This window comes from Helianthus annuus, chromosome 1 (assembly GCF_002127325.2).
Source record: "Helianthus annuus cultivar XRQ/B chromosome 1, HanXRQr2.0-SUNRISE, whole genome shotgun sequence".
NCBI classification, from domain to species: Eukaryota; Viridiplantae; Streptophyta; class Magnoliopsida; order Asterales; family Asteraceae; genus Helianthus; species Helianthus annuus.
This window is the reverse complement of record NC_035433.2, coordinates 2221480-2365658: the sequence shown is the minus strand read 5'-3', so window position 1 is coordinate 2365658 and position 144179 is coordinate 2221480. Positions and strand designations below refer to the sequence as shown.

Genomic DNA, 144179 nt, shown 5'->3' with positions numbered 1-144179 from the left:
GGACTTCAAGAAGTGGCTTATTTTATTAATTAAATCAAATTAAGAAATATCATTTTTATTAAAAGCTACCTTTGTAAAACATGGAATTTATTCCATCTATTTAAATAAAATCCGGTGTTTCTAAACTCTGATATTTTTCCTAACTCACGGTCCTGATGAAATTTCCGCTGCAATGTTTTCCAAAAATAATCACCGGTACCACTGGACTGCTCACGGCACCCGATTCCGTCCAGGGTGGGTCGGGGGTCGTGACAGCTAAGAAGGTACTTCGATATCTGCAAGGGACGAAAGACTATAAACTGACTTATAGAAGAAGTGATCATCTAGAAGTGGTGGGCTATTCTGATTCTGACTTTGCCAAATGCAAAGATGACAAGAAATCCACTTCGGGCTATATCTTTATGTTAGCAGGTGGCCCTATCTCTTGGAAGAGTCATAAACAACAGTTGACTACAACTTCCACAATGATGGCAGAGTACATTGCTGTTTATAACGCAACCTGTCATGGAATGTTGATTAGAAACCTGGTCACTGGACTCAAAATCGTTAATTCCATTTCTAGACCATTGAAGCTTTACTGTGATAATTCAGCTGCCGTTAGTTTCTCGAACAGTAACAGTTCGACTGGAGCTGGTTTATATCTCGATACGAAATATCTATTTGTACGTGAACGTGTTGAGGAAAATAATCTTTGTATCGAGTATATTAGTACTAAGGATATGCTTGCGGATCCGATGACTAAAGGTCTCCCTCCTAAGGTTTACGAAGAACATGTTCGGAATACTGGATTTAGTAAAGACCTTATTTGAGCATATTGTACTAGCTTATGTTTTATGATTAATGAAATTTCCTCAAGTTTGATTTTGTATGTCTATTAGAATATGTTCAACCGGTATAATGGCATATAGACAAATAAAAGTTACAAATCAAACAAAGGGCTTACGCGTATTTTGATCATGATGATTAGGTTTTAAATTAAGGCTATAGTATGATTAATGGGGGTCCTGAGTCGCATAATGATTCAACGGCTGTATTTTTCTGCTATAGTACTTGTTTAAGGCTAAAATGAGTGTTAACTCCTGATCAGGCTTATCTAATACTCATAGTAAATGATTACTCGGCTAAGTGGGAGAATGTAAGATTAAATATATTACGTATTAATATTTAATCTATAGCCATCATAATCATTTACATTATAGAGATCAAAATATATTAGAACCTATTATTTAATTAGTTGGTAATTGTTGATGGACCATATTACCCTTAGTAACTAATTAGGTTTCCTCCTGGGTGCTTATATAAGGAGAGTTATGTGGAGGTTTAAGGGTTACTCAGTTACACAATTACACCACCCCATTAGCCATAACATCATCACGAAACCTCCTCTCCTAACCGATACCCTTTTCGGTTTCTAAGTCCCCATCATCAGTTAGCATCCTAAGGATGAACCAGATCACCTTGACAAAGATGTCGAACTCCATGTCGTCTTCTCTCACTGGATTCTCCTCTGCACTGTCTGCGGTGACAGGTATGATTTATATTGTTTTCCTTCATGCACAAACAGAACTGAACCAACAGGCAACCAACCTTGTAGTGACTACTCAGGGAGTACTCGGCCTTGGAGACCTTGTTTTATAACCATGGTCCTTATGAAAGGTGATTTCAATTTCAACTTTTAGTTTTTTTTTTAAATAATTGTTTTTGACTTTTAAAGGTAGATCATAAATCTTAATTAATATAAAAAAAGTCTTAATAATTCTAAAACAATGGATGAATAATATTTTTCATTCATATTTGCCAAGTTACATCAAAACAAAAGGTAGACGGGCAACAAGCTGCGCCGCCACCCCTTTCTGAATGGCAAACCCTAATCTGCCAAAGACAAAATCTCGTCCCCTTGGTGCCGAGCAATTGTCTTTGAAAAATCAAAACCTCTTGCTGTTATAAGGGTACACGGGGTGCCTTCGGCAACCCCATGCGGTGACCCAAAATACCGATTAGGGGGGGGGGGGCTGCCAACCTTTAGGTGAGTTAGAGAGAGGGAGTGAAATGAGTGAGTGGCTGCCGAAGAGAGGGGGAGGAGAGAGGGAGAGCTTGACCAATCAAAAGTTTCCTTTTTTTTTAAAAAAAAAAAAAAACCAATTCACCTAAGAGGGGAGTGCCGCCATCAATTTAGGGTGTTAGGGGAATTTAAGAGGGGAGTTGACGTGGCACACGAGGATTGGTTTGGCGTAAGAGAGGGAACTCACCTATTAGGTGAGCACCCCTTATATAATTGTTTATCATCATCAATTTAAAATGTAAAGGAATTTCCATCTTGTTGATCAGTCAACAAGCATGTTTCCATTACTTTCTTCACAAATATTATTTCTTAAAAAAAGTTAGTAGCCCACTATGAGATGCAACCAAAAGTATGCATCAAATATTCTTTATGATAACATTTATACAAGGAAAAATGGTCCAAAACAACATTCTAGACTAGTAAAAATATAAAAATATTATATAGAATGAAAACTTGTCATTTGTTCTATTTGTGTGCCAATTTACACAGTGGCGCCATAAACTTGTTATTTTTCCCTTAGTCATTTACTTTTTCTATTATGTCCCCGATGTTCCATAAGTGATAAGCCGGTTGGAAAGTGGCTACGCCAAAACTTTTCAGACCTACAATGTCCTACGCTGTCTCATGCGCTCAAGACATGAAATCAGGGCGACATATAATAGCAGGCCGATCGGTGTATCATATGTCGATGGTGGTTTTGCCTAGTCGTGTGGTTTCATTCCTTGATTGACCAGAGATGCTTACTTCGTTTATGTTATTTATGAATATGTATGTGATGGTTGGATCGAAAGTCTCAGGTTCGGATGTTGATATGTTTTTACCAAGCAGACATGAAGATTATTATAATCAAGATGATAACACCCTTGACTTATTTTTTTATTAATCTAAACTGGGAATAAATAAATAAAATTTGGACCGTTTTCCGAAATTAGGCTATATGGTATGGAATGGAGCCCCTAGGGGCTCCATTGCGTTACCTTAACGCCACGTCTGTGACCACGCAGACATGGGGTTTCATTGCCCTTCTCAGTAACACCTATGCAATGGAATAGGGCTGTTCACGAGCCGAACCGAACCGAACCGATCAGACCTTTGCTCGTGCTTGGTTCGTTTACAAACCGATCCGAACCGAACCGAGCGTTTTTTCAACCGAGCCAAAATCGAGCGAGCGTCTTTCGATCCGAGCATTTTTCGAACGAACGTCGAGCGAGTATCGAGCGTCGCAGAAAAAAAGAGGAAAGTGACGATGCGAGTGCTAGTTATTATAATAAAGTGCAGTTTTCGTCCTTGATGTTTCGTCCAATAGAAAACAAGTAAAAAATTTAACAAATAACAAGGAATACAAAAACACTCAACTAGTTCTATCGAGATTAGCTAAGCGGCAAGATAAATTGTCGACCGACTGAAACATACCCGTGTTTTATCGGAAGTTTGAAATTGAATGAACCGATTAAAGAAAACCCCTAGGGAGTTGCCATCTTGGCGAGTGGCGATGGAGAAATCGAATAACGATGGCCAATGGGGGGGGGGTTGATCAGGGTCTTGTACTTCTGAATCGAATGGCGGGTTGAGACTTGAGTATTGATCGATGCTTCACATTTTAGTATTTGAAATTTTGACTCAATACTCAAATGGACAATTAAGTAGTGGACAATGAACTATCGATATAGATTTGAATTCTAATTACTTAAATGAGATCTATTTGGATCTTGGACCAATTATTGTTGAGGTTGGTCTCTAATGATTTCATTAAAAAAATACACACAAATATATATATAAAATTAAATCGAGCCAACCGAGCCGAACCGAACTGAGCGGACCTTTGCTCGTGCTCGGTTTGTTTACAAACCGAACCAATCCGAACCGAGCATTTTTTCAATCGAGCTGAATCGAACGAGCAAATTACGAGCATTTTTCGAGCGAGCATCGAACGAGCATCGAGCGCCGAGCAATTTAAACAGCCCTACAATGGAATAAAGCTCCCTTGTTAATAAAATAAAAAATAAAAATAAAAACATAAAAACCTAATTGGTCAAGCACATGGGGCCCACCACCTTCTCTTCGTCGTTGCTCGTGAGTGGGTTGGCGAGTGATTAATGGCGCCTCCCCCCCCAATGACGCCCAAGCTACAAGAAGAGGATGGGGGGGGGGGGGAGGTATTGGGTGTTATTGGGCTTAGATGGGGAACACTACGCCATACCACTCAGTGTTAGTGACATTCCCTTTCTCATACTCGTGCTGAGCATCCACTAACAAGCCTATGAAGTTCACATCATCGCCCCTAGCAATGGAGGTAGCACCACTTGTGTATCAATTTCAAAAGAAGTCCCCCCTTGTGATTAAGTGTTCAAAAAGATCACTAGTTTTGCAAAAGAAAATCCAGAAGGGCACACTACTATAGTACTACACTGATCGGATAATCTCTCAGTATTATAATTTAGCTAATAATTATAATTTGGCAAACGTTATTATTAGTCTACAACAAGTATTGCATTTTAATTAAGAATTAACCTCCTAACCTTTATAATGACAATTACTCATAACATTAGAACACAGTTGTAGTTGCAATATCGCTATCATAAATCAAAATATGATTTTAATAAACAAATGAGTTACACTAATTCGTGTAATACACGAAGATAAAAAAATACTATATTTATAGTTTAAAGTCTAAATTTACACATAAAACGTACATTTATAGTTTAAGTTCTAAATTTACGTATAATTTTTGTTTTTTAAGCAATTATGTTTAGACTATGTCAACTTAATGTTAAAATTTAATTTTTTACATAAAATATATCTAGATAGTTTAAGTGATTACATAAAACACTTTTAATAGATTAGAAAAAAGTAAATAAAACAGTAGGGTGAACTAGAATTGTTGACACGGAGATAACCCATTAATTTAGCTAATTGTGTTTGATTGTTCGACTTACTGGTTCCTAAAATCGACTAAGGTGACTGCTTAGTGAGTTACTGGTTCTCAAAATTTACTAGTTAATGTAGCTTTGAGTTTGAACCGCTGATCAAACTAACAAAGTAGCATACTAAGAAGTGAGAAGATAAAACTCGAAGATAGAAATTAGGGTTCCAGAAGGCAAAATCTCGTTCATCGTTCTTTGTATGAAAAAAGAGTAAATTACAAAAATCTTCCTTTATGTATGTCACTTATTACTGTGTCCTTTGTTTTCAATAATTTCAGAAAACGTACTCGATGTTTGCAAGCCCTTGCAAGTTATGTCCTATAACCCTAACTCAGTTAATTTTGTGGTTAAATCTGACAAGATGGACCACACATAACGGTATTTTTGTGGTTAAATCTGACCAAATGGACCCCACATGAGAATAAATGACCAAAATACCCTCATGTGGGGTCCATTTGGTCAGATTTAACCACAAAAAACTAACTGAGTTAGGGCTAAAAGACATAACTTGCAAGGGTTTGCAAACATCGAGTATGTTTTCTGTAATTATTGAAGACAAAGGACACAGTTTGCAACAAGTAACATACATAAAGAACGATTTTTGTAATTTACTCATGAAAAAAAGAAATGTGGGTGACACTCTAAGTTTATATATATAGTTCGATTTTTTTGAATTGGATCAAAAATAAAAAGTTCAAACTCGATTTCTAAGTTAAAATTGGTTGATAAATCAATGCGGGAACTCTATAATCGAATAAATTCACTACAAGCTTCAACTGGATAATCCGGATAGTATTTGAGAGAACCGGCCGTAACTTCGATAAATTAGGTCTTGGGAGGGGGATTGAGGCTCGAGATAAACGGAAATTGTAAGGATGGAGGGAACGCCGTTGAGTCTTGTGAGTTTGGAGCAAGAGCCGGTGAAAGAAAACACAGGGTTAGATCATATTATTGCAACATTCAAATTTTTTGATAAAACTTAATTTTAAAGTTTTAAGTGAGTTATTTTTTTTTTCATAACAATTTAATTTATTTATTATAAACAAACGCAATACGATTACAAACTAATGACAGGTAGACAAGCAACAAGCTGCGCCGCTACCTCTTTCTGAATAGCAAACCCTACCCTGCTAAACACAAAATTCTGCCCCTTAACATGTGCGGTGTTACTGCTTACCACCTGTTGAACCAGTTTTAGGAACCGCACCGCGTCAGGGGCGAGAGCGCCAAATGTTTCGAAAGCGAACGGGACGAACACGTGCTGATTCTCGATGCAAGCTTTTTCGTGTTTAGCTACTTTGCCCGCCTCTGCCTTGGTTATCGCCTGTCGCGCCACAAACCCGTGGTCCCTTAGCCCAACGAGGGGGGGCACACCTGTCAAATCGACACACGCGTGTTTCCCTCCTTCCCATCCAAAAACAAGAATGTCAGCGGGCCGTAGCGTAGATCTCCCTTCTAATGGATCAGTCAAGAAGTTCACCGGAGCTTCCTTTTTTGCCGAGATCCCTGCTCGCTTAAGGACATCATACAGCACATCTCGAACTAAATCATGTCGATATTTAAAGCCCGGTAATTCTTTGCAATGTACTGCATGCTCCCCAAAAGAATCCAAGCAACACTTCCGACATACAGGACACGGGTCATCAACCGGGAAAAGGGGTATCAATAAACGGTACTTGAGGATAGCCCGGTATTCCACAGCCGACATACATTGCCCTAAACCTTCGATGGGAACAACAGATAGGAAATCCTGAGCATGGGGGGCTCGCAAACACTCAAACACGGCTCGCTGGCGAGGGGAAAAGGCATACTTCTCTTCAACTGTCTTAACGATTTCGCCATATAAGGCATTCGCCAGAATTTTCTGAGCTTTAATGGGGGCGATGTCTTTAATGTAGAAACCGCCAAGATCAAGATCGGGAAGACCACTATGCAGATTGTCCAACGCACCCTTGTAATCAAAGTCCAACAGCTCTCCCCCACATTCGCGAAGGATGTGGTCTTGAAGAACCCAAAGTTGGGCCCTTGAAGCCACAAAAGCGTAGGAAGAGGCATCCTCAGCTGAGCAAATCCCAAGCCCCCCAAAACGTGTCGAGAGGGAAGCTAACCTCCATTGTAGGTCCTCGAAAAAGGCACCCCCACAAACAACAATTTACTCAATCGCATTCCGAAGCCCTTTGTCAAAAACAGAGACGGCTTCCCCGACATAAGAAGGCTGGCACGTTCTAAGCCCAAACAACAGTTTAGCAACCCCCATACACGAACGAAGCAGGAGGAGTTCGCTATGAGGGTCCTTAAGGCTTTTGAGGCATCCCATCAGCTCAACCGCACATTTGGCTCTTTTGAGGGCCAAACCACTAATAAACTGCCCATCTCTACTGACAGCACCACCCAAGAGTTTCACACCATGCACCGGCCTACCAATCTCCCGCGGGAATAAACCCTCATGCGTCTTCACCCCGTTGCATGTAGGCCAAAAAACTTTAGTTTTTTTAATGTTGAGAAGGAGGCCCAAGGAGGGGCCCTCCACTCTAATGATGTCTAAAGTCTTGGCAACCTGAGTAGCATCTCCAATAATGGTCCCATCATCCAGGTACCAGGCGTGAAAAAGAAGCTTACAAAGATCTTTGATTCGGAGAACAAGAGGGTGTAAAACAAAGGCAAAAAGAAGAGGCCTTAAAGGATCCCCTTGCTGAACCCCCGTGGAAGACCAAATATAATGGAAAGTGTTAAAATTGTTACGCTGTAAAGTAAACGTAATAAACGTCAAAGTGAGAAACAAAAAGCCTAATATTACTTAGGGGGGTCGGGGCACCCTCACGGGTACCTCCTCCCGGTTTGGACCCGTGCCATAATGCCGCCGCCATCCACAAGGGTAGGCTTGGTGGGTTGGATCTCCGGGTAGGAGAACCCGTGCATTGTTGATGTTTTTGAGGACAAAGATGACCGTTGCAAGGGTAGACCACGTGCATTGTTGATGATTTGTGAGTTCAAGGGTACTTTCTAGCAAAGGTAGGGTGCCACCAGTGTTTTGTGATGTAAGGATAGTTTGTGGTGAAATTGACATATCGCAATCGGATAGGTCGAGGCAAGGGTAATACCCTTGGCACTTGGGTGCTCCTTCCCCCTTAGCAGTTAGCACATAAACCATTGATTCTAGTTAGTTATTTCTTTTGAATTTTTTCTTTTATATTATCTCTATAAATTAAAATTAACACATATCAGATTGAGGTGATTATAGACCCTATTATGTAATAATTTACTTATTTGCCATCATGTTTTGACTACTAGTATTCAATACTTACTTGAATGTCTACATGGTGGAGACCATATGTTTAGGCTGATCTTATTCAACTTTGGTCAGCTGTTAGTGCACCAAACCATTTAGCTTTTAAGACAACTTTATATCATAATAAACATTTAGGTAGTGTTAATTTCAAACAGAATGGAATGGAATTTTGAGGGAATTAGAATGTTGATTTCACTCCTTATTTTGTTGGTTTCAACAAGAAAATAAATTATAATTGAAAAACAACATAAGGATGGAAATCTACATTCTAATTCTATCCAAATTTGATTCCATTTATTACAAATCAAATTTCAATTTCTAAACGAATTTCCATTCCAATTCCATTACAATCCATGAAACGAACACTACCTTAGTGAACAAAAAGTCGCCTCTTTTGGTTTCATTTAAAACTTTTCAAAAAAGTTATTGAATGATCATATGCTTATAGCCACCCACAATTATTATTGGATCATTGAACTTAAAACTTTTTGATGAAGTCTAAAATATGGTTGTTGATCTCTTGTGGCTTCTCTTGGTTGATAAAGTGAGCAACTCCTTCCATCACCACCACTTCTTCAAGTCCGGGCACCATTTTCTTGAATCCATCACCATGTATGTACTCCTTTGTTCCCGGAGAGGCGTACGTCAGATCTAAGTCCCCCACAATGAATTTCACCGGCACCAATATCTTGGATCCGGTCCATGCTGCAGACAGCTCCCAGTTTCTGCAATTCAAACTACTAATAAACTCCACGATGATGTGTGCCATTAAATCACTGATACATACTTGATCCGAAAGCTAGCGAAGTCATACTTAAACCAATTGTACGTAGACAACTATGCTAAAAGATAGATCAATATTAAAAGGATTGCTAAATGTACCCCTGATGCTAAACATACACCCATATATATTGAGTTAAAGTAGAAACATGAAGTGATTGAGTTAGGGGCTGTTTGTTTAGATCTTAATGGTTCAGGCCTCTTACGGGTTCAACACTTAATGGTTTAGGCTGTTTTTTTCGCGAGCAAATGTCTGGATGGTTCAGACATTTGCTTCTGAATGGTTAAGCATTATATTGAGTCTGAATGGTTAAGACCTCTAATCTGAATTGGTCAGACATTTGCCTCTAAAAGGTTAAACATTATATTGGCTCTTAATGATTTAGACCTCAATCTGCTTCAGCAATTAATGGTCCAGAGCTATTACTGTTTCAGCACTTACCCATTTAGAAGTTGCCAAACAACCCTTTAGTATGAAGAAAGAGTACATTTAGTAAAAATAACGAAGGGTGTGGTACGTTTAGCATAACCCATATTTAAAGTACGAGTACTTACGCATCAAAAGAACGATAATAGTTAAATGGTCCACGGAATCCTGTGGCGCGATATTTAGATGCAAAATAGTCTAGGTCTTGTTCGGTGAACCATGAAGGTAAAGTGTATGGAGGTGGATTAAAAAACTTTGCGTATTCTTTGGGTAGCTTAGGTGCTCTTGGATTTCGATTAAAATAAGAGGCAGCAAGTTGTCGTTTCGTATCAACTTTTGCATACTCTTCTTCCCACCCAACTTCCTGTTAAAATATATATCATGTTAAATTAACATATATCTTCACAAATATTCCAGTTGGATATGAAGAAAACAAGAGAACATCAAATTGTTTATACAAAATATACTATGAATAGGTGTGACAAAAAAAAACTTTTGTTTTTTTTTTAAATGATATTTAGGTGCTGTTTGTTTTTTTGTGAAAAGAGCTTCAGGACCTCTTTTGTCTTCACCAAGCAGACCACGCGCAGACATAAGGGTCTGCAGCTTGTTTGTTTTTTGGAAGACAATTCATTAAAAAACCTCTTCAGCAGCTCTTCCTCGGGCAGATCCTGTCCTACCTCTTCACATACCTCTTCAACCTCTTCCAAACACAAAACTCTCAAAACCCTAGTTCCCTTCTCCATTCCTCAGCCGACCTCCCCTGCTCCTCCACCTCCAGCCGCCGCCACGCCGAGCACCACCGTCTCCAGCCGCCCCCACGCTCCCCTCCACCCCTCCAGCAGTCGTTCCACCTCTCCTGCCGTCGTCCGTCACCGGCAGTTCTGGCTTCAAGTTGCGGCTGCTGCTGTTTGTTCATTACAACATCGCACCCAGTTCCGGCTGCTGCTCCCTCATCCCCTGCTCGACCACTACCACACTAGGTCAGAATTTTATGCGATTTGTTAAATTGATGCGATTTGTTAAATATGTTGGTGCATTGGTACAATGATTATATGTTCTTAGTTATACAAGTGGATGTGGTCATTATAGCTTCATTTTCAACCTCAGTAGTTTTTAACTTTATCATAAATGTTTTGAAAATATGGTATATTTTGATGATATATCTTTTGCAAATTGAAAATTTTAGACTTTGAATTGTGATAAAATATATTTTTCATTTTTTGGTATAGCTTATGCACTAAAATACATCAAATCTTATTCTAAAGAAAAAATGCACTAAATTTCATCAAATCTTATTCTAAAGAAAAAAACAGTCCTGATGTACAAACAACTGAACAAACATGGACCATAAGAAAATAGATATTGGTACATAGATGCTTATTGATGAATTGTTTAATTAAGGATTTTGTTTGGAAATTGGAGTTTGATGCTAGATAAAGAAAGTAGGATTTACATATATATGCATGTGCTGACTTACATGACTCCACGATATGTTTTTAATAAGATGTATAGGTCCTTTTTAAAGTGAGCCCAATCCTTGATCTAAGATGCTTGTTGAGCTTTTTATTTGCTGGAAACAGTATGTTTCTCTTTCTATGCATATAGGGGTCGAGTGGATGATTAAAAGCATACAAAACCCTTTTAAGAAATGCTATGTATGCAGTCGGTTTCGGTCAGCAGTTGCCCGAAGGTTTGTTCTTTTCACTTTGATCATATATGCAGTCAGCATTTATTGGTGATTAATGTTAGTTTATCTATTTGTGTAGTTGGTATTTGATCCACTGGGTGTTCAGATGACATTACAACCACTGAGTTCTGTATGTTCTTCTCCTTTCTATCATTTTAAGAATGTATGAAGGTTTATTTACGTATTTCACATGATGTAATCTTTCAATTTATTTCTTTTTTTATGATTTATATAGGAAGAGCAAAAAGAAGCATTTCTTCCAGTGGATTTGGGTGCTCCGAGCAAACAACCCACGAACTATTTTTGTAAAATGTTGACTGCAAGTGACACTAGCACTCACGGTGGATTTTCGGTTGCTCGCCGCGCAGCTAAGAAAGTGTTTCCTCTACTTGTAAGCTAGAATGCATCCCACTAGGGGGTGTTTGGCATTGTTTTGGGAAAGTGGGTGTTTGATCACTAGTTTTGATGTTTGGTTACAGGGATATTGTGACAATTATTATGTTATTTATGGGTTTGATGATCAGTTTTAAATAGGGTTGTAAACGAGCCGAGCTTAAAGTAGCTTTATGAAAACTTATTCTAGTGATTCACATGTAAAACTCTTTTAAGTTAAATAAAATCAGTTTGTTTATATTTCAGTTTATTTCAGCAGCTTGTAGAAGTTAAAAAAACAAACAGTCTTCTTCTTGCAGACTGCAGAGGTTTGGTCCACCTCTTCAGCTACAGATGTCTGCAGATGTGGTCCGCAGACTGCAGACGTTTTACCTCTGAAAAAACAAACAACACCTTAGATTACAACGTCTTGACTAGCGGTTGATCCAAGATATACTTTTTACAAAGTGTCACTTTTTAAAGGCCCAAACTATCTACACACCAAGTGTGTAGATAGACACCCAAAAAAGGTGTTTTTTGTCCTTATATACACATCCTGCAGTGTCGAACTGTGGCCAAAACGCGGCGTTTTGGTCTGGTTAACCAGACAAAGACTGACGGGTGTCTGACGGGTCTGTTGACTGGACCAAACGCCGAGCTTTGGCCGCGTTTTGGTCCTGTCAACCAGATCGGGTGTCAGTCTTTTGTCTGGTTGACAGGACCAAAACGCGGCCAAAGCTCGGCGTTTTGGTCCGGTCAACAGACCCGTCAGAGACCCGTCAGTCTTTGTCTGGTTAACCGGACCAAAATGCCGCGTTTTGGCCACAGTTCGACACTGCAGGGTGTGCATATAAGGATAAAAAACACCTTTTTTGGTGTGTAAATAGGCAAAATGGTGTGTAGATAGGTACACCCCTTTTTAAAAGGTTTGGGTTATTGGGTCACTCAACCAAGGGGATAAGTAAATAACACATGAAAAACCAGAATCATACACTATACGAAGTACAACTTTTTTTACCCGTGTGTCACCTCATGACATTCATGCAGGGCCAGCTCAACCATTTTGGTGGCTTAAGGCAAAGTAAAATCTTGTGGCCTTTTTCTCAAAAAAATGTATGTAATTGAAAGTTAAACTTGAAGGGCCCAAATGTAATTATTTGAAAGATTGTGTTAAATTTTTAAAACAAGAAAAAAAAATGCTGAAGCAAGGATTCGAACCCGGGTCTCACCAACATCCATACATACAGAAAACCAGTACACTACCAACCATCAATCTATTGATAATTCACACCCTTAATCTTTTATAAATTGAGTGTGGTTTCATCAAATTGTGGAGGCCCTAGAGTTTTGGTGGCCCAAGGCCCAAGCCTTATTTGACTTACCCTTGGGCCGGCCCTGCACTCATGTTTACAAGTTTACAACTTAAATCCGCCTTTGTTAGTAATCTCTTCATATTTTTACGCTTATCACAAATTTAGGGGGCATTCGGTTCACGGAATGATTTGGAATTGGAATTTTTATATGAATGAGAATCTGAAGGAATTGGAATTGGAAATTGTTAGAATTGGAATCTCAATTCCATTTTTGTTGTGTTTGGTTGTCAAATGAATTGGAATCCATCACCCCGGCACCCACAACCACCAGTTCGGGTAGAAACGGTATGGGCCGAAACGGTTGGCGTCAAAACATTACGGGTCGAAACCGTTTGCGTCGAAACGGTACGAGTTGAAACTGTTCGCGTCGAAACGGTACAGGTCGAAACCAGTATGGGTGGAAACGGTACGGGTTGAAACGGTGCGGGCCAAAACGGTCGAAGATTCCAATGAATTAATTCCTTCACATATAAGAAGAATTTTGAATTCCTTTAGTTAAAGGGATTTGAAGGAATTTATGCCTAATTCGAATTCCAATTCCATTGTTAACCAAACAGATGAATGTTAGAATTGGGATTCCAATTCCATCAAATTCTGTGAACCAAACATCTAAAGAGATGGAATTCAAATTCTAATTCTCTTAAATTTCATTGAATTCCTGCGAACCAAACGCTCTCTTAATGTTCGTGGTGTGGTTCTCGCGTGTTTACAATACTTACCCCATGTTTGCATATCGATATTACTTTTCTCATTTTAGACGATATTAATTTAAGGAAAAATTACAAGTTTTGTCCTTTATCTTTATACCACTTTTTAGGCGGTGTCCTTTTTAACGAATGTTGACAGGCGGTGCCCTTTACTAGGTATTTTGTTGCAAGTTTAGTCCTTTACACCCAACCCAGTTAAAAAAAACCCTGTTAATTGTTGGGTGTAAAGGACTAAACTTGAAACAAAATACCTAGGTAAAGGACTAAACTTGCAACAAAATACATAGTAAAGGATACATGTCAACAATTAACAGGGTTTTTTAACTGGGTTGGGTGTAAAGGACTAAACTTGCAACAAAATACCTAGTAAGACCATGTGTAGTGGTAACTTGTTATAATGCCCCCACCATGGGGCATTATCCGACACGTGGCAACCCAGTCAGCATGGGGCGTTATAGCATAAAGTGGTGTAGTGGGGATAATGCCCCTTCCAATTATTAAAAAAAAAAAAAAAAAAGAAAAAGCAACATTAATCCTATTGGCTAGTCAAACTTGTTCCCTGCCACCATTGGAAGTATCCGGCGTTTTCATTATAACGCCAAGGGTCCATTTTTGAATTTTTTTTTATTATAACGCCCCATGTAATGGAGGGGTGGGCGTTTTCGGGCGTTATTTTTGAAATTTTTTAAAAAAAAACGCCCCACTACACATGGTCTAAAGGATACCGTCTGTCAACGTTCGTTATAAAGGACACCGCCTGAAAAGTGGTATAAAGATAAAGGACAAAACTTGTAATTTTTCCTTAATTTAACTAGAGTATATAATATCTTGTAACTTTTCTCATTTTAGATGATATTAATTTAACTAAAGTTTATAATATCTTGTAATGAGGCAAGCAAACATTGATTTATAACTTAAACTTAACGTCTCTATTATTCAATTTTAAACGATATGTGTCGTTGTAGCCTTTTCTTAATAAAAGATTGATAATATATTCATCATGTAGTCGTAAGGTAGTGGTGCAAGAAAAACAAATTATATTTAAAAAAATAGGAAATACTTGTACATAGTTGGTTGGAATATATGCATGTTTCTTGATAAATAATTAAAAAAAAAAACTCATTTTTTTATAGTTCAAGAAAAGCATCACCTGGAACCGGCAAATGTAGAAATCATCGCCAAAAATCTGTCTAAATTGGTCCAGCGGTTTAACCAAAGGGTTCCTTGGAGTAAAGACCACACTCATGTTAACCAAAGCCTTGATCCGATCCGGTCGAAACAAACACATGTACCATGAGATTATGGCACCCCAATCATGACCCACCAAGTAAACCTTGTCCAAACCCAAAGAGTCAAGCAAGCACACCAAGTCTCCAACTATGTGGAACGCGGTGTAGCTAGTGGCGGAAGGTGGCGCTTCTGTGTCACCGAACCCACGAAGGTCTGGTGCGATGGCACGGTAGCCTTTGGAGGCTATAAACAACATCTGGTGACGCCATGTGTACCATAGTTCGGGGAAGCCGTGGACGAAAAGCACGGTGGGGCCTTCTCCGATCTCGGCTACGTGCATATTGATACCGTTTACTTTGATGTTGTTATGTTGTATTTTCTCCATGTTTGTTTTTGTGTATAAGTTACATTGTTGTGTGGGTTTTATATAAGAGGTGAACGTTGGTTTCTAGACTTCCATGGGTAATATGGTCGTCTCTTGACTTTTGGGGGTTTGGTTGGTAATTTGAAAAGCCGATTTGAGCCTTTTATGTTTATTATTATTATTATTATTATATGTTTGTTTAGTCTTGTTGGGTCTAGTGTTAAAACAATTTAATTTGGGTTTGTTATGTTTTGGGCCGGAGGCCAGAACCTCTAGGAACCCATAATGTGTGAACACCGTGATAATCAGATAGGTGGTCAGGAAGTTATCACTTAACCCGAATGAAGAGGGGGGGGGGGGTCGAAAATGTATATACCTAGAAATTTCTATAGAACCGGGGGTCGAAAAAGTATATACCCAAAAATTACTATACGAAAACTACATATATAACACTACTGAGCGAAAAGTTCAGGGGTCGCCCCCCCCCCCCCCCCCCCCAATTCTATACTATGCCCTTGCACTTAACACTGTTTAACAGCTATCAAAGCATCGTGCCGATTCATGTAGTATATAGGGTTGTTTTAAACTCGTAAGAAGTAACCATCTTCTATCAATTTAAATTCAAGTATCGTGTGTTTGTCATTATTTGTTTGATCATGAAACAAGTTAATGCATTGGTGGAGTATGATTATGAGGACTATAATAGTTTAGATTTTTTTTTGGAAAGAGTGGATGTACTCGCTCAGGTTCGAATCCGTCGGTCCGCAGTGCGGTACCTCACGGTCGGTCTGGCCTAAGCCCCGTGCAGGAACCCCACTGGCCCGGGATTGAACCCGTGACCTGTGGGTAAACTTTCACACCTCTTACCAGCTGGTAGTCATTGGCCTATTATAGTTTAGATGATTAAATAAAACAAATCTTGAATTTTGTAAAGCATATCGTTTCAAAATTATCTCCCCTTTTTTCAAAATCTTGAATGGGGAACTAAGACATATAATTTTCGGTGAAATTTACAGCTCCAAGACAACCTGGGCTTATCTAGGGTTTATGGCTAGTAGATTACTTGCCTGACCCATTTGACTAAAATAAAACAAGGCCCAAAACTAAATGGATTAAATTTACTAACATGCATATGTTTGGTATAGTTCAATCAGCAGCTTCTTGAATTCCCAACGTTTTTCATACAAAATGGCCCTCACTTATTGTTGTAGTTATGTCCTTCACCTATTCTTTTATTGGAACGAGATTTGGATCACTAGCCAGTGAGGTAAAACCCATTCAGTTCAAGGATCGAACTAGCGATCTTCACCTATTCGCCTAGTCTCCCATCATCACTAGGTGCCGCAGAAAATAGTGGGGAGGGCAGGAACCAAACCTGGGTCCCTTAGAAAATAGTGGGGAGGGCAAGTCTCTCCCTCACCACTCCACCACCACCTCATTGGCGGTATCTCAACTACTAATCCAACATAAAAAACATGTTTGGTTGCTCAAGCTATTGGAGATCCTGCCTTTTCATTAATCCTTCTTGAATTAATACTCATATAAAATCTAGTACGTGTTAGTTTTTACTTTTTACTTCGGATTCATTATCCTACATGATTTATTATATCCGTATAATAAGATACATATGGTTGACAAATATTTTTTAAGATATTAGAAAAATGGAAAGAAGGATAACAAAAACTGTATTCAATCGCTTATACAACTTGAGGAACACAATATATAACCAAACATAAAAGAAGACTATGATGACATTTTAGTTAGACATGACCACGTATATATAGAATCCTATTTCAAGCACACACAAATACACACATTTTTCAGATTTTGAGTAAGTTAGAGCTTAGAACTTGGTAATGAAGTCGTAGATGTGGTCGTTGATCTCTTGCGGCTTCTCTTGGTTGATGAAGTGACCAACTCCTTCCATCACCACCACTTGTTCTAGTTGTGGCACCGCTTCCTTAAACTCACCGCCATGTATGTATTCTCTTATTCCGGGAAAGTTGTACATCAAATCTATGTCGCCAACTATGAATTTCACAGGCACCATTATCTTGGATCCGATCCATGCTGCACATAGCTCCCAATTTCTACAATCCAAACTACTAATTAAACCTCGTGAATCAAACAACAGAATAAATTAGGGTTGTGCTAAATGTACCCTAGTACCCTACCCTCTTTATTTTTAGTTGTCATAGCCCCTTACAAGTTGTCAAATCACTAATTTTCCTTATTTTTGTACTAAAGACAAAAATATCGCCCTGATTTGATGTTTTCAGATGAAGTACAATGAAGGACCTTAAGGTAGGGTACGTTTAACGTACCCCGTAAAATAATTACATTTTGAGCAGGTTACTTACAGATCGAAACATCGATAATAATTGAATGGTCCTGAAAATCCTGTGGCGCGATATTTGGATGCGAAGTAATCGAGGTCTTCTTCGGTGAACCATGCAGGTAAGGTGTATGGTGGTGGGTTAAAACAATTTGCAAAGTCTTTTGGCATCTTTGGTGGAGTTGGGATTCGTTTGAAATAAAATGTGGCTAGTAGCTTTTTGGTATCTACTTTTGCAAACTCTTCTTCCCACCCAATTTCCTGTAAACACCATTTGAACAAATTAACTAATCACAAACAATGGTAAGTTCACAATATTATATCAACTAATTAATATATACGAGTTGACGCTACCCGCGCTTTGTCGCGTGATTCTGAAAAATTAACATAAAATAGGTTTTAAAACTTTATAAGTTTTTGCATAATATAGACTAATAAGGTTTGTAACAAGTGTATGAGCCAACTAGTTCAAGCGAAATCGAGTCAATTTTAAACCAGTTACAAACCACGTATATATCAAATGAATATTCATAAGGGTATACCGTGTGGTGCGGTAAACACCATCGGTAAGGTGATTACCGATCGGTAACACCACCGCCGATGGTGTTTACCGATTGGCGAAGTTCATTGAGCGGTAAAGGTTTACCGATGCGGGGTGAAGTTGTTTGTGAGAGATGAAGTTGTCAGCTTTTGATTTATATGTTTTTTTTTTTAATAATAGTTTACCTAATCCAAGTGTCTAACCACAGCCAACGTTTTTGAGCAATATGTAAACAAAATAGGTAAAATGACGTGACACTATTTGATTGGGTGATTTAAAAGTTTACCTAATCCAAGTGTCTAACCACTCCCTACACCCTAACGTATCTAACCTTTTTGACACGTTAAAAATCAAAACGACAAGTTAATTCGGAATGTTTGTTTTCTTTTGTTACTTTGTTGGTCCAAGATTTAAAGTTCTTATAACGTATCTAACCTTTTTGACAAGTTAAAAATCAAGCGACAAGTTAATTTGGAATGTTTGTTTTCTTTTGTTACTTTGTTGGTCCAAGAGTTAAAGTTCTTATTTGAGATGATGGGTGTAAAGAAAATGTATAAATGAACAAATAACATGTGCTTTATTTGAGATTTAATTTGGGCGTAAGGAAAATGTGTGATGAACAAATAACATGTGCTTGGATGATTAAAGTATGATTGATAAACATCTATCTATCCTTCTAGAACACGTAGAAAGAACAAATCATTCATTTTTGCAATATTTATATGTTTAATGATAATGGTATGAATGTAATATAAATTGGTTCTCACTGTCTCATCTGAAATCAAAAGAATACATGTATAACAAAATCGTTTGATTGTTATGTATATAATTTAGATATGTGTAAGCATTGTCGTAAAACAAGGTCACGACTCTCGAAGGTCGAGCTCTAGTACTTCCTGAGTAATCGCTATAAGGTAGGCTGCTGAAGCGACTTTCTTCTTTAACTCCGTCTAATTACTCAGAATCAACTGAACGTGGTCAATCTCGATCAGAATTGGATCTAGTAGGTTAACTCAGACCGAGTTTGACTTAAAAAGATAAAACATAATTCATATGTCTCAATAAAAATTTTCGAACTACTTTGTTATTTGAACATGTATTTTTTTATTTATATTGATATATACGTATTTTGTAATAATTATTAGTAAACTTAAGATATTTGACATATACAGTGGCGGACCCAGGTTTTTTTTCCAATATGGTCCATTTTTTTTTTGGTGTTCAAGATTTTTATAACAAAACGTTAAAATTTTCGGGTCGATCCTCGTTCGGGTCAGGTTAGAGCGAGGTTTGAGATAGATTTAAAAAAAAGAGGAAAAAAAAACAAGTTATATAAGGATTGAACCTATGAGCTTATGTTGGTGAAGATGGAGGTTTACCACTATACCATTTTTCCTTTTCTTTATATTGTGTCCACGTAATTGTATTTATGAGGTGTTTATAAAATTTAATATACCGGGTCTACTAATTTTTTAAAAAACTTTGGGGTCCGGGGACCCCGACCCGCTCTATGTGGGTCCGCCCCTGACATATATACAATTTTTTCAAAAACTAATTTCTTTATAATTTAACATGTCCGAGTACTCCTCGACTACTCTCCTCCTAGACCGAGTACTCTGAACTCCCAAATCGTCCGATTAAGGGGCGCCTAAAGCTGTACATACTGTAACTGAATAATCGAACTAACGGGTTGATTTTGTTCTAGGTGTTATCTAGGTATAGAGTGTTTTAAATTAATTAATCTCTCTGATGAAACAATGGTTAACCGGGCAGGGTTAACTCACTGATCTCGTCAAGAAGGGTTAATCCCTTCCTCCCGAGGATCGTTGACCGGATCACCGGTGGGTTGATCTCCTGCACAAGGAAACAAACCGTGACTCGTAACAAGGAGGATGGGGTGGGGGTGCTCCTTGTTACCACTATCCGGCGTAAGAATCAGTAATCTGCTTGGGAATCAAAGTATGATAGTAGTAGTTGTAGTGAGAGAGTTGTGAAGAGATACCCCAAACCTGGTTTGGGGTTGGTATTTATAGCCGAGGAGTGAAGGAGGAGGATGAGGGACAGACTGACGATGTGCTGCACCTTTGCAGGTGTGTCAGGCTTATCGGGTGTGGAGGTTACGCCACGTCAGTCTGTTACTTACGTAGCCCTGACAGATGACTGTCATTGGCGCTACTTGCACTGGTGTGTCAGTCCCACTTGTTGGGCGTATAGGATGCGGTGCGAGCCGCATCGCTGCCTGCGGTAACATCTGATGTTATCGCATCTCTTGCTTGTGATCAAGAAATACGCGAGATGCGGTGCTAGCCGCATCGTCGCCTGTGGTGACTGTTGCTGTTATCCAGCTTCCTTGTATTGATAGAGTGTTCACTGGACGCGGCGCGAGGCCGCATCGCTGTGAATACTTCCGTTTTCATACACCAGATGTGATGCTATGCCGCATCACTCTACCGTTCTAATATTCCAGGTAAGTCCTCCATCACTGGACAGATTGGATTCACCCACTGTGTCGATGCGTTCCCGCATGGACATAAGTAGGTTGTTGACTAATGGGGGTTTTGATAAGGGTAATGGTCACTCGCGGTCGATGCTGACGCAAGATCTGGGACCATACCCCTTCACTCTCCTATATACATATCAAAAGTACATGCCTACATGGTGTGTCTCGTGCGTTTTAACAACCTTTACCCTTTACACGTTAGCATTTCCATAGTTGGCATTTAAAAATAGTGACTTTTCCCTATCTATTAAAAAGATAAAAAATTATATTCCAGCTGATATATATAATAGTCATTTATTTCTAAAAGAGTGTGAAGCTTAAATTCGACAAGTATGATTTACATGTTTCTACTTTTACGTTTGATATATAATGAAAGTAAATTGTTAACATTAGAGTTTGAAGTTTATTAAAATAAAATTAACAAGCTATGAACACATAACTTAATTTCTATGCAGTAGCTTTGTTGTTGAAGTAGCCTAATGTTCTATATTCAATTAGTTTGGTGACATATTGATGACATAATGGTGATGATTTTTTTTCATTGAATGTTTAAAAAGAATAATAAAAGAAAGTTTACAATTTAATGGAAAATAGATGTGATAATATACATGCATGAAGAATAAGCTGCAAAAACCTAGAATGACTTTAGACTGGGCTTATACTTTGCTCGATAGATTGAAGCTTTGTAATTCGAAAGCTCGATCTTGGTTTAGAAAGGTTCAAGCAGTGGCAGTGGTTGACCCGGAAATTATTTTCTGAGGGTGCGAACAAAGGGTTCAATCAAATTTTCAAGGGGTGCAGTCGGGATTTTTACCTCGAAAATACGCTAAAAATTCTTTCAAGGGGGGCGCCCGCCCACCCAAGCCAAAGCTTGGGTCCGCCCTTAGGTTCAAGATCAACTAAAGCTCGATTTAAAACGAAAAAAAATATATATGTATAATTTATATTTGATAATCATATTTCTTATAGATTATACAATGGTTATATAAACAACCAGCCTCATTTCAATTGAATACAACACCAAAATCATAAATAGTTAGTTGGATAATTCTAATAAATTTAACTTGCGAAAAGAGAGAACAAATATGTACTACTAATTTCATTTTTTAAATTTTAGTAAATGAAAATTAAATCAAACGTATATAATGGTAAAATACTAAATAATTTATCTCTTCAATTAGCTAGTTTATTTCTAAATTCATTAATTATTCTTTTTTTAATTGATTAGTTCAAAACACTTCATTTAACATATATCGAAATTTATCAAATACACATATCAAAATTTATCCTACATATATTCTACACATATTAAAATTTATCTTATATTTATCCTATACTTCATCCTACACATTTCAAATCTTATCATTCGTCATTAGGTTTGTTTTGAAAAAAAAAATATATATTTTAAAAATAAGTTATCAGGTTAATTTAATTAGCTAACTTAGGAATACAATATATTTTATGTAAAATTACCCCAAATACGCTTACAATAACATTTCAAAAGCTCAAATCCAAGGACCTCTAGCTGAGCTGGAGTAGCTCCATAAAACTTGACTCGTATACGTTCTTACACATAAGCGTGCGCGCGCACACACACACACATGTATATATGTGTATATATATATTATATAGTAGGGATTTTAAGAGAAGTTCACCCTAGTTGAGAAATTTGAGAAGTATTCTGAACCACACATTTTACCTAGGATTTTCATAATATACATATATGTGTAGTTTAATGTATATATTACGAAAAGCTTAGGGAAAATATGTTGCCTAGAATACTTCTCAAGTTTCTTAATTAGCCTAGTGTTTCTCACATGATCCTAACCTATATGTATGTATAAAAGCGGCCAATTGTTGCATCTTAATGTTATCAAAGGTTGATCATAAACACACATACAACTCTAGATAATTAAATACTAACCTTGTTGCAATACTCATATTAGTATAAATATAAGGTAAAGAGAATCATTATATCATTATAATATTTATTAATGAGAATAACTTAATAATAACCTGAAATCTGCAAACGTAAAAATCGTCACCATAAATCTGTCGCATCAGCTCCACTGGTTTGACCGAAGGATGCCTAGATTTATAGACCACACTCATGTTAACCAAAGCCTTGATCCGCTCCGGTCTAAACATACACAAGTGCCATGCTATTATGGCACCCCAATCATGACCCACCAAATAAACTTTGTCCAACCCCAACGAGTCAAGCAAGCAAACAAGGTCTCCGACTATGTGGAACGCGGTGTAGCTGGTGGCGGAAGGTGGCGCTTCTGTGTCACCGAACCCACGAAGGTCAGGTGCGATGGCACGGTAGCCTTTGGAGGCTATAAACAGCATCTGGTGACGCCATGTGTACCATAGTTCGGGGAAGCCGTGGACGAAAAGCACCGCGGGGCCTTCCCCGATCTCGGCTACGTGCATATTGATGCCATTTACTTTGATGTTGTTATGTTGTATTTTCTCCATGTTTGTTTTGGTGTTGTTTGGAGTTTATAAGGTGAACATTGGGTTTTTGTTTGTGGGATGGAAAAGGGTGTGGGGTGAAGGGATTTGAAAGGTGATGCTGAGGAAGTGCAATGTTAAGAAAAATGGTGAAATGACACAAGCATGTTCTAATGTATAAATAAGATATACAAAAACCAAATTTTGCAATAATCAATTTAATCACTTTTTAGATGTATATTAGAGTACGACTGAATGGCTTGGGTTGGGGACTTTGCATGACACATGGCACTTGTAGAGTTGTGGGCTCCACCACTCCACACCCAAAAAGTGGGGTGTGGAAAGGGGTGGGTTAGCGGCGTGAGGGTGCCACATGGATAGATTTTTATTTTTTTTATATTAATCATAGAATTTAAATAAAGTAATTAAAAAAAAAACTACAACAAAAATAGCTTTAATGATCGTAATCACTGTGATAATAATATTTCCTCTTTGTTGTCGGATGAGGATGACAAAACAAATCTGTCGTACGAATCGCTTGAACTTGAAGAAGCAATTGGAGGTTGGTAGTGGTTTTTGAATTTTTTGATAGTAAAAATGGTAAGTATTGTTTGATATATAGATTATAAATAAAAGATAGTTTATTTAAAATAGCCAAACCCAACGCTGGCACAGAGTAAGTTAGCGAGCGTTAACTGGCTTTCCCTGCCCAACCAACACCCCCACTCCCCATAGTCTTATAAAAAGGTAAATGTGGTAAGGTTATAAGATTTAGTGAATGTTTGTGAGAAATTAGGATTTAGAACCCAAGATTAAGAACCCCGGTCGGTTTTACTTTCCTCCTCAAAATGACAAATGACCGGAACATTGTGACAATTTTCAACTTTTTTTTTATAGTGGAACTAGATGACCCGAAGACTTTGATTTGTTTACCTTTGGCCTTTGGTGATTATGACGAATCGCTCCCCACCTAATTCAATAAATTTTAAACATAAATTTGGTTTTGGTGGGCATGGGGATCAAAACATTAAATAACGATTTTAAACATAAATTAGGTTTTGGTGGGCATGGGGATCAAAACTTTCATCACCTTTGGTGATTATGACTAATCGCTCCCCACTTAATTAAAGAACAATTTTATTCATTGGTCTATCTTCTTTTGGTACTCTCTGATCTTCTATTTTTAGAGATTCACTTCTTTTTCTTTTTTGTTCTTTTTTTGACTTTTTTCTATATAGTTGAAGGTTGTCATAACTTTTTGTTATTTAAGTTAAGTAGATTATTACATGTTTTTTTTCTTAATTAGCTATTGATAATTTTATTGTGATTCAAACCAGTGTACGTATCCTGAGAGACCAAAACTTATAAATTTGGGCCAAAATCTAATTTATATCCCTAAGGCATAGGTTCATAACATCACCAAGCCCAATACCCTCTTTGGCTAATACCACTTCTTTTAAGTCCCATACTACTTTTTAAATTCTAAGTTTCTAAGCTACTACTTTAAAATTTATTTGGGTGATATATTTATGATCTTGGTCGTTTGACATAATAGTTTTGTTAATTTTGTAAGAATGACGAATTGATGGATGTAAAAGTATGCGTACCGGTACCAGTATTAGACTTAATTTGTGAATCGAAATACTCGTTTCGTTGCCATTTGTTGAGGACGATGAAAGTGATACGTACAATATGTATAAATGTATATAAATATGAACATTAAATAATAAACAACAAACAATGATGTATGTGTGTGTGTTTGTGATCGGTTAAAAATGAAAATTTTCCTTAAAAATTGTAAAAATGAAATTAATACATACTATTAGAGAATAAAATATTATTATTAGAGAATACAATATTATAATGTGAATATATTGTAATTAATTGTAGATATCAATCATCTCCATAATTGTAGGAGAGATTGCTTCTGTTTCTTTTATATATACGTATGCTATAGTCCCTCAATCATTGAGGCTTGATTCTTACCATTACCATTGTCTACATGGTATCAGAGCTATTTTCTTAAAAATTCCATCTCCCTTCTTTCTTCTTGTTTCTTTCTGGGATCTCTTATGGCTTCTTCTGCTTCACCCCAAGAACCCTCCTTGAATACCATACTCCATATGATCACAATTAAACTTTCCTCCACTAATTTTCTGCTATGGAAAGCTCATATGCTTCCCATCTTCACCCTCACCAAACTCATGGGCCACATCGACGGCACCGTGACTAAACCTTCTCCGACTGTCGCCGATGGCGATAAAACAAAACCCAATCCAGACGCATCCCGCTGGGATGAAAATGAACAGACAACTATAATTATTCTTCACTCTTCGCTCACTGAAGAATCCGCGGCCGAGGTGCTCGGTATTACTGGTGCGCATCAGATCTGGGCTGCCCTGGAAACAGCCTATAGTAACTCCTCTATTGAGCGCATCCATTCATTACGCGACACTCTTCGTCAACTTGTCAAAGGTTCCTCCTCGGTCACTGAATTCGGAAGGCGTTTCAAGACTATATGTGATCAACTTGCCGCCGTCGGTCAACCGGTGGCCGATAGCGATAAGGTTCATTGGTTTCTATATGGTTTGGGTCCCTCATTTGAAACTTTTTCGACCGCGATTCGGGCCTCAAAACCTGCCCCTAATTTTCGTGATCTCCTTTCACAAGCAGAGAGTCACGAGATATTTTTACAATCTCTCCATGGAACCGTCTCTTCACCGGCTGCTTTTCATGCTCAACATAGCCGCTCACCATCTTCTAACAGTCGTGGCAAGTCCTCTGTTTATAATGGTTCTCGAAATGGACAACATGGTGGTCGCAGCCGTCATCAATCTCGTAGACCACCCCACTGTCAATTATGTCGAACAAGTGGCCACTATGCATCATCATGTCCTCGCCTGTACACTTTTGCTCGTCAGGCTCCTAACCCGGATGAAGCATTAGCAAAGGCGTTCCATGCTCAATGTCATGTTACTGATAATTCCCCGGATTGGAATGCGGACACCGGGGCCACCGATCACATGCAACCAGGTTTTGAGGGGCTCGATCATGCGGCTCCTTACCAAGGTAAATCACACGTCATTTTTGGCAATGGTAAAACCTTACCAGTTACACACACAGGCAACTCCACTATTTCAAATAATATTATCTTACGTGATATCCTTGTTATCCCCAATCTCACAAAAAGGTTATTATCTGTGAGCAAGCTAACTATGGACCACCCGGTTGATGTTATTTTTTCTCAACCGTTTTTTCATATTCAGGATCGGAAAACAAAAAGGGTACTCGCTAAAGGAGTTTGTGAAAATGGTCTTTATGTCTTGAAGGATTCTCCTCAAGCTTTGGTCGCTACTACCGGTGTCTCAACACGGGCCTCTTATGAGTTATGGCATGCTCGTCTAGGCCATGTGTCGTTTGATAGTATTTCTCTTTTAAATAAGTTGGGTGTCTTGTCTGTTACTTCAGTTTTACCCAAACCTAATGTTTGCACTCCTTGTCAACTTTCAAAGAGTCGTCGTTTATCATTTGAACCAAATTTAAAACGAGCATCTAATCCTTTAGATTTGATACATTGTGATTTGTGGGGACCGGCACCCGTTTGTTCCAAAGATGGCTATAGATATTATGTTTCCTTTGTTGATGATTATTCCAGGTTTACGTGGCTTTACCCTCTCAAAACTAAAACAGGTTTTTATGCGGTTTTACCAGTTTTTATCAATCTTGTTCAAACACAATGCTCACGAAAAATAAAGATTTTCCAAAGTGACGGGGGTACGGAATTTGTGAATCAAACGGTTCGAAAAATATTTGAAGACAATGGCACCTTTCATCGTTTGTCGTGCCCACACACTCCTCAACAAAACGGGCGTTCCGAAAGAAAACATCGTCATATTGTTGAGACCGGTCTTGCTATGTTATTTAATGCTCATATTCCGGCCTCCTATTGGGTGGATGCTTTTACTTCGGCGACTTTTATTATTAATCGCTTGCCTACACCCTTGTTGGAAAACAAGTCACCTTTTGAATTAATATTCTCTCAACAACCACAATACGCGAATCTGCGTACCTACGGTTGTCAAGTTTTTCCGTACTTACGAGACTACTCAAAACACAAGCTTGAACCACGGAGTATTTCATGTGTCTTCATTGGTTATAGCACACAACACAAAGGGTATCGATGTCTTGATCCGACCACTTCCCGCATATATATTACAAGGCATGCTCGGTTTAATGAAACTTATTTTCCCTTCAGTGGGTTAAACGGCTCCAATGATTTCACAAAATTGGAACTAACAACCTTTTTAGATGAACCTACTAATTATCAACCTACACCCCAAAATCCACACTACCATCCAAAGACATCAGCCAACATATATACCACAACAGTAGCCCATTCCACACCTACTTTACCCTGTTCCTTGTGCCCAAATAAAGCCCATAATCATCCATCTACCACTCCATCTACTACTAGCCCAACATCTCAGCCAAATACGCAGTCGCTACCCAACAACCTTTCCACCAGTTCACCTAACTACAATGATCCAACTACTCAGCCCAGCCCAAACCCGCTAACTACAAATATCCAAGCCATCAACAACCAAACCACCTACGACCCATCCAGCCCACCTACTGCCACATCGCCTAACCAACCCACATCCCCTATCCAGCCCACATCACCTACTCAGCCTACTGTTACTACCTCGCAACCATCAGCACCCATCCAACCCGAGAACCAAACAATGTCTCAAACCACATCTCATCCTACAACCTCTTCCACCCATCCCATGATGACTCGAGCTAAATCTGGCATCTTTAAACCCAAGCATCAAGCCAATTTAGCCTCTCTCTCATCACATCCGTTGCATGTTGCTCTCACTGCAAGTACCGAACCCCGAGGGTATAAATCGGCGGCCAAAAATCCGAAATGGATTGCCGCCATGCATGAAGAAATAGATGCTTTGAAGTATAATAACACATGGACCTTGGTACCTCGCCCCTCCGATACAAATGTCGTCGGTTCTAAATGGGTTTATCGCATCAAATATCATTCGGACGGGTCCATTGAGCGCTACAAAGCTCGTTTAGTAGCTCAAGGATATACTCAAATTCCCGGACTTGACTATTCTCACACTTTTAGTCCGGTAGTTAAAGCCTCCACAGTTCGCATCGTTTTGTCTCTTGCCGTCTTAAATGATTGGAAGCTACACCAGTTGGATGTCAAAAATGCCTTCTTAAATGGCAACTTGACTGAAACAGTATTCATGGAACAACCGCCGGGTTTCATTCATCCACAGTATCCTAATCACGTATGTCGGTTAACCAAAGCTCTATATGGGTTAAAACAGGCTCCTCGTGCTTGGTTTCAACGTTTAAGCACGTTTCTTACTTCATATGGTTTTACCTGTAGCCGTGCGGATACCTCGCTCTTTGTTTTCTCTCGTGAGTCATGCATCATGTACTTACTCGTCTATGTGGATGATTTAATTCTCACAGGTAATGATGAGACGGCCATTGCCACCTTTATCTCTTGCCTAAACCATGAGTTTGCTATAAAAGACCTTGGTGATCTCAATTATTTTTTAGGTCTTGAAGTTGCCTACTCTGACAATGGGCTATTTCTTCATCAGTCCAAGTATGCAACTGACATTCTACGACGAGCTGATCTTCTTGATTCTAAACCGGTTGCTACTCCCTTGGCTCCTCATGAATCCTTCATTTCACAAGGAGATCCGTATCATGATCCTACTCTTTATCGATCCCTTGTTGGCGCTCTTCAATACCTGACCATCACAAGACCAGATTTATCTTATGCTGTAAATCAGGTTTGCCAATTTCTCCATGCTCCAACTGTCGATCACTTTCAATCGGTGAAACGGATTCTCAGATATGTTAAAGGTACATTGTCTTTTGGCCTCACATTCAGTCGTCATCATAAACCCTCGTTGGTTGGTTTTTCTGATGCGGACTGGGCCCGATGCCTTGAAACTCGTCGTTCCACATATGGCTACTCTATCTTCCTTGGAGGTAACCTTGTCTCTTGGAGTGCTAAGAAACAACCAACTGTCTCTCGATCTAGTTGTGAATCGGAATATCGGGCAATGGCTAACACAGCTGCTGAAATAGTATGGATTACTCATCTCCTAGAAGAATTAAGAGCATTACCGCCTAATCGACCAACTCTTTTATGTGATAATAAAAGTGCCTTGTTTATGACACAGAATCCGGTTTCCCACAAACGGGCAAAACACATAGATCTGGATTATCACTTCATTCGCGAACTTGTTACATCTGGCAAATTGTACACCAAGTTCGTTCCAACCAATCTTCAGGTGGCAGATATTTTTACAAAAAGTCTTCCGCGTGCTCCGTTTGAAACCTTTCGTGCTATGCTCCGTCTTGGACCGCCACCGTTCCGATTGAAGGGGGGTATTAGAGAATAAAATATTATTATTAGAGAATACAATATTATAATGTGAATATATTGTAATTAATTGTAGATATCAATCATCTCCATAATTGTAGGAGAGATTGCTTCTGTTTCTTTTATATATACGTATGCTATAGTCCCTCAATCATTGAGGCTTGATTCTTACCATTACCATTGTCTATACATACTGTTTTAAATTTGAGTAAATTACTCTTTTTTTCTAAATGGTTTGCTAAAAATAACAATTTCAGTCCAATATATCAAATCTTGCTAAACAGGTACCAAAAACTTCATTTATGTTTCAGTTAAACCCACCATCACAAACTTCATCCAATATAAAGGTTAGTTCTATCAGTGTGCCTTTCATATGAGGGTCAGTATTGTCCTTTCATTTGAATACTGCATCCTCAACTCTTAAACATGACATGCCAATAAACTCCTACCTCTAACATCAGCAAGTTTTGTGATCAACCTCAACTACGCACCGACCTTTATCAGGCCCACTCAACTATGATTTAATGCTCCCACTCCATATGATTGTGCAATTTGAGGCTTCTTTTTATGGCTTTAATGATTTTAGTAGCTTTGAAAGTTGTTTTCTACATACCATGGTGATTTCGTGTGTGTTCCTTCTTATACCATATTGGCATATTCATTATCATCTAGTATCTCATTCACAACTACAACACTATCTATTGTTTTGCATGTGTGTTAACGGAAAATTTCAATGACCTTAAACTCCTTAATATACTTCAACAAACCCAAGATATCATTTTCATTTCTTAAAGCTTTAAAACATAATCAAGACCTTGATTAGGTACCTTGTAATGGTAATAAATAACTTCATCTTATGGATAACCTAAGGTTTGTATCATATCATCTACTTCATTACGTGAAAACTCGAACGTGTCAATCATATCTTTGAAACTAACATGACCATTGACGTATATTCTGCCTAGGGCTTTGTAAACCAGCCCCGATGGTTAAACATCACATAGAAAAATCCCGGGTGACCCACTAAAAAAATCAACAAAAAATATGGTGTTATACGTTAACACCATGTGAAAAATACATAAATAAATAAGTTTGACGACAAAACGCTCATACCTTGGCCAAAATTTTAAGATGTCATGCTTTTTGGCCAAAATCTTCTTTTTATTATATATAGTGGGTGGGTTCAATAGGGAACCATGCATTTAATATGTTAAATATATCATAAAAAATTCAATTTAACATGTAAAAAATAGTTTTTTTTTTTTTTTTAAATCAGAGTTTTTTGCATATAATTGCATGTAGAAGCTTTTTTGATAAAAAAATTCATAAACTAAAATAAGATTAGAAACAATTAAAAAATGTAACTGTTACAGTTACATATTGGCTTTTGTAGTTTTAAGTTTTATTATTATTTTTTAATATTTACTCGGCATTTTTTACATCTTTTGTCTCAAAACGTTAGAAATTATGTATATTACATGCCTTAATTTAAAAAAATAAATGTTGTATAATATAGGGGTTTCAGAGTTTTCTTAATTCTGATGGGTTTTCAAATTATCCTTACCCTATGTATATGTGAAGTGGGTTTCAAATTATCCTTCCTATAACATGTGTAGAGTGATTAGAAAAGGAAAATGTATCATTATGAATAAGGTGTTGGTTACCTCTTTTGTTAACCACTTCCTCATGTTGAATTAATTAAATAAGTAATCCTTTTGTTTTTTCTATATTCTCATCATCAAAAAGTTCTTTTTCGTTAGACCCATTTGCGAGTGAATTATTTATTTTATTATTATTTGTGAGTATAATATATTAAGCATTCTTGTTTTTCTTTTTGAATTATCTAGATTGAATTTGAAGAATAGGACACGAAATTTCAATCTAAAAATGATCTTTATCATGATTTATAGAGAAATCAGGGTCATTACTATTAGGGAATATGTCACAGAATAGTAATGAAGTTTTAGGAGTGTTCTAGGTAGGTCACTAATAAAATTTATTGTTCCGGTGTTCTAATGCTAGATATTTTACCTGAATAGCAGGTTATAGTCTTACATGACATTTATTTATGGTTAGTTGTTTATCTTCTTTTATGACTATAATTTAAATGCTTTTGGTGTAGGAGTAATTAGTACTTTCTTTCATTAAAAATTTACTAACATCTAACTATTTTTCATGATTTTATAAAAATTTTGATAACTTTTTAGAGATTTTGAAAAAAAAAATCACATTTTTAATTTTTTTCGCATTTTTTTTAACTTTTCTACGATTTTTTAAAACTATTTCGCATTTTTTTCTAACCCATTTGGCATTTATGTGCCATGTCAACAAATTTTTTAAATAAAAAACCAAATAAATGTCATGTAGGATGGATGACCTTTTATTTAGGTAAAATATCTAGGATTGAAACATCAAATGAAACTTGAATGACCTAATTGGAACTAAAAAAATTATGAGTGACCTAATTAGAACACTCTAAAAACTTGGTTACTATTATACAAAGTTAACCCTTACTATTACGAAGTATATACTATGTTCTGATATGTATTGTATGATTGTGGAGATGTTGAATCCGTAATTTATGTAATGTTAATCGAAAGTGATATGCATGTGATTTGTCTTTTAGTTTCGTGGATCATGTTAGGTAACTTAAATTAGCAGTTTGAACTTTGAAGTTTTGTGGATCATATGGTGCTTGTATTGAAGCTTGAATTGGGTTTATAGGGCATCAGGGTACTCCTATTTCGACACGGTTTATTTTTTTAGAAATCCTAGTGTGTAAGAGATCATTAACAATGTTCTCTTATCAACCAATAAATGATGCAGTTGGAATAAATTTTTGTTTAATAAAAATTGGGGTCGGTAACAGTGTAACTTGAACAGATTTGTAGTTTTTAGAGGTAAGAAACCCGAAGACACATGTAATTTGTGATTTGGGTAGCGTTTGGGCCGATCCATATTTGCAAGAACCAGTTGGCTATTACTATTATTTCATCCACATCATCGGGATCTGCAGCTGGGAGGTGGTCTCCCACGTTTGGACTCTGACGTGAGAATCAGTCGTTTGATCTCTAAGAGTTAAGCATAAAAGATAGAGAATAGTTTTAGAGAGAGAGAGAGAGAGTAGTGAGAACATACCACTCCAGCTGGGAGAAGACAGGCAAAAAGGTCTACCTTGGGAAGCTCTCGCCAGCTCATACCTTCTATACGTGGTAAGGCTTATCTCTTGGTGATGTTGCTTGTGCGGATGACCTTACCTCATAAGGAAATGTCAGATTGTGTGTCTCTATGCAATTTTATTCACTTTTGGGAAAAGTCACATCATTTTGAATTTGCAGATTTAAGGCCCTATGTGTGTAAAGTAACATGAGCATCCAGCTTCTAGCTTCCAGCTTTTAGCTTATAGCTTATAGCTTCCAGTCGCTGGTGTGACTTTGTTCAACTTATTGTTTCAGTTTTGCTGAGTGGGAGATTCCAGGCACCCATGTCATCAGGTAGCGTTTGAGCCGATCCTTATTTGCAGGAACCCGTTGGCTATTACTATCGTTTCATCCACATAACATATTTGTAGTTTATTATAAGGATTTACAAATTTGTTAAAGAAGGTAAGAACCCGTGTACACACATAAAATGTGCTTTTATATAAAAAGTAAGAGAAGAGAATTAGCAACTTGTTATTGTCATAATTGTGGTCTAAGTGGCACATAATCTATGTGAATATGTTATTAGGCACCGATTAGCACATTGAATTTTTAATCATTACCTCCAGCAATAACGTAGGCAAAGAGTATGGTCCAAACATGAGTACATTGACTTGAGTTTTAGCTTTATGGGCTAATTAGTATTCTAGTTTATGTAAGAACTAGTAAAATGTCCCTATTCTCGTTTATGTAAGCAGTAAGAACTAGTAAAATGTCCATGCGCGTTGAGAATTCGGTCGGTATAAGTTCCTTTCATTACGGTATGGATACGGTACTGGCATTCGGTATAGCAACCGAAAGAGAAATATAAGCACATCGTAATGGTATATTCGAAATTTTATCCAACGTTATATTATATTATTAAAAAAACAAAAGGGGCAAACGCCACCGCTATATATGAAAAACTAAAAGCTAAACTGTGATGTAGTTTTGATAACATGTATATTTGTTTGTTTGATCACTGGTATATTATTACTCTTCACAACTTGGTTTTGAATAAAACTTATATCAATGCATAGATAAAAATAAGCATATCGTAACTGGATACTTGGAAATTTATAAAACATAATATCTTAAAAGTTATATATGAAAAACAAAATATGTCCATGGATAATTATATTAACAAAAATTAATAAAAGATATAAGAGAAGTAATTTTGCATATGAGAGAAGTAATTTGAGCATGAAAAATAGTAAAAAGTTGTATAGTACATATGTATCTGAGGAGAAAGTTTCAAATTAATACCGGGATAAATTAAAGTTTGTGTTTTTTTTTAAATGATTATAGATTGATTATATACAACTTTATAACATTTTATACTCGTAAATATTTAGACACTACAAAAATAAGATAACTAAAAAACACAATTTATTTAACAGGGCCCAAATTTTCAAAGGGTCCGAAAAGTCTTTATAAGCTTTTATATATTTCTTAAATTATATATTTAGTATATTCATCTGTTTATAACAGAAAAAAATATTGGTGATGTAGTGGAAAAAACCATCTCAAAATAATATAAAGGTACAAAGTTCAAGTCCTGGCTTCACCACTAATGTTTATTTTTTTAATGCATTTCCCCTTAACCACAATTTTGAGCCCAATTCTTTTTGTCGCCCGAGGCCTAAATTTTTTCGAAAATTTTCGGGTACGGCTCTGTTATTTAATAATATTTAGCTCTATGTATAACCAAGTTCAATGCACTATTAAAAAATTAAATCTACAACAAAAACAAGCTTTAGTTCGACAGACATTCACATTCACACAATATCATGAATTCATGATCCTTTTACTTCTTTAGCTGGCCTATTGTCTTTTAGTTGCAGCCCAGCCCAGTTAAGATATTTCATTTTGATGTTATAGTAGTCATTAGTCCATGGCCCAAAACAATTAACTCTTTCTTTTTTTTTTCGTTGTTGGTTTCAGTTTAACTCCAAATAATGGCGCTAATTAGAGTAGATAAATGATTAAAATCAAATTAATTCAGGTCGGATTGTTACAGTTAGTCGATGAGCTCTTAAGGGTGTGATTTATCTTAAAGAAACAAACATCATTCCTTAGACAAACATCACTAGAGTAGTGTTTGGTATGCGAGAATGAGAGACGGAATAGAATGAACTAGTACAAGGGAATGAAAAAACATGTGTTTGGTTGGTCAAAGTAATGTAATAACCCATTACATAAAATATTCCATTCCCTCAAATTCATTCTTCATTCGATCCATCACCCCTGTTTTTTTCTATTCCATTCCCTCCTCTCACCCTTCTTCATCAGCATCCCGCCCACCACCACCACCCACCGTCGTTGCCAACACCCGCCATCGCCACCCCGTGTCGCCGCCCGACTACCCCAGCCGTCACCCTCCGCCACCGACCACCTTCAACACCCGCCCCTGACAACCGCCACCTACGTCGCCTCCACCAGCCACCGCCTTCGTCACCCTCCGCCACCAAACAATGGCGCCACCACCAACCACCACCACTGCGACCTTAGCCACCGCCGGCCACCACCACCGACCACCACTGCCAACCGTCGCCGCCACCCACCACCGCCTGCCACCACCACCACCCAACCACCTCTACCCACTGTCGTCGTCACCCTCCATCACCGCCGACCACGACTTACACCCGCCACCACCACCGACCACCGCCACCCACCCTCGCCAACGCCGCCCATGCCACTACCACCCATCGCTGACACCCCATCACCGCCACCACCACCGCCACCGCCACCGCTACCCACTGTCGATTTTATTCCTTCATCTTTTGCTGCCTACCAAACAAAATAAGGTAATGATTCATTCCATTCCTACATAGTAACCAAAAAGACCATGAAATGGTAATGGTCCATTTCACTCATTTGTCCATTCCATTACCTCGTCCATTCCATTCCCTCGACCATTCCGTTACCCTATACCAAACAGACCCTAGGGGTGTATAAAACTGGATATCCGAACATTTAATCATGATATAAATCCTTTTATCGGGTGTTCCTCCCCTAGACTCTCATGACCTACCTCTGTTACACCCACATCGCCTCAAGATCTGAACATCATCCATCAGTACATTGAACATCATACATCTGAAAATCGAAGATCTCAAGATCTGAACATCGAACATCTCAAGATCTGAACATTGTGGGTTTATTTGTTCCATGAATTATTATGAAGCAGTGATTTTTACTAATTTGTCTTTTATTTAATGACTTGCCTTCCTTGGCGTAACTAAAAGTAAATGCGTATTTTGTTTGATTTTATAAATTTTAGTGAAAACATACATGTGTATATATATATATATATATAGAGGATGGTTCAAATGAAAACCACTTTTATTGTGAAAACTCGAAAACTAACTAAAAAAGCCTAAAAAAACCTAAAAACATACAATTTTTTTTTTTACAATTTTTTTTAGAAAAATTGCTACTTTTTATATATGGAAAAAAAATTTCAAAAAAAAAAAAAATTTGGTTGTACTGCACATGTGCACTAATACGGAAAGCCTAAACCACTTAACCCACCCCCCACCGACACCCCCCAAAAACCTAAACCCCCCCCCCACCCCCCCCCCCCCAAAAAACCTAAATTCACCCTCCCACCAAAAGCCTAACCCCCCCACCCCCCCCCCCCCCAAAAAAAAACCTAAAACTAAACCCTAAACATAAACCCGAAAAAAACCTAACCCCCCACCCCCACCCCCAAAAACCTAAACCCCCCTCCCCCCACACCCAAAAACCTAATCCTAATCCTAAACCTCCAAAAAAACTAACCCTAAAAGCTAAACTAGACTAAAAAAACTAATTTTAAGCATGTAATGCACATCGTATTACATGTTATATTGCACATGTGCACTACTATAATAATAGTATTGAAAACAAGACGACACCATAAATCTTTTTTTATGTCATAAAAAATATGCTCGAATATACTTGAATGAAAGATAAGAAAATTTGTGATCTTATGGTGCCATTTTTGTTATAAAATGATAACGTATGGAGAAATGGGAAATGTTTGAAAAGTTATATATTTTTTGTTCCAATTTTACCCCTCCTTCATTAAAAGTCTTCCCCCCTCCTTTTTAGTGGGTTTTAGTTAGTTTTCTAGTTTTCACAATAACTAGTGGTTTTCATTTGAACCTTCCCATATATATATATATATAGGGGAGGGCTATATAGAAAACCCTAGAAAACCCAACCTCCCGACATTTTTTTTTCGAAAAAAATAAAACATGTAATACACATGTTTTTAAGAGTTTTGGGCCAAAAAAATCAAAAAAGCGCCGAAGGAATGATTTTAAAAAAAAAATCAGCAAGTTTCTGTCTTTTGTGCCTAACACATGTTAGGCAACCGGACATTGCTGAAATTTGTTTATTTTTTTTTAAAAACATCCCTTCGGCGCTTTTTTGGCCCAAAACACTTTAAAACATGTATATTACATGTGTTATTTTTTTCAAAAAAAAAAAAATTGTCGGGAGGTTGGGTTAAAATGGGGGGAGATTTGAGTTTCCAGAGTTTTCTAAAAACTTAAGGGTTTTCTGTCTAGCCTTCCCTTATATATATATATATATATATATATATATATATATATATATATATATATATATATATATAGGATTAGGTTCAAGAATGAACACTAGTGTAGCTTGCGAACTGTGTGAACTAATCCTGGCCATACACGTGTGTAGATTAATGGCCAGGATTTGATGTTGAAATACACTAGTGTATTTTACGATTTGATGATGAGATCCTGGCCATACACGTGTGTAGATCAATGGCCAGGATTTGTTTACTCAGTTCGCAAAAACACTAGTGTTCACTCTAGAACCCCACCCTATATATATATATATATATATATATATATATATATATATATATATATAAATTTAAATTTAAATTTAAATTTAAATTTAAACTTAAACTTGGGATGAATAGTAAACTTATTATTTAATGATATTTGAACTTTTATATAATATTTAATTCTTTTTCTTCCTACTAATGAATATTTTTACAACAATAGTTATATCATAGTTTTTTTTTCTTTTCATTTCCTTTTATCATAGTATTATGTATGATATACGTTTTCAACCCGTTTAATTTTTACTAATTTGTATTTTATTTGATGACTTGCCTTGGTGTAAAAAAACTAAATGCGTATTTTGTTTGATTTTATAAATTTTATTGAAAACGAGTTTTGCTAGAAATAGAGTCTTTTTTGGTGTCGAAGGGTTAATCAAGTGCCGATGTCATAATGGTACTGTGTTGAACAAAACAAATACGGACAAGGTCGATACCGATATTAGTATGATTGGAACCGGTATCGGTATATCTTTTAAAATCTATACGCCTTTAACCCATTTAGTTTTTATTTATTTTTTGATTTTCCTTCAATAACTCATGTTCATTGTCTTTTTATACAGTTGAATACGCGACTGTGTTTAATATATTTTTTTCACTATTGGTATTCGTTTTTAATCTAAAAGGCGTACAAACATATCATGACTTTAAGCCGAGTGCAGGTCTTGTACCGATTCTGAATCGTTACCATCCCGAATCCCCTGTGTAGCGAATCAAACCGATACAGACGATTTCCAGCTGCATAGCGCGGGCAAATCCCGCTAGTTTATACTATTTTACACTATTTGTATTTCTTTTATTAAACGAGGGGATGGTGTGTGTGAATATTTTAAGGAATTTGTGTTGGAGGCAGTCTAACGATGGTGTTCACCATATTATTTGTGATAATGTTCATGATATTTGATTTGGGTTTCCAAATAGGGTAAGTGGGGTGGGTGCGGCAAATTGTTCGGTGACCCCGTTTGCCAATCGGCAATACCGCAGTCGTTGCCAAAGTTGCCGTGTGGTGACCATATATTCGATGACTACTCACCGCTTGAGGGAAGAGGAGAAAGAGGAGATATCTGGTGGACCCCTCCTCTTTCAACCAATCATAGTTTTTTCTTTTCTTTTTTTTTTAAGGAAAACTTATTTGGGTGAATCACCCCTTATATTTTTTTGGGCAAGAGAAGGGTTAGAGAGAGGCAAGACAAGACTGACTCGTCATTATTACAGAATGTCGTCTTCTTCGCCAAAAACACACAAATGTATTTGAGGTACTTCCCATTTTCGATTTATATTCATGATGCCAAACAATATATATTATCATTGTTATGTTTATCTCTACTCCAAACACAATGAATAATGTGATGATTGTGTTGGAAATTTGTGAAAATAGCACTTTTTACAAATATAGAAAAATGTTTTTTCTTAATTTTGGACTAGAAATAAATATAAGAAACTAAGGGTTTTCTATATATTTATTTGTTGGTTTGTGTTCTATGTTGGAAGAGCTTCGTAACGAACTAAACCACGTCCAAAACGGAGCTAAGATGAATGAGATATCGATGCTCAAAGTTTGGTGTTTCAAACATAGAATGCTGAAAAAAAGTGGGAAAGTGGCATCTTATCCCACATAGAAGGAAAGATGAAACTTAAAGGGGTATTTAAGAGGGAATTCTCCATCCTTATTGTTTAATGGAAGCACATACTAAGTGTACTCGCGAAGGGTGCGGGGCACGCTGACACGCACTCGCGCGTGCCATGGGCAATGTGACGTGGCATGTAGGCGCATGACCCAGGAGGGTCTGCGCGCAGTGGCGCATGGGCACTGATGTGACGTGCGCGGCGCACCAAAGTGAGCCAATACGGCGCGACTGTGTGGCGTGCTCGTATAGACTCACAGGTGACGTGGCGCACACGCGCATGTGTGTGCAGACCTGCGCGTGCCAGTTTGTCTTGCGCGCGCGCAGATGCTTCAGCAATTAATAACAGTGCAGTTATAGTTCAGCATTTGAAACTGACGAGTCAACGGCTTTGACTGAGAATGAAATGACGAATTAAAATGCATTGAAGATGTTTAATGCAATTTAATTCTCCCATTTAATTCGTATTTCAGTTTTATCCATGACCTGCAGTATAAATAGGGTGCTACCCGTAGAAGACACACCGAAAGCTTACAGCTGATACAATCTTCTCTCACTGAATACTTCTCTTCTTCTTCAAGCATCAAGGTATACCTTCGCGTTGGAGTCAAGACCGGCAGTGCAACTGCTTAGTCTATTGTATCCTGGAAACAAATGAGTTCTCCTGGAAGACTCGAAATTTGTTTTAAGGGACCTGTGTCTAACACGATCCTCAGCCAAGAACAGTCTTTCTGTTTATAATTCTGTTCTTAAATTTTCTATTTTTTCAGTTGTAATTGTATTTTTAACTTCCAGTATCATTCTATTGTTGTTCAGTAATTCGAATTAATAAAATTTTGTTTTTATTTTTGCACGAACGAATTCCTACATATTCTCCACAGATACTCAACATTCTCCACACATACTGAACATTGTATTCATGATACATATCATTGTGCATTATATCTAACGATGTCCCCACATTTGGTCCACATAACACTTGTATAAAATTTTCAGACAAGACCACGAGCAAAGACAGAAATCAGAATTGCGTCCTATACGAAATATATACCTTTTTCTTTGAATTCTCGACTTCCTTTTTACCCCTTTCGATGTTAGCGTTCTTAGTTTTTTTCTTAACGCCCCACCTCAAGCGCCGTTGTAGGCGCGCATAGACACTAAAATTTACTCTCAACGTCTACATATAGCCCATATTGCCAATTTTGTGAGATTCTAACTCACACTACTTTAGCGAGAATAAATATATAATGCCACTAGACTAAGGGGATACGGAGTGGAGATAGTTTACCAATCAGTAAACTACTTTACCGATCATTGTTCCACTGCCAACCATTTTGCCGCTTGAATGTTTACCGAAATGTGGTGAAATTCGGTGAAGGATCACCGATTCGGTGAAGGGAGGGAAGGGGAGAGAGGGGGGTGTGAGGTGGGGTCCATTCCAATCTCAACCAATCACATTTTTTTCTCTTTTTTTTATTTAAAAAGTTTACCACTTCACCAAATGTCTAAACCATTGCCAACATTTTTCACCAAAGTTTAAACATTTTTCTCTGATTGACGTGGCACACTCTCATTGGTTGATTTTTTAGTTTGCCACTCTCAAGTGTTTAACCACTCCTTACACCCTAAGAGGCTTAGTTACTACCGCATGATAGCGTGTTGAATGCACTTAGCTACTACCGTATGGGAGCGTGTTAAATGCACTGCACCTCTTGGGAAAATCACTAGAAAATATATTTATTGCAAATGCATGTTACATTTAATTTCATTAATAATATTAACTAATACATTATGTTTAAATAAAATAACAAATCAATCAAACGTGTTACAAGTTACAACATCTCAATTCCTGTACATTTGTACTCAAGAATCACAATCCACCGTTGTAAGGCACACCCGTTTGCGGCAAAAACTCATCACCCATCACGAAACTAGACGCGGTAAAATTAACCGCGTCCGTCGCGTTTATAATATGGAATCCGGGCCAAGTAACTCTCCCGCTAGTATCCGAACCTGGACCCGAATTATCAAACTCCGCATAATACGACGTATTAAGCGCAAAATCACCCGACCACGCACGCCACCCCGCGCTATCAATCAACGTATCCATAAACGTCTTTATGTAAACCGTTCGTGAATACTCTTTCCACGGACGCCCAAGATACGTCTTGGTCGAACCCAGGTCCTCGGCCGCCCGGATATTACAGTTTTGGATCGAGGTCCCGGTGTTCTGACCCGGGTCAGTTCGGCCTTGTGCTGTGATGGCGTTGAACTGACCCGACATTGGTTGCCGGGGGTAGAGGTTACAGTTTTGGAAAACGACGGCTGCGTTTCCGAAGATGAAGTCCACCGTGCCGTATATGTCGCATTCGCGGTAGAATTGTCGGAGGGAGTGCGTGTATAACGTGTCTTGGTAGCCTTCGAAGCTGCAGCTGTAGAATGTTGATAGATCGGCCCCGTTTCGTAGCGCAACCGCTTGGTGCTTTACTGCGCCCGCGGTGTTACGGATCGTTATGTTGACTGCTACGAAGTTTGGCGCGGTCACGACTGCAAACGTAGAAAAAGTCAAAATTCCGTTGTGAAAAAGGAAAATAGTTGAAATGGTCAAGAAACTATAATATTTTCGAGAAAAAAAATTTTTTTTTTTTTTTTGAAGAAATCATTTTTTTTTAAAGTAGGTCCTTTTTTGCGCATTTCTGAAGAAAAAAACGTGATTGGCCATTTAAAAAAATGTTTCCCATATCGTTTTTTCCAACAAAAAAAAAATGTTTCCCATATCGTTTTTTCCAACAAAGACTTTCGTTGGAAAAGTGTCACGAAATGTCATTTTCTACGCATTTTCAAGAAAAAAACCGTCGGAAATGCATTCACAATTCCTCTAGGAAAAAATAGTTTCATAGAAACAGTTTTTCAACAATATAAAGATTGTTTTTACACATTCCCGCTAAATTTACCATTAGAACGAGCCAGTTTTCTAGTAACGAAACGAATGTGCATAAATCTCTCAAACAAAAGAAATCGTTTTTTTTTTTTTTTTTTTTTTTCCAAGTAATCAGTTTTTTTAACTCTTTTGAAAAAATAGGTCTAAACGTGAAATACCTGCTCTTTTTTTAGAACGAAAAAATTCCCATAACAATTTTTTCGACAAAATAATTTTTGTCGAAAAAATTTCACTAAATGCCACTTTCTAGGCACTTAAAAAAACCGTCGGAAATACACATTTCCGAGGAAAAAAAGTTCCATAAAAAGGGATTACAACAAAATCAGTTTTGTCGAAAAAATGTCGCTAAAGCTAGTTTGTTTTTTTTTTTTTTTTTTTTTTTTTGTGCACACAAATCTCTCAAATAATCAGAAAATAAGACGACAATTTAACAACTAATGACTTACTGAATGTAGCAGAATTAAAAGTAGTCCAGCCATCAACCACACTCCGATTTCCAGTAATAACAGTCTGATTAATCCCATCTCCAATAATCATCAAATAATACTTATTCTTCGGAATATTAACATACTCCTCATAAACACCCGCAGTAACATAAATCAAGAAGTACCCATCTTCAGCTTTAGTCTTATTCGGCGCAATATTAACTGCATCCATAATGTTACTAAAATTCCCAGACCCATCTTGACTAACCACCACAATATCACTAATCACCACCTGATCGCCACCGTCATCCGTTTGCAGAAGGTTCCTCCTTCCCACAGTCTCGAAAATCGCCTTTGTTTGTTCGGACATTTTCAACGGTAACCGTCCGTTTTTAAGTTTTTTATGCGGGGATGAAGAACGCGAAGAACGCATCGTCTTGCTCTTCACGCCCCATCCGCGGTTAAACAACGATAACGACACGCTGTAGAGCTTGTTATCGTTGGCTAGAGGCGCTAACACGCCGTTTTTCGAGCTCCAAGAAGACGCGGTTGCTTGAATGCCGTCGATGCATGTTTGCGTGTTGGTTAGAATCGCGCTAAGCATGGTTTGTATGTCTTCGGATTTCATGGTGGAAAGTGCGGTTTGTGTTTTGTCTACGGTTTGGAAAGTGTTTTGGAGGAAGTCAACGTTGACTCCGGCTAGATATTGGCAGTCTTGTAGCGCGCGGATTGCACCGGTTGTTAGAATAGAGGAGCGGCGGAGGTATTTATCGATTAACGCGGAGAATTTGAGTGCGGCGGATATGGATTTGCGGACGGAGAAGCGTCCGTAGTCATGGACATTGGCTGTGGAGTTGTTGATAGGGATGGTTGACCGGCAGAAGGATGGGTAAGGGGTGTATTGGCAGATTGTGGCGGCAGAGGATGGCGGCTGAACGGCGGCGAAGGTGGTGGAAAGGAGGGTGAGGGTGGTGAGGAGGAGGAGGAGGAGGGTGGAAGTAGTCATTTGTGAAGTTATTGCATGCATGAATAATATTGTATATATGTTGTATGTGTTATGAGGAATTTAATTGATGGATGTGATGTGTAAGGATGGATAGATGGATGAGTTATTTATAGTGCATGAAATAATATGAAATAGTGGGAGTTGTATGAAAAGAGGAATAAGTCAATCGTTTGCATGGGAAGGCTAGCTTGAAAGCGCGTTACATGTTTGGTTGGTCGCTAGGATACAACTTGTATATTTTCAAATGTATATAATATTATTTGCTCATATTATCCTAAAGGGGTAGTGATGAATTTTAGTGAAAATATATATCACTCATCACACCCAATAATTTCCCTCACAACCCAAGATTCAACGTGTTATATAGTCCACGCGTGATGGCCACGGGTGGCGGCGATGTTCCACGCGTGGTCACCAGCCACAAGTGCCATCACGGATACGCCCTGTCCCCCCTAACAATACTTAATTCATGTTTTGATGCCTAAATTATTTGGTTTGTGTAATTGTAAGACCAGATACTTGTAGCCATGGTTATAAAACAAGGTTTTTTAGTCCGAGTACTCGTCGAGTAATCACTACAAGGTAGGTTGTCGATGCGACTTTCTTCAACTACGTCTAATTACTCGAAATCTATCAAACGCAGTTAACTCAGCCAAAATCGGATCTAATAGGTCAACTCAGGCCGATTTTAACTTAAAAAAATAAAACATAATTGACATGCCTATCATATTAAAAAATATATATTATTTTCACAGTATATTATTATAAATATTAGTAAATTTATGTTATTTGACATATATTCAATTTCCGAAAACTTAATTCTTTATAATTTAGCATGTCCGAGTACACTCCGCCTTGGCCGGATGCTCTCAACTCCCCGCATGACTGACTAGGGAGTGCTTAGCGACTTTTACAACCATGTTTATAGCTTATCTTTGTAATTGTAAAACACATTAAATTATTTTACGTATTTACGTTATATCTTTGTATTATTTATATACTATTATTTTGTAACATTTGTATGCATATATGGTTGTACATTGTGTTTAAGTTGTTGTATATTAATTAAATAATTGTTTCATTCTTTAATTTATTTATATACTATTATTTTGTAACATTTTTGTAAATTGTGCTTAAGTTGTTGTGCCTTAATCAAATAATGGTTTCATTATCTAACCAAATTCAATCTATTTTGTATGCATGTATGGTTGTAAATTGTGCTTAAGTGGTTGTACCTTAATATGCATGTATGGTTGTAAATTGTGCTTAAGTGGTTGTACCTTAATCAAATAATGGTTTCATTATCTTACCAAAATTCAATCGGTTTGATCTATTCAAAGTTGTGTTGTTTTATTTGTAAATTATTATTATTTATAATAATCTAATTAATTTAGCCAAAATCTTTTATAAATATAATTTGCAACATATTGATGCAATGGTTGTTGTAATGTATGCATTATGGTTTGTATAGTGGTAATTCACTACTAGAAAATTGGGCAATTGTGACCAAAATTTGCTACCGAAAAAATGGTAGCAAATTTAGCCACCAATTTGCCACGAAAATGAGAATAAGTGTATTTATCATGATATGGTAGCAAAGTGGTTGCAATTTTTGCCACCATTTTATTTTCGGTGGCAATTTGTGGGAAAAATACGTAAAAACATGAAAAATAAAAAAGGTATTTATTAATTGTGACCATATTATTGGTGACAACATGAAAATTCAAATAAACGGGTTATTTTTTAGTGGATCTGGCTTCAAAAGTCAATTAATTAGGGTTCCAACTAAATAACTCCCCTCCCAAAATTTGCAGAAGCAATTTCAAAGAACCCGCTCCCCTACTTCTAGGTTAATCCTTTTTGAGTTTTAGCCACCAGAACCTTCATCAAAGCTCATTGTCACTACACTATCCACACAGAGATAAAACCCCCAAATTCTCGTAATTAGGGTTCCTAATCTCCATGGAAAGCCACTCGTAAGGTACAAATCCTCCACTCTCTCTTCATTTCCGCACTTGATTCAACTGTATTGTCAACTAAAATCACTTCGATTTCACCGATTTCGAGTTTTTAGTTGATCTGTTGTTTTTAGTGTAGTACCTAGGGTTTATTCAACTGTTTAGTTGATCTGTTGTTTTTAGTGTAATACCTAGGGTTTATTCACCGATTTTTAGGTACAACCTGATGCTTCATGTTTTGAATGTGTTCATGAAAAAAATTTTATGAAAAGTTTGATACTTGATAGAGATGAGTGCTAAATGAGTTGATAGAATGATAACAATGATGATGGTAATGGTTCATGACTGATGCTCCTGTATGCTAATGAGATTCGAAATAATGTTTTGATAATATTGATATTGCTCTGTTCAAGAATGATGAGTATGGTACTGGAATTTTTTCATTTAAATGTACAACCTTACATGCGTAAAGTACAACCTGGTCATGCATAGGAGGATGATTAAAAATAAGAATGATTCTTAGTGATGGTGACCTTGCTTAGAATGATTTCTTGTGTCCATAAGGTGTTAGGGTGAATTGATGAATGAGGTAATATAAGAAATCATGATGATGAAGATAATGCTGTAAATTGAAAAGTTTATATGGGTTTATGAACTTTCCACTGTTTGTTTTGATTTCAAAGGACTATGTGTTGTTGTTTGTTTTTGCTTTAGAACCTGGGCCTTCTTTTATAAGCTTGAACCTGTGTTTTAATGGTGTGTACAAATATATGAGCCCAAGGTACAGTATAAGTCAGCGATGCATGTCTGAATAATAGGAAGAAGATGAATGTCACATAATAATTTGAAAATTATGTGATAGATAATTTTGTCTTTTTCGGTTGATTTGAAAAGAATAAAAGGAAGTGGTGTTTATTTTTCTTTCGTTCCTAGTTAAATATTTTTGTTTATGACTTAAGGATATATAACATGTGATTTTGGTTTGCAGTGGTATCCTTTGAATTTTGTTCTTGGATGTTCGTTCCTTATATTTAGGGGTGCAAACGAGCCGAGCCCGAGCTCGACCAGCCTCGAGCTCGAGCTCGTTTAACATATGAAAGCTCGAGCTCGAGCTCGGCTCGATTCAAGCTTGATTTCTAAAGCTCGAGCTCGGCTCGAAGGTAATTTTTTAAGCTCGAGCTCGGCTCGGGCTCGACTCATTTAGTATTTATTAATTAATTTATATTAATTATAATTATGATTATACATATAATTTAGTTATTTTTTTATATTTGTATAAATGGTAATTATTATTATATAAATATATGTTAAATATATTAATAAAAATATAAAAAACAGAAAGCTCGATTAGGCTCGTGAGCCGGCTCGAGCTCGTTTTCTAAACGAGCTTGTTTTTAGGCTCGAGCTCGTTTAAGCTCGACTCGTACGATCTTTTTTTTCGAGCCGAGTTCGAGTAGCTCGGCTCATTTGCACCCCTACTTATATTCATCCTCATTACCAGATTTATTGTGAGTAGTCTTTACTTTATTGTGAATTGATAAAGTGGATGATGTATTAATTGTACCTTAAGTTGATCAATGATGAAATTAACTTCAGGGAAAAAAGAAGAAGAAACTATTCTGGTTGCCAGCCATTTCTCCGGTTATATCAGTCATTATATCCACCTTGATAGTATATCTAACAAGAGCTGATGAACATGGGGTTAAAATCATTAGACTTTTCAAAGGAGGACTAAATCCAAGTTCACTAAATCAGTCGGAGTTCAATAGTCCACACCTTAGCGAACTAGCCAAAATCGGCTTCATTTGTGCAATTATTGCTTTAACGGTAGCTAATTACATAATTATATTACTATATATGTATGTATATATTAATTAAGTGGATAAATATGACAGGAAGCTGTTGCTGTTGGTCGATCTTTTGCTTCGATCAAAGGGTACAACCTAGTTACCTAGATGGGAACAACGAAATGTTAGCCATAGGCTTCATGAACATTGCAGGATCTATGTCTTCTTGCTATGTTGCCACTGGTATGGTATATATACCTATTTAATTATGTCGTTTATGCAGTGGCGGACCATTTTCTAGCGGCGTGCACGAGGGGTAATAATTTTTCTCCACAATTCATGCCTCTAACTCGGGGTTACCCCGATCAGTTTTCGTATATTTTGGCGGTTAACTAAGGTATATTCTTTTATATATTTTTGTTTATGTTCTAAAAATTTTATTAAGATATTTGTGTAACTTAATGGAAACTGAATTTGTTTTATCAGTTTTCGCTAATTCTATATTCTTGTGTAACTTAAGATATTTGTGTAACTTAATGGAAACTTGACCCGTTATTAGTTTTCGCTAATTCTATATTCTTGATTTAATTCATTGGTTGTTCTGTAGATTGAAAAGTTGAACTTACGTATCAAGGAGCTCGTTAAGGAAAAGGATGAAGAAAAAGAAAGGCTAAATGGAATTATTTCCGGGTTTTTGGCTGAAAAAGAAAAAGATAAGGTCGATAAAGATGCTATGCTCGATACGATGTCACAAATTGAAGCTATGTTAACAAGTACAATTTGAAGATAGGCTACAAACACTTGGTTTTTAATGTTTGGGTGTTTATCGTATTAGGATTTTTTTAGTTATTTGATGTTTTAGCTGGTATTTCTATTAGAATGTTTTATATGCTTTTGATACACAGATGTTTTATATAATTTTGGATTTTTGTGATCTTATTAGACTTCTTATATATTTTTGTAATTTTATTGATATATAATTTATATGAAAAAAGCAGGGAAAAATGCAAAAAATCAAGCTGAATAAAAAACCAATATTCAAGCAATCACAAAATGGTAGCAAATAATGGTAGCAAATAATTCAACAAGCTCGCTAAATGCCCACCGTTTTTCAATGAAAATGGTGCTTAAATGGTGGCAAATCGGTAGCAAACAAGGCATGAAAATGGTGGTTAAATGGTGGCGAATCGGTAGCAAACATGGTGGAACGTAGCAAACAAGAAGCGGTGGCAAATAATTTTGACCAATTTTGTGGTGGCAAAAATAAGGTGGCAAAATATAAAAATGGTGGCTATTTGGTGGCATTAGGGCAATTGACACGGGTGTTTTTGTCATCGCATTTTCGGTGGCAAAATGGTGACAACAGGGAAATTGCTACTGTTTTGTGACCAAAACTTTCATGACAAAAACCCTCTTTTCTAGTAGTGATTATATATAGATTACGATGAACCTATCAAACGGGAAAATATAGACGCGGGTTTATCGTAAGGCGCAAGTCCTATACAACTTAGTTATTTTATTCTATGTTTTACGTTTCGCTTTAATTTCTTCGCATTAACACGCAGCAACTTCAGTGTCGGTGGTTGTTGGCAGTAGTGTGACATTAGTGTTTGCCCCCGCCGCAACGCGGGGTTCTTAGTACTAGTTATATATATTTTATAACACGTTAAGTCGTTAACTCGTTGATTTTTACTGTTTTTATCTTATACATGAAAATTTTTGTCAACTTTCTTTTCTGTGTGTTCAATTTATTTTTGCATGTTGCTATATTCTCTTAAGTGTGAGTCAGGATTATAATTTTCAAGACGTTTCTGGTTACATGTGAACGATATACGGGTCGTTATGATAAGTGTATGATTTAGTGTGACATGTTTATGTTAGTGACTTATAATTGTGTTAGAAAAAATGACTATCTTCATATATGATTTCTTAGGAAAATCATGTGTGATATGAAAAGGGGTTACTAAATAAAATTATGCATTTTGATTAGTGTAAAACCATTGCTAAGGTTGTTGATTTGAGAAATTGAAAATGTATTGTTGTTTAATGTATTGGTACAAAAGATAAGTTTTGTGTTATAGACTTTATTTCTAGTTTTAATATAATGAGCAGAAGTCAATAATTTTAAATTTTAATGAAGCAGGTTTTAGAATATACACCGACAGTCAACTGTATGTTAGAATGGGTGGCAATTATCTGGCTTTCTTTTCTTATAAAGTATTATAATACCATTTATGTCTGTTAGAATTGGAATTTGAAGTTAAACGGTCAAGAGTCATGTCACTAGTTTGATATTTCTATATTTGAATAAAATTCAAAATATATTTAGGGGGAAAGCCAACTAAGATTGGAGTTTGGTAAGCCCAAATTCAGCCACTCGGTCTTAGTTAGGAGCAAGTGCAATTACACATCCTCTTATTTTTGAATGAAAAAAATCATAACTTATGAATATTTTATATATAGAGTCGAGTTATTTATACAAAAGATACTAGGATGTGATACGTGTCTTTGGGTAAATGGTAATTTTATTTGATCCATAGCTACACATAAATGTTACGTAAACCTATTTTATAATTACACATATACATTAACTACACGCGTTATGCGCATAGCACATCGATTTTTTAAGTCAATTTATTTGTAAACATCTTATTTTTTAATGAAAAAAATATATCTTATTAATATTTGTATATAGAGTGAGTTATTAACATACAAAGGATAAGCCACTAGGATGTGATGCGAGTTTTTGGGCAAAGGGTAACTTTATCCGCATCATAATTACGTATATATATATATATATATATATATATATATATATATATATATATATATATATATATATATATATATATATATATATTACATAATTACGTAACTTGTTTGATAATTACTCTCAACCTATTTTATAATTACGCATATACATTAACTACACACGTTATGTGCATAGTACATCGACTTTTTATGTTGACTTTTTTTATAAAAAAAAAAATAAAACATTGCAAGACTATACTCAAATCGAAAAGAAAAAGTGTTTGATTTTATAGTGTAATTTAACTAAAAAAATATTGTTGTGTAAAAAAGGGTTATGTACTTAAAAAATAGGGGAAGTTGAAAAAGTAAATAGTTGTTGTTTATACCTATTTTATCACTCCAACCCTTTTGTTACATGACAAATTGATCAAGTGGTGGTCTCCATGATCTCAACCATTACACTTATAGAAAAAAATGTTTAAACATAGATGGGTCCATAACCTACAAAGGTGGAAAGATTTTTGACCATTAGATAAATAAACGGGGTGGTTATTATATAAGGGTGAAAACAATGTGAAGCGTAGGAAGCCATCAAAATACGACAAGTGTATTTTAGACGAAGAATATAAATATATATAATTATGTAGGAAGGTAATGTGATCATATATAATCATGTAGTATTAGGTTATATAATCATGTTGGTGATGGTAGTAGTGTACACACGTTTAAAACGACTAAGATGGCTGCATTATTGGTCAGATGGATGACTTCATTAACACTGTGTGAGGTCACTTGGAACTTCTGACGTCGATGAGATTTGGAGGGTTTGGTTGGTAAGGTGTTATGAATACAATGGATGTGGTGGTGACATACAATTTGGCTTGTAGAAAGTAGATCTAACATATAACATAATTACAAGGGTCTCCGAAAGCAAGAGTTATGCTATCAGAATAGCACTACTAATAATAACTATGAGCTAGAGACATATCTAGAGAAAAAGAGGTATTGTACTCCGTTAATGTTAAAGATTAAACGGAATATTCTAACTCTGTCAATGGCATGGAGGCAAAGTGTGATATTTTGCAACTACAATGGTGCAAAGTGCAAAAAAATAAATTTGGGGTGACAACCTGCTTCCGCCATCAAACCACAGTGAGAAAAATTGCATTTTACTCTATAATTTAGTTGCTCTTTGATAATATGTAATATCTAGTATTTTGAAAAGGTTTAAATACGGTGTTATGTTTTAATTTATTCTCAATGTTTGAATATAAATTTTATTAGTAAACAAAATTCGATCTAAGACAACTTATTTTCCTTTGCTTATAGATTGAATCTAGCGTATAAGCAAAAAAAAATCCATACGAATTTTTAAAATATTGTTATAAGTTGAGAAAAGTAATATCTATTTTCAACCTCAATAGATATTTGGTAATTGATTGAACCCTATTGTTATAAATTGATAAAAGTAACATCTATTTTCAACATCAATACATATTTGGTAATTGATTGAACCCTATAAAGGTTCAAAGTATAAATCAAGAGAGATGCGGCGAAAGTTCTTGAAAGCAGCCAAATATTGGTTTAAAAAGTCAATGGTTCAATTTGAGTTTGTCCCTATATTCTATATTTATATTTCTATATCCCCCGTTTCCTACGCCACTCATCCCCTCACCCACGGCCAAGACTTTAGCCGGTCTACCCTTTTTGTAAAATCGAAGTCAAGATTTTGGACCTTTCTAAAATGTCCATACTAAAGAGTATCAATGCTAATTTCTAACCAGTGTCTAACGGGTTATTCAAAGCAATTATTCAGTTCTAGAGGACAGGGTTTTGTCTTTAGCAGATTAGGGTTTACAATTCAGAAAAGATAATGGTGTAGCTTTTTGCCCGCATACCTTTTGTTTTAATGTAACATAGCAAGTATGAATGAAAATTAGTAGTTGTTTTTTAAAATAAAAAAATTAATATATAAATCATACTTTAATTAGTAATCAATACTAGTTTTTTACTATCGTCGCGTTGCGACAAACATCTTTTGTTGTTTAGTCTGTGTTTACATGTTTTTGAAATCACTACGAACACGTTGCGTACGGAACCGCTGATAAGAATAAAAAGAAAATATAGAAAAAAACACTAAAAGATAAGCAAAATAAAATCAACCAAAAAAGTTGTATCGTAATGTTTTTGTTCGTATGAAACATGTGGTCAGAGATGAACAAATGATACTGGGTACCGGTACCGAATTTCCCGAACCGAAAGATCTTAAGTACCAATTCGGTACGACGTTTGGCGTTCCTGGTACCGGTTCGCTACCGGTTTTTACCTTCATATACCGGTACCGTAACAGGTATTTTTGGTATCAGTACCGATTCGGTATTGGTTGGCACCGAGCTCATCCCTACCCCTAAAACTAACAAAAAAAAGAAATCATTAAAAGTTGAAGAAAATAAAAAAAAGTTGCACGATACCGTTGTAGTTCGTACGGTACCTGTGATCAGGGATGAGCACCCCCCGAACTTTTCGCTCGGTAGTGTCATATATGTAGTTTTCGTATAGAAATTTTTGGTTATATACGTTTTCGAACCTCCGGTTCTATAGAAATTTTTGGGTATATACGTTTTCGACCCCCCGTCTTCATTGTCAAGATTCGCCACTGCGGGTAGCAATACTGAATTTACCGAACTAAAAGATTTTCAAAATCAATTCGATACCGACTTTTGATGTTTCCTGTACCATGCTAATGTCGGTTTTTACCTTCATGTACCGATAACCGTACCGGTATTTTCGATACTACTACCGGTTGACACAAGCTTATCCAACTTAAAAAGTAAAAAAGATAATAAAAGTATTAAAAATTATATATATTATTATAATATTTAAAACACTATTTAATGTCTTCTATTTTTAATATATACTAGTTTTTTACTATCGCTGCGTTGCGGCGCACGTCTTTTGTTGTTTAGTCTGTATTTACATGTGTTTTGAAATCACTACGAGCGCGTTGCGCACGGAAACCGCTGATTAGAATAAAAAGAAAATATAGAAAAAAAAACACTAAAAAATAACCAAAAGAAAAATCAACCAAAAAAGTTGTATGGTAATAATGTTGTTTGTATGAAACCTGTGGTCAGAGATGAGGAAATGATACTGGGTACCGATCCCGAATTTCCCGAACCGAAAGATCTTAAGTACCAATTCGGTACTACTTTTGGCGTTCCTGGTACCGGTTCGCTACCGTTTTTTACCTTCATATACAGGTACCGTAATTGGTATTTTCAGTAGTTTGGTATTGGTTGGCACCGAGCTCATCCATACCCCTTAAACTAAAAAAAGAAATCATTAAAAGTTGAAGAAAATCAACAAAAAAAGTTGCACGATACCGTTGTTGTTCGTACGACAGCCGTGATCAGGGATGAGCAAATGGTACCGGATAGCAGTACCGAATTTCCCGAACTAAAAGATTTTCAAAATCAATTCGATACCGACTTTTGGTGTTTTCTGTACCAGGCTGGTGTCAGTTTTTACCTTTATGTACCGATAACCGTACTGGTATTTTCGATACCAGTACCGGTTGACAAAAGCTTATCTAACTTAAAAAGCAAAGAAGATAATAAAACTATTAAAAAAATCATATATATTATTATAACTTTTTCTTATTTTTATTTGTACTATTCAAAACATTGGGAATTTAATATATAGGAGAATATATATATATATATATATATATATATATATATATATATATATATATATATATATATATATAGGGCTTGGTTATATAAGAAACCCTATCTTTTTAAGAAAACTATGGAAACCCATTGTGAACCATTGATTAGCTTACATCAAACTTGATCATGGCTATGATTATTTTGGTATGAATAAAATTAAAAAGAAATAAAAAGTACTGCCATTTAGTACCATCGAAGGGCATTTTCGGAAGTCAACATACACATTGGAAAACAAAAAGCACTGCCATGCAGTAGCCGTCAAATCAACAACTCCAAACACAATTCAAAAATTTTTCTTCTTGACCATTATACTCATTTATCATCTGTTCATGTTTCTCTCTCGTCCAAAAAGAAACATTGAGAAGCTACTTCCGGAACCCTAACACAGAAGCCGATAGTGTCCAGCTTGGAGAATGAGGAAGTCGTTCATAATCTTGTCATCGTCGGTGAAGCTGAAACGATTAAGGAAGATTCAGACTTCAATTAAAAGGTTAGTTTGTTGTAATCGGTCATGTAAAAGTTGGTTTTGTTCAACCGATTTATCGGAAAATGGCAACTGAGTTTGTTTTCTTTTATATATGTAGGACTTCGAAACACGGGTTAGGGCAAAAAAGGTCTGAGAGCCCTAGCGTTGTGATTATATCCGACGAACCCAAGCGAGGACCTTCCAAACAACAATCTGACTTTGGTCCGACCCAACGGGAGTTAGGTTAGAATTTTTATGTCTCTGAACACTTAACATAGTTCAAGGTGATCTGTATATGGATAGTGTGTTGGATAAGAAATTGTGCATAACAGAATTTTGTTGGATGCCTTGCAGTGTATGATGATACCGATAGTGTGTCACCAAGCCATGGGAAAAGACGGAAAACAGGTAACGGTTAACCAGTAATATTGTTTATAATTTGTATAATGTCTTGTTGGGCTAATCGTTTTCGTTACGAATCTATCGGTGCTAAATGAAGGTAATGTGGAAAGCAAACGGGGACATAACAAAAAGCACAGTGGTAAGTTCCTTTTGTTATAATAGTGGCTAATTGCGTATCCAGTTAAATCTGAGTAAACATGTTTGAAAATGTAGGGAAGATCAGCATTGTCGGGGATAGTTCTGGGTGTGGAAGCAAAAGAAAACGTGGTTAGTTAAATATTGATGGCTTTGATTAACATGTGATAATTGGGCATGACCTTGAAAATTCACTAACATGTGATAACCAGCAGGGGAAAGAAACAGCGCCGATGATAATTCTGGCAATGTAATGCGAAAAAACCGTGGTTAGTTATTTTTTAAGCCCTTCAAAAATTTGGATGTTACGAATGAAAAATTGTTACATGTTGTCATCGGTGGTTGTAAAGTAGACTAATTGTTTGGGTTGTTGTTGTTTCGTATAAAATGTTATTTCAGTACGTAGGGCAGAAGTGACGGATACATCGAAGGGTGGGACGTTAAGGACCAAAAAGAAGAAGGGTTCGGAGGACAATGGGAAAGGTAAAGCAGGGAAACCAAAGGTTCAGAAAGCCCGTAAGCGAGCAAAAAAGGATGAATTTCCAGGCATAAGGACAAGATCTGCACCACTGCAGTTTTATAAGTGTGTACGGGCATTGACAGAACAACAACGTGACGCAGTCAGGCAAATGGGCTTTGGTCGTTTGCTAACTTTCAGCGTTGATGGTTTGCCGGCTAAGTTAGGTTATTTTGTTGTGGACAATTTTAATCCCGATAAGATGGTGATATGTACGCCTGCCGGTGATATCAAGGTGAACAGGAAAGTGATACATAAGTTATTAGGGATTCCGACTGGTGGACAAAAGTTTAGTTCGATTGGTAAGCTGCCGATGCTGACTGATGCCACTGCGGATTGGAGGGCGAGATACCCGGGGGTAATGGTGCCTCCAACAAAGATGGTGAAAATGATAGATGAGTCCGATGGCGAAGACAGTTTTGATTTCAGGATGGATTTTGTAATGTGTTTTGTGGCAGTGCTGGTTGATTGTCATAAACAAAGTTGTTTACGGGAAGAAATCTTAGAGTATCTGGATGAAGAAATGGACTTTGCAACAATAGACTGGTGTGACCTTGTTGTAGAAAAGCTGAGAACTTGCAAAGATACCTGGAATCGGCTTGACCCACAAAGTTTCTTCGTCGGTCCTCTAACGATTCTCATGGTAAGTGTACTTTTAATTATTTTATATAATTAACATGTGTTAGAATAGTTGATTATTTCCGGGCTGAACGGATAGTTGTTTCTTGTAGTTGTTGTACGTTGATAGCATTGAGTGCACGGGGATGGAGGTAGACGGTGCGGTGTGTCCTTTAGCTTTTTGGAACTTGAAAAGACTGAGAGAGAGAGAAAGGCTTGAAATCCTTGCTGGTGGGTTTGGACTAGGACGGTTTAAAGGATTAACACGTCCCAGAAACTATAACGTGGAACACTGGGCAAGTAAAGAGGTAAAGTTATATGCTCTAACATGTGTTTTTTACAATTAGTATATATTCTTATTATGAAAATGTTGGAAAACTATTTTCAACAGGAGAGGTTGACGATAGTACGACAGTTAATAAATGTGACAAAGAAGAACAAAGTCAAAATTGAGGATATGTTAAAATCGCTATTGGTGGAGAGCCATGAAGACGAAGAAGTACAAACGTTGAAGGCAACGTTTGAAAGTATGTTTGAGAAGAAAGTTAGTGAAAGTGAGGATCACGATGACGCGGTAGATTTAGCGTCACACAAGATCAATTCGGTCTTGGGAGATTTGAGAAATGATGAAAGGTTTCACATCAACGAAGGAGAGAACGCTGGTTAGTAACTGTTATTCTTTGTGTTATTTAGTTTAATAATTTGGAATCCATTTATCGTTGTGCAAACGATTTCGTAGGGGATGGCATGGACGACGATTTTTCAGATGGGTCACCAATAGCGAGCTTGTACAGGAAGTCGCTTATCCGGCAAAACAAGAAAATCAGTAAAAGTAGATTGAAAGCAGTAGGATCTTCAGCAATAGACTTTGATGCCCAAGAAGGTGTGCTGACAATGTTTATGAAATGAACACGGAACCACGTGTTAAATGTTATACCTGTTGTGTTGGTTATCATTCTTAAAGTGATCACTGTAACACATTTGACGGTGTGGCAACCTGTATTGATTGACATATTTTTTTGGGGTTGCAGCTGATGTTGCGGGCCAATCAATCATAGATGATGGTGGAGAAGACTATGCTGAAAAGATGGAAGATGGTGGAAAGTCGGGTCAGGTGAGGAGATCTGCAAGACTCGGGAAGTTAAAGCATGTTAGTGAGACAGAAGAAGGGTTTGTGACCCCAAAAAGAAGAAAGACAAGTATGAAGTTTGGTGGACAATACACGTATGGTGGCAAAGAAAAAGGTAAATTGTTACATGTATTACCATTTTAAGAGTACGTTTATAGCGCGAAAAGAGTTTATGTACCTTTACTATATGTTATGGAATGAAATGTTTAGTCTAACACATGTTAAAGTGATAATTATCGTATAGAATAACCGTCTGTTGTGGTTGCACCAGATGGTGCGGGGGAATCAAGCGTAGTTGCTGATGGAACTGAGTGTACCGGAGAGCTGGAAGAAGGTGGTATGTCGTTGCGGGTAAGGAGATCTCCCCGTCTGAATAAGTTAAAGGATGCTCCTGAAATGAAAGCAAGCTATGTGGTTCCGAGTTGCCCGAAGACAAATATAAAGATTGATCGGGAAAAAACGGATGATGGCAACGAATCAGGTAAGCTGTAACATGTGTTACCAGTTTAATCATACATTTAGATTTAGAAGTAAACGCGTAGTTTGTTGCTCATTAAAATTTATTACCCTCTAATATGCGTACGTGTCTGAAACCCATTTAATATTTCTGTGATGTTATAGGGTTCAACAAGACTAAGAAGCAACTGGAAGAGAGAGAACTGGGGTTTAGTGAATTTGGGCAAAAAACAAATGAAGTCGTCGAAGGTGATAAGAGTGTTCATGATGCTGGTAATTCAAGTGGAGGTGACTGTAGTATTCGTGGTGCCGAAGAAAATAAAGGAGCAGGAAGCGTGGATAAAAGTGATGCTGAAGAAGTGCATAAGCCGCTGGGTTTAATGCGTGCAATACTGCGTATTAAAGCAGCAGAAGTGCATGGTGTACGTGGTAGTTCCCGTACCCTTTCAGAATGTCTGACTTTAAAAGTGTGTTGTATTACTTTATTTGTTTTAACATGGGGCATCTTGTTTTGACAGATTACCGTGGTTCGGACATGCAGTTTGTTAGTAAAGATGAATAGAGTGGATACAGACAATAAAGTGGCTGCGAATGACAATGATCACCAGAACACCGATCTAGAAGCGAATGACGCCAAAAAGGATGAGATTTACGAAGCACGGTTTGTTTGTGATCAAAAGGTTAAGGATAGCAAACAGGTTAAGGATAGCAAACAGGTTGAAGGGAATGAGAATGAAGGTAATCTTCGGAAACCGTTTTATTTGTTTAGCCATGTTTAGCCATGTCTAATTTATTCGAAAAATGTTTATGCAACTACAGATAGTAAGATTGAGAATGAAGTTAGGGCTGCATCTGATGGAAGAAAAGAAGAGAGTGGTGGCGTCGTGTTTGCATCTGTGGAAGGTGCTGTTAATGATAAGGACGAACATGTGGTTCTGGATGGCAAAGGCAAGGGTGCTGTTGATGAGTGTGACCGTGATTTTAACGGTAATTATTTATGCAGCTTCTGGTACTAAGTTGTGCATGAGATGTGATAAGATTGTTTTATGCAGCTGAAGAAGGTAAGATTGAGCATGATGGGATGCATGCAACTGATGTAAATATGCAAGGGTGCAGTAGCGCGGTGGTAGACTCTGTCACAGGCGCAGGTTTCGATAAGGCCCAGGATGTCGAGGGAAAAGGGAAAGCGGCTGAAGAGGTGTGGCCTGCGGAAAAGAACGGTAAAGACTTTCATGCTCTAACATGTGTTAACTGCTTCCCTACCTGTATCATATATTGAGTTAACATGTGTTAATCATATACACAATGTGCGAAGGCGATACGGTTTTTGATGAACGGAATTTAGATGGCCCCAATTGGAGTCTTGGAATGACACAAATTAGGGGTGAATTGGACGTGTCACAGGACCTCGGTACGATAGAGCATTAAACAAACTTAGTATTGATGGGTTAGTAGGAGTCATATATAATATACTTATTTGCATTAAACGTGCAGGTTGCACAAGTGGGAAGATGGATGATATTGCTCGGACAGAAACAGTGCTGGAGCGTTCCGGTGAGCTGAAACACATTCATTTACTATGAAAAGTGTTGTATTCTTTACTGCGTTACGTGAGTTGTTTATTTTATATGTGTTAGGCGATATGGAGGCTACCACAGACTTGAGTATGGTTATAATGGTAGAACCAGTTAGCTCCTATGACCCGGCCATTGCAATCCACAAAGGGCAAACTGGTCTGGAATTTTGTGGGGGTGATATGAATGAGGTGGAGGACAATATTCCGCTGGCAAACCGTGTGCGTATGTTGGCTGAGTTGGGGGCCCAAAAAAGGAAGCTCCCTTTCAGAGAGAAAGTGGCATCGGAACCAAACAGATCACCTTACTATATAAGGTCTGTTGACATGGGTCAGCCAATAACTAAGAAGGAGGCAAATATGTGGGAGTACATATACGCTGATGAAAGCCCATTGCACCTTTTAAATGGGCATTCTCGTAGGAAGCGGGCAATGGAGGCAAACGTGTAAGTAGAACTGCAACGTGGTTTATTGTTTTATAATAATAGGGTAAACCATCAACCAAGTTCCACACTAGATAATTCGTTATATTTTGATTTTTTCCGTAGGAGGGAACAGGGTTCGTCGTCGGTGGTTGATGTAGATAGTCCGATACACATGGCTGTGTAAGTAGGGGGGTCACCGTACCAAAATTTAGTAAAATAATAAATAACATGTGTTAAAGTATGCAATTTAATTTATAATTTATAATTTGTACATCTGACACCAGGGAGTTGCTGTTTAGAAGCCCTACCCATGTAGAAGCGTCTCGGGCTATGTTCAAGAGTTTAAACGTTGGTAATGAGGTCTCAGATGGTATTATCGACTGTTGGGCGGAGGTGCTAAACTTCCAAGAGAAACGGAAATCACGGGAGGCTTACAGTAGGCAATTCTTTGGTACTAAAGTTGTGGTGAGTGCCATGTATATAGAGATTACAGTGTGGCGACTTTTTGACCTTATTAATTTCTCTGTTGTGCTTAAAGTTTCCGTGGATGCTAACATCTGAGGAAGGCGGAGTCGAGGCGCGGATGCACAAGTTTCGGCTTGGAATAAAAGGTGCGGTTAACAGCGGTGAAAATGTTCCTGACTTTCGAAATCAAGACATTGTTTTCTTCCCGATATTGGAGCACAAACACTTTTACTTGCTAGTGTTTGAGTTACGCGACCCCGGGATTTATGTCGTTGATAATGACAAAGCCCGACAAGGTCAGTTGATAGAAGATAGTGTCTACTACCTACACAAGGACACAGCGTATAAGATCGTAAGTTACTAAACTGACAATTGTTGAACAAATCAGTGTGATAATATTGAGGATCTGCTTTTTTATTGACCATGGCTTGTATATGTGTATGCAGAAAGATATGTTTGTGCAATATCTTCGGGAGGTTGGGAATCCGCGAGCCGATGACATAGAGTACTGCAACATCCAGCGTATGCCGGTTCCTTGGGCGACCACCGCAAACACAACTGATTGTGGGGTCTTCTTGATGCGGCACATGGAGTGCTACATGGGGAAAAACAAAAGTTTTAACTGTGGGTTCAGCATGAGTGGGGCGAGGAAGATGGCGGAGGTGCGAAAGTTGAGAAAGAGGTATGCTGCGCACATCTTATGTTCGGAGGTGAATGTGCTGCTGCCAAAAATCAAGCAGGATTGCCGAATAGAGTAACACGTGTTAGGGGGGTGAAATGGAAGTTACTGTAGCAACATTGTGCATTAATTGCGCCAGCTTTGTTTTTGGAGACATGTAATGTACTTTGATGGATTTGGGGATGTTGCTTTAAACTTATTGCGGGGTGGGTGTTTTGTTGGGTATGGCATGGTCACGATGTCTTTTTGGGGGATAGACTATCTATATACAATCTGATGTTTAGTTAGTTGGTAATTCTATACTCTAAAGAATATTGATGTGTTGTTGGATGTGTTAGAATATTATTAATCTAGTTGATTGACGTAGTTGATAATATTTTATTAGAGGTTGTTTGAAATTATATAAAGGTACGTGTAACATTATAGAAAATGAGAAAATGCTGCTTCCAAGGGGAACACTCTTTCTAAAAATGTAGTACGAATATTGGAAATTGGGGAAAGTTGGTGGCAGAAGACTACAAACATAGGGGTTAGTGTCTATAAAACCACTTTATTGGGAAAAGGAACCATTGCTTTTTGGCACCTTATGGTCACATCAAAGTCAAGTCACAAAGACCTATATTAAATGTACCCAGGGAAAACCTCTATAAGTATTGTAGTGAAGAACCAAACTCATATTCTGTAATACTTCACCACTTCACTTAACCATAAACTGTTAACGGTTCCAAAGTCTTGTAACGTGATGGACCCGTGTAAAGGTAAGGTTACGGCTACCCAACCAGGCATGGAGAAGCGGATGCAAAAGGGGAAGGAAGCATGTGAGGGCCGGTACGGGGTGTGCTACGAAAGAAAAGTGTCTCACAAGAATCGAGAAGACGGGAAAACTGAAGTAGCTTCTGGTGACGATGCCTCAGAAAGCGGAACCAAAAATGTAACTGATGTAGCTGGTGTGTCGCAAGAAACGTCACGCCGTAGGGAACACGTTGTTCCAGAAGCTGAAAAGTTGAAGGGGCTACCAGATGAGTTGGTTAGGTTGCTGACGGATCCAGACCATGAATTATGTGGTTGCCCGTTGTGTCCATACTCACCGGAAACAATCCAGTCCTGGTGTTACCATGACCCATGGGAGAGTGAGCGCAACCCCTCTCCTCTGTACTTTCATGATGAGGAATTTCCCACACCATGATGAAAAGCTTGTTACAAATGGAGGATAACAATGGGTAGTTAGTATGTTGAAAATGGTTGAAGATGTGTTAACCTGATGACCCTATGTTGTAACAAAACGACATACCAATGTCGTTTTGTTGGTATTTTATTATGTGTTTTTTTTTTGTGTAACCTATTAGTAGAATGTGTGTTTAAGTTGGCTAGAGGTGAAGGCTAATTCTATAACCTGACGTGGTTTAATATATATGCTGTTTTTGTGTGGTTAACACAGATTGTTTTGAACCTTTCAAGTGAAAAGACCCAAGCATTATGGGGACTAACATGTGTTAAGCAGCTGTTTTATTTTTGTGTAACCTATTAGTAGAATGTGTGTTTAAGTTGGCTAGAGGTGAAGGCTAATTCTATAACCTGACGTGGTTTAATATATATGCTGTTTTTGTGTGGTTAACACAGATTGTTTTGATCCTTTCAAGTGAAAAGACCCAAAGCATTATGGGGACTAACATGTGTTAAGCAGCTGTTTTATTTTTGTGTAACCTATTAGTAGAATGTGTGTTTAAGTTGGCTAGAGGTGAAGGCTAATTCTATAACCTGGCGTGGTTTAATATATATGTTGTTTTTGTGTGGTTAACACAGATTGTTTTGATCCTTTCAAGTGAAAAGACCCAAGCATTATGGGGACTAACATGTGTTAAGCAGCTGTTTTTATGCCATTGTAAAAAAATAAAACACAAAAACACAGTTATCAAAATGCAGATAATATTAACATAAGGCCATTAATAGCAAACAGAGGTCCCCAAAGATCTTCGGTCCTACAAACACAAAAGTGGCCAAGGCCATAGAGTTTCTTACAATCCTATTTATGGTTAATGGGATCCAAATAGTTCCACCTTCTTACACACGTAACAGAGAAGAGCAGGATGATGTCAAAAGACTGTTACATGTGTGTAAGAAGGCCAAAATGAAGAGAGTCTCCCATTACATAGTACTAGAAAACGACAATAGAGATTTTAATCAGAGGGTGAGTCGCCAGTGGCGGTCTGCCTTTGTTGTTCAGCAGCTGCCTTTGCTGCTTTCATTGCAGCCACCTTAAGGCAGTTGCGTGAGTCGTGGTCGTCGACATACAGACCACAACGCTTGCATAAACGAAGCTGCTTTGGACGTTTTGGTGGTTTTGCCTTTGCCTTCTCACCGGGCCCAGAAATGCGAGTATGAGTACCACATCCTTTATTGCGTGCAACTTCTGGATTAGCAACTTCGACTGGAATGTTGATTGGCTGTCCAACTATTTCTTCCATTTGACACTCGTTTGATTCATTTTGAGTTGTAGACAATGGTTGCTTGGAAAGCACATTGATCTTGAAATCCCTGAGTTGGTCAACCAATTTTGCCAACGCATCCTCATCGGTTCTGGCCACATCAACGCATTCAGTAACGAGGTCGAGGATTTCATTCCGCATAACGGACGGTGCGTGTGGGTTGACTCCGTATCGACTGGAAACTGAAAAAACCTGTTTGGGGAGGGCATCTCGACGCCACCTATCGTTTATGTATTGTGGTGGAATCCTTTCAACATTTTTCAATCGATAGACGCAAAAGACATGGCGACACAGATATCCGATACGTGTGAAATTCCTGCATGAGCAACTGGCGGATTGGTCTACAGTGTTATACGTAACCTGTTTTGAACATAGACAGCAAAAAAGAAAAGCCCTTTAGATCTAACATATGTTAGAGGATTGGTAATAATGAAATTGCCTAACATGTGTTACCTGATAGACGTTTGTGATGTTGTTCCTTTTATCCAAATGAGTGACGTCTATCAGAAGACTGGAATTGCTGGGCTCGGTTTGGTTTGTGATGTAGCATAAAAACTTCCCTTTAATTATCTCTTTTTGAACTTGCGCGAAAACAGCGTTTGTGTAAATGGCGAACGCGTGCTGTTCTATCGCTAAATCAGTATTGCCAGTGAACATTGTGGATGAGGTTTTGTACTCCGATACACGTTGACGATATCGTTGGTTGTCTACCCTATTTTCAAAGCACATCATAAATTGTACAAGGGTGTTTGCGCTTGTTGAGTTGACCTTGAAGGCAGCGTTAGAGCTTTCGCAGCGGGAGGTGGTCTTCATTAAGCAACACATGGGCAGTTCCCTGAAGTAGGCTGGTACCCATAGATGTTTGATGTTGTACATGTCGTTCAACCAGCTGTGGTCTTGAAGCCCAAATGTTTGTAGGAGGTCATTTCAGCGGGACTCAAACGTTTCAGGTTTGATATAAACATTCCAAACCAACCGGTGAATGCAGGACCGAAGATCAGTGTTATCGAGCACGTCGGCAGAGATCTGAAAAAGTTAATAGTTACTAACACGAGTTAGATTAAAACAGTGTGAGAAGACATATAAAATTTGTGTCATGTTGAATAACACATGTTAAGGGCTAACAAATCAAGCTAACCTTGGAGGGTAGTTTTTTCATTATATGCCACATGCATAGACGGTGTCGTGATTCGGTAAAGACCATAGGAACAGCTTGTAGCATGGATGGGTCTTGATCACTCAGCACGAGAGTTGGTTGAGTACCGTGTGCCTTCAAGAAAGCTGTTGGTGCACTTGTGTCTGTACTTTGTCTGTATTCGGTCTGTATGTAAACGATGTCCTAAATCAGTCTGTAAGTTGACCAAGTCAACTATCCTCCTAGTTTGACTTGGACAACATGATGTTTGTCTGGATCGAAGGATAGCCTCGAAGGATACGCATCATCCTTCGAGGTGCTCGAAAGATATGGTTCGACCATTAGACATCGAAGGATGATCCTTCGATGTCCATGCTGATCCTTCGAGCTCCCTGTCATCGATAGATGATCCTTCGGACCATCTATCGATCCTTCGACCAAGACCTGCTGTGTATGGGTATAAATACCCATGCAGTGTGTTAGTGTTGCATAGATGCACATTTGGAGAGTTAGAGAAACTCTGCTGGAAAACACACACACACACACTTTAGAGAGTTTGCAAACAAGATTGTAAACATTGTGCTTGTAACCGTAAACCTTCATACGTATTAATACAAGTGGTGTTAATCGGTGAACTTTGTGTGTTCTTGTGTTTGTTCTTGCTTCATCCCGGTTTGCCTACTAGCTTGGATTCCGCACTCGCTAGTGGGTTAGTATAACAAGGTTTAGGTTTGTTCTCGATCCTCCGAGAAAAGGGACCTACAAGTGGTATCAGAGCCTCGCTCTTTACCTTGTTTAAAACCGGTTTGTTCAAGTTCTTGGTGTGTTTGGACACTTGGTTTAGCACCCGTTTTTGGTAGTTTTCTGCATAAAAACGCATACTAAACCTATCGGGAGTGTTCGGGGTCGGTTTGGGTAACATAAAAATCGTTTTTGTGAAACTTTGATTTTTCCGGCCATATCTCCGGTGTGTTTCCGGTGACCAGTTCTTGAAGATAAGGTTGCTTATTTTGGCAAAAATTTTTGAAAGTCAATTGTTTGGTGAAAAGTTGTTGCAGAACCATCCTTTCTGCCGAAAGTTGGTACATCAACACATCACCTTTTCCACCAACCTGTCCTTTCGTGTCAGGTGTGTCAGAGGATTCGAAAGGTATCCTTCGACATCGAAAGATATCCTTCGACATCTTTCGATTGGAGACAGCTCGAAAGATTAGCATCCTTCGAGTAGTCTTTCGAAGTCTAAGGGTTATCCTTCGTAGTTGGAATCTTTTCGAAAGTTTGTTGTCCGAAAGATAAGGATACATCTCGAAAGATAAGGATCTTTCATTGTGAATCCTTCGAGATCAGTATTCGAAAGATATAAATCTTTCGAACATTGAATCTTTCGTGATAATCAGTCGAAAGATAAGGATCTTTCATTGAGAATCTTTCGAAGACTATTGCTCGAAACTCAACAGTAATCTTTCGATCACTGTTGATCCTTCGAACAAGTCTTGATCTTTCGATCAGATTGTATCTTTCAATTGTTGTCTGTTTGTTGTTGACAGTTTGTGGTGTGTAGGTTATTTATTAATTTTTTTGATCAAAATGAGCTGTACAAGTCCATGGGATTGGAGTTTGGACTCACGAACCAATCAAAAGTTAGTCACTGCTGCAGATTGGGCAAAGAGTATGATTCCACAGCCTTCAATCAGTGCAAGTCAATGGGCTTTGGTGTCAAAGCAAAATCAAGACATGCAGAATTTTGTGGCGGAAAGAGGAGAAGGATATGCAGCTACTACTAAGATACGCCAGGATCAGTTGAAGAAGAAATTCGAATCATTTCGTTTCTTAGAGAATGAAACACTAAATGATATAACAAATCGTTATTATCATTTAACGTGTGAAATGCGTGCTTTTGGTGTTCCTACATCTCAACAGGAAATGGTGGCACGGTTTGCTGATGCTCTACCACCAAAGTGGGGTTCATTCATTGAGCAGCTGAAGCATACGGGTACTCTGAATACAGTCAACATCTATGAATTCATTGAGAAGCTGGAACACAAGAATGACCAAGAAATCCGGAAAGCTCAGCGAGCTCTTGTTCCTAAAAACACAGAAATGTATTTGCCTGGTTTTGGTCCTTCAGCTAGTTCTAGTTCTGTTCAGCAACCGAAGCTTCAAACTGCTTTTGTGTCCAATACGAGTTCCTTTTCATTTCCTCAGTCAATAGCTGCTCCACAACCTCAATTCGATCCGAGGTCGTACATTCCTGTCCCAACACAGCCACAACCACAACCTCAAGTTTCCACAACAAAACCTCAATTTGAGCAAAGCGTCGATTGTGGTACGGACATACAGTTGGGAAACGATGATCAAACAAGAACTGCATTCTATGCTGAAATTGTCAAAAATGTCAATGATGGTGAATCTTCGGAAGATGATAACAGTTCAGGATACAGTGGCAGTTCAGATGAAGAATCCAATCTGAATGAAAGAATTGATTCTGAAGCTAATAATTTGTCGGATGATGCCAAGGAGACAAAAGATCAAAAATCTGACTTGATCGAGAAAGCTGATGCTGCATCGAAAGAAATGGAGAAGATTCTCACTGAGGATAGATCTTTCTCTTCTCAAACTGTCTCTATGACTAATGTCACAGCTTCTTCAAGTCAGGTAAAGGTTGAAACTCCTAGCATATGTAGTGAATGTGCTAAGATGAAGCATGAATGTGATGAATTGAGACGTGAATCTGAAACGATTCATAGTCACAATCAAAGTTTGGTTATTGAACTGTCCAAATGCAAAGAGGCAAACATGGCGTTAACTCAAAACGAAAAAGATTTTAAATCTGTAATTGAAACCCTAAAGAAAAGTGTTTCCGAATTGAACAAAGTTGTTTATCATAAACAAGTTAGTATTAACGATTATATTAATCTTGTTGAGGAGACCAAGAAGGAGTTAGCCATTGCCAAATGCGAGCATGATGCTATCAAGCAAAAATTGGAGAGTTATTCTAACTCCCGATTTGTGCTTGATCACATAATTGACGTTCAACAACTGAAAGGGAATGTGAAAGGAGTTGGGTATAAGGCTTGCCCACCTCCTTTGATGAACAACTATACCAAGATGCCCGATGAAGAGGAAATGCCTCGGTATGAACCCAGTGTACCTCTTGATGTTGAGGAATTTGCCACTGGGCTAGGGTTCAAACCGGACAATTCATCAGAGGGCTCATCTGATAACAAAGGAAAATCATCATGTGCTTCAAATCAAAGTCCTCCAACCATTGAGGACTGTGATTCTTCAGATGATGAATCAGATGTGAATGAACAGGATGAATCACTTGATGAGACGAAGGGAGTAGAAATTCCAATTGAGAATCATATTCTTTGTGATCCTCCTACTCCTGTCGTGCAACCTGCTGTCAAGCAAGTGATAGATCCTGTCAAAGATGTCAAGAATGATAAGAAAAGTATGTCTGCTGTTAAAAGCAATGACTTGTTGTATACTTTAATCGGTGATAGTAAAATTTATTCTGACAAAGACTTTCCAATCAAAAATGTCAATCAATCTTTGATTGACAAAGTGTTTGAAGACAATACAAACAAATTTTTGGGAAAAACACTTCCGGGAATTGCTGTAACTCAATGTGATCCAATTCCAAAGGCTGAAATCAGAAAACAATTTGGAAATCAGAAATCACCGACAAAGCAACAACCAATTGCTTTTAAGGGTAAACAACAACAACGAGCTCCAAAGCCAAAGGCTAAGGTTGAAACAAAAGGAGCTCGTTATCAAAAGAAGAGCAAAGATGTTAAATTTGTAGCATCAAAGGGTACGGATAAAATTGAGACTTTTGAAAACAAATCAAACACCGATTTTGTACAAAAAGTCAAGATTTTGAAGCGTAACAGCGATAACAATTACACCCAACACACAAACGGGTGTGATGAACGAGCAAGTACCTCAGGTTCTACAGGTTCGACATCTGCTAGTCGAACAAATTCTCCTAAGTTTGTTGAAAGGAGAACTTGTTTCAAATGTGGGAAGTCTGGGCACATCATTAAAGATTGCACAAACTTGCCCAAACCAAATTTTGTTGAAAGAACCCCCTCTGAACAAGGTCACTCACAACGTCGTACTGTTTCTCCAAAACATGATAAACGCACTATTCAAGAGCAAGAAACAAAACAACGACGTAAAAATGTAAAGGTGATCGAAAAGGCCTTAAAACCGGAAACTGTTAAAAGGAAACCTAGTTTGTCACAACCATTAAAACCAGAAAATGTACATAATACACACTCTGGTAAACAAAAACAAACTTGGAAACCTAAAACAGGTAAAGGTTCAAAGGGAGGTGTTGTGCTTGACAATTATCAAGAGGTTGAAATTACATTTCTTGATTCTCAGGGGCAACCCAAGTCTATGAAGGCTTGGGTCCCCCTCTCCAACTAATCTTTGAGTGAGTGTGCAGGAAGTTCCAGGAGGAACTATCGATAGTCTTAGGATTGTTGATAGTGGAATGTTCTTGCACAAGATAGGCGACAGAAGAAATTGTTGCCTTTGGTGGAGAGAGGGAAGAAGAAAAGAACACAAAAAGTCTGATGAAAGAATGTGTTTGAATGAAGTTGCAAACTTCGACCAAATGAAGAAAGTGCCGAAAATTTGGTCATTCTGGTTTTTGATCGGGTCCGCAGGAACGAATGAAGTGAAATGTGTGTCGATGCCTTGGAGTGCATTGAACATCCGCACACCATTTCTGAAAGAGAAAGTCACAGACCTTCACAGACCTTCGCTGGTGCAATATGGAAGACCAGCCGGACCCGGAGGTTTACGACCTTGTTGCTGTCAAGAGATTAGTCAGTAGCTACAAAATCGACTTTGAAGTCCACACCGGGTGGATATCAAGTTTGGGAGAACACTTAGATTCCTTGCAATGCATGAAACGGTTGCAGGATACGGTTTTTGAATTTCTAAATCTCTCCTATGCTTGTCGATATTTAAGCTACTTTGTGAATTATTATTATCTCGAACAGCACTCTTTGACCTGACACATCGAAATCAAATATCACTTCATACGTGATTGCTTTGAGAAAAGGCTAATCGATGTTGTTAAGGTCCACACCGATGACCAACGTGCCGACTTATTTACCAAAGCTTTTGACAAATCTAGATTTGACTTCTTATTATTGGTAAATGGCATTAAGGTCAAGCAAGAGTAAACCAACATCGGAAAATCATTTTTGTAAATATCTTTGTGTGTTTTTAAATTTATCTTAGTTTGTTGATTTTAGGGGGAGTAAATCCAAAAATCGGAAAATACAAAAACATCGAAAAATTTCAAAAACACAAAAACAATAGAAAAACAAAAATGAGTTTCCTGGCGAGCAAAAGAGAAAATGATAGTACATCAGTGGTCTATCCAAACCTCTTTAAACCTTAAATGCAAAACGATAAGCAGCTCTATATAAGATGTATCGGTAGGCTCACAATCATTTTAAAGTGTGCAGGGTGATATAAATCTTAATCGACTGAAGACCAGGTGGGAACCATTCATTGGCATATGGTCTTAGTACCGAAATTTCGTTTGATAGATTGCCGAGGTTCTGAGATATTCGGTCTTTATGCTGCTTATCATCTGGGTATCATGGTTGTATCTTTTACCGAAAAATAACGGGGACGCAAGTCTAGATCTTCCATGATACTATACATACGTGCACATATTGCATACTGCATTCGACCTCAATAAGTGATAAACAATCACATGTCCAAATCAAATAAGTGATAAAATATCACATTTATCCGGGTGTCAAGTTCGTCTCTCTGCTGTACGGAAGTACTGACCTGTTCACGGACTTGCACCTGCGCCCTCATGCATACGAAAATCAAGTTCCTCATCAATAAGTGATTATATCACAAAGGACTTGTTTTCAAATCAAAATAAGTGAGTATCTCACAATTTATACGGTCAAACAGATGATAATCGGTATACTCACCGGTAAGATGAACTCTCGTGCATACCTTGATACGGGAATGTGTCGTGATGTGGATGAACACCGGTCGGTAAGTATAAATCATACATTAACGTATCCTCTAAACATGATTACATCTGATAAGTTGAGCTTAAGTGGATAACAATACCGATAATTGTTATAGGATGCTTATCTTAATGTTAACTAACTGAACAACAAGAGTGTTTTGGCATGACCGTACACTGATATGATTCTCTTACCCTCGAAACTCGCAAAAAGAATGTCTGTATATATTTATTTACTGCTTAACTTTTTTTGTTTTTCTTTTAAACAGTTTCGTCGTTTGGTGCATATCAGCACGACATTAGCGGTGATGTCGTTTGATAACACTCAAAGGATATTAAAATTGTTGTCTTTTAATTTCAAAAACACATCTAAAATCTGTGTTTTAATATAAACTTTATAAAAGCCAAAAAGATTTTATTTCTACTTTATTCTCGATCGTACGATGTTGGAGCTCAAGTCTTCGTTGCCTGAAACCTGAACGAAAACCAAACTGACTAAATCTTCATAAACGGTCGAAATTTGCATGTTTTGAAAGTTAGAATTTAAAATTTGAAAAATTTATTAAACTTTCAAACTGTCGGACGGTGCTTGATTGTGACATGGTCATTCGTGTGTCATTTGCTTATACTATGTTCCAAGCAGTTGTTCTCATTACGCGTTTAGATTTCTTGCATGTGCAGATTCTAAAGGCTAGGAGAACATGGTCGATGACAAGCTTTGGAATGAAGACACGACGAGAAGGCGCTCAAAAGACGAAGATGATCGAGTTGCCACTGGCCATCTTCAACACCACAAGGATCTCACTTCATAAAGATAAAGTCCATTCACGAGCATAACTCAAGGGGGAGCTTATGTTAAGGGGGAGTTTGTCAACACACTTCCTACATGATACGGGTAGTTTGTTGATACACTCTCTGCTTTCAAGACGTGAAGACTTTGAAGATCCTCCGACCATGAAGACTTGAAAGGACATCAGAGTTTTGGAAACTCGAAGACCAAAGACTGTCGAAGTTCGAGACAAGTCTACATCTATAGAAGATAAAGACAAGATAAAGACAAAGCTACAGCCAAGGGGGAGTTTGTTGGTGCACTTGTGTCTGTACTTTGTCTGTATTCGGTCTGTATGTAAACGATGTCCTAAATCAGTCTGTAAGTTGACCAAGTCAACTATCCTCCTAGTTTGACTTGGACAACATGATGTTTGTCTGGATCGAAGGATAGCCTCGAAGGATACGCATCATCCTTCGAGGTGCTCGAAAGATATGGTTCGACCATTAGACATCGAAGGATGATCCTTCGATGTCCACGCTGATCGTTCGAGCTCCCTGTCATCGATAGATGATCCTTCGGACCATCTATCGATCCTTCGACCAAGACCTGCTGTGTATGGGTATAAATACCCATGCAGTGTGTTAGTGTTGCATAGATGCACATTTGGAGAGTTAGAGAAACTCTGCTGGAAAACACACACACACACACTTTAGAGAGTTTGCAAACAAGATTGTAAACATTGTGCTTGTAACCGTAAACCTTCATACGTATTAATACAAGTGGTGTTAATCGGTGAACTTTGTGTGTTCTTGTGTTTGTTCTTGCTTCATCCCGGTTTGCCTACTAGCTTGGATTCCGCACTCGCTAGTGGGTTAGTATAACAAGGTTTAGGTTTGTTCTCGATCCTCCGAGAAAAGGGACCTACAAAAGCCTTAAGCAACCACACATAAGATTCAATGGACTCGGTTGATATCAAACCCGCTCCAAATGTAACACATTGGAAATGATGATCCACACCCGTGAATGGCACAAAAACCATCTTGTACCTATGAACAAAAAATTGATTTGATGTTAACAATATGTAAAACTTTTTGGGGTTAAGGTTGTATACTTGGGGATCAGGCCTAACATATGTTAATGGGGGGGGGGGGGACTAACCTGTTTGTGCTGTAAGTTGCGTCAAACGCGAGGACATCGCCAAAAGCTTTGTAGTTTAGCTTTGAAATCTCATCAGCCCAGAATACAGAAGACAACTTTCCATTTGATACAGTGTAATCAAAATAGAAGTTGGGTAGGTTGTCAAAACGCTCACGCAGGCGTTCAAGGAAAACTTGTGCGTCGCGTTCACCAATAAAAATTCGCAACTGGTGGCTAAAGTTTTTAAAATCCACCAGAGTCCCATTGACATTGTGATGCCCTCCTTTTAAAGCTACAAGACATCTATAAGCTCTCATTGGTCCGATGCGGTTTAGACTCATATTGTGAATAAATTGTTTCGTGGAGAATGACAGCTTCCGTGATATCTTGCTAAGATCACGGTTGTAACTCTCAACAAGTTCATGATTATGAATATCATCGAAACTCAGAACTGTGTATGAATCGTTCGAGATCGAGACTAGTATGCTTGCCTTACAGTCACACCATGTGAAGTTGGTCCTCCGGTGCTTAACAGAAGATTCATCTAGGGTGTCGAAAGTCCTCTTTGGTTGTGGTTTTCCATATTTTGAGCATCGAAGATACTTGTGTGTGGGAATTCCATTCCAGACTTTAGTTTGCCCTTTTTTTACAGAAAAACCTGCTTCAAACGCATAAAGTTCATACATGGAAAGAACATCCGCAAAAGTTGGATAAGATTTCCCACACACTGGTATGAACTTATCAGCGACGTTAGGAATCCAGTAACGGGTTCCCTGAGGGGTATCAAAAACAAAGTATGGATTCGATGGCCCTGCATCATAAAACGAAAAAGGTTAGGAATCTGCTATACATGGCATGACAAAAGGTTAGAAATGTGTGATATGAGAATAAAGTGGGCTCCCATTGTGCATTGTACAACCGTCTAACTGGCCGCGTGATGATTCAGCAAACATAGAAGGACCATGAGATGATCCAGAAACAGCAACAGTCATGGCCTGCATATGCGAATCTTCCCCTGCTACATGTAAACATTATGGAATATGTTTGAACAATGCCATATCTGGGGAAGAAAAAAACAAACCGAGTGTATAGAAAAAACAAACCTTCTTCATTATCCATAACCTGGTCATCATTAAACGCGCTGTTCATGAAATTGTTGGATATCACAACATCCGGGGATCTAACAGGGGCTTCAGATGACCGAGAACAATCAACATGCATATAAGTGTATACAGAAGCTTCGAATGGAAAAAGTGAACATGGCCATGCAGTATAGTTTGGATTATTAGATTAAAAAGTTGTAAAAGACAAAAAAAACAGAACTTCGAGAACAGTTAAATTACATATATGGACAAACCTGGAGCATTAAATTCCTCATCATTTTGGAAGTCGCTGCAAAAGAACCGGTTGGGGAAACTATGGACCGGCGACATTAATTCTGAGGTTGGTGGATTTGTCTCCATGGATATTAATGGAGAAATGAACAGGGGAGTAGAAGATGACTATGTAATTCTGTTGAAGAATATATAAAATGAGAAATTGTAAAAGAAATATGGGGGTGGGTGCATGGTACAAATGAGTTGATGGGGGCTGATTTGCATTAAATGCTGATGTCAATTCAAATGGGTTATAATATCTTGCCTAACGAAATTACATATATAACCTTGAAGCAAAAAGTAACAATAACTGTGGGAGGGCTACGTGGCTAAATGATGGCCACTATTATAGTTTGCTAAGTTTTCTAAGAATATAGGGTTTCTTACTAAGCATTATCCTATATATATATATATATATATACACACACAGAGGATTAGGTTCAAACGTGAACAAAATCCCAAGAGTGAACTACGTGAACTGATCTGAGCCCTTGATTTTTATGACCTTGAGATTAAAGTGAGTGGCATGATGGTAATTATTTGGTTAATTTTTTTTTATTAATTAAATACAAAAAGGGTATATGTGTAATTTCAATATTAAATTGATTGCATAAATCTCTCACAAATCAAGTAATTAATTATCCTCTTAAATTGATTGCATAAATCTCTCACAAATCAAATCAAGGATTACGAAAGATGTAACTTAATTCAATTATTAAAAAAATTATTTGTTTAAATGCGATGTACACATGTGTATATCGTCTGTTTTTGTGATATCTCGGATTTTTTTTTTTTGTATTGAATGTTGATGTACACCTGTGAATTATTGTACACATACGTACGATGCTGAGTACACATGTGTACTGTTTTATTTATATCCAAGTACACATGTGTATACCGTTGAAATATGAAGGTTACGTGGATCTTAAAAATCAAAATTTGAATTCTGGTGATGAAATCTGAAATAAAAATTAAAATTGAAATTTGGTGATTTGTTGTTTGTTTTGATAATTATCTTATTAATAAATAAACATAATGTGGATAATGAATTTAAATTAGGAAAGATGTAAATTAATTCAAGAGTTAATTACACAGTTAGTCCCTGTGGTTTACACTAAATAACAATCTAAGGTACTAAGAGTTTAAAATCACGTTTTAGGGTACTAACTTTTAATTTTTTAACAAAGTAAGGTATTAACGTTAAGTTGCTGTTAAATGCTAACCCTGACACCCTCACGTGCCATAAACGTGAGGGTAAATATGTCATTTAAATGAAGGTCTCCTGCTTTAATTAAACTCTGTTTCATTCAACATCAGTCTATTCATCTTCACCCCATATACTCTGTAAACCCAAATCGAGTAAACCCTGATTTCTAGGGTTTTAGCGTTGAGCGATGGATCTTTTGAGACAAGAAGATGAACCATTTGACTACGTTGGCAAATACGGTAAGTCGCCTACTCAATAATGCTTTATTGGATGCTAAAGGCAATGGATTTTGCATAATTTTCTTGTTCTAAAAGATGATCAATGTTGATTTCAGGTACACAAACAGGATTATTTTCTCTGAAGATACACTACAATGGGCAATTTGGAATCAAAAATCAAAATCTTTGCTACATAACTGGTAAGGTAATCTATGTTGATTTCATGGATACGGACATGTTTTGTATCCATGATGTCAACGATGCTATGAGGTTGTTAGGGTTTTCAGAAGATAAAGTTCATCATTTTTATTTTGTGGTTCCTGGTAGTGAGATACATAGTGGTCTTATGTCTTTAAGCACTGATGATGATGTACGAGTCATGAGTGAATATGTGCTACAAGGTTCCAAAGTTATAAGTCTTTATGTAGAGCATGGTTTAGGCATTGCAACTGAAGATGTGACAGTCAATAATGGTAAAGTAGATGACCCTAAGAATGCACAAGTAGATGAAGATGTGACAGTCAATGCTGGTAATGTAGATGACCCTAAGAATGCACAAGTAGATGAAGATGTGACAGTCAATGCTGGTAATGTAGATGAACCAAAGAATGCACAAGTAGATGAAGAGGTAACAGTGAATGTAGACTTTGATATCAATGATGTTGAAAATAGGACTGAGAAGTTTAGTAATGAAGATGTTGAGAATATCCTAAGACAGACTGTTGTTGATGCTTCTTTTAATGAGCTGTTTAGTGATCACAACACACTTGGTGATGTTTTAAAACCTTATGTAAGGCCAGCTGAACAGAAGGAAAAGGGTAATGAGAATGAAAAGGCTAAACAGAGTGAAAGGGTTGAACATGATAATGAGGATAGTGGTGATGAGGACATTGTCGATGAGGAAAATGAGGTGTTTGAGGTAGAAGTTGATATGAGTCAGTTTAATGACAAGTTCCAGGCTAAGCATCAGATGAACAATGAAAAAGAAACTGATAATGCTACTGAAACAAGTGTGGATGATACTGAACATGATCCCTTAGAAGAAGAATATCTTAGCAATGATTCCCTTGGCACATCTGAATCTGAAGGAGAACTTACCATTGAAAAGCATAGGAAAAAAGCATTTAGGAGGATTAGGAAACAACAAGAAGCTAGTAAGGAAAAATGTGCATTTTATGTAGGTCAAACATTTGGTGATAATTCACAGGTGAAGACCCTCATCAGAAGACATGCAATTGAAACAAGAAGGGAGATTTTTTTCTATAGGAATGATCAGGAAAGGATAAGGGCCCATTGCAAAGGGAGAATTCCTGATTTTGAAATGGCCCAAGAAAAAGAAGGCCCAAGTGAAAGTCAAAAAGATGGCCCAAATGAAAGTCAGAAAGATGGTGGTAGGTTAACAAAAGAAAACCCTAATAAATGTCCTTGGGTTGTGTATGTGGCTAAGCTTAAAGATGAACCTACCTGGGTGGTTAAAACCTATAACCCACAACATAAGTGTTTTCAGACAAGAACTTCAAGACACTTCACATCTGAATGGATATCCAAGGAGATAATGTTGGATATTGAATCAAACCCCAAGATCCCAATCAAAGCTATCAAGGATCAGTTGCAGAGGAAATTCATGATGGAAGTTTCAACAATGAAGGCATTTAGGGCCAAAAATATGGCTGCAAAGCATGTGATTGGTGATTATACAAAGCAATACAGGCTGCTAAGGGATTATGGCCTTGAACTACAGAGAACAAACCCTAACACAACTTTTAAAATTGACCTTGAACCATCCAGTATTAATGCTTCTTCAAGTAACAGGGTTTTCAGAAGGGTGTACATCTGTCTTGGTCCATTGAAGGAGGGATTTAAGGCTTGCAAAAGAGAAATCCTTGGTTTGGATGGAGCTTTTATGAAGGGGCCATTCCCTGGTCAACTGTTGACTGCTGTGGCTATGGATCCCAATAATGGGATCTACCCACTGGCATATGCTATAGCTGAGGCAGAGTCAAAAGATTCCTGGACATGGTTCTTGGATCTTTTAAGGGATGATCTTGAATTACCTGTGAATGCCAATTTCACTTTCATCTCAGATAGGCAGAAAGGAATCATCCCAGCCATTGCTGCTGTCTTCCCTAGTGCAGAACACAGATATTGTGTTAGACACATTCATCAGGTAGGGCTAAGACTGAGGTGTTGGTTTGTATAACAATTTGTGTTGTTAACAGGTAGGGCTAAGACTGAGGTGTTGTTAAACAATTTGTGTGAGGTGTTTAATGCAAGATTGGTGGATGGTATGTATGATTACTTAACTGAATTTATGTTATTATATTTATATTATTATATGTGTTTAATCAATTCATGTGATTATATTTGATTATGTTAACAGGCAGGGATAAGCCCATTATCAGTGCTCTTGAATATGTTAGAGAGTATTGCATGAAAAGGATTGTCAATGTGCTGAAGGTTATTGCTAAGACTGATGGTGTGTTGACTCCAAAAGCTGCTGAGCATTTTGAGCTTGTCAAAAAACATGCAGCCAATTTAATTGTCCAGTGGAATGGTGGTCCTAAGTATCAAGTTAGTTGTTATTTGGGTGAAAGATATGGAGAGCAGTTTGTTGTGGATGTCATTGAGAGGACCTGCACATGCAGGAAATGGGAAATAAGGGGCATGCCTTGTACACATGCTGTTGCCACCAACTGGGATATGGCTGCAAATGGTTTGAAGGTAATTTCATTACTGCAACTGAAGTGGCTGCAAATGGTTTAAAGTTAATTAATGTATTTTTTTTTTGTTTGCACAGGTTGACATACCAGAGAGATGGGTGGATGAGTGCTACTGGTTGTCTACATGGAAGAAGGTATACTCTTACAAAATAGGGCCAATCAATGGAAGAAGCATGTGGCCTAGGGCACACTGTAGTACAAAACTCCTTGAACCAATGTACCACAAACCTGTTGGCAGACCCAGGAAGATGAGAAGAAAGGATGAAATGGAGAAGGAAGATAGCATGGTTAAAGATGGCAAGTTGAGTAGGAAATGGAAGACAGTGACATGTGGAAGCTGTGGAGGAAAAGGTCACAATAAAAGAAGGTGCACCGGACAAGGCTCAACTGCTGCTCAATCTAGTTAAATAGGATGTTTGGTTATGCTTTTTGATGCTTTTTTATGTTATTAGGCTGCTAAAACTTCTGGTTATCCTTTTTTATGTTATTAGGATGTTTGGGATATGTTATCAAACAGTTTGGGATATGGTTTTTGTAAAACTGTTGTTACCAGTTTGGGATATGTTCAGTTTTATCTTATGTTCAGTTTTATCTTATGTTCAGTTTTATCTTATGTTCAGTTTTGTAAGACTTTGGTTTTATCAGTTTGGTCAATTTGCCTTGTCAGGTTTACTTGTCAGGTTTACTTGTCAGGTTTTAAAGACATATTATGGTCAATTTGCCTTGTCAGGTTTTAAAGCCATATTATGGTCAACACAAACAAAACACAACTTCATTATAAACAACTTCATTATAAACAAAACACACTTTATTACAAACAAAACACACTTTATTACAAACAAAACACAGCCTTCACATTTCATTACTGGACTAACATTATGAATCATTACTGGAATAACATTATGAAGGCTTCAAGAGAAGACTGATCAAAACAACTACAAGGATTAACACTAAAAGGCCAACAAGTATACACCAACTCATCACTAATGCAGCATCCTTTCTTCTAATTTCATGCTTCAATTCTTCAAATCTGACTTCAATGCTCGAACTGTGATTTGGGGCTTTATGAAACCCTAACTCTGGGGATGGAGGAGAGTTCACAGGAGGATCAATCCACACAAAGAACTTACATTTTGATCTCTGAAAATAAAAAATTTCAGTAAACACACGAATTAGGTGATAAGGGGATTCAAATACTTACCATTTGTGGGCATGTATAAAATCTCCGTTCAGGGTTTTTGGAGGTCTTCGATGTCTTCATCAATGCTGCTCTACCACACTTGCACATCACCATGACGGCTGTTAGGGTTTAGTATGTATCTTCGATGTCTCTGTTCACAGATGAGGAAAGGGGGAAGAGCATGTTAGATTTAGGGTTATAAATTGGGAGGGAAAGCAGTTCATTAGGATTAAATGACATTTTTACCCTCACGTTTATTGCACGTGAGGGTGTCAGGGTTAGCATTTAACAGCCAACTAACCTTAGGACCTTACTTTGTTAAAAAATTAAAAGTTAATACCCTAAAACGTGATTTTAAACTCTTAGTACCTTAGATTGTTATTTAGTGTAAACCACAGGGACTAACTGTGTAATTAACTCTTAATTCAATTATTAAAATAATGATTTAAATCTAATTTTTATATAATTACAATCCTACCCTTAACAACTAAAAAGGAAATCAAGGGTTCATATCTGTTCACGCAGTTCACTTTTGGGAGGTTGTTCACGCTGGAACCCTACCCTATATATATATATAGGGCCAGGATCATTTCAGAACCATAAATATTTGCAGAACTCGCAGAACTCCTAATAAACAATCTTTTTATTTATATATTTTTATGTTTAGGATAATTTTATCATTTATTATGTGTATTTTTACGATTACATACATGTTAAGAGTAATTTTATCATTTTTTATATGTAATTTTATAATTACACATATGTAAACTAGTTTTTTTACATATATGTAATTAGTTATGACACGTATATATAATTTTGGCAATTAAATATATGTAAACTACTTTTAACATGTATGTAATCAAAAAAATACATATAATAAATGATAAAAAAATCCCAAGTACAAAAATTTGTATATAAAATAATTGTTTATTAGGAGTTATGAAAGTTCTGTAGTTATTTAGAGTTCTGAAATAAACTCAATATATATATATATATATATATATATATATATATATATAATTTGAGTCTAATCATAAAGAATCTTACAAAACCTTAGTTTTCTATTCTTACAATAATATGTTATCTATAAGTAGATATTCGAATATAACTTTATACTATTCGTAATTAATATAATCTCCTATCCTATCCATCTTTGACTTCTTAAGTTTTAATCTAAGTTTGTCTTTTTCCTTTGTTGTTATGAATTGGACTTAGCGGTTGATTGAATAAAAAACCCTATTTTTCACCTTATGCATCCATACACGTTCAATTTGAATATCCTAATATGTCATTATTTAGTTGTGTTATCATATATTTTTTAAAATTTTATCTATTTAAAAAAATAATAGTTTAGTTACGATGTAGTTTATTTTTTAGACCGGTTAACTAGTGAAACTGTCGTTTCAATTATCTATTAGTTTTTAAAACGTTAGTTTTTTTTATCAGGGGTGTCCACAAAGAAGTTCGATTCGGCATTCAACCTCAACTGACTAGAACCAAAAATGTATAGTTATTGAAAAACTTAAACCAATCAGTTTTTAATTAATCAAATTTAGATTAATGTGGGAGTAGCTAAAATTCCTCTGAATGTCCCTATCAGGTATGTTTATTTAGTTTTGTATTTCACAAGTCATAGGGATAACTACTTTCTACTTAATACTATACTTTTAATTTAGACACACGTCTATAATTTGGACGTTTCTGAAATGTCTATACTAAATAATAATGATATATTAGTTTTGAACAAACTATAAAATTTAATAAAAAATCATTTTCCAATCATTGATCAGTGTCATCTCAAGTCTCACAAAGAATCTTTCAAAACATTAGTTTTCAATTCCTATAACATTATGTTATTTATAAGTTAATATTTTATTCTTTCAAAACATTAGTTTTCAATTCCTATAACATTATGTTATTTATAAGTTAATATTTTATTCACATTATATTATTCATGATAAATATAAGCTCCTATTAGTTATGGGAAAAACTATCCACATACCCCATCATCCTATTTGCATACCTCCTCTTTCGTATAGGTCTATACGAAAGGTAATATCAAACTCAGTGTCTGTCTGGTGTCAGTTCTGGTTTAGTTGTTCCTATACACCGTATATAGGCCAATATGGGGCGTATAGAACTCCTCGTATAGGTCTCATATAAGACCCCTGTCCCATATATGCCTCATATAGGCCTATAAAAAAGTATATTATAGATGTAGTATATGTCTCATATAATATGTTATTATCTATACGAGATCTATATTACACCTATACGATACAATGCTATAGTATATTATACTATACTACCCCTATAGGCATATGCGGGACCTATACTACATCTATAGCCCTATATGGGACCTATACTACACCTATAGGCTTATACGGGACCTACACTACACCTATAGGCTTATACGGGACCTATACTACACTTATTGGCCTATACGGGACATATAATACACCTATAATCCTATACGAGACCTATACTACAAATATACGATATGATGCTATAGTATACCATATTATAATACATCTATAGGAATATACGGGACCTATACTATACCTATACGATACAATACAATACAATACTATACAACACAATAATGTGTGATACTAAAACACGATTAATTTAACAATGTTTTTGTTTTAAATTACTTTAAAAAAACTTTGCTAAAATGCTAAATATTGTATAGAAATTTTTTGTAAAAAAACTCCTTTCATACGACCATATAGGTCTATACGAGACATATACGATGGGCAAAAAAGACCATTTTACCCCTGGTTTAAGTTGTGTATAACCCCTAAACCAGGGGTAAAATGGTCTTTTTTCCTATATGCCCCATATAGGCCTATACAAGCCATATACGCCGGGCTAGTGTGGTCATAAAAGACCATTTTACCCCTGGTTTGGGGGCCAGGCAACCCAAACCAGCGGTAAGATAGTCTTTTGCCCCTCGTATAGGCCTATACGAGGTGTATATAAGGGGTTTTTTTTTCCAAACATTTTTGTATAGTATTTATCGTTTTAGAAAAGTTTTATAATAAGAATTTTTAAATAATAAAAAACATTTTAAGTATCGTATAGTATAATTCTCGTATAGGTCTATGGATGTAGTATCGTATCGTATCGTATCGTATGGTGTAGTATAAGTCTCATATAGGCCCATAGGTGTAGTATAGTATCTATTATATCGTATCGTATCATAAAGTGTAGTATAGGTCGTATAGGCTTATATGTGTACTATCGTATAGTATCGTATCGTATAAGTCTTGTATAGGCATTGTAACGGCCTATAGGTGTAGTATCGTATAGTAACATGTCATATAGTGTAGTATAAGTCTCGTTTAGGTCCTGTATAAGCCTATATGTGTAGTATTGTATCCTATAGTGTCATATTGTATCGTATCGTATAGTATCGTACCGTATAATGTAGTAAAAGTCTCATATAAGTCTTGTATAGGCCTATAGCCTATTCGGGGACCTATACTACACCTATACGATACAATGCTATAGTATACTATATAACACCTATAGGCATATACAACCGATACTACCCATATAGGTCTATATGGGACCTATACTACACCTATAGGCCTATATGGGACCTATACTTCACCTATAGGCCTATATGGGACCTATACTACAATATACGATACAATGCTATAGTATACCATATTATAATACACCTATAGGCATACACGAGACTTATACTACACCTATACGATATGATAATATACGATACTATAACACGATTAATTTAACAATGTTTTTCTGTTTTAAATTACTTTTAAAAAAAACTTTGCTAAAATGATAAATATTGTATAAAATGTTTGTAAAAAACTTTTATATACGTCTCGTGTAGGCCTATACGAGGCATACATGGGGAAAAAGAGAATTTTACCCTGGTTTGGGTTGCGTATAAGCCCCAAACCAGGAGTAAAATGGTCTTTCTTTCTATATGTCTCGTATAGACCTATACGAGACATATAAGATATGACACAATTAGACATTCTCCTAGAAATTGAAAAAGTCTATGTGACGCGTATATACTTGTATGCGTTGTATAAAAGGGTATGTGTATACGTAGTCCCTTAATTATAGAACTTTTGTTTTAAAAATTGGTATAAACGATATGTTAAGTCACAAACTACTCCATGCATACATTGAATTTGAGGTTGATCATAATACCCCCACCACACACCACTTGACACATGTCCTTTCTTTTTCTTCAAAACTTTTTATATATTTATTTTTAAGTTATTGTATTTTATATAATTATACCATCATACATTGTTACGAGGTGTTTATTTTTATTTACACTTCGATATAAATTTGTTAACAACCGAGCCATGTCAAATATAATATTTTTTTATTTTATTCTTTAAAACACATCATTGCGAGGTGCTTGTTTTATCTACACGCGTTGATAGAAATTTTTATTAGTAAAATATGATCTCTTTTTTACTTTAGTCGTTGTTGTGAGCTAGTTTTTTTTATCCATGTTTCATGTTTTATTCTAAACCGAGTCGCCGCAACACACGAACATAGCCTGCCAGATTAATTTTATTGGTACAGCTTGTAACTGGTACAACTTGACCACTTTGTTTTGTTTTGCATTGAACTTTGTTTACAGATTCGTGTAACTGGTACAGATTGACAACTTGTGTTGGATTATTGGTAAATGTTTCTTGTATTTGAATTACTTGTCATTTATTAAGCGTATTGGCAACTTTCTTGCGTTATTAGCAGGTTGGTAAATCGGTGGGTAGTTGATACAATCAAACGGGTTATTAGGTTGCACAGTGAATCTTAAAAACTATCCCTATTAACTAATCAAATTCATTAATTCCGAGGTCATGTCTATGTGGTGTTTTGAATTGGTAAACAAGTTTTTATGTTAAACGTGTAATTAGGATTCCAGGTAGAGGTTATTCTTTCTCATATTGATTACAACTTTATTAAATAGATCCTTAGTTTTTACAATCAAATTCATCAAACCCCCAATTTAATTAATTTAGTTTTTAGATATAAACGCGACATTAACCACAAATTCCCCGTGGATACGATACCCTACTTACGCTATCTACGTAGTTTATTTAGGTTTTTGATTGACCCTTACGACAGTCATCAACGATTCAAGTGAGTCCTACAAAGCAAGTGTCTGTCTATTCAATTGAGAGGAATCATTGCATTACATCCCCGTTGAAAAACAGAATCGATAAATTTAGGGAAAATGAGGTTGAAAGATGATAACCCAACAGTGGAGGATCTCATTCTACAGCTTCGAAAAAATTCAGTGGTATTCTCAAATAATGTTTCCTAGATGGTTGAAGACCAACACATGTCCAAAGTGCTGCTTCTTTGTTCGCGTGACGGAGCTATCGCGTGACAAGAAGCTACCTTGCAAAATTAAAAAATTAAATCAACACCTTCAATACGCATCGTATAGGCTTATACGATGCGTATTACTTTTTGATAAGGGGACATTGTGAGCCTTTAAATGACATAGAAGTTTGAACCAAACTCAATACGTATAATATAGACCTATACAATGTGAAGTTTGAACCAAACTCAATACACATCGTATAGACCTATACAATATGTATTGAGGGTGTCAATTTAATTCGCTAGTGTAACAATAATACGACCCTTTAAAAATTGGAACTAAACGATATGTTAAGTCACAGACTACTACTCCATGCATACATTGAATTTGAGGTTTGATCAAATTACCCCCACCACACACCACTTGACACATGTCCTTTCTTTTTCTTCAAAACTTTTTATATATTTATTTTTAAGTTATTATATTTTATATAATTATACCACCATACATCGTCACGAGGTGTTTATTTTTATTTACACTTCGATATAAATTTGTTAACAACCGAGCCGGGTCAAATATAATATTTTTTTTATTTTATTCTTTAAAAAACATTATTACGAGATGCTTATTTTATCTACCTACACGCTTTGATAGAAATTTTGTTAGTAAAATATGATATCTTTTTTTTACTTAAGTCGTCGTTGTGAGCTAGTTTTTTATCCATATTTCATGTTTTATTCTAAACCGAGTCGCCGTAACACACGAACATAGCCTGCAAGTTTAATTTTATTCGACTACTATTTCCATTTATATATTTAACCTAAGGGACTATCTTTATATTTTTTTTGTATAATTATACTTTTATTTGTCGGAACAAATGTGAAAATTTAATCTCTAATGGATAAAAGTGAAATTTTAAGTTCTATTGGCTAAAGGCTTCACATATGTGAAACTATAAGCTCTAATGGCCAAATATATTATTTAAATTAACGCCTTGAAATCTTCAACTAAAAAATAAAAAAGATTGCGCGTTAAAGTTTATCAAATTGTCTCCGACAAATATTCTAGAACAGAATTTAAGTTTTATGAATGCTGAATCAAATTCTTCAAATTTTGTCGGTGTACACAAAAATTCAAAGTCGTCTTAATTAGTTAAATGTGATTGCAAGCAAGTCCTTGGATGTTAGTTAGTTTAATACGTGTTTGTAGATTGAGAAGAGGCAGCCAAAGATATCAACATCCGCCTAATATTACACAACCGGCCTAATAACATATCTACTAGCTGGTCAACAGTCAACACACTACCCCGTCTATCGCTGTCGTGAGCGCGGTCACCTACTTTCGGCAATATTACCAAATAATTCATAAAAAGAGGCTACATTGTATGCATATGTTACTCCGTAACTTGTTGTGATACAAACTAAAATGTGTACATAGACAAACGTGTCTATCGGGCACGTTGCATAATTTATTATTTATACAACCGGAAAGATGTTACCAAGTTGTGATTGGATTACATTTAAAAACCATCGGTTATTACTATGGCTCGTCATCAACAGCGAGTGGAACCGACTTGACCTGAGGAATCGACCCAAACAATAAGTTATATGATCATATAAATGCCCACTTTCGCCAAACAAATCACCTAACTGATTTGACTAAGTTTTGAAAAAATTCATCCTTTTATTGACCCTTCATAAAAGTTATATGACAATCTAGAAAAGACCAACAAACCAGAGTTACATGTGGCCCAAAAAAGAAAACTAACGGATATGCTTTTTAGGTCATTTCATGGTGTAAATTAGGTGGACACGTGACATCGTTTAGTTGGTTCCACCCGTGGCCACATGATTTACGCCAGAAAGTGACCTTAAAAGCGTGATTTTCGTGAAAATAAGACTAAAAACATGATTATGCTTTTTGGGCCACGTGCGTGTGATTGCTTGGAATTTAAAAAATAAGGCCATTCGGATAAATTTATGGACAATGCAAACTTGTTGCCCGTCTGCCTGCAATTCTTCGTTAATAAAAAATAAAGGGTTAAATTGTTATATTTTCATCATAGTTTTCATACTTCTCCAAGTAGAAGGCTAAAATTCTTACCAATGCACGAAACTTTAAAATGTAGAACATCTCAAGGTATCGTCGGGTCTCACGTCGCTCGAGTTTCGACACATATTTCCAAAAGCTATAGACCCCGGCTAATGTCATCAACCGTTCGGAGTAGATCTTCCATGTGTACCTATTGCATTACAACTTTTTTTTACTCATCAAGTATCTTGTAAACTAGGGGTGTGAATTTCTGACACGACCCGAAAACACGACACGAACCTAACATGAAATTCGCGGGTCTAGGTTTAGTCTAAACGGGTTCGGGTCAGTTTCGGGTTGAACCCGTTTATGTTAACGGGTCGGGTTCAGGTCAACCCAGTCAGGTTGGCGGTTTAATCCGTTTAACACATTTATATTATATTGTATTTTTTTACAATATATTTTATGTCATAAATTAAATGGGGTATTTATTTTATGCCATAATTATAAAATAAAAAGAGATATTAACATAAGATTTTATAACTTAAATATAATTGTGTTATATGCATGTGTTTTTTTAAGAAAATTTTAATTTTAATATATTAAAATTAGAAAAAATAAAAAAATTCGGGTTGAATGGGTCGTGTTCGGGTCAACCCACAAAACATCGGGTCGTGTTCGGGTTCGTATGTATAATACAATTTGCGGGTTCGGGTCGGGGTCGGGGTCGGGTTCGGGGTCGGGTTCGGGTTCGGGTCGGGTTGAACCCGCCAACCCACGAACACGACCCGTTTAGCACCCCTATTGTAAACTATTAAACAACTGCTAATAATGTGATTAAGATAGATATTAACCTCTCACTTATTCGTTTAAGCCCGCCAATGGATATCTTAGCCCAGTAACTCGGTTCCTCCTCGCACTTTTGAAAAAAATCAGCTATTGTAGCCGAAGTCTTATCAGGATGATATGGGTCAATATGGAACCCCGACACACCGTTTTCAATAATCTCGGCTGGACCACCATGACACGTGGCAAATGTCGGGAGCCCACATGTCATGGCTTCCACAACCGTAAGTCCGAAAGCTTCATAGAAAGCAGGCTAACATTTTCCCATTGATACATTGTTCAGTGAAAAAGTGAATTATCGCTAAAAGTGAAAGACGAAATCTAAATTTACCTGGACGAAAACACCCCTGCTATCGGCGATATACCGATAAAGTTCCCCGTTTCGAGCTCGGTTCGTTTGGGCTGATATCCATCTCAACTGACCATCCAATTTGTATTGTTTTATAAGGTTATGCATCTTCTCGATTTCCGCAATTTCTTCTCTATCACTTGATTTCTTCACATCATTATAACCGGCAACAACCACAAGATTCGCATGTTCCCTCAACGTATTATTTTTAGCGTAGCATTCAACCAGACCGCTAATATTCTTCACATGGTCAAGCCTTGCCATCGAGAAAATCATCGGTTTGGATGGGTCGGTTAAATTGCCACTGCATCGACAGTTTAAAAATTAAAATATGGTCAAAACTATTTGAATATGAATGCAATTTGAACATGAAATAAATGACTAACATATGCACGTCGTTCTGCTCGGGGTCAAACAAGAGCTTCTCGATAGTGGGATGTAGAGATGTAAGTCGTCTCTCCTTTTCGGCATATGAAAAGTAAATTGTCATATCTGCCCCTGGAGACACAATGTTGAACTTTGGATCAAATACATCGATACCATGGACAACCCTGTACAGGCCCGGAAGAGTGAACGCTGAATGATTCTCGTATTGTCCAACGGTATTCTTTCTGCCAGAAACAAGACACGCATAACATTGTATCATGTGTATGTTGTCGTCTTATGATGTTTAAATTAATATCAATTATTATTAGGATTCCACTTACGTTCCCGCAATCTCTTGGTATGTACTGGTAATGATAAAGTCCGCATTGTTCATGGCTAGAAGGTCGGCGGTAAATTGACATGAAAAGTGGTATTTCTCTTCATATTTCTTCCAATATAAGTCGGAATCTGGATACTTCGTTTTCTCTAACGCATGCGCAATGTTGCACTGCAAGCAAGAAAAATGCCCAACTTAAAAAAGGAGTCACTTTTGATCCGTCCATTGTTACCCATAAACTATGAACAAAAAAAAACGTAACAAACCAGACGACGACCCAAATGCGTTATTTTCATTGATTGTGTTTTAATTGTACAAATGCATGAATCTTGAAATTTTATCGGTTTATTTAGTCATTTAATTCTAATTCTATGTTGTCGGTTTTCATCAGTTTTTCTCTTACGATGTGATCTCTTTTACAGTGGCGAAGCTTGAAATTTTTTAGGGGGGGGTCAAAAACGTATATACCCAAAATTTTCTATACAACCGGGGGGGTCGAAAACATATATACCTAGAAATTTCTATACGAAAACTACATATATAACACTACGGGCCGAAAAGTTCGGGGGGTCGGGCGCCCCTCCTGGCCCCTTCAAAGCATCGCCCCTGCTCTTTTATATTTAGTTTTTTTTGCTTGGAGTCGATTTAAGACATAATTCTAAATTTCTTACTTGTGTCACGCCCAATTTGTTAGATAGTAACGAGGCAACTAGATTCCCATCACTGTAGTTTCCGATTAAAAGATCCGGAACACCATGCAACTCGGCAGCAATTTCACTTGCAGCGTCCTATTAACACGTCAAACACGACAATTATTGTGAAAATGTAAGGTTATTAACAGCTGAAAGTTATGAGAATCTGCTTTGCTAAATTAAATTACCGCTGTAAACGCCTCCAAATAAGGCCATATATCAAACCTTGAAATCCATTTGCCAAGAATCCCTTTTTCGGTCCTAAAAGGGACACGTAATATATATGTGTATTCGGTCCCGCTGACCCTCTCCAGTCGTTGGTTGCATGAAGTACCTTTGGCATTCGGTATTAATCGAGTGACCTTCAATAAAAATACAAATTGGAATTATGAAAAGACGACCAACCCACAATTAGGAGTGTTCATAAACCATTAGAAACTATCCGAACCATAGTTATTAATAGCGAACAGCGGATGATAGCGACAAGCTACCTATACGCTACGTAGCGATAGCGTTGAAATAGTGGTCACTATTTTATGTTTAGCGACACACTAGGAGAAAATTTTAGAAATATTTTATATGTATATTATATCCAAATAAGTTATACGCTATTTTTATATGTGTTCTTAACAAAAAAAAAAAAAAAAAAAAAAAGCCTGCTATTTTACACCTATAAAATCCCGCTATTTATATTAAGCAGAAAATAAAAACAAGAGTAAATTACGTTTTTGGCCCCTGTGGTTATATCACTTTTACTATATTAGCCCAAAATAAGAATTTTTAACATATCTGCCTCCATGGTCTCTATAACTAACCATTTTGGCCCCTAAGTCTAGAGATCACGGGGCCAAAATGGTTAGTTATAGAAACCGTGTGGGCCAAAAATGGTTAGACTTGGGGGCCAAAATGGTTAGTTATAGAGACCATGGGGGCAGATATGTTAAAAATTCTTATTTTGGGCTAATATAGTAAAAGTGATATAACCACAGGGCCAAAAACGTAATTTACTCTATAAACAAAAAAAAAAACCTAAAATCTCGCTATTTGCCCGCTATAGAGAAGCCAAAATCAAATAGCAACACATGAGTGCTACGCTATGCTATTTGCTATAGCGCTCGCTATGAGCGCTATTAATAACTATGATCCGAACCACCCAAACTTGAAGGAAGTCGGCTGGCCAGTTTGAGGTTTATACCGCTCAGTTTCTAGCAGTTCAATGGTTCGGCCGAAGAAAAAAATGGTTGGGTTGGGTATAAAGTCCAGATTTAAATACAATTCTAATAGAATTTAAAGCCAAAACGAACCGAAAAGGACCATGATCACGCCCCAACCTGCGATTGGATCAAATCGACTCTCGTAACAATACTTACAATGAGAATCTTGGGTTTGATATCCAGTCCTTGCAGCCTTAATTTAAGCAACATTTCATTCTCCAACGACCGTACTTGATCCAATATATACACAACCTTCATTTCAAACACAAACAATAACCGTCAACCAGTGGCGGAACCCGAACGATTTAGTTAGGGGGTCATCATAAGCTTATATTCTATACTGGTTCAAATTAGGGGGTCCATCTCTATGATTGTTCTTCAAAAACTCAAATTTTATAAATAAAAATTCAAAAAGTTCCGGTGACCGGAGGGTCAACGGACCCAACGGACCCTCTTGACCCCCCTCTGGTTCCGCCCCTGCCGTCAACAAATAGAGCATGAATGCAACAAACACAATTTCACAATCATACATCAAATTAAACATGAAAATGAAATGATGCACCTAACCTGGCCACCGGTATCCGGCAAACCCAAAACATTCGCCTGCCCGAAGTAACCATGAATCGATAACACGACAACGTTAAAGATCATCGGTATCTTTCCAAGAAACTTTTCAAGTGATGAAGGATCCGGTGCTTGAAGAATGTCCGAGAGAAGATGCATCATGTTAAGAACTCTTTCAGAGTTATCTCCCCAACCTCGTTCAAACCCCAATTCTTGTAGTCTGCATAACAATGGTTGACAATTATTATACGTCGATTTAACATTTTCGAGACTGAAATATTTTATTAGAGATACGATATACTGACACATATTCAAATTCGGAGTATGGTGTATCGGGTGGTAGCTTGGAGAGACGATCCTCCGCCTTTGCTAAAGAAGATTCGAGTTTCGACATTGTTTGTATCCGATCATTCAACATCATCGCCTGCAAAGTCCTCGGTCATTTGGAAACTAATGGCATTGAATATTTGAATTATAGTTATACGAACTTACATATCCTTTATGTTTATGAGCACGGAGGAAATCCAGAAACGGGTCCATACAATCTTTGTTGCGGAACATGATGGAGGAAAGGTGGCGGTTGAGGAACTGAACTCCATTGCCGATGGATGAAGATCGTGACATTCGTGGAAATGTAGCATTGAATGGCTCTAGATCAAGCTCCAGCACAAAAGGGCTCGTACTCCTGCAACATAATTGTAGGTGTTAGCTCCAACGCTGTTAAACGGACGGACAAGTGGAGTCGAGGTGGTGTCCGCTTTCACGTCCAGAATTCCAAACACAAACAAATGGTACAATGGCGGGCCCTTAACGCGTACGCACGCGCACATACATGTTGCCACCCCCAAACTGTTTATAGGCTGGGGCTATTACCATAGTTGTCGATGGCGAATAGCGACAAATAGCGACAAGGCACCTATAGGCTACATAGCGAATAGCGACAAATAGCGACGGCTATTTTATAAATAGCGATTACACTAGAAAAAGAATTTTGAAAATTTTTATATGTATATTACATCAAAATACCCTTGTATATATGATATTTTACATGTATATTTAACAAAAACCTATAAATCCAGCTATTTTATAGCTATATCTAATTGATATTAACATCAAACAAAAATCCCAAACTGTCGCTAAGCTCGCTATTCATCGCCATAACCAACATAGCGACACATAGTCGCATGCCATAAAGCGCGCTATAGCGACCGCTATGGTCGCTATCAACAACTATGGCTATTACGCAAACCCTAACCTTCAAACAGTTGTTCAATGAATCCTCAAACATCCGTTTAAAAGTAGAAGATATGACGCAAGCCCTAGCCTTTAAAGTTTAACCGGCATTCGATGCAACCTCAAACAGTCATTTTCGAACAACGTGAGATTAGACCTAAAATGGTGTTTGAAGATGGACGTATCATTAAAGGGAAATGTGTATATTTGAGATTAAAGTGTACATATTTAAATATGATGTGACAGCTAACGTGGCGTGTTTGGATGCACTTGAAAGCGGACACATCATAGATGCTCTTATCCGACATATCAATTAAATTAAAATCCTGATCATAAATTAGGCCACAAATCATGCGTTAATAACTACTCACTGGCCATCCACAAGCTCCTCCTTAAAAATCAGGTATTCCGAAATACTCAATTCTTCTATGCTCAATTCATTAACATTCATACGCAAGAAGTCCCAAACACCAGGCCTCGGACGAATAGCTAGCGCTACATACGGAGGAAGAATTATACCTTCCTGTAACCAAAACACCATAAGTTATCAGACAAGTTACCGACAAAAAACATGACAAACATTGTTAATTAATTAATTAATAATAATAATAATAATGAAACAACCTGCGAGGACTTGAGCATTTCACCAAAAGGACTATCAGCAAGCTTTTGGCGGCAAGTTTCATCTCCAATGAAGTTCTCAATCTCGTCAAGCAGATGGTGCGGCTGCAATATGCCCTTACCTTGATCCACATACCTACACACATATATAATTACGAGTAAAGATCCCGAACAAAGTATCTTATGGTACGAAACGTACAAATGACATCGAAACACAAAAGATGTGGTGACATTTTCGTAATTATTTTATGAAAAATTACCCTACAATACAAGATCAAAATTAACAGATCAAAATCATTTGCTGAGTAATTATTTTACGAAAAATCACCCTACAATACAAGATCAAAATTAAAAGATCAAAATCATTTGCTGAGTAATTATGATACTCTACAAAATTATCCTATAATATCAAAATTACTCACCCTAGAAGATCGTTACCCTAGAAGATCGTTTGTAGAGTAGTTATGATACTATACAAAATTACCTTACAAGATCAAAATTAGTCAAACGAGTGAAATAATTACAAAATATCACCGTGTTTTTTTTTTTTTTACTTTACTCCATTCGTACTTTTTGTATGATAAAATATTTGTATTTGTATTTGATCTTTTATCTTGTATATATAATACTGAACAATAAGTTGGCGAAGTGAAAAAGAAAACTACAGATAGAGAAATAACCTGGAGAGGAGAGAAACGATGTCGTTTCGGTGAGCGGATAGATTCTGTTCGAGACGCTCTCGCATGCTTGGCATTCGCGTGAGCTTAGGGGTCACCATTGTTGAAGTAAGTTGATGAGGTGATGATCGATGGTGTGTGGTGTGTGCTATTGCGGTGGATATGATCGTTTGGATAAAGAAAGAGTTTTGAGATTTTGAGTCTTTATTGGAAGTAGAGAAAGAGACCTGTGTTATCCTGTTGGTGACATGTGTCCCGCTGTCGTGTAATTTGAGGCCTCCGTGTGCATGCAACCACTGCCCATTGAATTTAAGGAAAATCGTGAGTATATTTGGTTTTTACTTTTTTACTTTTACGTATGGGTGGACCTACTTAGAGCCACAGAGGGAAATGTCTTGCGAAAAAGATAAATTTTAGTGGAGTTATAGTCAAAAGTCTCGACTCTCGATCGACCCCTTAAAAGTTTAGTTAAACGACCTGATTGTCTAAGAAAATAAATCCGTCCGTCACTTATTTCAAAAAGTTCTGAGGCCTTTGATGAGTATAGAAAAATAGACCCTAAAAATCCTAGCTCTCAATCTTCAAGTTTGAATCTATGTGCAACTTGCCCTAACCCTAAACCAATTCTGATGGCGATTTGTAATTCTTAGTTCCGATTTTTGTTTGCGTAAGGCTATAGGGTGTGGTCATGACCCTCATGACCACCATGACCCTCCATGTTAGTGCCATGTAATTAATCTTTAATCCACCATCCAAAACCACTACCTTAAGGGTATGGTCATGACCCAAACCATTAGCTCCTTATTTATTATCTTTATCTAAACAAAAAGGAAATGATTTGTTGAAAAATGGAAAGGAGGACCATGGTTGTCATGGTTTAATCCATGATTTGAAATACGAGGTTCCGACACGAAATGATACGGGTCGGAGCGAGTGAAAATGATAAAGACCATGCTTAATGGTAAAAAGGGTAAAATGGTAATTTAGCCATGGAATGACGAAGGTACAATGAGTTTTGAAAGATTTTGATATGATGTATGTCATAATGAAAATAATAAGGGTGAAACGGTAAATTAGTTATGTGTAGGTAAATGTATTGGGAAATTTAAAAAAAAAGGCACCCTATGGCGTAAGCAATGATGGGTTGAATGTGTAAGGGAAAGGTTTAAGGATTATGACCATATGGTGAAAATCTGTAATGAGTCAAATGAGAGAATTAGTAAGTAAATACCACTTTATTTTCAATGCAAAAGGTTTGGGTCGTTTAGACCAAATGGATTAATTAATGATGATATAATCATTGACGATGATGACTAAGGAATGTTCGTTGAGTTTTATGCTCACAGGATGGATAGCGCATGGGAAGTTCGTTGCTATTATTTAGTAATTAAAAATGGAAGGTACTTAAGCGGGTCAATGCCTTGACTTGAGTCAGGTATGTGTAAGTAAAATTTTAGTAAAGATGTGTGATTTGGGTCAATTACGTAGTTGAAAGTCCCTCGTCGTAAAAGAAGGGCTAAAATTTACCAAAAAGCCCTCGAAAGGCAAGTTGGGTAAACGACCCTCAAAGGTAGTTTGGAAATAAGTTTTACAAATGAATACACCTTTTTGGTCGCGAAGAGGTGAAAGGTATATGCCATTTTGCTTAATGCCTTGTAATGGGCATTTTTCGTAAATTGTCAAACCGAATGGTAAAATGTGGAATATTAGATTTTAACAAGGTAGATCCACCACAGATATAGTTGTGGTGGAAGACGAAAGAAGTCTTAGTGTGAAAATAGGAGGCATGAAAAGTACAAGCGAGATTCGGGCTAAGTGCTTAAATCTCATTAAACGGGTCGAATAATACTTAAATGAATATTTAGTTGAAAGCTTGTAAGTTAAGAATCTTCCTAATCCGGGCGTGGGATTTTGAGTCCATATGAAAGAGGACTAAATTTTGGTCATATAGGAAGAAATGGGAGGTTGAATGGGTAAACGGTTCAAAAGTTATGCGCGTTTAAGTATGCAAGAACGATGGAAAAATCTGCTGATGTGCAGGTTCCACCGTAAATTACGGTGGGTACCGTAATTTACGGTGGGTACTGGGGATAAATGCTTGCACCGTAAGACAGGGGGTTTGCACCGTAACAAGGTTGCCACCGTAAGTTACGGTAGTACCGTAATTTACGGTGGAGGTCAAATTTGGGCAAAAATATGTATGACATTGTGTAATCATTTTGGGATGCACTTTTTGGCCGAAATCAAATTTGATGCATTTTTGATAAAGGACTTTTGCCCAAAATAAAAAATTTTCCAAGCTGACCTGGCAGCTCGACCCCAGCCAGGGGCTCTGCCCCCGAACCCCCGTTAGTATAGAAAGGTATGTACGTACGTATGAGTTATGTATGAATGTATGCAAGTATGAAGTAATGTATGAAAGATATGCACCTATGAAGTTACATAGTAATGTATGCACGTATGAGGTTATGCATGATTGAACACACGTATGTAGAAGATGTAGGAATGTATGTACGTATGAAAATGCGTATGTAGGTAAATACGAATGTATGCATGAGTGTATGTGTAAATGTAGAGATGAAGTAATGTATGAACGTATGTGGATATGTATGAAGTAGGCACAAATGTATGTACGTATACATGAAGAAAGAATTATCGTCTATGAAGGTATGAGGGGTATGTATGAATGTACGCATGTACGTATAGGTGTAGGAATGTATGCAAGTATGCATATAAATATGTATGAATATATGCACGTATGTAAGTATGTATGAATATATGCACGTATGTGAGTATGTATGAATGTATGCAAAAATGTATGAATGAATGAATGTTAGTGCGTATGAAGGTAGGTATAAATGTATGCACATAGGTAGATATGTATGAATGAACGTATGTATGTATGCACGTGAGAAAGCATGTGTGTATGTACGATTTAGATACGTTCGAGTATTAACATTATTAATTGTGTTCCCGTTGAGAAAGAAATATGATGCAGACATGGGAACATTGGATACATGAGGAATCGAAGTTGATCTCACAAAGGGTAAAGTTACGTTAAGTTACGAATTGAACCAATTATGAACCTTGTAAGAGTTTTATGAGTATGGATATGTTATCATATCTAAAGTGTTGAAGTGTTATAAACATGGTGTGAAAGTTATGGCCATTATTTATATTAAATGCAAAGATCCTTGCGAATTCTCAATTATGTAAGCTTAGGTCTTGCAAGTTATATTATTTGATCTATGTACTGTATAATGCTGATACAAATCAAAAAATTTGTGAAGGAGTTATGGGTAATAAACACCAAGTTAAACAAAAGAATGAAATGAAATAAGATAACCATTGATGTTAAATATAAGAAGGATGAAGTGACATGCTGTAAGTATGCTTGGACTAGAAGTAAGTACAATGCATACTCCTAATATGTAATGACCCGTCACGATCAGATTAAACGAATGAAAATGATATGTTAGAAAGCGGTCATGCATTGACGCGTTATAAATGGGTCAAACGAACCAAAGTTTTAAAGAAACTAGAAATGGGATTGAATGTGCATAGTACATGTCGGTAGCAAACGTAGTGTGATGTTGAATCTCGAGTCAAGTACGAGAGGTGAGTATGAAAATGGTAGTTATGCTGCAAGTATGTTTTCGGGTGTATGTAAATAGATGTATGAGTGTACATATATGAACGAATGTACGTATGTGTTAAAGGGGATTGAATGTGCACACGGGAATAAAGCTTGTATGTATTTATGTATATACGTATGCATGTGTGAATGTATTCATGAAAGTATGTATGTATGTATGTATGTATGAACGTACGTGTAAATATAAGTATATGAGTATTGTACTCGATTTAAGAAAGTAAAGATAGGACGTATAGTTATATTTGTTCATGAATGAGACCCTTTTATAAGGTATGAGTGAATTCTTGCCATGATGTGTATTGTGAATGAAATGAATGAATAACCAAGTAGTGATGATCATCATTAGGGGACTAACATGAGGCAAGAATTCGAGAATCTCAAGATACGTATATTTCAGAATTGTGTTACATAGAAGAACCGGCAAGTAAAGGATTATGGTCCCGTGGAAGTAGACAAGGTTTCGAGGACGAAACCTCTTTTAAGGGGGGTAGACTTGTAACACCCCAAAAATGGGTTTGGTAATTTAAAACCCGGTTATTCCCTTGTGCTATGGTATGATATGAGATAACCAAGTTACTTAATTTAGTTAAATGTAACTTCAATTACATGGAATGAATTTCCTTGTGACCAAACAAGATAATGAACAAAACTATATGGGTTAAATATGAACAAGTTGAAAGATGTTTAATTAAAAACATGAGGGAAAAAGGAAAAACCCAATTCTGGGTTTTGTGTATGTCGACCAGGAACAAGGAAAGGAGGGAAGAACCCTAACTCCTCAAAAATCTTCAAAATTGGAAGGGGAATTCAGCTCAAACCCGATGCATGAACCCTAATATATGATCATCAAGGCTTGCTGAACATGTGGTAAGTCATAGCTTTTGATTTAATGATCTTGCAAGTATGGGTATGTGATATATCTTTGATTTCATACGAAATTAGGCATGTGGGAGTGTTAGAATCAGCAAATAAAACTTGGATTATGAACGATTTTGAGTAATTTGATGTTTGGAAGTGAAACCCACCATTGATGGTGAAGATGGCGACATGGGTATGTCACCCATGTCCAATCTTTGTTCAAATTGCTGATATATTGTGTTGCATGTGATTAATCCTTGCTAGTTAGGATGAACTTGGTATGAAATTTAAGTGCTAATTGTATTTTGGATGATTGGAAACAAGAACTAGGAAGAAAAGCATGAAATACTTGTACATTATGCTTAGGAAGTAGTACGCACACCAAGTGTTTGATGAAATGTCTAAAAGACAATAATAAGTGAAATTGTATGCAAATAATGGGTGAATAGATATAGTTCATATGAAGATTATCTAGGGATGACGTCGAGTATGCTTCATCCTTGTTTAAATGAATTAATGATGTTGAGTATGCTTTATGTAGGTCGTATGTTAAATGTGAATTTGATATGGTTGTTCATATGTATGAGCATATATGCTAATAAGAAAATGAATGTAATGACATGAGTGTATAGGAATCATGTCAAGATGGATGGGAGCGTTGAAGTCCAACGGGCTAAGAAGACTCAATCAAGTAAGCGAACGCAAATACGGACGCGCAAGGTAAGTGAATCCCGGACTTACACTTTAGATGTAAAATGTATTGTAGTATGATGATTATTGTGAAACGTGTGAGAAAGTATGAGACAATGGAAGTAATAAGGTAAGTTTACGGTAAATGAGTCGAAAGTAGTTAAGAAATAGTTTCTATTAAGTGTAGGTAAGGAAGAATCTTACGTGATGATATTATGCATAAAGATGGAATAAGTAGTTATACGCGTAGGTATGGGTATAATTGTAAGTAAGCAATTGGGACTCATAGGAGACTTTGACTATGAACACGTAAGTGTGGATAATTATGTGTATACAATTTACATGTATAGGTGGGTGTGTTTAGGATTTACAAGTAATATGTGTAGAATGTAAATTTGTAAGTTCATATGAGCTTTGTTTATCTTAAATGTAAATTTACGAGTAGTGGTATTTGGTACTATGGATTGTTGTAAATGTTCATAACGGGTCAAAGGATGTAAATATATTGGAAAGCATGTTATGTAGCGATTCATTACGAATGGGTCAAAAGGTGATAAGTTGGATGTTTCAAATGGAAGTAAAGATGCTAATAAGGTAACATGTTATGTTAACGGGTCGAACAATGATAGGTAATTTAAAGGATTTTAAATTACTATGTATTATGAACTAACAATGTTGTTGTTATGAATGTTAGGTAAATTTATTGCTTGATGCGGCGCACCCGGACCGAGCACACACGACGTTGACCTTAATACGCTTCAAATTCAAGTTGTTTCTTTTGAATGGGTCGAAACGTCCTTTTGTGTAGCAAATGTTAAACTAGTTATTAGGATGATGGTAGTAGTTTGAGGTTAAACTTTATTTTGAATAGTGTCATAGAATGTATCTTGAATGGTTTCGTTAAAAAGCAGGAAAATGTTCACTTTTCGAATGGGTCATGTCAAAAATTTTCCAAACATTTGTATGAACTTTATGTTATTGTCAAAAGTAAAAAAGTGGGCGTTACATTTATGGTGTTTTTTCTGAATTTGGTTTTATGATGACGTTTTTAGATTGGAGACATTATTTTGTGTGTTTTTCTAAACTTGATTTTTATGGAATTTTATTTTGGACGTTTTTCATGACGCTTTTTTTTCGATTAGTATAGCAATAGTATACTCGTTAGAAAGAGATAATAAAGCACTCAAATTTATGGTGTAATTTTCTTTAAAAAAATAATCACGTAAAAAAAGTTAAGGGAGTTTAAAAAAGATGGTGGAAGATGCATCTGACTTACACGTGTGTGAGTTTTTTTTTTTTTTTTTTTTGACAATCTTGCCCTTAGTGTAAGCTAGCATCACTGTCACAAGTCAACACCAAAATAGTCCTCACCGTTTTCACATTTTTAATTGTTTTCCCTAGATCCAACAATATATATATATATATATATATATATATATATATATATATATATATATATATATATATATATATATATATATAGGGTCAGGATTTAGAGAAAATGATCTTGCATCTATTTGTACGGTTTGTGTCAATTACAGGTAAACCTTATGATTATAATTTGTTTAATTCAGTTAATAAATTGTTAAATGTTTGAACTTGAACTTGAATTTGATGTGTTATAAGATGTTTGTGTTTTATGGTTGTGTTGTTGTGGCTAATTGGTCATGTGTGCAGGGTAAATTCATATGGGACCAATTTGACAACGTTAAAGAGTCGTCGAGATTCGTTATACTCGAAGTTGAGTGAAGTGCTTGTTGCTAAGGTTTGATCAACCACTAAACTTTTCTTATTTGTTTTAGTTTTTGTTCATGTAATTGTTAGTGAGTGAAACTTAGAATATAGTATACTTTTAGATATAGCTGTCTTAATGTGCCACGAAACTATATTAGTACATTAGAGGTTACAATGATTGGTAAGAAAACTGAAAACCTTTTGGTGTCATAAGCTTATCGTTATCATAGTTACCTAAATCGCTAGGGTACCTAAATATCGGTCTTTGACCGATATCCGATTTTTTTCCGCATTAACTACTTAGTTTTAGATGCTTCTTTTTTTGTTAATGCTAAAAACCAGTTATTTTCTAATTCTGTTTTTTCCAACTTAGTTGGAGAGTCCTTCAACAAGAGAAACTTGCCACATTAAGAGAGAAGCTCCATTTTCGTAAAGAACAACTTGCAAAAGGTTAATATATGTTAGTGATATTATTAGATCATTTTTTTTGTATCGTTTTATACTTTTAGATAAGGAGGCTAAGGTTGAAAAGATGGACGCTGATTTGAAAGTCAGATATGAATCAGCCATGAACGTGGTATGCAAATTTCTTATCTTTTAATATTCCGAATAAATTATTATACTATATATTAAGATTAAAATTAAAATTCTGTTCTATCTTACCCTAACCTCATTTGCACTCAGAGCCTTGGGCATGTGAGCATTCTTTCTAATGAGCGACTTTTATCGTTCTTGTTTTTTTATTTTTATATTTATTGTAATTTAATATGGAGAATTATATGACATTCAGATGGCAATTACATCAGAACGCCATCTGTTGTCATCAAACAGATATGCAAATTGTTTCCACAGCGCAAGGTAAGCGTGTTATGCCTGTTTATTATTGCCGCTTGGGCTGAACAGCAGCAGCGCGAACTAAATATCCGTGTACGCCGTCTCTCTCGCTCAAAGGTATTATATATAGTTACGATTTTTATTTTTATTCTTTTTGCTGTGATGAAGTAGTTTTTGAATAAAGCTATCTAATGTGGATTAAAGTTAGACTTGAGTAAAATGCCATTTTCGTCCCTGAGGTTTGGCCAGTTATACGACTTTCATCCAAAGGTTTGTTTTTCCGCATCTGGATCCGAAAGGTTGTAAATTTTGCCATTTACATCCGGCTCGTTAACTCCACCCATTTTTCTCCGTTAAGTCAGGGGTATTTCTGTCTTTTTGTTAAATTAAAGGGCAATTCGGTCTTTTTCACTTTATGTAAAAAGACCGAATACCCTTGAAAAAGACTGAATTGCCCTTTAAGTTAACAAAAAGACGAAAATACCCATGACTTAACAGAGAAAAATGGATGGAGTTAACAAGCCGGATGAAAATGGCAAGATTTCAAATCTTTTGGATCAGATGCGGAAAAACAAACATTTGGACGAAAGTCGCATAACTGGCCAAACCTCAGGGACGAAAAATGGTATTTTACTCATTAGCCTTTTAGGCAACTTTTTACCATGTGGACACACTTATGTCTTGGCGATTTACCTACCTGAAAAATTGGTTCTGTATAGAATGCGCCTCACTACTATATTAGCACTTTTCTTATATCGTTTGTTGTGAAATGTTTAGGTTGGATCCCGATGAGGAAAGAAGAATTCTTGCAAAAGAGAAAAAAGCGTCAATTGAGAATTATACCAACACTTTGAAAAGGCATACACTTGTGTTGAGGAAAAGGGATTTATTGAGAAAGAAAGCGGAGGAAGAGAAGAAAAAACTCCTGATTACTCAGCTTCTAGCAGCCGAGGGTCTCGAGCTTGCATCAGACAAGATACTTTATGTATATCTATCAACTTCTTGTTGAAGGGCAGAAATGTTTGTTTCCCTTCACCTTTTTCGATTGAAAAACCATTTTTACTACCTTTCTTTCTACTTGAGTACACGATTAAACGCACGCTTTTTGGTCACTCCCTACATATCATTCGAGGGTATCTTGACAATTAATTGAAGGCGCTCTTGCCGGACATAATGCTATATAGTGCTGGTACTTATGTACAAAGTAATTTTGCTGTGTAAAGATTAAAAAAAAATAATCTATATTTAAATCCAAAACATTATTTATTAATAATCTCCAGTATAGAGTTGCATGAAACAAACTACAAGACAGTTCAATTAGAAAGAGAAAGAGTAAGCTTATAGGTTTGCATTAAAGATAATGACACAAAATAAAACACACATTCTTATATTTAATGAAACAAAAAACACCTTCCTCATTATAAACCTAAAATGATACTTCAACTGAAAGAACATAAAACATGAAGATAAAACTCCACTTTATTTTAATAAGTGAACTTCTCCCTTGTTACAGTTGTATCTTTGTATAAGTAGATTGCATGGTGGGACATCGATTATTTCTTCTGTATTTTCGATTTTTTTTTTGTAATCATGCGTTGGGGTCCATAATGTAAGTTGAATGTTTCTCTACAAGTAGCTTGATCAGAGGAGATTCAACAACTGATAGGTCGTTTTCACGATACACCGACACTTTTCCGCTTTCAGTGACCAATATGACCACCTCTTTACGGGTCGAAAGCTCGTTAGCAACTACCGCATGCATTTTGTACTTTTTAAGAGCGGTATCCGCCTTTTCTAGAAGAATCTCTTTATCTGTCTCTAACTGTAAGCAGCAAATTTTGAATCAGACAGTTATCTTCTTAAGATAACAATAATACTTGCACAATTTTCATGAGATATGATAATATAATTTTTTTTTTATAATAATCTCTAAAATACTGAGAAACCCTAAAGGGACAATTTAAACAAGTGTATTATCGAAGTTATATACCTTAAATGATACACAGAATGCTGTGGGGGCCCACTCCTTACGCAAAACCAAGAGCATTTTCGGAACTTGGGCAAGCCGCATATCTAGAGGACCAGATGCTGACTGGATTTTATGTACTGCCTATAAAATGAAGCCATATTTACATTTTCTTTTACATATTTTAAAAGAAGTCAAATGGGTCATAGAATTAGGTCACCAAAAGTATAATTTAAAGTTTTAATGCATAAAAGCTCTTAAATCTTATTCAAGTTAGAGGATTACTAATAACAATACAACATTTGTAATCATATTTAACCCCCCCCCCCCCCCCCCCAAAACCAAAAAAAAAACATAGGCTTACCATGCTCTCCCACGGAACATAAAAGTCAGATACAGCGGCTGCAAGATAAAACATAGCATTTGGTCCAAGGATCTTCATTGGTGTTGCAATCAACCTTAAAATCTGCTAATAGGTTACAAATTAGCAACTACGTATCGGCTTTTTGTTGAAGAATAAATTCTCGAACTATCGTACTTGGTCTTCATGTTACAAACTTACAAAGTAACAAGAGTTCTTTAAAGATGCAGAAACAAAGTATTGCACTATGCAAGAATAGAGTGATATTCAAACAAAATTCATTAATATCTACATGTTAGGGTTTTTGAAATAATAATTATTGAATTGATCTGTTAAACTTGATGAAAGTAATGATATTGATGCGTATTGTACAACTCTCTGTGCTAACCTGAAGATATTCAAAGATGGTTGTGAAAGGAAGTTTCAGCAAGTAGCCTCCAGAAACAACCTAAAATGCAACAAAATAAAATGAATCAAATTTTGATATTTAAATATTTAATCATACAACTGGTAAAATAAGGTTCCATTAAAAATGAGAGATGATTCCTACATCGTGATGACCACTAATTGCACTCTTAACTGCTTCAGCGTGTGACTCGAGCACTGTAAAATGGATCAGATCTTATTTTATAACTGGAAATAAAAATACAATAATTTTATACATTTGTTTGTGACAACCAAAGGTTAAGTATAACCTTGTATGCTTGAATCGCTAGTGAGGTTGAAACATTCGAGTAGCGGATCATCTGGAAGTGATCTACAATACGGCTGGCAGGTTCCCCTGCAAACATTCGAGTCGTTGATGACCACTTTTGGTGATAGTTGTACATCAATGTAAATTTACCCTTTTACCCTTATGCTTATTACACACCGGACCGTTCGTGTATCAAAATTTTGTTGGTCAAAAGCGTTAATTTCTAAGTTGGCATGCCATGAACTCGTAAATAGTAAATAGGAAATTAACAAAAATGACGAGTTGTTAGCATTTTCATATTTTAAACATCAAACTTTTTAGCAAACAGGAACATATATAAGTATGTATATTGTATAGATAGACAGCAGATTCACCTCCTATAGAGAAAGATGACCGAATATCCTGACTTCAAAAAGTATCTGCATGATATCAAAAGAGATCCATGTTATCAAACGTAAAGAATTTAGATGTGGCGATTCTCAACCGTTTACTTATAAATGTTAGAAAGTATACTCTGTAGAAGTTGCTCCTCTATGTCCAGAGCTAAAGTTATCAATGTAACGTACACAGCGTTGCTCTAAAGGAACAGTTGTACCGCCAGATGTCACACATACAACCCTTCTAGGTCCTTTACTTCCTAACAACACAACCCGATAAAACTTCCGCACAAACAATTGGTAAAAAAGAAAGATTAAAAGGTGCAACAAAATATATATATACATATAGATAAAGTAAACATGCCTGTTAAAGAAGCGTTCTGGTGGATAAATTGGGTTAATTTTCTGCTTATGCTTTCAGCATCTTTCAAAAGAGGCGCTGAGTCAAAGAAGGATTTGACTTGAAAGGATGTTGTTGCATCCACAGCATCTAAGTTTTTTACTGCATCCATGAATGATAGGCTAGAACGGAGAAAAAGCTTACAAAATCAGTCAGTGAAAATAACAGAAATTGGATTAGGACCATTTTTTCATCTAAAAAATAACAAAACTTGAATGTGCACTTTACAAAGTGGTAATCTAATAATTGTGAATTCCTAGTAAAAATTAGGTAACCTACTTGTTAAGATTGTCACACTCCAAATAATAAGTTTCATACTAGCTAAAATAAAAACGGATTTCCTAAAGGATATGGTAACATGGTGATATTATCATGCATAATTATTGATTTTAAATCACTAAGATTATGACACTTGTGAGGGACTGAGGGCCGCGTGTGCATAGGTGCTAGTGAATGGTTCTCCGACACAAGAATTGGTTTATATGAAGGTGACCGGGGTCATGAAAGAAGCGTGTGCAATTGGTCTATATAAAGTCATCAATATTACCGGTAATGGCCCATCCGTTTCACACTTCTTAGTTCTTATACGCCGATGAAGTAGTCTTTTACTACTTAGGTGTTTTTATCTCTCTTCGCCTCTTCGGATCTACGGGTGAATCTTGCAAAGGCTCCCAACTGCGGTTGCGCTGCAGAGAAGAAACATTCAACTTCCTTTTTCTTGGTGCGTTCTTTGTAATGAGGACGAAGAAACGGGGCATTGCATTTGCTTGGAGCTTGTGGAACGGCCTTACAGGACTATGATTTTGTTACAAAATGGTGCATGATAAGCCCGATTTTTATCTTAGAGCTAAAGGATTTTGGAAACGTCCACAAACAAAACAATTGCAGCATGTTTTGTTTTGTTTGCTGAATTTTCTGGATGTAGGTCTTGGTTAATTTACTGTTAGCCGGCCTTTCTTTTGGTGATATATGAAAGTTTAGTTGACCTTTAAAAAAATAACCGTAAAAGTCTAAGACTAATGCAAAGGTACAAATACTATTGACGCAAATTAAACCTGGCAAAATGGGCAGTACGGGTCGGGCCCATGCCGGTTAAGCGCGGGTTAGGGTCAGGATGGGTTCGGGTCCGAATGGGCCGATTTTAAAAACATGGTTATTTTGGTTCAGGTCAGAATGGGTTTGGGTCAATACGGGCCGTTCTGAAAAAATGGTTATTTTGGTTTGGATCATAATGGGCTGGTTTAGAAAATGGTTGTTTTGAAAACTAAGAATCAGGTTTCCAACTAGACTGTATATTTCTCAACTCGTAAGAAATTTCCGTTCAGACCTTCAGACATCAACAATTGGTTCAGAACTTCAGGTGATTGTGTAAATCGGTCCATACAATTTCATGGCATCTCAACTATCAACAAGCACGGCAGGATGATCTTCAATGGCACAAGATTAACTAACAAGCCAAAAGATGTTGATGATTACCACAACGAAACCATAGAGACGCATGTATTGAATATTGATGCAGACGGAGAGGTCAACAATCAATCAAAAACAATTGCAGTAGGAACTTCTTTACTAGTTCCTACTGCTAATGCTTCCGTGGGGGATTTTTATCGAACACTTGGTGATCAGAAAATAAACAAAAACAAATACAGTGTGAACTTGTTTACTAGTACCCACTGGCCACTGCTAATGCTTTCATTGGGGATTTTTATCGAACACTTGGTGATCAAAACATAAACAAAAACAATTGCTTTTAATCCACATCTCAATGATCAAACTACCATATTCAAATCGATAATTGATTTCTTCACAAACTATATTGCATAGATCTTAATACTTACTTGAGAAAAAAATCAGAATTTGTGAAAAAATGAAAATCAAACTGGATGCACTAATTAATCTTAAAATCGTAATTCAGAGTGATCAAGTTCATGTTCATGCAGCTACAATTAACTTCAAGTACAATTTCAATCCAATTACAGATATATGAACACAGTTTATATATGAATGTTATACGTATTGTTCATATATCTATAATTGAATTGAAATTGTACTTGAAGTTAATTGTAGCTACATGAACATGAACTTGATCACTCTGAATTACGATTTTAAGATTAATTAGTGCATCCAATTTGATTTTCATTTTTTCACAAATTCTGATTTTTTTCTCAAGTAAGTATTAAGATCTATGCAATATAGTTTGTGAAGAAATCAATTATCGATTTGAATATGGTAGTTTGATCATTGAGATGTGGATTAAAAGCAATTGTTTTTGTTTATGTTTTGATCACCAAGTGTTCGATAAAAATCCCCAATGAAAGCATTAGCAGTGGCCAGTGGGTACTAGTAAACAAGTTCCCACTGTATTTGTTTTTGTTTATTTTCTGATCACCAAGTGTTCGATAAAAATCCCCCACGGAAGCATTAGCAGTAGGAACTAGTAAAGAAGTTCCCACTGCAATTGTTTTTGATTGATTGTTGACCTCTCCGTCTGCATCAATATTCAATACATGCGTCTCTATGGTTTCGTTGTGGTAATCATCAACATCTTTTGGCTTGTTAGTTAATCTTGTGCCATTGAAGATCGTCCTGTCGTGCTTGTTGATAGTTGAGATGCCATGAAATTGTATGGACCGATTTACACAATCACCTGAAGTTCTGAACCAATTGTTGATGTCTGAAGGTCTGAACGGAAATTTCTTACGAGTTGAGAAATATACAGTCTAGTTGGAAACCTGATTCTTAGTTTTCAAAACAACCATTTTCTAAATCAGCCCATTATGATCCAAACCAAAATAACCATTTTTTCAGAACGGCCCGTATTGACCCAAACCCATTCCGACCTGAACCAAAATAACCATGTTTTTAAAATCGGCCCATTCGGACCCGAACCCATCCTGACCCTAACCCGCGCTTAACCGGCATGGGCCCGACCCGTACTGCCCATTTTGCCAGGTTTAATTTGCGTCAATAGTATTTGTACCTTTGCATTAGTCTTAGACTTTTACGGTTATTTTTTTTAAAGGTCAACTAAACTTTCATATATCACCAAAAGAAAGGCCGGCTAACAGTAAATTAACCAAGACCTACATCCAGAAAATTCAGCAAACAAAACAAAACATGCTGCAATTGTTTTGTTTGTGGACGTTTCCAAAATCCTTCAGTTCTAAGATAAAAATCGGGCTTATCATGCACCATTTTGTAACAAAATCATAGTCCTGTAAGGCCATTCCACAAGCTCCAAGCAAATGCAATGCCCCGTTTCTTCGTCCTCATTACAAAGAACGCACCGAGAAAAAGGAAGTTGAATGTTTCTTCTCTGCAGCGCAACCGCAGTTGGGAGCCTTTGCAAGATTCACCCGTAGACCCGAAGAGGCGAAGAGAGATAAAAACACCTAAGTAGTCTCTTAAGAATTAGGACATTTTGCAACGATCATTCGCCCACAAAGACTACATCATCAGCGTATAAGAATTAAGAAGTGTGAAACGGATGGGCAATTACCGGTAATATTGATGACTTAATATAGACCAAAATTTTGGTCCGGTGTGTAATAAGCATAAGGGTAAAAGGGTAAATTTACATTGATGTACAGCTATCACCAAAAGTGGTCATCAACGACTCGAATGTTTGCAGGGGAACCTGCCAGCCGTATTGTAGATCACTTCCAGATGATCCGCTACTCGAATGTTTCAACCTCACCAGCGATTCAAGCATACAAGGTTATACTTAACCTTTGGTTATCACAAACAAATGAATAAAATATAAAATTATATTGTATTTTTATTTCCAGTTATAGAATAAGATCTGATCCATTTTACAGTGCTCGAGCCACACGCTGAAGCAGTTAAGAGTGCAATTAGTGGTCATCACGATGTAGGAATCATCTCTCATTTTTAATGGAACCTTATTTTACCAGTTGTATGATTAAATATTTAAATATCAAAATTTGATTCATTTTATTTTGTTGCATTTTAGGCTGTTTCTGGAGGCTACTTGCTGAAACTTCCTTTTACAACCATCTTTGAAAAACTTCAGGTTAGCACAGAGAGTTGTACAATACGCATCAATATCATTACTTTCATCAAGTTTAACAGATCAATTCAATAATTATTATTTCAAAAACCCTAACATGTAGATATTAATAAATTTTGTTTGAATATCACTCTATTCTTGCATAGTGCAATACTTTGTTTCTGCATCTTTACAAAACTCTTGTTACTTTGTAAGTTTGTAACATGAAGACCAAGTAAGATAGTTCGAGAATCAATCATTCTTCAACAAAAAGCCGATACGTAGTTGCTAATTTGTAAACTATTAGCAGATTTTAAGGTTGATTGCAACATCAATGAAGATCCTTGGACCAAATACTATGTTTTATCTTGTAGCCGTTGTATCTGACTTTTATGTTCCATGGGAGAGCATGGTAAGCCTTTTTTTTTTGGGGGGGGGGGGGGGGGTTGTAAATATGATTACAAATGTTGTATTGTTATTAATAATCCTCTAACTTGAATAAGATTTAAGAGCTTTTATGCATTAAAACTTTAAATTATACTTTTGGTGACCTAATTCTATGACCCATTTGACTTCTTCTTTTAAAATATGTAAAAAGAAAATGTAAATATGGCTTCATTTTATAGGCAGTACATAAAATCCAGTCAGCATCTGGTCCTCTAGATATGCGACTTGCCCAAGTTCCGAAAATGCTCTTGGTTTTGCGTAAGGAGTGGGCCCCGGCAGCATTCTGTGTATCATTTAAGGTATATAACTTCGATAATACACTTGTTTAAATTGTCCCTTTAGGTTTCTCAGTATTTTAGAGATTATTATAAAAAAAAATTATACAACATACATCTGTGGTCATTAGGATTATTATCATATCTCATGAAAATTGTGCAAGTATTATTGTTATCTTAAGAAGAATAACTGTCTGAGTCGAAATTTGCTGCTTACAGTTAGAGACAGATAAAGAGATTCTTCTAGAAAAGGCGGACACCGCTCTTAAAACGTACAAAATGCATGCGGTAGTTGCTAACGAGCTTTCGACCCGTAAAGAGGTGGTCATATTGGTCACTGAAAGCGGCAAAGTGCGAGTGTATCGTGAAAACGACCAACCAGTTGTTGAATCTCCTCTGATCAAGCTACTTGTAGAGAAACAAATGGTGGTTGCGCAATGTTAACAAATTAGAAGATCAAACGAGGTGGCTCATGTTTGCTAGCCCGTTTTGACCCGAACCCATTCTGACCGGAACAAAAATAACCATTTTTTTAAATCGGTCCTTTCTGACCCGAACCATCCTGACCCTAAACCGCGCTTAACCGGCATGCGCCCGACCCGTTCTGCCCATTGTGCCAGGTTTAAATTGCGTCAATAGTATTTGTACCTTTGCATTAGTCGTAGACTTTTAGGGTCATTTAGGTCAACTAAACTTTCTTATAGCACCAAAAGAAAGGCCGGCTAACAATAAATTAACCAAGACCATTACATCCAGAAAATTCAGCAAACAAAACCAAACATGTTGCAATTGTTCTGTTTGTGGATGTTTCCAAAATCCTTCAGTTCTAAGATAAAAATCGGGCTTATCGTGCACCATTTTGTAACAAAACCATAGTCCTGTAAGGCCGTGCCACAAGCTCCAAGCAAATGCAATGCCTCGTTTCTTCGTCCTCATTACAAAGAATGCACCGAGAAAAAGGAAGTTGAATGTTTATTCTCTGCAGCACAACCGCAGTTGGTAGCCTTTGCAAGATTCACCCGTAGACCCGAAGAGAGATAAAAACACCTACGTAGTCTCTTAAGAATTTGGACATTTTACAACGATCATTCGCACACAAAGACTACATCATCGGCGTATAAGAATTAAGAAGTGTGAAACGGATGGGCCATTACCGGTAATATTGATGACTTTATATAAACCAATTGCACACGTTTCTTTCATGACCCGATCACCTTTATATAAACCAATTCTTGTGTCGGAGAACCATTCACTAGCACCTATGCACACGCGGCCCTCACAATTGCCATAATCTTTTAGTGGTTCCGTATAATTTTTGTATAATTTTTGTTTGTTCTTCTTTTCCATGGTAACCTAAATGGACCACACTTTTCATATTTCGTTACTAAACACACATAAAATGGACCACACTTTTCATATTTCGTTACTAAACACACATAAACAAATGCAAGTTGCGCTTGTGATTAATTAGATATTTAATTACAGCCACCCTTTTGGTTGAAATTTGTTTATTCACACATAAAGAAGTATTGACAAAAATACGTCATACTATTATTATATAGAAATTATTTTGATGTTGAAAGGAAAATTGAGAAAATGTTAGAAGACTCAGTCATGAAAATTGTAACTTATCATCACTCTCGTAATCATTTTGGGGTGCCTCAAAAATTTAAGAAAAGTGTGTACATAAGCGCAATCACTTCTTTGCACTTCATCGTTACAAGCCCATAAAGAGTCCTAAGCAGTATGAAAAAAAGGCTCATGATCACAATCAGGAGAGAATGACGAGGGCATTGCATGACGCTCGCAAGATAAGTGGATTTCACTCTTGGGGCAGTTTGGCAATGCAAAATTACTTTCCCAAAAGTTTAAAATGAACAAATGGTGGTTGCGCAATGGTAACATGAGAAGATCAAACGAGGTGGCTCATGTTTGCTAGTCAAGTTGATGGGCAAAATCATTTACATGGGTAAAAACTTAAGCCATGGTGAGTTGAATGAAAAAGGTGCTAAAATGAAGCCACAATGAGTAGCGTGAAAAGGGGTTGGAAAATGTTCATAAAAGAATGGACACTAACTCATTTAGGGAAAGAATAGAATGAAAGATTAGTCAAGAATCAACGATACAGTTGGCCAAAGACAGAAGTTGCGATGGTGGCTGATACGGATCTGGCCCAACAAATACAACATCAAGCTGGCCCAGATCATCATGTTCAAAGTGGCTAAGTGGGCCAATGATCTGCTCGTGACTTTCCAAGCCGAGGACTTTGCTTTTCGTTTTTTTAGTTTATTTGTTTTAATTTCTTTTGTTTTTGTTTTGTTTGGTTTATCCTTAAAACTTTGTTGGGTATTTAAACTGGGAATAAGATTGGCTGGAAGTTTTAAGTTTGAAAATTAAGTCTCCTAAGATTGTGTTCTTCGTTTACGGCCAAGGGTTTCTTGGACGGGTTTTGCTTCTCTTCGTGAATCGAAGGAAGGTTTTAAGCTAGAGTTCTAGCTTCCGCTTGTACGAATCCGTATCAAGTGGTATCAGCAGCTTCAGGTTCGCAGGATGTCGGATTATTACAGTAGAGATCGTCGACAGATTCCCCGCAGATTCACCGCCGGAGGCAGCGATCCTGATCAACGTGATCCTAGAGACATCGAAATCGACCGATTGAATGACCGGATTCGTGAACTTGAAATCGAAAATCAGTACCTTCGGCAAGAAGAGGATCGGACTTACACCGATTCTGTGATATGGGACGAGTATGACCGAGATGCCGATTTCCACAACGTATTTGCTCGTCAACACCGCTGTAATGCTTCCCCTCAACCTCGACAACAACCAGATCACTTAAGGGCTCTTGGTCTACGGACCGAAATTCCAGAATTCGAGGGTCGTCTACAACCCGATGACTTCCTTGATTGGCTCCAGACCGTCGAGCGTGTTTTCGATCTCCGTGAAATCCCCGACCAATTAAAGGTAAAAATTGTTGTTATTCGTTTACGTCGTTATGCTTCATTATGGTGGGAGAACCTTCAACGTCAACGTGTTCGGGAGGGTAAGTCCAAAGTTGATCCGTGGTCCAAAATGCGTCGTTTGTTACGCGCAAAATTTCTACCAGTAAACCATAAACAAGATTCTTTCATGGACTACCACAATTTAAAACAGGGGACCTCTTCGATTGAAGATTTTATTGCAACGTTTGAGCAACACAGGTTACGTTGCGGTATTGATGAAGAGGAAGAACAGGTTATAGCTCGGTTTTTGGGGGCTATTCGATTAGAAATTGCAGATGTGGTAAGTCTCCAACAATATTGGTGTTTTTCTGATGTGTGTACTACCCGTTTTATTACCACCTGTGTACCCACTGTCGCCCAAGCCCAATAAAAAACAAAGCCCAATAAAACCCAAACTCCCTCACCAACCGTAATCCCCTCAACAGCCCAGAATCAACCCCAGAATCCAGCCCAACAGTGCTACAAATGTCATGGATTGGGCCATTTAAAACGGGAGTGCCCAAATAAGCAGGTCGTGGCCCTCCTTGACGAAACCAAACCTGTTTATGACTCCGACCCAGACGGATACCGGGGAGGCCTTGGTCATTCAACGGGTTTTAAACACCAACGTTTCGGACCCCTCGGATGACACTTCGTGGTTACGAAACACAATTTTCCGAACCAAATGTACCTCTAAAGGAAAAGTGTGCAACGTGATCATAGACGGTGGTAGTTGCGAGAACATTGTTTCCAATACCATGGTCGAAAAACTTAGCCTTCAACTACATGACCACCCCGAACCATACCAGCTAGCTTGGTTGAAAAAATGGAACCTCCTTAAAGTCACGCACCGGTGTTTGGTTCAGTTTTCAATCGGAGATAAATATACCGACGAGGTTTGGTGTGAAGTTTTACCCATGGACGCTTGTCACATCTTACTTGGACGCCCGTGGCAATACGATCGTCGGGCTAAACATGGTGGTTTTCGTAACACTTGCTCCTTTAAAAAGGACGGTGTTAACATAACCCTCGCACCTTCTGACCCACGGAAAGAACCCGGCTCTTCCACTGTTGTCCCGAAGTCCGTTTTCACCACTTTACTCAAGACCGAGGACCCATAGCTCATTCTCGGCTTGTATTTGGCAGAACCGAACGACGTGGTGGTCCAAATCCCGGAACCGGTTAGACCTTTACTTGCAGAATTCAATGACGTTTTTCCAACAGAAATCCCAGCCGGTCTCCCAATGATGCGTGACATTCAACATTGCATTGATTTTATTCCGGGTGCGAGTATTCCGAACAAACCGGCTTATCGAATGAACCCCACCGAATTTAATGAGTTAAACAAACAGGTTCAAGAGTTGTTGCAAAAAGGCTTGATCCGCGAGATTATGAGTCCCTGTGCCATCCCCGCTCTTTTGGTTCCTAAACCGAATGGGACGTTCCGGATGTGTATTGACAGCAGGGCAGTTAACAAGATTACCGTCAAATATAGATTCCCCATCCCGCGGTTCGACGACTTACTTGATCATTTACACGGGGCCACTGTGTTCTCGAAAATCGACTTACGTAGCGGGTACCACCAAATCAGAATGCGAGCCGGTGACGAGTGGAAGACCGCTTTTAAAACTCGAGATGGTCTTTACGAGTGGATGGTGATGCCTTTCGGGTTGTCTAACGCTCCTAGCACGTTCATGCGACTTATGAATCACATCTTCAAACCGTTCATTGGTACGTGTGTTGTCGTTTACTTTGATGATATACTTGTTTACAGTGCAAGCGTCGACCAACACCTCCTTCCCCTTCGAAGTATTTTTGATGTCCTCCGTACCCAAAAATTATTTGCAAACAAAGAAAAATACAATTTTTTACAAAGCGAAGTGATTTTTTTGGGGTTTTTTATTTCCGGGCAAGGTTTACGAATGGACGACTCAAAGGTTACGACTATTACTAGTTGGCCCGCTCCTAAGTCTTTACACGATGTACGGAGTTTTCACGGGCTAGCATCTTTTTACCGCCGGTTCATCCGCAACTTTAGTTCCATCGTCGCCCCGATTACGGAATGTTTGAAAAGTACAAAATTTCTATGGACACCGGCCGCCCAATCAGTCTTTGATACACTTAAAGCCGCGGTTACCACGGCTCCCGTACTCGCCTTGCCGGATTTCAATCAAGTTTTTCAGGTGGAATGTGACGTTTCGGGATTAGGGATCGGTGGCGTTTTGTCACAAAACAATCGCCCAATCACCTTTTTAGTGAAAAATTCAGCGACACCAGAAAGCGTTATAGCACATACGACAAGGAGTTTTACGCAATTGTGAGAAGTTTGGAGTATTGGCGACACTATTTGTTGCCAAACGAGTTTGTTCTTTTTTCGGATCACCAGGCTTTAAAGTTTATTCAAAGGCAAGCCAAACTAAACCCGCGACACGCTAAGTGGGTCGAAACTCTTCAGGACTTTAATTTTGTGATCCTACACAAAGCGGGCTCGGCCAACTCGGTGGCCGACGCATTGAGTCGTCGTCCGGCGTTATTCGCTACGGCTCGTTTTGATATCCGTGGTTTCGACTCGTTCTCGGCCCTTTACAAAGACGATCCTGATTTTCACGACTTGTGGAACTTCACGGCAACCGGTTCCTACAAGTCCTTTGTTCGACAAAATGGGTTATTATATAAGGGCTCCCGATTGTGCGTTCCTTTGTCATCGTTTCGTGAAGCTATAATTTTGGAGTACCATCAGGGTGCTTTAGCTGGTCATTTTAGGAGGGACAAACACGTTGCTTTGGTCAAAGAACGTTTTTATTGGCCTAATCTGTCAAAAGCTGTTTCAATGGTACTCAAGAGGTGTCGCATATGCCATATCGCCAAAACTCGCCACACAAACCAAGGTCTTTACACTCCATTGCCGGTTCCAGCTAGACCTTGGGAGGATGTTAGCCTCGATTTTGTGTTGGGCTTACCACTAACTCAAAGAAAAAAAGATTCCATTATGGTGGTCGTGGATCGGTTCTCTAAAATGGCACATTTTCTACCGTGCGCAAAGACTTTTGATGCCTCCCAGGTTGCTAAATTGTATTTCAGTGAGATTGTTCGATTGCATGGGGTACCGAAGTCGATAACATCTGATCGGGACGTTAAATTTATTAGTCATTTTTGGCGAACATTGTGGAAACGTCTAGGCGTCAAGTTGCAATTTAGTACGCTCATCATCCACAAACTGACGGGCAAACCGAGGTAACCAACCGTTCTTTGGGCAATTTGTTGAGAAGCTTAGTTTGTGATCATCCGAAACAGTGGGATCTTGTTCTCCCACAAGCGGAATTTGCGTACAACCGTTCGAATAATAGTACAACTGGTCGAAGCCCGTTTTTTGTCGTCTATGGTCGCCAACCGTTTACGCCTCTCGATCTAGCACCTTTTCCCGAAACCAAACACTTCAGTGCCAAAGGACAAGCGCAGGCGAATCAAATTAAAGCGTTACACGAACGGGTTCGGGAACAAATCATTAAACATAATCTGCAGTATCAATCACGGGCCAACCTACACCGAAAAAAAGTTGTCTTCGAAGAGGGCGATCTCGTTTGGATTTATTTGCGGAAGAACAGATTTCCCCCTGGTCGTTTTGGAAAGTTACACCCGAAGGCTGACGGTCCGTTCCGCGTCTTGAAACGTATAAATGATAATGCTTACAAAATCGACTTACCGGGCCATTATAAGGTGTCTGCTACTTTTAACGTTGCAGATTTGTCTCCGTACGAGAGTGAAGATTTATCGGACTCGAGGGCGAGTCGTTTGTTAGAGGGGGAGGATGATACGGATCTAGCCCAACAAATACAACATCAAGCTGGCCCAGATCATCATGTTCAAAGTGGCTAAGTGGGCCAATGATCTGCTCGTGACTTTCCAAGCCGAGGACTTTGCTTTTCGTTTTTTTTAGTTTATTTGTTTTAATTTCTTTTGTTTTTGTGTTGTTTGGTTTATCCTTAAAACTTTGTTGGGTATTTCAACTGGGAATAAGATTGGCTGGAAGTTTTAAGTTTGAAAGTTAAGTCTCCTAAGATTGTGTTTTTCGTTTACGGCCAAGGGTTTCTTGGACGGGTTTTGCTTCTCTTCGTGAATCGAAGGAAGGTTTTAAGCTAGAGTTCTAGCTTCCGCTTGTACGAATCCGTATCAGTGGCGATTTGAGCGAGGAGGGGATTATCAGAGGAGGCATTAGAAGGAATGTACTACACCTTAGTCACAGTTTTACTTTGAGGTCAACCTTAACTTTCAAAATTTCTAATCGATGCAGATTTTGTTACTAGTTCCTCACACAAATGTTTTCCCAGCTGTATTATGTTACTAAGTTCAATGTGATCATAGAAATTTTCTTGATTACTGTATGAGCTTAGTATAAAAATGGAGTTTAATGTCTGTGCTTGACCTCAAAAGTCAATATTATTCTTTTCATCATATATTTTGAAAAACCACATTGATTTGAATGAAATCGCAACCGAATAGTCAAATTTCCATCTGTAATACATCAGAAATTGCGATCGAAAAGTCAAATTTCTTAAACTAAGGAAGTTAAATTTCTTTATTTGACCCTCGAAAGTCAAAATTAACCTCGACGAATTTTCCGAGAGCCTCCATCCTTATCAGGAATGGAGCTCTCAATCTCCCAAAGAGCTTGATGTGCACCAACTATTGCGAATGATTCTTAAAATGACTCGAAAATTCGAATTTCATATAAAAACATACAAGTTCACAGTCATTTACAGTTATAAACAAAACGCATCAGTTATAAACAAAATCCTAGATGTGCATACTGCATAACTAAACGGCATCAGTTATAAACAAAACACTGAAACAGTAACAAAATTACCTTTATTTTTGAAACAAGACTCAAGGAGCGGCTGTGCGTAGCGTCGTGGATGAGCGGCGGCGGTGGATGACTGGCGGTGGATGCAGTCGGTGGATGACCGGCGGTGGATGACCGGCGCTGGATCAGGATGAATGGATGATGTCGGCTGCAACTTGAGATAGTTGAGAGAGATTAGGTCATTAGGGTTTCTTTTTTTTTTTTTTTAACTAAAAAAGACAGAGTCACGTTCCATCTACATCTGTTACTTATATCTTTGAAATGTCTTACGCTTTCTTTTTTAGCCCTTTAAGTTTCAATCTTTGTTTACTTCGATCCCTATTCATTGTTGATGTACTTGATTTATTTTCTATTTGCTCTCTCACACGAAGACAAAAATAGAATGGGGAATCACAATAACTTTTTTCATCTTTTGTTACCCTTTATTTTGGCAATTAACACTTTTAGCCCCTACTCTATTTTAAATGTTATACAAATTAACTTCTTTTATTTTCAACGCTCCAACTTTACCATATACCATATGTAATATACGTTTTTAACCTATTAAGTTTTTTACTAATTTAATTTTCGTCCGATAACTTTCGTTTTTTAAAAAAAGCAATTTTGCGTCGTCTTTAAAAACTTTGTAAAATATCATTTTGACCCCTTCGAGTTTCTAAAGTTTTGAGTTTACACCTATCATTCTTTTACTTTAAAAAAAAAAAACTGTTTTTTACATGCATATCTTTATGTACGTATCAATGTAAATTCGAGTTGGTCTACATTCTGACGTATACTTTTTCTAGAAACGAGTGAGATCAAATATAGTGCGTTTTCGTTTAAAAAAACATTTTTAAGTGCATTTTTTATGTACGAGTACCTATAGCGTTTTCGTTTAAAAAACATTTTTTAGTGCATCTTTTTATGTATGAGTACCTATATATTTGAGTTGGTTTATGATTCGATGTAATTGTTTTTAGGAAATGAATCAGGTAAAATATAATAAGTATTCATGGTTATTTTATATATGTTTCATAAATATTGTTTCGAACCGAGTGGAGTGGAGTCAGATTGTGTTTTTTTAAAGACCTCTAATTAGTCCATTTTCATTACATGAGTTGGGTCATATATAATACGTTATGATTGTACAATATAATTTCGATTTACTTTACGTTTTGATCCAATCATAATGCTTATATAGGTTACATTGACTTCAAACAGATACGTCTAAACACACATTTTCATATGTTTAACGAGTGATTTGACTAATCCATTCGATGTTTACGATATACATGCGCCGCAACGCGCGCGAGTCTTATTACTAGTATTTGAGTAAACTAGAATTACGACCCGCCGCAATGCGGCGGGGATTCTTTTGTTATAACTAAGTCGATTTAAGATGCGCACGTTATGTTGAACCTGTGAAACCTGAAAAAATAGACGATGTAAAAACGTTCGACCACACACGCACGTTGCGTCGTGTTAACTCGTAAAATTTAGAACGAAACGTAAAAATGTTAAACTAAAGACGCACGTTCCGATGTGTTAAGTCACAAAATTTAGAACGAAGCATAAAGCGAAAAATTTGCGGAAAACAAAAACTATAAAGGACCAAAGCTGAAAGTAAAAAAAGTTGTGAGAATAGATTGCAAAAGATAAAAAGTTTTGTGTTAAAAGTAAAAAAAACAAATAGTTTTTGGTTAAACGTAATTCATGAAATACTTTTGGGTTAAAAGTAAAAAAATCTTTTTTTTAAACCCCCAAAAGCCAAGGTTTTAACAACCATATGCATAACCATTTTTTGTTTGAAAACCCCCCAAAACCAAGATTACCACACATAAGTAAAAAAATCAAAGAGGTTAAACTGCAAAAAATGAAATTTTTTGAATTAGAAGTGAAAAATCAAATTAATCAGAGGGGTTAAATTGTATAAGATAGAAACTTTTGAATTAGAAGTGAAAAATCAAATTAATTAAAAAGATTAAATTACCAAAGATTAAAACTTTAAACTTAAATTGTGAAAGATTAAAACTTTAGGGTTAAAAAGGAAGCAAAAAATTAAACTTTAAACTTAAATTGTTAAAGAATTAAACTTTAGGGTTAAAAATAAAAATTATAGTTTTTTTTTTTTTTTTTTTTTTAAAAAACTTGCTAAGCTCATGTTACAACCTATAGAAGCATAAATTAGTTGCTTCTTTATATAGTGTTTAATGAGTAATGGTATATTTTTTATTTAACTAAAATTAAAATCTTAACATGTTTTAACAGGTAAACAGGTATCTAATTTGTTTAGACACGAAAATTAACAGGTTGTTTCGTGTCTACCTTTTTAGTACACGATACCTGTTAAGGTCATACACGATACCTGTTAAAGTCGTGTAGGTTCGTGTCGTGTATTCGTGTAAAATTGCCAGCCCTAGAATGTAAGTGCATAAGTTTCTTTCGTTTTTTAGTTGTTTCATGTGAATGGCTAAATTTCTTGTGATATTATTTTTGTATTTGTCGTTTTGGTTGAAACCCGTCATGATCCGAACCAAATTTACAGCTTTTTAAACGGCCTGTTTTTGCCCGTATCCATTTTTGTCAAAACCTATTCTGACATGAACCAATATGACCATTTTTAAAATGCCCCGTTACCCCGTGTGGCTCGTACCACCCGTATAATTTTAAGCCTTTTCTAATGGGGTTGAATTTATATTTGAAATATGCAATAGTAGCTAGGTGATTTGCTTCTTCTTATTCTTATGATTGAGAATTGAAGCCTTTATGTTATAGTATTTTTATTTTTATAATTTTATATTTAAACGGGCAAGGTTTTGGTAAAATGATGAAGATACCAAGTGGGAAAATATTGATCAATACGTATAATGTGCAGAATACAAATTTTCATCTTCTTCGAAGATTCTCTCTTTGGTCAATGAAAAAAGACCCGGATCTTGAAGCAGCTTTAACAAGAAACCGTCGATGGATCGATCGTAAATAATCAGATTAAAAATATAATCTTGATGTGTCCTGATCATGTGGCCTCTGTTAATTTCCTTCAAAGGAAGTTCAAAACTCTTGATCTTCAAGGAAAAGCTCTAAACTGGGTTAAGAAATACCCGTGCTGCTTTGAAGTATACTTCAATGACGATGAATATCGGTGCAGATTAACTAAAAAGATGATGCTTTTAGTACAAGAAGAAGAAGAAACCGTAAAAGATATGCAAGAAACAGTTTTTGTTGAGAGATTAGCAAAGTTATTAATCATCGGCTCAACGTCTCGAAACTCAATGAAATATAAAATAATTTAGGGTTACCGAATGATTATCTGATAAGAATCATACCAAAACATCTTGATATGTTTCGGGTGGTTAATTACGGCGGGAGAAAGAATTTAATGCAAATCGAGCTCATCAAGTGGGACCAAAAATTAGCGGTTTCGAAAATTGAAAGAAAGTCTCAAGAACAGGGTTGCAACCTGTCATTCACATGTTCATTACCTTCAACTTGGGTAAAATCGTGGGAGAAATTTCATGAATGAATTCGATTCATTGCCGTACATTTCACCTTATACGGATCCGGGTCATTTAGTAATCGGGTGGAAGGAATCAGAAAAACGAACAATCGCGAGTTTCTGTCACTTACATTATGGAAGAAAGCATCAATTATGAAGTTAGGTCATTTCACGAGGGAATTTCATTTACCGGAGAGATTAAACGTTCTGCTCTTAAAGCATCCGGGGATATTCTATGTTTCAAATAAGTATCAAATTTATACTGTTTTACTTAGAGCAGGGTCAAAATTGGTTGAAAAAGACCCGCTTGTAGTTGTGAAGGATCCGCTGCGCGGCCATAATTAAGATTATCATAAGTATAATAGAAGGCATCACATGTTGAATTTAGAAAAGAAAAGAAAAAAAGGCATTATAGCAATGAAACAAGAGAAAAATGAACTGGTTCATGAACTGTCTGTCTGATGAAGGGGATGATCTAGGTGGCATATTTGATCCCGAGGAAAGAAAACGGTTTTATAAAATTCTTTTTGAAGAGAAAGCGCGATAAATATCCATACGGAGGTATGTACTGTTGTAATGTTTATACTTGGTTGGTCAATGTATCGCATTTGAATAGTTTTGACTTTTGATTGATTGTTGTTTATTCTCATAGGAAATTGATATGTGTTCTTAAACCATTAATCTAGTTTTAGTCGTGTAGGTTCAGTTGCATGATTTGGCTTAAACAGGTTTAAATTTAACTGCATCTGTTTACATCTTGCATGGTTCATATACGTATAGGATTTGGATCAAGAGAAAACTCCTACCAGTTGTGAGAACTTAGAGAACTCGATCTCCTCGTGCGAGTTTTGCCTCTAGTTTTCTTTGACACCTCTATATTAAAATGTTAGAAAGACGGTCGTAAAAAAAAAAATACTAATTCGAAGTGGTTTTTTCAGCCCCTTGGCTTTTTGTGTAACTCTTAATGAGCCTCTTAATGGTTCACACCTCCTACTGGTTCATCACTTAATGGTTCAGACTGTTTGTTTCACCAGCAGATGTCTGAATGGTTCAGACATTTGTTTCTGAACGGTTAAGCATTATACAGAGTTTGAATGGTTAAGGCCTCTAAACTGAATTGGTTAGACATTTGCCTCTCAACGGTTAAGCATTATACAGGCTCTTAGTTGTTCTGACCTCTTACTGGTTCAGCACTTAATTGTTCAGATGTTGTCAAACAGCTCCTTAATGTGCTTTTACGAATGCTGTAATTTTTTGGAAAAAGTTGATTTTTTAAGGATTTTTGGTAAAAATTTTTTTGAAAAAACCTTTTGTAAGACCGAGTTTTATAAGTTCTCACAACTCGTATGAGTTTTCATTTTACCCTAACCTTGTAGGGTTCTAAACAAGTAGGCTCAGCTCGACTCATTTATAAGCGAGTTTCTTTTGAGCTAAGCTTTTTCAAGCGAGCCGTGTTTTTTTATAAGTTCTATGCGTTCTTACCGTCTAGTAAAATCATCTTGTGTTAGTGTACTCATGAGCACAAAACATGGGTTTTGTTTTCCGTATAATTTTTGTTTGTTCTTCTTTTCCATGGTAACCTAAATGGACCACACTTTTCATATTTCGTTACTAAACACACATAAACAAATGCAAGTTGCGCTTGTGATTAATTAGATATTTAATTACAACCACCCTTTTGGTTGAAATTTGTTTATTCACACATAAAGAAATATTGACAAAAATACGTCATACTATTATTATATAGAAATTATTTTGATGTTGAAAGGAAAATTGAGAAAATGTTACAAGACTCAGTCATGAAAATTGTAACTTATCATCACTCTCGTAATCATTTTGGGGTGCCTCAAAAATTTAAGAAAAGCGTGTACATAAGCGCAATCACTTCTTTGTACTTCATCGTTACAAGCCCATAAAGAGTCCTAAGCAGTATGAAAAAAGGCTCATGATCATAATCAGTAGAGAATGGCGAGGGCATTGCATGACGCTCGCAAGATAAGTGGATTCCACTCTTGGGGCACTTTGGCAACGCAAAATTACTTTCCCAAAAGTTTAAAATGAACAAATGGTGGTTGCGCAATGGTAACATGAGAAGATCATACGAGGTGGCTCAAGTTTGCTAGTCAAGTTGATGGGCAAAATCATTTACACTGGTAAAAACTCAAGCCATAGTGATTTGAATGAAAAAAGGTGCTAAAATGAAGCGTGAAAAGGGGTTGGAAAATGTTCATAAAAGAAGAATGGACACTAACTCATTTAGGGAAAGAATATAATGAAAGATTAGTCAACAGTCAACGATGCAGTTGGCCAAAGACAGAAGTTGCAAACACCTTTCGGCTAGGGTTAGTATATTCCTCTGGTAGAAACGACAAGATACGGAGTAGCCATAAATCAGAATCACAACAAAGTGCAACTAAGTTTAAAAATTAATATGCATATTCATTTGATTATTTACAAAGTTAAAAAACTAGGTCGTTTTAATACAAAGGTTAAACGTGTTGTGTAAAACTACTAACACAGTTAACACGATTACTATAACAAGTTTCACACAAGATAGTTGGGTCGAACGCGTCTAGACACGCTTTAAACCATGTAATTAACGTGTCAAACCGGTTTAACTATGTATTAACTTATACGAAAGAAAAAAATAAGAGTAAACTGCCAGTTTGGTCCCTGTGGTTTGGGTACGTTTGCTATTTTAGTCCAAATCTCAAACTTTTTAAATCTGGGTCCCTGTGGTTTCACTTTTGTTGCCATTTTAGTCCAAAAATGAAATCATTTTAGTCATTTTTGTCTTTATCCTCTGGGGTATTTTAGTCATTTTTGTTTTATTATACTCATTATTAATTAAAAATAATAAACCTAAATAAATCAGTTTGACCAACACATCATCTTCCCTAGATGCATAAACCAAACCTCACCATCACAACTATTTCTCCCTCTCAATATCATTTGTTTCTCTCTATCCTAAACCAAACCCCACCATCACAGCTGTTGGAAGAAGAAGATGATGCTCGTAAAGCCACAGTTCTAGGGTTCCGTCACCAATGTTACTCTATCTCTACTCCAATCCCGCACCCCTCTCTTATCAAAACTGCCGCCGCCACCATCTTCCAACAACCACCGTCGCCTCCTCTGATAACCCTCTCCTTGCTCAAATCGCCACCATCCTCGGCCTGGACAACACTCAATTCGAAACCCTAATCTCTCACCTTATGTTCATCGGATAACATTTACCACCACACTCCACCCCCTACACCACCGCTACCCTACCAAACCACCACTGTCGCACCACTACTGAACCACACTTACACCCACAGAACCACCACCATCTCTAACCCCCTTGCACCACCGCTGCCCTACCAAACCACCACTGAACCACCCTCACCCCACCGAACAACCACCATCTCCAACCCCCTACACCGGTTGTGTCGACTCAGATATGAGTGGATCAACAAGAACTGATGAGCAAATAGTAAATCTTGAAAGAAAAGTCGATTCAGATCTGAGTGAGAATGGTGGGGATGGTGGTGGTGCAGTCGTGGTGTTAGTGGAGGGGGGAGGAGGTGGCGGTGGTGAGAAGGGGGAGAGACTGGCAGTGGTTTGGGTGAAACGGGGAAGATGATGTGATTAAATAAGGTCAAAGATTTATTTAGTTTTATTATTTTTAATCAATATTGAGTTACAATAAAGAGTAAACTGCAATTTTACCCCCTGAGGTTAGGGGTCATTGGCATGTCTACCCCCTAAGGAAATAATTGCAATTTTACCCCCCACTGTTTGCTGTTATGTTGCAACCTTACCCCCGGCCTCAAATTTGTTGACTAATCTGTTGAATATAACTTGAAATGACTATAATGCCCTTTCATATTACCCCTTGTGTTTTGTGCACTCTTGTGATATAACCCCTGCCACCGCCATTCACCACCACAACCACCACTGCCACCTCCAGCCACCACCCTCAACCACCACTGCCACCGCCACTCACCACCACAACCACCACTACCATTTTCTTCCTCCCCCCTCTCTCTCTCTCTCTCTAAAAACCCACCACCCGCCTTCATCTTCAACAATCACCACCGTCATCTCCACACCCCAGCCCCCAATCATCCACATACATACAGCCAAACCACCACGATCACTACCATCCCTACACCACCCTTCATTCAACACCTGCAACCAATGATTCATCTCAATTTGTGGTAGAAATTACAAATTGGATTTATCTCACTGCAGATGAGATTACGGGTCCTAATCTATGCCAATTTATTTCAACTGTTTCATACAATCTACTGTATTGATTCCACTTGGTTCTAGCTAGGCCTTGGTCAATATACAAGTGATTTAAAATGGAGTAAAATGAGGTCACAGTATAAGTTTGCAGAATGTAAGAATGAAGTAAAAAAGAAAAGCACACCTACGTCTGTTTAGCAAAAGATAAAGATGAGGGGGCTCTCTTGTTGCGAAACATCATATAACCAAGAGGCAAAACGACGCTGATCATCATGATTGCTGATCTGATCAGGTATCTCATCGGACTTGGTGGTTCCACCTCCGATATCAAGATCTGCTGCACCTGCAACAACATCACACATAGTATCTATGTCAATTACAACTTCGATTCAATAAGATCAGATCAGATCACATATGTTTATGTGATAGATCTACTTACAGGCATCGTTGATCGTTCGGTGGTGATATTATTGGATCCACGATTTATGAGGTTGAAAACTTTTTCTTCTTCTTTCTAAATTAGGGCTTGTAAATGCCTTCAGTTTCATACCGGCAAGATTCCTTAATTAGTGACAAAACACTGAAAAATGGTTGAGGGTGGTGGCTGGAGGTGGCAGTGGTGGTTGTGGTGGTGAATGGCGGTGGCAGTGGTGGCAGGGGGTAATATCACAAGAGTGCACAAAACACAGGGGGTAATATGAAAGGGCATTATAGTCATTTCAAGTTGTAGTCAACAGATTAGTCAACAAATTTGAGGCCGGGGGGTAAGGTTGCAACATAACAGCAAACATTGGGGGGTAAAATTGCAATTATTTCCTTAGGGGGGTAGACATGCCAATGACCTCTAACGTCAGGGGGTAAAATTGCAGTTTACTCTACAATAAAACAAAAATGACTAAAATACCCCTAAGGATAAAGACAAAATATCAGGATTTTAGTTGAGGAATCTGGCTAAATTTAACTTTGGGACTAAAATGGCAACAAAAGTGAAACCATAGAGAACCAGATTTAAAAAGTTTAAGATTTGGACTAAAATGGTAAAAATGTCCAAACCACATTGAGCAAAATGAAAGTTTATTAAAAAAAAATAAAGAAAAAACCAACCCCGGGCCCTATCTCCATTTTGGCGGAAAAACAAACAATCTTTCAACTAATGCAAAGCTGCCACGTGTCCACTCGTTATCTCCTAGAAGATAAAACTCACATCGTCTCCTTGTTCACTGATTTTCAACCCCATTCTCCACCGTCGATCACTCCCCTATCTCAATCTCAACCGTTAATCCTCATCCAAAACCTCCCCTCACAAACAACTTCACTCACTTCATCCAATTCCGTTATCCTCTCTAACCGCCGGTCAAAATGGCAGCAACCGCCACCACCGCCGCTCTTCAACAAACTCCGATCACATTCCAACGCACTTCGTCACTCCGTATAACCTTCGTCAATCCAGAAAAACTCTCGTTTTCCGGTGGTTTACGTCTCCAAAACCTCTCAATCAAGCTCGCCGGAACCTCACGCCGCGGCGGAGGCGCTTCGAGCGCAAAAATGGCGGATTCCGCCGCCGGAAGCTACGCCGCAGCACTAGCAGAAGTAGCCGTTGCAAACGGAACGCTAGAAGCGACTGTCAAAGACCTAGATCTGGTCGATAAACTGTTTTCCGATTCAACAAACTTCAACTACTTCACTAGCCCTATCGTAAGCCTCGAACAGAAACGCGCACTCATCGATGACGTCACCGCGTCAGGTAAGCTTCAGATTCACGTCTGCAACTTTAATCGAGAGTAAACGGATAGATCTGATTAAGGAGACTGTTAAGGAGTTTGAACTTGTTTACAACAAATTAACTGAAACTGAACTTGCTGTTGTATCGTCGGTTGTGAAGCTTGAAGAACAGCATCTAGCTCAGATTGCAAAACAGGTGCAGAAACTCACCGGAGCGAAGAATGTGCGAGTGAAAACGGTTATTGACGAGTCGTTAGTTGTCGGTTTTACAATCAGGTATGGAAATTCTGGATCTAAATTGATTGATATGAGTGTGAAGAAGCAGTTGGAAGAAATTGCTACACAGCTTGAAATTGGAGATCTTTCACTTGCAGTATGATCGAAATTTTCGAAATTCGAACTTGATATTCATGAGTTTATAATTTATAATTTATTATTTATAATTTGGTTTATGAATATAATTTTGAGAGATTTGTAATTATGTTTTTGCATGAGACAGTTGCATTACAAATTTACAATAATTTGCTCATATATGATTATATATTTTGTTTTTGAATTCATCTTTATTGCTCAACAACAGAGTTACACAAAGCAAAGTGCACATACTGACATACATTATAGCACAAACATGAAAGAATAACATCCTAAGTTCCTAACTAGCTTAGAGGTTCTCGACACCGTCCGTGTTGTGGTCCTCGACAATGTTTGATATGACTAATTCGTTTGAGTTTCGCTTATTGCAAGTGTTGCGGATTTCACCTTTTGTGCCGGTCAAAACCTGCATTTGGCCCATCTTCACCATTACGTTGACGAATTTCTCGAAAAATAATGTTTGGTTGACTGCAAAGCTCTTGACAATCTCTCGGGTTCGTTTGTCAGTGTAAAGATCTTGGTCAGACGTTAGGATTCCTTGTTTGTTCATTAGGTCGACGAAGTACTTGTTATCGAACACGTTTGGAGAGCGAAGGTCCAAGAAAGTTGTGGCATTCGTGTTTTGGGTTGGGCAAACGCCTTTGAGGGTGTTGGCTAGGGTTTTATCCATGGTCGCATCTTGTGTAGGATAAAGTCGTCGCGTGAAGGATGGGCAATGGGCGACACCGATGGTGTGGGCCCCTGATAGGGCTACAGCATCGGTGGCGTCAAAGTTTTTGGCGGCAAGGGAGGTTAGTAGCGAGTCTGTCCCGACAAACGGTGATGGAAGATTGGCAAGTGTTGCGTTTCTTGTGGCGAATGAGAGTCCATCTCTTCGACCCAGAGGAACGCTATAGTCTGGACCGCCGGTCTAATAAAAGTACAACATAACATAACAATACATATTAATGTACATAAACATGTAAGTAACTTTTAAATCTATGAAAAAAAACCGTGTTTTCAAACTTGGACCGATCGGTCAGAACAAAAACCATTACATAACCGGTTCAGTTGAGTCCATTTGCACCGGATGTACCAACGAACTGGACTGAAAAAAAAATCTTTTAGAACTCATTTACCGATTCATTTACAACTTCAAACTTCGTGTTTTGTTTATAAAGTAGTTTCGTATAGTTAATACGTGTATATTTAATTTAAAATTGTTTATAACATCATCCGGTTTTTAAGACTGGTATGACTAGTGAACTAGTAAACAGATGATTTGATGGCCAATCCGTTTATAAAAACATTGAAAAAAGATGTATAAGAGGATTTACCAAGACAATAGCGTCGCGCGCAACTATAGCAGTAATATCAGAACACGAGACACTACCCGCACCACATTGTTTGTGAACTCTACGACGAAGATCCTCAATGACATCAAAACCCTTTAAACTTAGGTTTGGTGGTGCCGTTTTCTCGCTATCAACTGGTCCGCTTGCTGATCCATCCAACAAAACCGAACCATCACAGCCCTGTTAAATATTAACAATTAAACTAACATCAAATCTATGAAAATAAACATTATACTAATATAACAATTTGCGTCGACCCTTAGGAACAGTTCCTGTTTCCAAGTTTCCTTAATTAGTAACATATTACAATATCATCCCCTAATGTATTTGTTTTTTTTTTTTTTAAATTGATGCACTGATTATATATGTATATTTACATATACAGTTTCTTTAGTTGTGAAGTACATCACTTAACTATCGGGATCTCTTCTTGGGAACCTTTAGTCATTATGTTAAGCAAAAGAAAACCCCACATTTCATTATATATATACTTGATGATGAGATGCGACAGTCTAAGGGTGTCAACGAGTCGAGAGCTGAAATGAGCCTGGACCCGCTTACATCCAAGCTTAGTTCGTGAGTCTATGGGAGATTGGTAAGCTTCAAGCTCTATGTCTAAAGAGCGAGCTTGTTTCGTTATTTTTTCTAAGCTAGAGCTTGACTCATTTATTATTATTTTATTCATTATAAATATCTAGTTATTTTTATATATATTTATAATAATTACTTTGCATATGTTACACAATATATATGTTATTTAGATAAATTATCATACTTTGTTCATAATAATATTTACTATATAAAAACGAAACTTTTATATTTTTATAAATAATAGGTTTGCGAGCTTAGTTAAGCCTAGACGAAAAATCTGGGCTCGTTTAATAAGTAAGCTTTTATTTAGGCACAAGCTCGTTTTAGCTCGGGTCCTTTCGTGTTTTTAGTGATTCAGTCTTGAGTAGCTCACAAACGGATCAACTTTTCTACACCCTAAATATGCGGAAATCAATTATTAATTATTAAAAATAAGAAAATCTTATATCAACGTGTGTAATGAGTCATCGGCCAACTTTCCTTACTAGGGGTGAGCAAAAGGAAAAACCTGACCCTATCCGATCATTACCCGACCTGACCTGAGAACCGATCAAACATAAAATACAGAACCGATTCACTACCCTAAATATAGGGTCGGTTCTGGTCCATAGGTCCAAGTCGGGTTTCACCATGAAAAGAACCGAGAACCGACCCGACCCGACCCTATTTTATATGAAAAATTGGAACCGATATAAATACCTAGGTACTTGGGTTCGGGTCGGGTATATTTTCGGTTCAGTTCTCGGTTATTTTTGGTCCGGACCTAAACTTGCTCACCCCTATTCCTTACTATTATTTCCACTTACAAAGGTGACCTGTTTTTGTTCATGAGTTATCATTAAAGTTTAGATCTACATCAACGTGGTTTTAAAGATAAAAAGTATACCAACTCGTTTGATTATTTTTGTACTCGAAAGTGTGTGACAAATTAACTTTTTATCAAATATATTCTATTGAGTAAAATTATCGAGCAGACTTTTAAATCTAAGAAGTGTACAGAGACACAATGGATCTTAAAATATAACATAATATCAAGCAAAATATAATACAATGTCGAGAAAAAAAGACAGAATGACGCAAATATAGAAAAGACACAATAACATAAACAAAAATTCTAACATCTACAGACTACAAATCCTAAAGTGAAAACCTAAAATATTATACCGTAGAGTTTGATTTGACGGTTCCATGTTGCTTAAATTAGGTCAATCAGAGTGAATTCGATACCCTTTTTACGACTTATTATTTATAGGAGACTTTGTATTTTGAGTTAAATGTCATTTTAGTCCTTGTGGTTGGGCCATTTTGACAGTTTAGTCCGAATGTTTCATTTTTCGCCTGCGGGTCCAAAAAGTTTTCACCATTGTCATTTTCGTCCACTTGGTTAACTTCATTCATTTTTTATGTTATCGAGAATAGCAATTCGATCATTTTGATATTTAGATGTTAGTTAGAAGGTTAGAGCAAATTACAAATCATGGGTTGGTAGACGGGCAACAAGCTGCGCCGCCACCCCCTTTTGAATTGCAAATCCTACTCGGCTAAACACATAACTATGGCCTACAGACACTGTCGCATGTGCAAGTGCTGCCTTTTGAACCCGCTTCAAGAAACCGGACGCCACAGGGGCCAGACAACCAAAGGTAAGAGAATTACTTAGAAAATAACCGAATTACCCTTCTTGTTAACAGAAAAAATGGATGAAGTTAATCCAGTGGATTAAAATGGCAACGGTGAAAACTTTTTGAACCCATAGGCGAAAAATGAAACCTTTGAATTAAACTGACAAAATAAGCCACAGCGACTAAACTTTAAACTTGGCTTTAAAAGATTCAATGACCTTTATTTGAGTAGTAAAATACTAAAAGTTAAAGGTTAATTTATACCTGAACAAAACAATCATGAAAATGAAGTCTCAAGAGAGCAGCAGCAAGACCAACATCCTTCTTGATCACCTTCTCCATTTGCTTCCTAATTATTGATTCCAATTTTGGACAGCTACTTTCATAGTATTTCCAAGAAAGCCCCTTCACCAATGGCTGTTGTTGTGCTTCTAAACCCTGCAAATGCAGTGCCATGATCACCACCAACACACCCACACTCACTGCAACTGTGTGAAAGGGCATTACTGTAATTTTACTAGCCATTGTTATTTGTTGGTTACTATGCAAAAGAGATGGGTTATTTATTTATAGCTGAGGTGTGAGGTGTTTCTTTAAAGCCCCTCATGTTTGAAAGATTGGCTTTTTAGTCCGTCAAAGGTTAGAAAGGTGTAGTGGAAGGCTAGTGATCAGACAAGTGTTGAGTAATGTGGTCCATGTGGGTTTACCCATGCATGCATCTATGGTCTTGGTTGGTCTCCATTGAAGTCTGTGTTGGTCACAATACATGTGTTTTTTTTAATTCCAGAATAATAAAGTACTTTGTATTTTAACTAGTATTCAAGCCTACGCTTTGCGGTGGGTTGTAGCCTTGTAGGAGGTTGTTGGTGAGGATTGGAGTGTGCGCTTCGCGGTGGGTCATAGGAGGTTGCTAGTGAAGATTGGAGCCCACGCTTTGTGGCGAGGTTGTAGGAGGTTGATGGCGAGGATATATATATTTCATGACGGTAAAATTAAGCAATCAACACAGTTAAGTAAACATATTTAGAGTTAAAAGTTCGATTTAACTATAATAAGGTAAATAAAAAATGATATATTTGTTATCTGGTATATTGAAGGGTTGATATAGATCATATATGCTTTAATGTGAAATGCAACGCAAAAAGGTAAATTGCGTATGCCTCAAGGCAATTGAAAAAGGCACGAAGAAAACTATACAACTCACGACTTAAAATTAGGAGCGGTAATTTTTGCCCTAAAGATTTGGAGCCATTATCTGTATGGAAGTAAGTTTATTGTCTATACAGATCATAAAAGCTTAAGGTACATATTTGGGCAAAAAGAATTAAACATGAGGCAAAGAAGGTGGATGGAAATCTTAAGTGATTACGACTGTGATATTCAATATCACGAGGGTAAAGAAAATGTAGTCGCAGATGCCTTAAGTCGTAAGTATCATGAAAAGCAAAAGGGAGTTCGTGCTCTTAGATTAAATCTACAGTTAGATTTAATGGAACAACTGAAAAATGTTCAAGCAACAGCAATCAAAGATGATTCCGAAGGAATGAACGGACGAATAAAAGAATTGGAGCAAGCAGTTGATGGAATTTGGAGCTTCCACAAGAAAAGGATTTGGGTACCTAAGCAGGGAGATTTAAGAAATAAGATTTTAGAAGAAGCCCATAAATCTAGGTATACCATGCACCCTGGAAATAACCAAAGTTGTCACGAGGATCAAGCTCCCAGAAGAAGTTCATGTCGCTCTCACTAATTTTAAGAAATGGTTCTATGACAGCAAGACTGGTGAAGCTGTAATAAGATCCAATGAAAACGTGGATATTCGTATTCTGGATCCGATGGATGTCTTTATGTTTGGGCTCTCAGATTTGACAGTGTTAAACGCCAGCCGTATAAATGTAGGAGCCGGGAATGCAAATTTGGAAGAGGATGCGTTATTTCAGAGAGCGGTGGAGCGAGCCTGGAAGTTGAAAAGAGATATGCTGGATCTGGTTGATAAAATTGAAAAGAGGAAAGAAAAGGAAGATAAGAAAAAGGAAGCAAGAAAGAAGAAGAAACACGAAAGAAAGAAAGAAGGAACTTTTGCTTCTACAACTGAACCCACCACCACATCACCACCTCCGGCCTCATCCACATATGAGGCCACTAAGGAGGACCAACCAACTTGTGAAGCTACAATTACTCAAGAGACTTCGGTTACACCAACCGAGACTCAAGCACCACCAGAATCGACAGTACGTGAAGATAGTCCCAAAGAGCCTGAGAAGCAAGCTACAGAAAATCCAGCGGTCACAACTGAAGAATGAAAAGACAAGTATGCAACGATCTAGGGGGGATATTGTTAGAACTTTTGAGATCGTTGATACTTGTGATGGATTAGTTTAGTAATAGTTTGTAGCTATTTTGAATGTACAAGGGCTTATTTTGTAATTCTCTAATAGTATAGTTCCTGACTTAGTGTAGATAAGATTCCAGCAAATTTTTAAATTTGCTGGCTAATCAAGAACACTATATATAGCTCATGCCTTGTAACAAACTCAAGCTTTTGGCTCTTCAATGAATATTGGTGTTGTTACATTCTTGTGTTGATCTTGTGCTCAAATCTGATATCCAAGATGGTTTATTTATATCTTATTGTTTGGATTCAATGCAACACTTGTTGTATTCATTAATCCATTAGCTTCACCTTCATCTTTGATCATTCTTGACTTTTCATATCTCAAACACCTAATCAATAGGTGTTATGGGTTAAAACAACCAACCACTGTGATCCGGATACGTTTTGGGATCTATATGGAGTGACTCACCAGTATTTCCCCGCTGACAAAATATTTTCAAAAACATGTTTCAGGTGACCTACTGTGAATCAAGGAAAAGTGCTACGGAGCACTCACAAGCTTGAAGTAGTGGCTCAAATAAATAAATAAACATATTTTGTAAAATCAGAGAATTCTTGTGAAATTCCTCTATTGTAAATTACGGGGTTTATCCCGAATTATGAAATAAAATAATAATCGGACATTTTCAAGTTTAAACAATCCTGCTAGACTTCCGCTGTAAACATAAATACCACGGGTTTCTGTCCCGCGGCTCCTGGACCGGGTCAAACCGGGGCGGGGGCCGTGACAGAAAAAGGTGGTATCAGAGCCACTGGTTTAAGCCAATTAAGTATTTAGAAATACTTAATTTATCTGATTGCCATTATGTGATTTTGTGAAATTGTTACTTTGCAAAATTTTAATTTAGGATTGTGTGCGTCTTCGTGTGTGCTAACAGCATGAATGAACTATTAGAAGCCCTTCAAATTTTTTCTATCCATCACAGATATGGATACCACTGGTACTATTACGGGGTACCAGGCGGATATCGAGGAGCCTATGGTGTTCAAAGCCCAACCACAGGAAAAACCAAAGGTAGTGAAAAAGAGGCGGAGGTTTGTAGGTTGGAGGCGTGTACGCAGGAAGAAACCAGCTGTCACACCCTGGCTTTTGCGGAAGCGTTGGTTTATTTGGTGTGACTTCTTAATACCATAGCAATCAATCATAACCATTCTATATGATAAAAACAAGAGACGTTCATTCATTAATAAGGTTTAGAAATAACAATACAACATCATTTTAAAATGTCGACTCATAAAACAAGATACAACCATAACATGGTTTAAAACATGTTTGTATGACACGATAAAAGTCTTGAATAAAAGCATGGTTTAAGGACATGTAACCCGTCTAGGTAAGGGTTACACCTCCTGAACCTACTACCCTGGATGACGTCTTTATTTAGTACGCAGCTTGACACAAATGCAGACACTTGCCAGATCCCTTAGTGTTGCTGAAATACATGTAAGTTGAAAAATCAACAAAAGTTGAGCGAGTTCATGTGTAAGTGAGTATGTATAAACCTTTATAAAACGTTTGTATGTATGAAAATCTCTGATATGTAGCAATTAAGGAAAAAGAGATCACCATTGGGTTGCAAAGCCAATGATATGTGTGAAGTGATGCAGGAAGACTCAAACCTAGCGGATTTGTGCGTCGGGCACTTAGTCACCACATGGTCCACTCGGCGGACTCAGGAGTGGGGCTCGCTACACCCAAATAGTTCTATCACTAATGCCCCTCGGTCCTACATTAATGAGGATTAATGGCCTTAAGTTCTACCTACCCACTCACATGATCTGAACGTCCCAGCCCTCCTTAAGCTAACCATACCATGTATAAAAATGTTCTAAATAATTTGTAACATGCATTTCACCTCCGAAGTTATAAAACTGAAAATAGCTAAGAGAAAAGGGGGACATGAACTCACAGTATTGCATCTTCAGTATGTGTAACCCAAGTCTCTTCAGCCAACACGACTACCTACAGTGTACTAACGTCTATTAGACGAACGGGTCATGCCTTGTCTTAGTATTTGCGTCTTTAGGTTACGTTTCTGTCATTATTCCAAGTTATAGTAAAGATATTTAGTTTTGGAATAACTGTTTATGCAGTATCTCTGTATTAATATTTCTTAAGTATTTCAACTTCGTATTTTCCTTCCCCAGGATGGGGTATTTATACATGTATGCTTTATAATTCCGAAAAATATATTTTAAGTCCCACCTAGAAAATATATTTTAGTCATTTGTCTAAAACATTTTAATTCCAAAATATATATATATATTTTTCTCAAAAATATTATATTTTACTCCATACATTTTCCAAAATAATACTTTATCAAAATATACGTATGAGAGTATTTTCCGAGAAAGACATAAGTTACGTTTTAGCGTGTCGTAAAGCAACAATACTTGCGTAGCTTAAATATTTATTTTGTGAGAGCGTTGGTATTATTTTGGAGTCGTAATTTCATGATATCTACAAGTTATATTATTTTTACCCTAAAAATAATATATCTCTAGTTCACAAAATAATCAGATAATCACACAAGCGTTTTATTATAAAATATATATTCTAAATATATATTTAACAAATTTTATTTACGAAAATCCACCTCCGGTACTTGGCATTTTTGTAATAAAAATCATGGCGAAGTTTAATTTGAAAACCAAGTTAAAAATATATTTTGTAAACGCTTGTTAGAAAGATATTTCGAAGTGTTGAAATTCTAGAAAAATTTCGCCAGAATTTCCTCTGTAAATGGAGGTGTCCATGCTTTTTAGCATATCATTTTCTTTTGTAAAAATCATTCCAACAATTTAACAATCAACAACATACAATACCTAATCACTAATCTTGACAAAAATAAGACTAAATCATAAACTCATGAACTTGATAGTTTTGTAAAAATATGTAGTAAGTCACTAACACATTTAGTAGGTCTTGTTATCTTTATAAATATGATTAGTTTCTTGAAAACTTTATTTTTAAAGAATATGGAATTTCACAACTTCTAGTCAAGATTCTCAAAAATATTTCTTTATGAAATTTCCTTGTTACACAAGTTTTCACACACTTGTTTATTTACTAAAAATGCTTTTTGTTCATACAAGATCCGGGTTTCAGCAAAACTAGTATTTTCCGCTTGGTTCTTCCGAAAAACCACTTGTAGATCTAAAGATCTACAAGTTACAACTTCATTTTACAAGAAAAATTATGTTTATTCAAGTTTCAAGTTCATGGTGGATGGTTTCATCATCTTTCATATTTCTAACACTAACATCCTACTAGTTCATGTTCTTGAACATGATCTAGTATGTCTAGATGATGATCCATCCTACTTTTAGTAACAAACAACATCAAATAATCATAACTACACAAGATTTACATGATTTACACACATATCTTCTCTTTATCCACCCTATTCACCTTATGTTCAAGACTTTAATGTAAGCTCTTTAGTGTTTCTTAATTTTAACCATTAAATCAACTATTAACCACCATAAACAAGATCAAGATGATGATTAGAAGCACTTACTACTAGCACAAGGCTAGGGAAGAAACAAGGCTTAAAAGTGTTGGATAAAAGAAATCTAGAGCGGTTCTTGAACTTCCGAGTTGTAACACCTCGAATTTTTGCGTCCAATAATGTGTTAACACGTGTCATTTGATTACACGTGGCATTGATATTAAATAAAGGACTAATTTTGACAAACCTTGAAAGTATGTAAATTCGAGGGTTATAAATGTCAACAAAGGGTAAATATACTGTATAGTAACCCTAAATAATGCTTGAACCTTCAAACGAATAAATCATAGATCGTACAGAAGCGAAACGCGAAAGAAAGTGAGAGATTACAAGCTACAGGGGTTAACCGTGTCAACATGTTTAATTATACCTCTGAGTGACCCTTTGACGTTCCCAAGGCTTTGTAACGGTATTATTCACTCACTAAAATATAATATATAAATTTCGCGAAGTTTCGTTATGAAACGAGAAAGTTACGATCGAATTCGTAGGAGAAGGGTTAAAAGCGTCAATAATGAAAGTTAAGGCTTTCTGAATAATTAATAAACTAACCGGGGACTTAACAACGCGGGTAAATAACACGAGGTCCCTAGTTGTAATTAACCGAGGGCCAAACTGCAAAGTTACCCCTTCAAACCCGAAAGGTCAGGTAAATCATTACGAAAGATTTCGTTATTAATTACCTGATTCTGTCATCATTGCAAAAGATTTAAAAATTCTGAAATTTTAACCTCTCGCGGCCCGAGTGAGGTTTTGGCCTAAGTTGAGGCGGGCCGCGAGCCACCTAAAATACGCACCTGATATTTGAATCTCAGGCGACCCGCATTAAACATGCATGGAACTCCCATGCGGGCCGCGTGGGACGCCCAGATGCAGAATGTTTGGACAGACTTGCCTTTTGAGCTTGTGAACGATCAAATCTCCAATAAATGAGGCATGGGCGCCCCCTACTCGACCCATAACACTTAGGGACACCTGCCCATCATCCATACTCAGTTGTAGAATGAGTTGTGATGATCTAAAGGCCTTTTGAACACTATAAATAGCCACATTGTGAGCATATGTTCACCACACCTCAAACACACTTATCTGATCATTCCAAGAGCTCTAAAGTGTTCCTCTGTGTTCTTAAGTCTTGCCTTAAACTTCTGTAAGTGGTCTAACCCTTTGTGGTTTCATATTTCCATAGTTTTAGCTTATAAACTCAACCGTTGTAACTAACGGTTGTCATAGCGATAAATCACAAATGGTCCAGTGAATTGTCGGATCAAAAATAGTTTTGAGTTGGTATTTATGTGGGTAATAAACCCCTAAAAGGGTTCCCTCTGATCACCTCTCTAACTATGTCAAATATCGAGTCAAACGCGCACTTAAAAAGTCAACAGAAAGTCGTTTTGCCATTTTGTACATAATCTGTAATGTATATGCTATGAAACCTGTTTTGACAATCATAAAACATGATAATAAGTATATAAACTTGTTTGCGCTCGTTTGAATCGACCATTTGCTATATTGACCCGGTTCGGAGCCGAATGTCGCAAAAGTTTGACTTTTGCTTTGACTTCAGTTTTGACCCGTTTTAGTGAGGTATAGATATACCTTAGGACTCTCTTAGGACCAGGTTACATGATGGTATAAACCTCTGTGATCGGTTCATGAGTTATCCGAGTCTTTTGCGCATTTCCGTTAATCGCCTAAAAGTTGACCGTAACGCCATTTTGAAAATAAAACGAGTATTTCGGACACGTGAACGGACCAGAACCTTGCTTATTAAAATATAAGCATGTCCTTAAAGTTTCACGTCAATCCGAGGTCTAGAATGAGAGTTATGCTAATTAGCGCAATTAAAATAAACTTTTGTAATAAAAGGCGCAATTAGCATAACACCTATCTAAACCAAGATTTCGTCACCAAAACTTTTACCCACTGTTATAAAATAATATTTTGGGAATTTTAGAGATTTTTAATAATTTTTACCTTGCTCATAACCTGCGGTTATGGCTACGGTTCGGTAAATACCGAATATGCCCTTTTTGGCCAAAACATGAGTTCTACAAGGTCTTTTGACCCGATTCCAGTTGCTACTAATTTTAAATAATAAATAAAGTATTTTAGACTTTATAAACTGTTCGGGAAACTCAGATTTCCTGTAGAACTCGAAAAGCTCTTTAAAAGTCTCTAAATTGACCGGAAAACCCCTACGGGGCGTAATATTAACTTAAACTCGTTACGGGCGTCACGGAAGGTATCCTACTGATACCACAACCTCTTTAAGGAATATTGACTTAGGAAATAAGCGTAAGACTCTCATGGTTAACCGTTTCGCCTATTGCGCGCACGGTTCGGCTTATGAAACTAGTTTTCATAAATTAGCCGATACGGGTCAAATTATATTATTTGAACCCCAAAATCCAGAGTGTGAACCTTGAACCCATATAAAACAAGTCTCTGAACTTGTTTGGGGCAGAATCACATTCCATTCTCGGTTTTCGCCTTTTCACGCGATTAAACCATATTTATATTCCGGAACCAACCGGTCTAGGCTACGGCCAATATAAAGACCCGTTAGGATTCTAAGAGGTTAATTAAAACCTTCGTTCCAGATTAGGAGCCCAGTAAAAGCTATCGGTGATTTAATCAAACTAAGGAATAATACTTGCAAAGGTAAATACTTTAACTTATTTCCCCTATATGGGCTTGGGTTACGGTATATTAATACCGCTTGATTGAGCATTATATTTTTCCATCGCTTAGGTGGTTAATTAAATAATATGATCGGCTCATTTAAACAGTTTTGTTTCTTAAAAGCCTTTGGGGGGTTTAATGACCGTTGTCCCGGATATCCTTGGCATCATTTTACGAAATGGCCACGACCATCGACATCCCGGTGTAGGCGTACACCCGATATATATTGTCGACATTAAATTAAAAGACGTAGCTGTTGGTTTTTATACTACGGTTTTACGCAATGTGGTGAGTCTATAAATCTTTAACCCGGTGTCACACCCCAACCAATGGCGGAAACATCGGGATGAGACGAAGTGTGAAGATTGCTAGAGACATCATAACGCTATTTGTGACAATATTTAGAAAATCCAAATTTCATTTCATTTCATAACTTCCAATGGTCAACATTACAAGAAATTCAAATACAACAAGTTTGACAAAACAACATGATAACATAACAAAATTTGATACAACATATTAAACCCTAACGTCTATATGTGTATCTAGGCATCAACGCTATTTCTTTTCTTAGCATTGTCCTCATCAACCTGTAACATGTTTAAAATAATTCAATGCAAAAGCAAAGGCGAGTATACAAGTTTGGTACATACATAGCATAAGATAAAAGTGTGAACTATCCCTCATAGCAAGCATGCGATTCAAGATAAACATTAAATATGGCATGTGTCTAACATATCAAACCAAGAAAACGCAACTTGCTCATGACATAACCAAAGTTTCAGTAGAGGCGGGTCGTTAATCCTATAGCGCTACATATGTCAAGGTTTGGCTCGTACGAAGTTAATGATAAGTTCTACACATAAGAATCACCCAAATTTAAAGTATCAAGCCATCACATATACAAGCATGTTATAGGAATGTTCATGTGTTTAGACAAAAGTTCATGTGTAAGTTTCAATAGGTAAACATGTTACACCCCAAAATTGATAAAAGTAAAAAGGGGGAATACGAGTATACTCACAAAGTTTGCATATGTTTTCCGATTATCCAATTGTTGACGAGTAGAGATTTAGAGTCCGAATGTATAAGGGTTAAAGTTCAAGTATGTTTAGAGTCGAGATTCGGTGTTTAAAACAACATAAAAATAAGATATGAGAATAACATGGAAAATAATCATTTAGTACATATGATGCTTGTTCTTGACACTAGGAAACTCGAAGGAGTTTAGATGTTTTCATGGAACAAGGTTCCATTAGAATCGTGACAAGTTATCATAGTCTAGGATGATGTAATCTAGTACCCCGACATATGAACACTAGTTCATCATCAAAGATTCGATTATTCGAATAATATATTTAGGTTATATAATATATGTCCAATAGTTCAAGCATGAGGTAGAAGATTAAAATCTTCATTTTGGTACCTCTAAATGTCATAGAAGTCATGTAGGAGGTAGGAAGATCAAGTCTTCCATTTAGGCACCTCTATGTGTTCACCACTACACTTGATGTAAAAAAAACAACCAAGGAGGGTCATGAACATACAATAAAGAATAAGAAATATACACACTAACTAAGAGAAATCATCAAATCATGTGAGGATTGTATGTTTGGACAACCCAAGTTGATCCATAATCACTCATGTATCAAAGACAAAGTTTGACATGACTTGTGGGTTAAAAACCCTAAACAAAACACCAAGTTTATGAGGTTTATCTTAGCATGCATATATTAAGCCGATTATATTGGCTGATATATTGTGATTATTGTTTAATATTTGTAACTGTTTTGGTGTAACAGCTGGCATGATTTGGTTTCCTTATTTTCCCAGAATTCTGTTGTATCATTCCCCTATTTAAAGGGTATTCTTTATCAATCAAAGGCATTCAGAATTATACACCATAAACTCCTTTATGGTATCAGAGCAATTCTGATATCCTTCTTTCAACCTTCCGCCGCCTCCCTTTGTTTTTTTTCTGTTCGGATACGTCCGACCAGTCATCACGATGAATAACGATGTTGTCGAACAGCCCCCAAAGCCTCAATCTTTACATCCTGCATACTCTGTCACAAATATACAGAGTAAGATCCGAACCCTAGACGGTACTAATGTCACGTATTCTCAATGGATCAGGCTGTTTCGCTTACATGCTGTCGCCTACAAGGTGATGGATCATATTGATGGTACTGCCCCTCCGGCATCCTCATCTGCTGAATATGAGGCCTGGAAAGAAATCGATGCGCTTGTCCTTCAATGGATATTCAGCACGCTCTCCGATGCCCTTCTTAAACGAGTCATGGATAGCAGTACTGCTACGGCTCATGCTGCGTGGTCTAAACTTGAGAAGATATATCTCAGCAACAAGAAGGCACGTGCTGCATCATTGGAAACAAAGTTCTGTAATCTGTCTTTGTCGGCTTGCTCCTCCGTTGAAGCCTATTGTCAGCAATTGACTGACCTTGCAAACCAACTGGCCGATGTCGATGTTCCTGTGACCGAATCCCGTCTTGTTCTTCAACTGGTAAGGGGTCTCCCAGCCGAGTTCAACACTACTGCAGCCCTTATAAATCAGAATGGTGTTGATTGGGATCAAGCCGTTAGTATGCTACAAGATGAAATTCTGCGTTTAGACGCCCAAAAAGACTCTCATTCCACTGTTTTAGCCGCCACATCCTCTCAAACCACTCCTCAAAACAACCAGCAGACTCCCTCTTCAGACCCCAACTCCTCTTCCACTCGTGGTAGAGGCCGGGGACGTGGGTCCTGGAACCGGCGTGGTGGCAGGGGACGCGGCAACAACAACAGACAGAACTGGTCCGGTCAACAGCAGCAGCATTCTGGCTTCTCTCAGCAGCCTGGGTATCCAAACTGGGCCTGGTGGACACCTCCACCTTGCCCCTATCCGACCCAGCAGCAGTGGCGACCCAATTCCAGCACCGGTCAGCAGCAAACAGCACCATTACAGGCTCATTTTTCCGCCGTTCCTCAGCAGCAATTCAGTGGTTTCAGCCCTTCACCTCAGGGGGTGTACAATGCCTTGAGTCCTTCTGATCTCAGTGCAGCTTTCAACAATATGCAGATGAACCAGCCTTCTTCCTCTTGGGCTTCGGATGTCTTCGACTCCGGGGCTGAGTCTCACGTCACACATGAACAAGGTAAAATTCTTATCCCACATAAGTCTCCTGTTTGTAGTAAATTATTGGTGGGCAATGGCAATTTTTTACCAATACATGGATCTGGTACGGGTTTTCACTCCCTCCCCAACCGCACATATGTCCTGCCCAATGTCCTTTACAGCCCACATATTATCAAAAATCTTATTTCAGTCAGACGTTTTACTCGTGATAATCAAGTTTCTGTTGAATTTGACCCTTTTGGCTTTTCCTTGAAGGATCTTAAAACTAAGAAGCTGCTGTCCCGTCACAACAGCACTGGAAATCTCTATCCGTTTACTCAGCCGCAATTACCTCCCCAAGCCACATTTATTGCTTCCACAAGTCTTCCTTGGCACGATCGTTTGGGTCACCCAGGAACTCAAGTTTTAGAACTTTTAAGTCGTAATTTCAATCTTCAATGTAATAAGAGTTCCAACTCAAATCTTTGCAATTCTTGTCAGATTTCAAATAGTAAACGATTACCTTTTCATGCTTCTAACACTTTCACCTTTGCACCTTTTGACATAATTCACTGCGACTTGTGGACATCTCCAATCACGAGTAAAACGGGGTACAAATACTATATGGTTCTCATAGATAACTTTTCACACTTCGTGTGGGTATACCCACTTAAATACAAGTCTGACACTTTTCCCACTTTTGCTAAATTTCACCGGTTAATTGAAACACAATTTCATCGAAAAATTAAAACTTTTCAATGTGACCTTGGGGGCGAATTTGACAACAAGGCCTTTAAAACCTTTGCAGACCAACATGGCCTCCTATTTCGGTTTGCTTGCCCCCAAACCTCATCCCAAAATGGCCGGGCAGAACGAATGATTCGTCGCCTCAATGACATCATTCGTGCTCTGCTAATTCATGCCAATCTTCCCCCGTCCTTTTGGGTGGAAGCCTTACACACAGCCGTGTACTTGCATAATATCTTACCCACAAAACGCCTAAACTTTTATACTCCTACCTTTGCCCTTTACCTTCGCCATCCCGAGTATGAACACCTACGGGTTTTCGGGTGTGCTTGTTATCCTAACACCTCAGCTACCCAACCACATAAGTTGCATGCACGAGCCATTCGTTGCATCTTTCTTGGGTACCCACCCGACTTTCGAGGGTACCGTTGTTTTGACCCGACCACTGGCAAAGTGCACATCTCTCGCCATGTGACTTTTGACGAACACGTGTTCCCCTACACGATTCCTCAAAACCCCACCACTTATAATTTTTTAGATGACCCCATCCCCCCGGGTTTTACTTTCACTCGACCTGTTCAAAAGCCGTCTGTCACGGCCCCTTTCCCGTTCACCTACAGTCGCCGTCCCATACCTCCCACAACCCAACAGCAGCCGGCCCAACAGCTTGTGGCCCCACAGTCCCACAACCCTACAGCAGCCGGCCCAACAGCCTCTGGCTCACACCAACCAGCACGAAACACTTCCCAGCACCACCCGGGTAACCAGTCCACTACCCAGCCCATTCGACAGCCGGCTAACCCTGCTCCTTCAGCCAATTCACACCCTATGACCACTCGATCTAAGGCTCGATCCACTACTCCATCGGCCTTCACCACCACTACTACCATTTCCCCTATACCTACCACATATGCCAAGGCCCTATCAGATCCTAATTGGTTAAATGCTATGCAAGCCGAATTTACTGCCTTACAGGTTAATGACACGTGGGAATTGGTTCCACGCCCTCAAGATCGACCGGTCATACGCTGCATGTGGCTTTTCCGCCACAAGTTCAAAGCCGATGGTACATTGGAACGCTACAAGGCCAGGTTAGTCGTAAATGGGAATTCCCA

At 37.3% G+C, this 144179-nt stretch overlaps 10 protein-coding genes, 4 long non-coding RNA genes and 2 pseudogenes across 18 annotated transcripts; 8 read left to right on the top strand and 8 right to left on the bottom strand.

Moving 5' to 3' along the window:
- Positions 1–8568: 8568 nt before the first annotated feature.
- LOC110941524 lies at positions 8569–23193 on the bottom strand. Its single transcript, XM_022183168.2, has 6 exons — positions 22611–23193; positions 17579–17814; positions 17065–17308; positions 14775–15302; positions 9611–9846; positions 8569–9000 (listed from the first exon to the last, which is right to left on the bottom strand). The coding sequence occupies exons 1-6, from the start codon at positions 23073–23075 to the stop codon at positions 8754–8756; spliced, it is 1956 nt and encodes a 651-aa protein (XP_022038860.1). The 5' UTR covers positions 23076–23193; the 3' UTR covers positions 8569–8753.
- LOC110942398 (auxin response factor 8) lies at positions 10045–11815 on the top strand. Of its 3 annotated transcripts, none has more exons than XM_022184176.2 (4): positions 10045–10465; positions 11091–11175; positions 11252–11302; positions 11408–11815. In XM_022184176.2, the coding sequence occupies exons 2-4, from the start codon at positions 11134–11136 to the stop codon at positions 11570–11572; spliced, it is 258 nt and encodes an 85-aa protein (XP_022039868.1). In that variant the 5' UTR covers positions 10045–10465; positions 11091–11133; the 3' UTR covers positions 11573–11815. The 3 variants fall into 3 exon arrangements, with proteins under 3 accessions (XP_022039868.1, XP_022039859.1, XP_022039851.1); XM_022184167.2 differs by having other exon boundaries at positions 10990–11175; XM_022184159.2 differs by having other exon boundaries at positions 10050–10465; positions 11066–11175.
- Positions 23194–40858: 17665 nt separating the features above from the next.
- LOC110942421 (probable pectinesterase/pectinesterase inhibitor 41) lies at positions 40859–43608 on the bottom strand. The gene is made up of 2 exons (XM_022184183.2): positions 42534–43608; positions 40859–41693 (listed from the first exon to the last, which is right to left on the bottom strand). The coding sequence occupies exons 1-2, from the start codon at positions 43537–43539 to the stop codon at positions 41017–41019; spliced, it is 1683 nt and encodes a 560-aa protein (XP_022039875.1). The 5' UTR covers positions 43540–43608; the 3' UTR covers positions 40859–41016.
- A 1668-nt stretch (positions 43609–45276) lies between these two features.
- Positions 45277–48238, top strand: LOC110942428. The gene is made up of 4 exons (XR_002594843.2): positions 45277–45499; positions 47073–47303; positions 47372–47660; positions 47871–48238. It is a non-coding gene; the product is annotated as an uncharacterized LOC110942428 (long non-coding RNA).
- Positions 48239–67637: 19399 nt separating this feature from the next.
- LOC110941551 (protein FAR1-RELATED SEQUENCE 5-like) lies at positions 67638–73154 on the bottom strand. Its single transcript, XM_022183193.2, has 4 exons — positions 73079–73154; positions 72181–72970; positions 71948–72068; positions 67638–67655 (listed from the first exon to the last, which is right to left on the bottom strand). The coding sequence occupies exons 1-4, from the start codon at positions 73149–73151 to the stop codon at positions 67638–67640; spliced, it is 1002 nt and encodes a 333-aa protein (XP_022038885.1). The 5' UTR covers positions 73152–73154.
- Positions 73155–74629: 1475 nt separating this feature from the next.
- On the top strand, positions 74630–78087 carry LOC110934522. Its single transcript, XM_035976536.1, has 5 exons — positions 74630–74981; positions 75077–77146; positions 77180–77245; positions 77341–77681; positions 77758–78087. The coding sequence occupies exons 1-5, from the start codon at positions 74930–74932 to the stop codon at positions 78085–78087; spliced, it is 2859 nt and encodes a 952-aa protein (XP_035832429.1). The 5' UTR covers positions 74630–74929.
- A 383-nt stretch (positions 78088–78470) lies between these two features.
- On the bottom strand, positions 78471–79061 carry LOC110934543. Its single transcript, XM_022177517.2, has 2 exons — positions 78882–79061; positions 78471–78820 (listed from the first exon to the last, which is right to left on the bottom strand). Exons 1-2 carry the CDS (start codon positions 78972–78974, stop codon positions 78581–78583), a joined length of 333 nt encoding a protein of 110 aa, XP_022033209.1. The 5' UTR covers positions 78975–79061; the 3' UTR covers positions 78471–78580.
- Positions 79062–85525: 6464 nt separating this feature from the next.
- LOC110942429 (sucrose synthase 2) lies at positions 85526–93353 on the bottom strand. 2 transcript variants are annotated; one of them, XM_022184204.2, is made up of 15 exons: positions 93120–93345; positions 92443–92575; positions 92190–92341; positions 91078–91270; positions 90891–91009; positions 90589–90805; positions 90178–90273; positions 88996–89169; positions 88787–88903; positions 88120–88286; positions 87799–88023; positions 87395–87716; positions 87072–87316; positions 86290–86428; positions 85526–85764 (listed from the first exon to the last, which is right to left on the bottom strand). In XM_022184204.2, the coding sequence occupies exons 1-15, from the start codon at positions 93215–93217 to the stop codon at positions 85726–85728; spliced, it is 2436 nt and encodes an 811-aa protein (XP_022039896.1). In that variant the 5' UTR covers positions 93218–93345; the 3' UTR covers positions 85526–85725. The 2 variants fall into 2 exon arrangements, 1 of the variants encoding a protein (XP_022039896.1); XR_004867736.1 differs by lacking the exon at positions 87072–87316 and having other exon boundaries at positions 93120–93353.
- Positions 93354–97483: 4130 nt separating this feature from the next.
- Positions 97484–99250, top strand: LOC110942440. The gene is made up of 2 exons (XR_002594844.2): positions 97484–97638; positions 98262–99250. It is a non-coding gene; the product is annotated as an uncharacterized LOC110942440 (long non-coding RNA).
- Positions 99251–99792: 542 nt separating this feature from the next.
- Positions 99793–102074, top strand: LOC110942464. The gene is made up of 5 exons (XR_002594846.2): positions 99793–99860; positions 99997–100084; positions 100563–100630; positions 100844–101004; positions 101665–102074. It is a non-coding gene; the product is annotated as an uncharacterized LOC110942464 (long non-coding RNA).
- Positions 102075–102131: 57 nt separating this feature from the next.
- Positions 102132–117498, bottom strand: LOC110942448 (phosphopantothenate--cysteine ligase 2). Of its 2 annotated transcripts, none has more exons than XM_022184229.2 (10): positions 117262–117498; positions 104650–104807; positions 104422–104545; positions 104283–104327; positions 103910–103995; positions 103765–103817; positions 103603–103662; positions 103218–103319; positions 102878–102997; positions 102132–102709 (listed from the first exon to the last, which is right to left on the bottom strand). In XM_022184229.2, exons 2-10 carry the CDS (start codon positions 104795–104797, stop codon positions 102476–102478), a joined length of 972 nt encoding a protein of 323 aa, XP_022039921.1. In that variant the 5' UTR covers positions 104798–104807; positions 117262–117498; the 3' UTR covers positions 102132–102475. The 2 variants fall into 2 exon arrangements, with proteins under 2 accessions (XP_022039921.1, XP_022039926.1); XM_022184234.2 differs by having other exon boundaries at positions 104422–104536.
- On the top strand, positions 108258–110618 carry LOC110942460 (phosphopantothenate--cysteine ligase 2-like; the record flags this gene model as incomplete). The annotated part of the gene is made up of 6 exons (XM_022184240.2): positions 108258–108402; positions 108504–108556; positions 108659–108718; positions 109005–109106; positions 109321–109440; positions 109636–110618. Coding segments are annotated over 6 exons (705 nt in total), but the record flags the coding sequence as incomplete, so codon positions are not given.
- A 2552-nt stretch (positions 117499–120050) lies between the features above and the next one.
- Positions 120051–121438, top strand: LOC110934556 (annotated as a pseudogene).
- A 3753-nt stretch (positions 121439–125191) lies between these two features.
- On the bottom strand, positions 125192–125472 carry LOC118482210. Its single transcript, XR_004867727.1, has 2 exons — positions 125406–125472; positions 125192–125309 (listed from the first exon to the last, which is right to left on the bottom strand). It is a non-coding gene; the product is annotated as an uncharacterized LOC118482210 (long non-coding RNA).
- An 811-nt stretch (positions 125473–126283) lies between these two features.
- Positions 126284–127240, top strand: LOC110942473 (annotated as a pseudogene).
- On the bottom strand, positions 126564–131148 carry LOC110942469 (peroxidase 12). The gene is made up of 3 exons (XM_022184247.2): positions 130872–131148; positions 128377–128574; positions 126564–127970 (listed from the first exon to the last, which is right to left on the bottom strand). Exons 1-3 carry the CDS (start codon positions 131130–131132, stop codon positions 127350–127352), a joined length of 1080 nt encoding a protein of 359 aa, XP_022039939.1. The 5' UTR covers positions 131133–131148; the 3' UTR covers positions 126564–127349.
- Positions 131149–144179: the final 13031 nt, after the last annotated feature.

What these genes read in the sequence shown, in the direction of transcription:
- LOC110942469 (XM_022184247.2), bottom strand. Translation starts at nt 131,132, where the DNA reads ATGGCTAGTAAAATTACAGTAATGCCCTTTCACACAGTTGCAGTGAGT. An exon ending in TTCATGATTGTTTTGTTCAG is followed by an intron (nt 128,575 to 130,871) that starts GTATAAATTAAC and finishes AATATTTAACAG; the next exon opens with GGCTGTGATGGTTCGGTTTT. An exon ending in CGCGCGACGCTATTGTCTTG is followed by an intron (nt 127,971 to 128,376) that starts GTAAATCCTCTT and finishes TACTTTTATTAG; the next exon opens with ACCGGCGGTCCAGACTATAG.
- LOC110934522 (XM_035976536.1), top strand. Translation starts at nt 74,930, where the DNA reads ATGGATCTTTTGAGACAAGAAGATGAACCATTTGACTACGTTGGCAAA. An exon ending in TGACTACGTTGGCAAATACG is followed by an intron (nt 74,982 to 75,076) that starts GTAAGTCGCCTA and finishes TGTTGATTTCAG; the next exon opens with GTACACAAACAGGATTATTT. An exon ending in TAATGCAAGATTGGTGGATG is followed by an intron (nt 77,246 to 77,340) that starts GTATGTATGATT and finishes TTATGTTAACAG; the next exon opens with GCAGGGATAAGCCCATTATC.
- LOC110941551 (XM_022183193.2), bottom strand. Translation starts at nt 73,151, where the DNA reads ATGACTGTTGCTGTTTCTGGATCATCTCATGGTCCTTCTATGTTTGCT. An exon ending in ATCACGCGGCCAGTTAGACG is followed by an intron (nt 72,971 to 73,078) that starts GTTGTACAATGC and finishes TTTATGATGCAG; the next exon opens with GGCCATCGAATCCATACTTT. An exon ending in GCAACTTACAGCACAAACAG is followed by an intron (nt 72,069 to 72,180) that starts GTTAGTCCCCCC and finishes TTTTGTTCATAG; the next exon opens with GTACAAGATGGTTTTTGTGC.
- LOC110942398 (XM_022184176.2), top strand. Translation starts at nt 11,134, where the DNA reads ATGCTATGTATGCAGTCGGTTTCGGTCAGCAGTTGCCCGAAG. An exon ending in CGGTCAGCAGTTGCCCGAAG is followed by an intron (nt 11,176 to 11,251) that starts GTTTGTTCTTTT and finishes CTATTTGTGTAG; the next exon opens with TTGGTATTTGATCCACTGGG. An exon ending in CATTACAACCACTGAGTTCT is followed by an intron (nt 11,303 to 11,407) that starts GTATGTTCTTCT and finishes TGATTTATATAG; the next exon opens with GAAGAGCAAAAAGAAGCATT.
- LOC110941524 (XM_022183168.2), bottom strand. Translation starts at nt 23,075, where the DNA reads ATGGAGAAAATACAACATAACAACATCAAAGTAAATGGCATCAATATG. An exon ending in ACGACTTCATTACCAAGTTC is followed by an intron (nt 15,303 to 17,064) that starts TAAGCTCTAACT and finishes ATGGAAGTCTAG; the next exon opens with AAACCAACGTTCACCTCTTA. An exon ending in TCTACATTTGCCGGTTCCAG is followed by an intron (nt 9,847 to 14,774) that starts GTGATGCTTTTC and finishes ATATTTTAACAG; the next exon opens with GAAGTTGGGTGGGAAGAAGA.
- LOC110942421 (XM_022184183.2), bottom strand. Translation starts at nt 43,539, where the DNA reads ATGCATGCAATAACTTCACAAATGACTACTTCCACCCTCCTCCTCCTC. An exon ending in TTTTAATTCTGCTACATTCA is followed by an intron (nt 41,694 to 42,533) that starts GTAAGTCATTAG and finishes CTACGTTTGCAG; the next exon opens with TCGTGACCGCGCCAAACTTC.
- LOC110934543 (XM_022177517.2), bottom strand. Translation starts at nt 78,974, where the DNA reads ATGGTGATGTGCAAGTGTGGTAGAGCAGCATTGATGAAGACATCGAAG. An exon ending in TTTATACATGCCCACAAATG is followed by an intron (nt 78,821 to 78,881) that starts GTAAGTATTTGA and finishes TTTTATTTTCAG; the next exon opens with AGATCAAAATGTAAGTTCTT.
- LOC110942429 (XM_022184204.2), bottom strand. Translation starts at nt 93,217, where the DNA reads ATGGTGACCCCTAAGCTCACGCGAATGCCAAGCATGCGAGAGCGTCTC. An exon ending in TGCCGGATACCGGTGGCCAG is followed by an intron (nt 90,274 to 90,588) that starts GTTAGGTGCATC and finishes TTTGAAATGAAG; the next exon opens with GTTGTGTATATATTGGATCA. An exon ending in TCAAACCCAAGATTCTCATT is followed by an intron (nt 89,170 to 90,177) that starts GTAAGTATTGTT and finishes TTTTTATTGAAG; the next exon opens with GTCACTCGATTAATACCGAA.
- LOC110942448 (XM_022184229.2), bottom strand. Translation starts at nt 104,797, where the DNA reads ATGGATGCAGTAAAAAACTTAGATGCTGTGGATGCAACAACATCCTTT. An exon ending in CCAGAACGCTTCTTTAACAG is followed by an intron (nt 104,546 to 104,649) that starts GCATGTTTACTT and finishes TTGTGTTGTTAG; the next exon opens with GAAGTAAAGGACCTAGAAGG. An exon ending in CAATTAGTGGTCATCACGAT is followed by an intron (nt 103,663 to 103,764) that starts GTAGGAATCATC and finishes GTTGCATTTTAG; the next exon opens with GTTGTTTCTGGAGGCTACTT.